Source organism: Labeo rohita, chromosome 9 (assembly GCF_022985175.1).
Source record: "Labeo rohita strain BAU-BD-2019 chromosome 9, IGBB_LRoh.1.0, whole genome shotgun sequence".
Taxonomy (NCBI): domain Eukaryota; kingdom Metazoa; phylum Chordata; class Actinopteri; order Cypriniformes; family Cyprinidae; genus Labeo; species Labeo rohita.
This window is the reverse complement of record NC_066877.1, coordinates 9,804,368-9,928,641: the sequence shown is the minus strand read 5'-3', so window position 1 is coordinate 9,928,641 and position 124,274 is coordinate 9,804,368. Positions and strand designations below refer to the sequence as shown.

At 34.8% G+C, this 124,274-nt stretch overlaps 4 protein-coding genes across 4 annotated transcripts; 2 read left to right on the top strand and 2 right to left on the bottom strand.

Annotated features, from left to right (window-relative positions):
* Window positions 1-3,031: 3,031 nt before the first annotated feature.
* On the bottom strand, window positions 3,032-37,195 carry inpp4aa (inositol polyphosphate-4-phosphatase type I Aa). The gene is given in 25 exon segments (XM_051119094.1): window positions 3,032-4,428; window positions 6,593-6,747; window positions 6,859-6,971; window positions 7,054-7,151; window positions 7,617-7,884; window positions 7,978-8,101; window positions 9,025-9,197; window positions 9,303-9,335; window positions 10,598-10,728; window positions 10,730-10,902; window positions 10,986-11,204; window positions 13,190-13,376; window positions 13,738-13,755; window positions 14,226-14,334; window positions 14,423-14,527; window positions 14,638-14,768; window positions 17,219-17,366; window positions 18,514-18,604; window positions 20,939-21,047; window positions 21,173-21,252; window positions 21,325-21,441; window positions 21,553-21,671; window positions 22,213-22,257; window positions 23,646-23,855; window positions 37,072-37,195. Coding segments are annotated over 24 exon segments (2,979 nt in total). The 5' UTR covers window positions 23,746-23,855; window positions 37,072-37,195; the 3' UTR covers window positions 3,032-4,295.
* Window positions 37,196-39,569: 2,374 nt separating this feature from the next.
* Window positions 39,570-48,447, top strand: slc9a2 (solute carrier family 9 member 2). The gene is made up of 12 exons (XM_051119515.1): window positions 39,570-39,986; window positions 40,335-40,798; window positions 42,121-42,371; window positions 42,446-42,663; window positions 43,211-43,410; window positions 44,728-44,817; window positions 44,912-44,982; window positions 45,382-45,549; window positions 45,707-45,812; window positions 47,191-47,307; window positions 47,490-47,580; window positions 47,986-48,447. Exons 1-12 carry the CDS (start codon window positions 39,713-39,715, stop codon window positions 48,357-48,359), a joined length of 2,424 nt encoding a protein of 807 aa, XP_050975472.1. The 5' UTR covers window positions 39,570-39,712; the 3' UTR covers window positions 48,360-48,447.
* A 1,801-nt stretch (window positions 48,448-50,248) lies between these two features.
* Window positions 50,249-60,284, bottom strand: mfsd9 (major facilitator superfamily domain containing 9). The gene is made up of 6 exons (XM_051118410.1): window positions 60,042-60,284; window positions 58,819-58,906; window positions 57,221-57,264; window positions 54,934-55,063; window positions 54,653-54,862; window positions 50,249-52,208 (listed from the first exon to the last, which is right to left on the bottom strand). The coding sequence occupies exons 1-6, from the start codon at window positions 60,204-60,206 to the stop codon at window positions 51,355-51,357; spliced, it is 1,491 nt and encodes a 496-aa protein (XP_050974367.1). The 5' UTR covers window positions 60,207-60,284; the 3' UTR covers window positions 50,249-51,354.
* Window positions 60,285-66,422: 6,138 nt separating this feature from the next.
* Window positions 66,423-73,242, top strand: tmem182a (transmembrane protein 182a). Its single transcript, XM_051118432.1, has 5 exons — window positions 66,423-66,794; window positions 69,212-69,350; window positions 69,843-69,941; window positions 71,312-71,449; window positions 71,599-73,242. Exons 1-5 carry the CDS (start codon window positions 66,651-66,653, stop codon window positions 71,823-71,825), a joined length of 747 nt encoding a protein of 248 aa, XP_050974389.1. The 5' UTR covers window positions 66,423-66,650; the 3' UTR covers window positions 71,826-73,242.
* Window positions 73,243-124,274: the final 51,032 nt, after the last annotated feature.

The window sequence follows — 124,274 nt, the reverse complement described above, 5'->3', positions numbered from 1 at the left end:
GCTGCATTGAAGGTTCACAGGGGCATGTAGCCTCCATTGTCCGTAATGGAAGAAGCTTGGAACAACTACGACACTCCTCTTGGTTACGACGGCCTTGGTTAGACTGGTGACCGAGAAGCTGATGGCCACTTTAGTTTTAAAAATAGAAGTTCAAAAATAAATATTTATTTTATAATTTTTTGTAAATTATGAAACTTTATGTAAAAAAAAAAACGTGTCCTGCATTTTCATGTCACTACCGAAACAGTATGTTTTAGTCCATTGGCTGAGACTGATCTTAACTACACGCCTGCATTTATGATCCAGAAACATTCATGTGTCCCCTTCTCTCATAGCTACATGGTGAGTAGAAAGGTTCCATCATTTTGAGATAAATGTGTTCAGAAGTCTGAAAAATCTGTGTAACTTTAAGGAACATCACTACTGAACACCTTTCTTCTGCAATTAAGCACACTTTTTTGGGAGTTATTCCATAACATTTAGTTTTTATAAGTGTAGCAATGTTCAGAGCTGTGCTAGCTATCCATGTGCTGATTAGCATCTTTGATCTAAAATTCATCATTGCTTCAGTAGTGACAAAAAGGAACATATAATCCTTATATTTGGGTGAAATTTTAGTACAGTTATGTAATTTTTTTTGTATTTTAGTATGTTTTAGTATGCAAGTTAAAATTCTATAATGTGATGCGGTCACTACCAAAGCATTAGTGTCACTACCATAAAATATGCTGTCATGACTGAAACATGGGATGTTTTGTCAAAAATAAAGTATACTGAATTATCAACTAAGATATTATGATAGTGTTTGGTTCAATGTATATTCAAACTAATGAATCCTTAAGATTGAAATCAGTATGATCAACTTTTTGCCTTTTACAAAGAAAAAATGGATTCAAAATAGAACAGACATTATAAATTACTCTTGAAATATTGTAAAAAAAATATCTGAAAAAAAAAATTACCTGAAAAAAAAAATAAATAAAAAAAATAAATATATTAGGGGTGTAATGGTACACAGATGTCACGATTCGATACGTATCTCGATTTGAGGGTCACGGTTCTATACGATTTCAGTACAACAGAAAAAAATCAAATCAACTATGCTAGGTTTCTTTTCATTTACAGACAGTAGTACAAATTACAATTTTTCCACCTATATGTAAAAATACTAAATATTATATCGAATTAATATCATATATAGGCTATAAAATCTGCAGTACATATATACATACAAGGAATAAATACTTGAAACATATTTAATTTAGTTAACTGATAGACAAGGGGAAAAAACTGTGCGATACGTAATGTCGCAATATTGAGTTTCAGTTCAGTTTTGTGACAGAAAGGAAAATCAAATAAGTTGATTTTGCTGATATGAGAAAAGTTGAAGTAACCTCAGTTCCAGTTCCAGGCTTCTAGCATTGCTAACCTGACAGCGCAGTTGGTACTTTATCAAAATAAAACACAGTGAACCAAACATCAGCGCGCCTGACTCACTGTGCACCGTTAGAACACGACTTAAGTACAAAGTCTATAATTTACATAATAAATAATAGTTTAGCATTTGGATGCATCGCAAATATGGAAATGTTATGGAATATTTGGATTTGTGCCGAATGAGAGATGTAGGATACAAGAGCACAAAGCTCCATTTCGCAGACAGTTGAGTGCGCAAGACTTTAAAGGGGTCATCGGATGCAAAGTTCACTTGTGTGTTGGCAGTGTATGTACAAATCTACCCTATAATGATAAAAATCCATGCAGTGGTTTTTAATTAATCTGTAAAAATAATATTCCCTTTTTCAAATCAAGCCATTCTCAGTGGCGTCACACCGGACAGAGGCCGCTCCGACGATAGTTGATTGACATGAGCGTCTTACCTCAGACCCAGAAGGGAATGCGCCTCCTGATCTACATAAATGCGTCTATGTTCACACGAATCATTCGTGATGCAGCTTCACCTACAGCAGAAGTGAGTATAAGGTTTTATTTTTATGAATCTTTGCGATCGCCTTTCCTACTAACGTGCTAGTTAGCAAGTTTAGACGCGGCTAAAGTAAACAGGCTCGTCACTCCGCAGAGAGAAGAAAGGGGCGGGGCGAGCAGAGCTCATTAACATTTAAAGCAACCTTGACCAGAACAGGATGATCTTTGCAGAGCTGATTTTGGCAAGGTAAAAAGGGTGTTGTTTTACACTACCATTGATAATTTTTAACCAAAGTAAATTATAGACTTTTCATTAAGACCCTAAAGAATCATATCAACTTGTGGAAAGTGGGCATCCGATGACCCCTTTAAAGTAACATTAAACTCTTTTGTCAGTGAGAGATGCGTTCAGAATCAGCACATGGTCACTGTCTAGTGGTCTTTGTTTTCAAGTGAGCAACTCCTGGCATTCCCTGTTCTTCTGCTGGTGGTTATCAAGCAGAATTGCATTACTGCGGGCGCCCTCTTCTGGATTGAGGGTGAATTGCCTCTATTCGTTGTAAGGCCTCATGCACCAAACCGAGATGCCTGTACCGTGACAGTTCAGTACAAATACATGTATCGTTACACCCCTAATATGAACACAGTAGTAAACAAAGCAATCAAGTAGTTTTAAGTTTAATCTGGTATGTAATTTTAATTTTAAAGCTGTATGTTTGGAGGAAAGAGAGGCATTTTGTACAGCAGGTATTTGAATATACATTAAAAAATAAAAACAGACACTGTAAGACCAACAGGGCAGCATGCTCTTACAATATAGCAGTGCTTTTGCACTTATAACAGAGAATAAACTCTTACATGAAAATGAAAATGATTTTTACCAAGTGGTAAAATAATTACATATACATTTATTACAAATAATAATTAAGTGTAAACTTAAATAACAATAGTAGCCTACCGTCCATGCAGTGCATCTGGTTTTTAAAGAATTTTAAATAATAATCATTTCAGCAGAGGTTAAGACCCATGCTCTTGTCTCCCAAGTTGCAAATACAAGCTTTCAGTTGTTCAATCTTGCAATATACATTACAAACCAGAAATTACAGTTGATTTGTGCATTTATTTGTGCAGAGACAAAGGCTGATGCTCAATACATGTAGAGTTAGTCTTGGTCTTTTACGATGCGACATCTATCATGGTTTTGATATAACTGTTACAATAAAATAAATAATCGAAATGCGTCCCTCTGCTTTACAAAAACAAAAGACTGCAAGAATATTCTTCACATTTTAGGACCAGTTGCAGCAGTGCTCCTTGATTGATCAGTACTGACATTTATATCAACCAATATAAATGTCCTACAAAGAAACTCTGAACTATGAAAACATACAAACAGTCAGTGAACATAATAGTGTCTTCTCACATATTTCCTTACAAAGAATGTATATTCACACAGTATGCTCACTGTACAGAGACTAGCTGTGCTTGGCAACAGTATGAGGAGGCTTAAACTCCTCTTAAACTCTACAACCCGTACAATGCACAGTTAGGAGGGTAAAGGCCTGCATTAAAGCACTAACACTTTCATAAAGAGAGAGTCTTACGGTAAATAAATAAAACATATCTGCCACATCACAAATAGTCATACACAGATCTGAAATATCTACATATGTATCTTAACGCGGGTGTTTGCAATGGTGGACTCTCTTAAGGCAGCTAGTATTGTGTACACCTTAAATGACGTGAGAATGAACAGTGAGGTGCATATGTGGATTTTCTAACTTAACAGCTTGACTTTTCCTTACAAATCTTAAAACTGGATGAACAAATCATCTACTATATCACAGCACATACACACTACTGATAGCCTACTGAACTTTAAATACAATCTAATGGATGATAAAACACAGCTTTGCTTTAGTGCTGATAGTTTTGAACTTTGTACTTTAGTACAAAGACCAAGTGTGGTACTGGAAAGTATTTGAAAAATGCACTTTTTAATTAAACATACAGTAGATGGAATGAATTAGATGCTTTGGGATTATTTGAGAAATTCTCTGACAAATCAGAGTCTTGTTTTTTTTCAGTATTAGAATTCAAACAGGCCTTCCGACCTGCGTTCAGTGCAACAACCAAACAAGCTACTCATTTATCTTCAAGTGACTTTTGTATCTCCTTTCTTTTTACAGCCAAGAAGTTGAAGGTCTAAAAATATTAACATTGTCATCTGGATGATAACCAGAGCGTATTTCAGCATGACTGTGCATAATAAAACTTTCCGTCAGATATGTGGTGATAAAGAAAAAAACGAACGAGGAGAAACATGCAGTTCTAGTTGTGGTGGGCCAGAACAGCGGAGTGCTTTCAGCTCAAGTGTCCACTTTCCCGAAGGTGCCCTCTGGTGGTCGGTACTGTTTAGGGAAAGTCTTCAGCTGGAGGGAGTTGAAAGCGTATTTGCGGCTGCCTACGTTTTTCATGGTGTTTTCTCGCCTGCAGCCCTCGCTGTGGAAAAAAAGAGGTGATTGAGAGACAGGGGTGGAGTAAAAGCCCATTCACAGCAAAAACAACATCTGTACCATTAACTAAATTAGCGTCCACACAAACCAATGTTAATGTTATAAGCATGATCTGCAGTTCTCGCATTAATGTTTAAGTTGGGTGGATTCCGAATGGTTGTCAAATGTTTTTTATCATTCATCAGCTAGAGAACAAAACAAAAGCAATTAGGAAGATATTCTTTTGTTTTCAGTTAATGCAACATTAAATGCCATGAAAGATTCTCTTATGGCCTTAAAGGGATAGTTCACCCCAAAATGAAAATTCTGTCATTAATTACTCACCCTCTTGTCATTCCAAACCCGTAAGACCTTCATTCATCTTTAGAACACGAATTTATATATTTTTGATTAAATCTGACACGTTCAAGACCCAGAAAGGTAGTAAGGACATTGTTTAAATAGTCCATGTGACATCAGTGGTTCAACCGTAATTTTATGAAGAGGGAAAAACTTTAAAAATGGCTATAACTACACAATCATTTGTCCTACCAACATGAAAATCACTGTGCACGGTCGTGGTCCAAAGAGCCACAGGTGTCTATAAGGACATTTGTGTATCTACAAAAAACATGGCCTCCACTAACCGATGAAGATGGAGCACCAGTTAGAAAAGGTTAACAGAGGCCAATCGGAATGAAACTTAGTGGGCCTGTTTGACTCACAGCCCCAAAGGTCTGTGAAAAATTTGAAAGAAATCAGCCACTGGGGGGGCAATATTGCATTTTCAAGGCCGTAAATGATTTTTTGCACATACGCATATATGCATAACATGTGATAGAACCCCGCAATCCGGACAACATTGCCTGTAGAACTACTGCTGTCAATCAAATTGTTTGTTAAAGGAGAAGTCCACTTATCTAGCGAAACGATTGGTTATTTTAATGAAAAAAAAAAAAATACAATTTATATACTCTTTAATGTCAAACACTCTTTTTGTCTTTTTTTCTGGTTCAGGACAGTTAGGGTATGTCGAAAAACTCCCATCTCATGTTCTCCCTCAACTTCAAAATCATCCTGTATCAATGTTCACTTTGCAAAGAAATGAAATGATTTGAAATGATTTTTGAAGTTGAGGGAGAAAATACGATCAGTAGTTTTTCGACATACCCTAACTGTCTTGAGTCAGAATACACAGAGTTCAGGGAGAGACAAGAGACAAGATGAGCATTTGAGATTAAAAAGTATTTAAATTGTATTTTTTTAATGAAAATAACCAATCGTTTTGCTAGACAAGGCCCTTTTTCCTCGGCTGGGATCATTTACAACCGTTGTGGGATCGTTTGAAGCCGCATTTAAACTGTCTTTTGGAAGTTCAAAATCGGGGCACCATATCAGTCCATTATATGGAGAAAAATCCTGAAATGTCTTCCTCAAAAACATAATTTCTTTACGACTGAAGAAAGAAAGACATGAACATTTTGGATGACATGGGGGTGAGTACATTATCTGTAAACTGTTGTTCTGGAAGTAAACTTCTCCTTTAAATGATCGAGAAAATGTAAAAAACAAAAAAACAAAAAAAAAGGAAACCTGGTAAGCACGTGCAACAGGTAATTCTAAGCAAGCACGCAAAGTTTTAAGGAGATCGGACCACAGCTGGCACCATAACAGTCATAAACGTTCAAAAATATAATATTTCTATGGTAAATTACCTGGATTTGCCAAAAATGCTTTTTAAATCATTGATTTAGGTGGTTACAGGCTTGCTAAATAATGTTTTCTTTTCATATGCCCTTAAATCGCTTGAATCCCGGTAATCGCTGCTTGCAGCTATATTTTTTGTTTGTTTTCTTTACACACAAAAAGTATTCTTGTAGCTTTACCTGAACCACTGATGTCACATTGACTATTTTATGTCCTTACTACCTTTCTTTGAACATGGTAGTTGTGTTGATGTCTATGCAGCATCAGAAAGCTCTTGGATTTCTTTAGACATGAGGGTGAATAATTAATGACAGAATTTTCATTTTTGGGTGAACTATCCCTTTAATTTGTGAAAACATGAATTAGATTAAGACACTATCGTCACCATCATTATACTCATCACACTTGGTGTGAATAGGCCTTAGAGTGTGAATTAATGTCCCTAACTATAAATGTCGTCTCACCTGCGCATACAGTCTAAAGCCTGTGTGAAGACCTGCGGGGCCATGCAGTGCTCTTGCTGGAGGATGTGACATTGCTCCAAGGTCACCGACATGGCTGTACGATCCTTTGCACTCTTGCAGCTGGTCACACGCACACCATTCAGACGCCGACAAATCTGACATAAGTGAGAAAGATATCGTAATGCTAGGAGTTCACTAGTCAAAAACAAACCCCATGTTTCAGTACAGACACAAGAGATCATAATAATATTGTTAGATCACTGTACCTCTGCTGCCTGCAACAGGATGTCCACGTTCTTGCTCTTCCTGGCATTAACATTTTGACTGAGGAACTTGAGTAGCTCAGGCACACAATTCTGACTTCGAGAGCGGGGTAGACCTATAGAGAAGCTAGTTAGGACTGACATAATCATCTACTACATTTATTTCAAAAGCAGAATAGGAAAGTGTTCATGACTCACAGTCTTCAGGCAGCACTTCTTTAAACTGGTCATAATAGGAGGTAAGACGAGCTAGACTCTCCAAATTCACTACTTCCTGCAGCGACGTGTCTCCAAACCTTAAGTAATACGAAATGAATAAAAATACTAAAATGTATATTGTATATTTACAGTCCATATATATGTGTATCACTCTGTATGAATAACTGAAGAGGCAAAATATTGGGTCTCATTCACTAAACATGCATATGCACACATTGTGCATTAAATCTGCATACAAAGCTTTTTTAACAATCCATACATGATTCATTAACAACTTCTGTTTTTTAATTCCCCAAAAACCTAGATAGTCCCAGTAATCAAGCTGTTTTGATTTTCTGAGCAGTATGACATCATACTGCTCAGGCCCCGCCTATGACCGCTGACGGACTGTCCCGTATTAGCATATTTCCTCATTTTTTTGTGAGAAGTTCTCCTGTGCATATATATGCTGTTAATCCATGCATTTATAAGTGAATGAGTCCAAGTGTGATTAAATCGGTCCACACAAAGAAACAGAAAGTATATTTAATTCATACACTTACTTTTCCGCTAGTGTCTGTTGCTCATTGATTCCTACATTGAACAACACCGGTTGAACTCGCAGCAGCATCCCATTTTGGATCTCCCGCGGTAACACATCGAACATCACCGCCGGTAAAGGAACACGCACGTTAAACCCATCTCTGTTGCCCGTGATGACAGGCAGCATGTCGGGGCTAAAGCTGGAGGTCGCCTGGGTCACTTTAAAGGTGACGTTTCGGAGGTCCATGACGCCTACGCTCATGTCTTCCAACATGGCCAGTTCCTCCCCTTTAAGATGAAAAAACAGGTCAGAAGTCACAGATGTCATTCAGATATGTTTACCATCACACATTACTAAGTTGAATATGTCAGTATGTTTACCGTAGGTACTCAGGAGACCCTCAAACTGGGCCAGTAAGCCGATAGTGTGGAGTTGTCTGAGGAAGCCATTGTCAGTTAGACAGTTCCTCAGCTTCACCACAAATCCACAGATCAGGGCTGTCAGCTACAAAAAAATATGTACATTATTAGAATGTATATGAAATTATAAACAATTACATTCAGCTAGAAAAATGTACAGTTGAGGTCAAAAGTTAACATACACCTTGCAGAATCTGCAAAATGTTGAATTATTTTAACAAAATAAGCGGGATCATACAAAATGCTTGTTATTTTTTATTTAGTATTGACCGGAGTAAGATATTCCACATAAAAGACGTTTACATATAGTCCACAAGAGAAAATAATAGTTGAATTTATAAAAATGACCCTGTTCAAAAGTTTACATATGCTTTATTCTTAATACTGTGTTGTTTCCTGAATAATCCAAAGCTGTTTTTTTTGTTTAGTGATAGTTGTTCGTGAGTCCCTTGTTTGTCCTGAACAGTTAAACTGGCTGCTGTTCTTCAGAAAAATCCTTCAGGTCCCACAAATTCTTTGGTTTTTCAGCATTTTTGAGTATTTGAACCCTTTCCAAAAATGACTGTATGATTTTGAGATCCATCTTTTCACACTGAGGACAGCTGAGGGACTCACATGCAACTATTACAAAAGGTTCAAACGCTCACTGATGCTCTAGAAGGAAACACAATGCATTAACTTTGAACAGAACAAAGATTTGTACATTTTTATTACTGCCCTTATATACTGCCCTTCAGAAGCTACAGAAGATACTGTTTTCCAGAAGTTGAATTTACCCTGATCTTCAAATTCAAATATTTGTCACCCTCTGGCCCTTAATGCATCGGGTTTCCTTCTGAAGCATCAGTGAGTGTTTGAACCTTCCGTAATAGTTTTGCAAATTCTGCAAGGTGTATGTAAACTTTTGACTTCAACTGTATATACAGTGGAAAATCTAGCATTACTGCATTATTAAAGCATTTTGTAGAGTACTCCCGAAAATAGAACAATTTTCAATAGGCTACTAACTGTCTGACAGAAAACCACATCTCTGCGGTACTGTAGTGACAAGCTCATGGCGATAGTGGGAGCGCTGTCTTGCATCAGTAGAAACACCATGGACTTCTTGGCTTTGTCGCTCATCATTGCTACGCACTCATTCAGAGTGGTCAGGAGGGGATAAAGAGCTTCGCTCCATTCACCTAGTGCCATAAACACACACAGCTAACGTCAGAAACATTCAGAAAACTGGACAGCCCACATCTAAAGCTGCAGTTGGTACAAATAGTTTGCAGTGAGAGGCTTACCGGGAGAGGAGCCTTCAACACTGGGACTACCATCTAAAGCAGGATAGAGAGAAAATAGTGTTGTTAAAGACAACTGTGGCCAATACTAATTACTTGTAAAGCCAACAGTAGAGCGGATCTGACAGCTCTTTATGTAATTTTGTGATGCAGTGTTTTCAGGTGAACTACCCCTTCAGGGTTATACTGGAGTTTGGAAACTTCTTGGGAACTTAGAAAAAGGTACCAACATAAACACTGAATACCACAAAATGCAACCTGACAGGTCCAATAAAATGGTTCCACAACATAATCCATTTTATATATTTCTTTTAACTTCATGCCACAAGGGTGTGTCAGTTTTAAATGAAAAAGGGCTGGGTATTTTAATGAAGAAATTCAAGCTGACACCTTTGTGTGTGATGTTCCCAAAACAACATAACAAGAAGCCTCACCTCTTACAGTTCAATACCATCTAATATTGTTTGGATACTAAGTATGCATATAAACAACTTTATTTTCAGAGTCTCTGGGAATGAAACCCCTTGTGATAAAAAAAGTGCTTAATTGAAATAAATGTGCATTTGTAGTGTACTTAAAAGTATATTTTAGAAACTCATGCTAGCTTTTAAAATAAAAGGCCACTTAAAGGGATAGTTAAAATAGATAGTAGAATAGTAGATAATTAAAAAATGTCCTGGCTCTTCCAAGCTTTATAATGAATGGCTGTCAATTTTTTGAAGCCCAATAAAGTGCCAGTGGATGTTGTAGGATGTAGGTGTAGCTAAGGAAAACCAGTCTCCAAATGACAGTTTGCGGTTTATGAAGTTTTAAATATGGCTATTTTTCTTACCAAAAAACACTAATTCACTTCATAAGGCCTTTATTAAATCACCGGGCCATGTGGAGTACTTTCTATGACGGATGGATGCACTTTTACTAACATTATAAAGCTTGGAAGAGCTAGGAAATTTTTTAACATAACTCTGATTGTATTTATCTGAAAGAAGAAAGTCACCTAGAATGGCTTGAGGGTGAGTAAATCATGGGGTAATTTTCATTTTTGGGTGAACTATCCCTTTAAGAGAGCATTTCATTCAGTTGCAGTTGACTTGCAATTGAGTGTCTAAAATGTTAAATTTAGTTCACACTAAAGTATTTTTTTTTAAACGAATCAGAGATATCAAGAACGAACATGCGATGCAGTGCTAAATTATCACTTGTGCCACTGAAAGAGGATGTAAAACTGAAAGCATGTGTGTTATCTGAGCAGTTTTAAAAGGAATCAAAATAGAAATCAACACAGGGTGGAAACCTACAGGAGCATGTGTTATGACTGGATGGGCATGCAGGGTTCAGTAAGGGTGATGAGGATGGTGGTAATAATGGTGAAGAGGACTGAGCTGAAAGAGGGTGTGATGAGGTAAGGGGGGGTTGAGAGACCGTCACCAGGGTTGATCCAGAATGCATTGCCCTGGCTACCTCTCTTGCTGGTGTCAGCCTGCTGGTCAGACAGGAAGACGTCTTCGCTGCTGTCGCTCTGCGAGCGCTCTCTCGTCAGCAGCCTGTCCACACAGCGGATCACACACTCCAGACTCTTATCCACATTGAGCCAGATCTTTTCCTGAAGCAGAAACAGAAATATATCAGATTCTGCAGATGTCTAGGTAAAATCATGAGGAAATAATGTCACTCTGTGAATCTTACCCACTCCTCCTCCTGCCAGTTTAGGTTCATGGATGCTCTGTTCCCTTTCCCACTCCATTTGGCCTGTGGAGAGCCCTGGTCGTTCCTCAGGACCACGCGCTCAGTGTCATGGGCGGACGGAGAGCCTCTGGAGGCGATGAACTCTGGGCGTGCGGCACTCAGTGCCTGGATAGCTGTAGTTAGCAGCTTACTGTCACACACTGTCACCAGCTGCCGTGTCTGAGAGAGACAGAGAGATTGCACTTACTCATTAAGTGGATCTCAACAGCTTTTACTTAGTAGATCTGTTGAACATAAGAAACGCCTTGTAATAGCTTTGACCCTGGACCACAAAACTAGTCATAAGTAGCACAGGTATATTTGTAGCAATAGCCAAAATGATCGATTTTTCTTTTATGCCAAAAATCATTAGGATATTAAGTAAAGATCATGTTCCATGAAGATATTTTGTAAATTTCCTACCGTAAATGTATCAAAACTTAATTTTTGATTAGTAATATACATTGCCAAGTACTTCATTTGAACAACTTGCGATGCGATTTTCTCAATATTTAGATTTTTTTTTTTGCACCCTCAGATTCCAGATTTCAAATAGTTGTATTTCAGCCAAATATTGTCGCTAACAAATCAATGAAAAGCTTATTTATTCAGCTTTCAGATGATGCATAAATCTCAATTTTAAAAAATTGAGAGTGTTTTTGTGGTCCAGGGTGATAAAAGGGTGAAACCTTTCTGGTAAATTTTCAAAATATTTCTGGTAAACTTTCTAAAAAAGTCCACAATTTTCCGAAAATGTAAAAAAAAAAAAAAAAAAAAAAATCCCGGAAAGTTTCCAAAGATTCTGAAAAGTTTTTAATGTGTTTGAACATTTTCTGCCCTTTTGCGATCCTGTTCATTAGAGGTTTGATGAAACTTTGATTATTGATGATTCATAAACATTCATATTTAAATTCACAAGAATTACCGATTTGTTAAGCATTATAAAATGTTTGTTACTGACTTAAGAACTGCACACTCAAGACAGGAAGAGACCATCTGACTGGCATATAATATACTGTTAGTTTAGTTTTATTTTATGGTTTTGGCATTTAATAAAATAAAAAGAAAAATAAATAAATCATACCACAGTAACAGTGTTTCAATAATATGTCAAATGTAAGTTATTAAAAAGATTAAACAACAAAGTTATAATTAATAAAATAATATAAATTAAATAACAGATAAATTATAATTGTAATAATTTACAGATTTCTTGTTGTTTAAGTTTTCATGTTATTTAAATAATTTAATATTTTAACAATTTAAATTAGCATTTTTTTGTACATAAAAATATTTAAATAAATAATAGTGTTTTAGCCTCCAATGACATTTGCACAGAAAACACCCAATATTAGTGAAAAACATGTAAAAATTGTGCTCAGAATTTACTTATTTCCAAGTAATAAAATAAATAATAAGAAATTATTTCAGACATAAACAATTAAAAAAAAAATATAGCTCTGCTTGCTTAAGTGCTTTGAAACACCCAGCGTTATTCTATGTGTTGATGCAAATTCAACTAAACAGGATCATAAACATATAAATCAGTCCCGCCCCCTTTTTTTAAATAGCCAATAGTGTATTGTTTTTTATCACTGCTTGGGTCAGTGCCGTTGAGCTGCATCTGACAGCGTATGGCAGCCACAATCTCATCCATATCACTATAAAAGATAGCATTCTGTGTAGAATTCTTATACATTTCTTATACAATGTATATTTCTGATACATTTTGTGGTCTGCGCCGATTCTGTTGTGTCTCTGGAGCAAACTGCATGCACGCTGTGGTGGTTCACATGACACAGCACAAAACCAGACTTCTTTCACCCCAATGGAAAGCATATTTACACTGTCTAAATTGTTCCCTATCCCCTATACGTGCCATTCACTGTGCAGAAAATGCTAATTCTGTGAACAAGTGACTGATTTCAGTCGGAGCTTCGGTGTCTATTTATAGTGTAGGGGGCAGGACGCCTCAGATTCTAGAGAGTATTTGATTGGACAGAAAGTTTGATGATCGTTGATCTATACTGGCGGAAGTTAGAGACTTAAGTTATTAACTTGAGTAAAGCCAGACAATCAGTTTGGAACTGGCAATTTTAGCCTGCTCTTGTCAGTGTTCAGTGAACAGACTGTATCAGTAATATGGTTCATGCAAATACTCTCACCTTGTCTGTGAGAATAGCCAGGGTCCTTTCCAGTGCATTGGTTGAGCGTTCTTTGGCAGCGCGGGACAGCCGCTCGGTGTAGTAGCTGACTTGCGTTTTGAGAGTGTTGATATGGGAAATGATTTCTTTAGCTTTCAACACATCCTGTGGCTGGTACCGCATAGAAAGTGGAGCTGACTCGCCAGCACTGAAACAAGACAGATCATTAAAAACAAAACAACAACACATTCTCCAATTCCCCATTTGTTAGCACTTGTTCAGCTGTGACCAAGTGGACTATACTGCAAATGAGATGGCGTGATATACAAACACACACACAGAAAACGTACACAGATGCCAAGTGCACATAATTGGATGTGGGAGAGGGAGAGCAGGTTTAAACTACAGTACTACATCATCTTTGAAAACAAAATTTGGTGCAAACAACAAAGATCCTTCACATTTAATGGAAGTGAAGTAAAGGACTCGACGCTGACCGATCATAAACAAGATGAAACACCACCACATATGAAAATGACTGGAAAACGGTCAATAACCCTGAAACTCACCCTTCACCCTCATATGAACTGATCGGAAAGCAAACAACATAAAATCAACTGATTACAATTGCATTCATGAGATAAATGTGAAATAAAATATCGGTATATAAAAAAGTTCCACTGTGGAACATTATTTCTGCCATAGAATAAAAAACGTAAAAGTTAATTGACTTGTTTCTCGCAATTCTGACTTTTTTCTTGCAATTAAAAAACATCAATTTTCACTTATATAACTTACAGTCTATAACTCACGACTGCAAGATACAAACTTACAATGCGTTGTGTGATTTAGGCTTACATTTGTGAGAAAAAAGTCAAAATTATCTTTTTTAGTTTTTTATTTACTGGCGAAAAAAAGCTTTCATACCTCTCGCTATAAGAATGACAGAATTAAAAAAGAGAATAGAAATGAATTAAGAAAAGCCAAGAAAGCTAGCAGAGCAACACAAAAACTTGAATTCATATTGTTCACCAATTTTTAAATGAAAAGGTCTTACTGCTTTTTGGCTTCCTCAAATTTCTGAATGAGTTTCCTCAATCCGTTGCCTTTAAAACCCTGATGATGTGCCGCAGGGGCCCCCGTGGTCACCACGTCATATGTGCGATCTGTTCAGAGAGGTGTTGCATTAAGACCAGCCCATTCTGACAGACTACTGAAGAATGTCAATGCAAATATTGACCACAGATATCTCACCGTAGCCGGACTCGCCCTGCACTCTCATCCTCTGAACGTGGAGGTTTGTAGGTATGAACTCTAGTTTTTTCTCTCCTTTCAGAGTGCTAGATTTGAAGGAAGGACCTGCCAGATTGTAGGTGAGAAGAATCAGATAAATACAAAGTTGAAATCACCTTAAATTATAGCGCTCTCACTTCCCCTTTCTGGTTGAGCGGGTGCCACAATACACTTACCCTTGTATTCATGTAAATTACTGAGAGTCTCCTGATAGGTGAGGATGATAGTCTGGTACTGAGTGATGATTTGTCTCCTTAGATTCTCCCAGCAGGGGGACAACTCGCCCAACTCTTCTAGCTCACACACCCTGCATGGAGACAGAGATGTGCGACAACACAATAAAATCTTATTTATAAATATATTTTCTAAGTTTATAGCATTTGCATATTGTTAGTTAGAATCTCACACGTTATTCCCACATTGTCAAAATACAATGTGCTGCACAAAAGTGAGTCTTGATCAATTCTTAAAGAGATAGTTCACCCAAAAATGAAAATTCTGTCATTAATTTGAGGCCCAGAAAGGTAGTAAGGACATTGCTGAAACAGTCCATGTGACATCAGTTCATTCAACCTTAATTGTATGACGCTACAGGAATACTTTCTGACAGGGCAGAGAAAAAATTGTTGAATGAAGTTATTTTTGTTTTCTTTGTGCACAAAAAGTATTGTCACAGCTTCATAACACTGGAACCACTGATGTCACATGGACTATTTTATCGATGTCCTTACTACCTTTCTGGGCCTTGAATGTGGTAGCTGCGTTGCAGGGTCAGAAAGCTCTCAAATTTCATCAAAAATATCTTAATTTGTGTTCTGAAGATGAAGGAAGCTCATCAATGGATCCTCTGCAGTGAATGGGTGCTGTCAGAACGAGAGTTCAAACAGCTAATAAAAACAACAAATAATCCACACCACCCAATTAATGTCTTGTAAAGCAAAAAAAGCTGCATGTTTGTAAGAAACAAATGCAATATTAAAAAATTTTTAACGTCAAACAAGTCCTTTATGCATAATATTGCTTTATCCAGTAAAAAAAGTCATCTTGTCTGAATCAGGAGAGAAATATGCACAGATCCAGAGGCTGATGATACACAGGGGAACTTTTTGAGCAATGTTGCCGTCAGTGGGCAACCAGGTGAGACACAGACCCCATGACCGATCTAAAGTATCCAGATAGAAATTTGTTACCCATTCTCAATGGGAAAGAGCCCAAGCAACATTGCTCAAAAAATTGCCCTGTGTATCATCGGCCAAAGAGTTTTAAACAAACACATATCAGAGGATGTGAGAAGAAAACAGGGGATAGACATTTTCACTGGAGGAAATGTTATTATTGATTATATACTTTTACAAACATGCAGCTTTTTACTTCACAAGATGTTCATTGATGGACTGGATTTGTGTGGATTATTGTGATGATTTTATCAGCTGTTTGGATCCATTGTTGGGCAAGTGATGTAATGTTAAATTTCTCCAAATGGATAAAAAAATATCTTGGATGGACAGAGGCTGAAGAAAATTTCTGCAAATTTGAATTTTTCAGAAAACCATTCCTTTAATCCATTCCATTTATTCCTTTAATGTTTCAGAAGTGTGGAAAACAAAAAACGGGGAGTTTGCTTTGAGATATAAAACTTGCAAAATGTTCTTTACTGTAGCTTAACCTCTTATGTTTAAAATTAAGGATGTAATATTATCAAAATCGTGATATCAATACTGTCTCGAGATTATCGTGGTCACATGACGATATGAAGATAGATCTTCCGGGCAAAAAGTGTAATTTTTAAAATATAGTTAAGCTTCTTGTTCTATCATTAAAGGTATTTAAAGTTGTGGGCCATTATGCTTTGGTACCGTATCTGTCAAACAAACTAAAACCGAAATCACAATATGACTTAATTCCTTCATCAAGTCTGTTCGCGCTGCGCATTTCGTCCAGGCAATCAGCTCATGATCCAATGTTTTTTGTGCCTCAGAACATCTCCGTTCATTGTGAATGAATGGAGTGAACTGTTTTTTTGCATGTGCTGTGCGTTTAGCGCGCGTTTGGAAATGCAATGGCCATTACTTATGCTTTATTTTCGTAGATGATTACAGCATTTTCCTAGATTTGTAGGGAGATGCGTTTTTGTAAGCCTGTTTTCACTGAAGTTGGAGCTTTCCTTTCCTTTTACTTTTCTCTTCTGGCATTTCCGTCAAAATAAAAGCTTAAAAGTGCAGTATGAATTGCTGACAGCTAGCGGGTTAAATGCAGTCCAAATTCAAAATATCTCTTTCAAGTGCAAAAATTAGGAAAGACATATTGTAATTTCCCTACTGTAGTGTAAAGCAAAAATAATTTATCTATGAAATATTCATTTTCATCTATTTTACAGTGCAATTGTTTTACAATATATGGCTATTACTGTCATTTTTGTTATTATTATATTCTAATTTGTTTGGCTTCCTAAAACAACAGAATGTAATTTAGAATGTAATTTAGACTGAGACAGTATATAACAAATAAAAAGAGGGCTGAGTCTCTTTTAAAGTTCAGGTACAAGTCAATTTAACAAGTACTTTTTTCTTAGTTATAATAATTTTAATATTGTAATAATATCGTATTGTGGACTTCATATCGCAATATTATCCTGTCGTGAGATTTTGATATCGTTATATCCCTAGTATAAATACAAGGACATTTTGATTTTCCATTTCATGTCACCTTTCAAACGAGTCATTCTGAGCATGAGCACTAACCGTGAATTGCATTTACCTGGCAGCATCTTCTTCCAGCAGTAGCTTGACGAACTGTCTTGGTATGTGCAGGGAGAGCACACTCTCTGCCATCTGCTCCAGGACACGCAGGTGGTTTCCATCGGTCGTTGGAAATCGGTACATCCGTGAAATAGTGCCTCCAAACACTGCATCGGTCAATCAATCAATCAATGGGTGTGTGCAATAGTGAGAAGGATGCTAAAGTGCAGCTACTGCTTTTTACTGCAGTATTAATTTGTAACTAAGATTAATACATGCTGTAGTTTTGATCATCGTAGGTTCATCTTAAATGGGTAGTTTGCCCAAAAATGAAAATTCTGTCTTTAATTACTCACTCTCATGTCATTCTAAGCTTGTAAGACCTTTGTTCATCTTCAAAACACAAATGAAGATATTTTTGATGAAAGCCGAGAGCTTTCTGACCCTGCATACACAGCAACGCAACTGAAACTTCATGCGCTGCACCCTTGTTTACAAGCAGAGGAATGCACACAAATAGAGGTGAAGGTTGACCCAGAAGAGAAGAAATCATTGAATAAAGCTGTTATTTTTGTTTTCTTTGTGCACAAGAAGTATTCTCATATCTTCATAATGTCACGGTTCAACCACTGAGGTCACATGGAATATTTTAACAATTTCCTTGCTACCTTTCTGGGCCTGGGACTGTTTCAGTTGTGTTGCTGTCTATGCAGGTTCAGAAAGCTCTCTGATTTCATCAAAAATATCTTAACTTGTGTTCCAAAGATGAACGAAGGTCTTACGGGTTTGGAACGACATATGGGTGAGTATTTAATGACAGAATTTTCCTTTTTGGGTAAACTATCATTTTAACAAATGTAGTTATCTAATGTGAACAAATAAAACAGCGAAAAGTGCTTCACCACCAAATGTTTGTTTCAGTGTACATGCTGAGTAATACACCACTACTGAAGCAGAAATAAAACATTAAACCTAAACTTAAAGAACTCTTCAAACTCTTCATTTGTTGCCTCAAACCACTAGTTTATCCTTCAGAAAATACAAATCTAGTTCCAGAATGTATTATCTGTTCACACAGAATATTTAACACCCTACAAATAACCACTCTTGTGTTTGTAATAGCTGCAGAAACAGTTTTCAGAACCTCTTTCACAGCCTGTGGCATTCATGAGTCTTCTTCACAGCAGGAAGTGAAGGCTACGGCCCATTGGTTCGGTTATGAAGGGCACATTAGAAATAAACTGCTGCCTCCAGATGGAACGTAGCTGCAATAATTGCATTTTTTGTATGTAGACATCAAAATTAAACATTCACCTGCTTTTAAAAGAGCGTCTTTACATAAGGACGCTGATTTTGCTTTTACTCCCATGGATTCAGTCAGACTTTCATCAACAGGTAATACCATCTGTGAGAAACATGAGAATGATTATACATTCTGAATGTGATACTGAAATACTATGCGAGAAACTATAATGAGACTAAAATAACAACGACAGGGCTCTACAGTGCGAACATGCGCGACTAAAAACCACTGCGTGTGACTATAAAAAAATATATAGGAGCACCAGTGCGACCCGATCAGCATATTTGTGTTTGTGCTGAGGGGAGCTTCAAAGGTTTCTGCGTGTTTTTACAACGTTGAGTAATGTATCACACACATATTTCACAAATCCTTTCATAAACAAAGTGTAGAGAGAGTGAATAAGAGATTCATTGAGCAGTTTAGAGAATTTAGTTGATTATAATGGAACTTTGCGAGATCAATGAACTAAGATGAGTGACAGCTTTTAATGATTTTTAGGGAGTTTTAAAATGAGATATTGATTAAACACAACCGTTAAATAAACAAGAAGTTAACATTAAGTGACTTACACTGTCGCTGCTCATCTCTATTCAAACACAGCAGTGTTTATGAATGAACGTGTGTATTTAAACGGATCTAGTGAGTCAATGATTAAATTTCTCATTCATAAAGACAGTCACTTAACTGTTTTATTCCTGAATGAATCATCTGTTTGAATGAATCAAATGAATGAATGATTCAGTAATTAAATCAGTGACCTGCCGCCACCTACTGGCAGTTTTAGTTTCATTTTTTCATCTTCTTTTCAGTTATTTAAATCATTTAATATTTCTATATTCAAAATGTCATATTTAAAGCATTAATCTCAACATGAATTTATGAATTTGACTGCATGCTTACCACCTCTGAGCCTCATTAAACATATGAAAATACACCTACAAGTAGGGCTGGGCGATAAAACGATAACGATATGTATCGCGATAGACACGTGATCGATATCAATAAAAAATGTGTTCTATAAAACGTTCGATATTTTTTATTCTTCGTCGGAAGAAAACAGAGGTTGCGAAGCAAGTTTGGTTGCATTAACAAAGGCACTCTCTCTATAACCTAGCAACGTGGGAGTGACAAAATTATTAAATTAATATCTTGTATTGTAGAATGGACGCTCAGCACCGCCGAGAGTTTCGCGCCATCGTTAAAACGAAACCGAAAGTAAAACGCGCGCGCGCATTCAAAAGCAGTTTTAATACCCCACGTTTAGAGAGCGACTCCCCAATGTGCGCAAATTAGACTACATAACATATCTAGGCTGTAGGCTCTAGGTTGTGTAGTTGTATTTAATGCAACCTTAATATTCATTTAGTGCTCCTAAATTTAGTTTTGGTGCTCCTAACTATTTGAAGTTGGGAACACCAGTGCTACCAAGTAAAAAAGTTAATTTCGATCCCTGAACACAAGCAGCAGACCACCATGGAGAGGTACTCTGCATCAGTGCCTTATGACAAAGAATCTAAATGGTACAAAGATATAACGAGGCAGTGGCATATTTCTCTGTTTATATTTAACACTGCACTATTTTATTACACTTTATAAAGCATTTCTTACATTTTCTTTCATTTTGCACCTTAAATGTTAAGAGATAATTGTTAAGTGTTCATTGTGACTTTAGAATTATGTTTACATTTTAATTATTTGAGTTTTCCATGGTTGTTGACATTTCTGTCTTAATAACTGGGGGGGGGGGGGTAGGTTATGGTCAGAGGAAGGTTAAGTTTAAAATAAAAATTTTGAAATGTAATATATTTTTCTCCTGTTCCTTATTTTAAATGGGTCATAAAAAATATCAATAATTATCGATATCGACCGATATGAAACGCTGATATTGTGATACAGTTTTCAGCCATATCGCCCAGCCCTACCTACAAGCCACTTTTGTGTTCTTTTGTGTTTCGACCTCTGTAGTACAAATGAATTTTGTTAATACTGATTACTTATTCTACTTGTTCTTATTCTGTTTTTAAAAGCTCATGAAATATATATATTTTTTTAAATCTGACATAAAAGATGTCATACTTTTAATAAAGTTAGAAAAATGCTATTACAAAGGTAAAAACAAAATTCCCCTGTAAATCACTCTAAGGAGTCAAATATCACCTCGTAATGGGAAGGCTAATTTTTGATCAGATTTTTTGATTATTGATTAGAAGGTGCTCCTAAAATTTTGACTGTGCTCCAAAAGTTTTAAAGTTAGGAGCACAAGTGCTCCTAAAAAGAAAAGTAAGCGTAGAGCCCTGAATAGCTTAGTCAATGGATATTTATAATTACATTAGTTAACAGTAATTCAAATCTCAGTTTTGGACAGTGGCCACTTTAAACCTCACATCAGTCGACCACTAATGTATAGTGTGAAGAATAGCGTACATAAGCACTCACCCTGCCATTAACTGTGTCTGAGCGTGCCAGAGGAGCTCGCTGGTCTCTCCTCTCCTCTATCTGCCATGCAATGATGGTAATGTTACCCATCCGCTCATTCTCTGCTGATCTGAGCCAGTGAAATGCCCACAAATAGGTGTCAAACTACATTTCCCGGTATTCCTAATAAATTACACGCTAACGTTATGCTATGGGATTACACATCAGCTTTGTACCTATTTTTATCTGACATACCGCAGAGTGAGGTGTAGCCTGTGGTGTTTGTCTTGAAGCAGCTCTTTTACTGCAAACATAGCCGAACCGAGCAGGTACATCTAATAAAACAGAGAGTTTATGAGGCTGAGCAAAGCTGTGCACAATGTTAAGAATAATGCTTTCTGTCTTACAGTCCCCTGTGAGCGGTCCTTCACATCGTAGACAGACAGTTTGATTTGAGTATGCTGGGTAATCAGAGAGTCCTGGAAGAAGGCAATGCTGCTCAAGAAGATTGGATTACTAGTGCCCTAGGAAAAAAGGGAAATGCCTGCATTAAATTCACCTCAAAATGCAAAATATGATATTTAACAGATTTCAGGGCTAGTTTAGTTTCAAACTCTTTTGGTTTCCATCTTCACCTCTATAATTTCAGTCTGTGCATGTTTGGTCCAAAACGCCTGTGGAGGGGTGGTGCAGCTCACTGCTACAAAGCTACTGGGTTTGCGGTCCAGAGATGGAGTGACCAGCTCACTGCATGCTGGGACAAGAATGACAATCATTCAGTAAGTTAATTATGGAGGACAGTGATTTAATTGCAATTACACTCATAGCAGCACTACAATCTAATCTTTCTTGCAATGAAAAGTGAAATATGTCATACAAACAAATGTCAGATAACCCAAGGTGGCTAACTGCCATCAACATGACGTTTCGTCATGGAAAATGTAATATAACTGTCAGGGAGTACAGCTCAAGTCAGACATAACCCAGTTCACCACACAATGGAAATATTTTATTTAACAACCCACAGATAAACTGCATAAATGTTTATTCCAGGTGAGCAAAGAGGGTACGGCTGATTAACAGTTTATTTCCTTCACAAATACAGTACGGCTGAATATTGTTAGTGCTGGTAGTCAAAAAAGGAGGAAGGATATTGAGGAACGGTTGCAGATGTACACACATCTCCTGAATAAGTAGATTTCAGCTTTGGTGGCTTTGTATTGCACACAAGAATTTCACTTTTTATAACGCTGCACCTTGATCACTTTATGATTGACTGATCAGCTGATACTCACCCAGACTGAACTCCAGCACTGGCTCATCAGGATCCTGACTGCTTCCTAAACACACGTGAAACACAACACACAATTCCCATGAATAACATTGAGATTATCTCAATGCAAGATATGCAGAATATGTAAGAAATATTCTGGGTAAAATTTAAGTATTGCTTTCACATCCCCTAGTATGTGGAATTTGATTCACAGGAGGAGGAATTTACTAAATTAGTCTAAATGGATTTACACAATGGATTTAGACAATTTATGCCTCTTTTTCCTTATATTTTATATGCATTTAAACTTAAAGTTCCACATTGGTTATCACAGATATTAAATAGATATGTATCAAACAAATATTGTTTCAGATCAATATAAAAATATACTGACATCGGAAAAATGTACATCTATTAATAATTGTGGTATTTATATTATTGTGTACATGATAACATGTTTATTAAATATGTAAACATTTATGTGCATTTCAAACAGAGTAAAATGGACATTTCTTTGAACTTAAATCATAAATGTAGTGAATAATTTTAGTTAAATTCAATGTAAAGGGATAGTTCACTCCAAATTACCCCATGATTTACTCATCCTCAAGCCATCCTACCTGTATATGACTTCCTTTCATGTCCTGACTCTTCCAAGCTTTATAATGGAAGTGAATGGGTGTTGAGATTTTGAAGCAAAATGATGTGCATCCATCCATCATAAAAAGTACTCCACATGGCTCCGAGGGCTTAATAAAGGCCTTCTTAAGTGAATCAATGCATTTTTGTAAGAAAAACATCCATATTTAAAACTTTATAAAGCATAATCTCTAGCTTCCGCTAACTGTCATATGCATGTTCAGGAGAGAAGGAAGCTACAGATTGCAGTTTATAAAGTTTTAAATATGCATACTTTTCTTGCAAAAATGCATTGATTCACTTCAGAGGGCCTTTATTAACCCTCCAGAGCCGTGTGAAAGGGGGCGGACGGGGCATTTTTCCATTTTTCTTTTACAGGACAGTGGAGATGAGACAGGAAGTGAGTGGGAGAGAGAGAGGGGGGTGAAATCAGGGAAGGTCCACAAGGCGGGATTCGATCTCGGGACACCCGACGAGCAACTGCACCATATATCGGCGCACTTGGAGCAGACAGTGGAGCACGTTTTATGATGGATGGATGCAGTTTATTGGACTTCAAAATCTCAACAGCCATTCACTGCCATTATAAAGCTTGGAAAAGCAAGAACTTTTTTTTTTAATATAACTGTTGTATTCGTCTGAAAGAATAAAGTCATGAACACTTAGGATGGATTGAGGTTGAGTAAATCATGGGGAGATTTTCATTTTTGGGTGAACTATCCCTTCCAGGTCTTTTTAAAGCAACTGTAGCATAATTATTACCACAGAAAATCATTTCTCAGTTTGTTAAAAAATTAATAATTAAATAAATTATACCTGTTAGGGCCAACCCCATCATCTCTGAGGACAAATCAAATGTGTTGGCTCGGTACACAGACCATGGCCTGTGACGTGGACTGCGCTCCCTTCCTGCCATCTTGGCTCCAGTTACTTCAGTGACCAATGTAAGTCTTACACTCCCACTTTATGTCACCGGTAAAGATTTTCCAGTAATCCAGGCTCTGTTTCAGTCTAAAAGTTTGGAATCTAAAAGCAGGAGAGAGAAAGGGACAAAATATGTCAACATTTGCATCACCATTTGTCTGGAGACTGAAGAACCAGTGGACCCTGAGGCTGTTAACCTGAGACAACCTAAGAATGAGACATATGCTTGATTTCAAACCGCTATGTACGTCTCTGCATTATTTATGTGGTCTCATAGGAAGGCATTTATAATTGAACACAATGACAGAACTGCAATCAGAGAGAGTCAGTGCCAAAGAATTGTCTTATGTTTATATGAATAGATAATTCATGACTTAAAGGAAATGTTTCACAAACAGGATGCTAAGAAGGATTCCCAATAATAGGTACCACCTTCAGGCCAACACTTTATATAGATATAGCGTAAAGGAAGTGCTACATGCTTCAAATGATCAAACATCATACATGGCTGAATACAATCATTCTTTTTTCAAATGTAGACCGTTCATAGGTCTTTTTGAGTAAAGAAATTATACAATACAGGTCAAAAGTTTGGAACATTTAATGGATAGTTCACCCAAAACTTCTGTCATTAATTACTCAACCTCATATCATTGCAAACCTGTAAGACTCTTGTTCATCGTCAGAAAAAAAATAACATAAAAAAATATTTTTGATGAAATCTGAGAGCTTTCTGATCTTACATAGACCACAACGTTCAAGGCCCAGAAAGGTAGTAAGAACATTGTTAAAACAGTCCATGTGACATCAGTAGTTCAACCGTAATGTTATGAAGATACAAGAACACTTTTTGTGTGCAAAGAAAACAAAAATGACATAATATAGCTGCAAGCAACAGTTACTGCGGTTCAAGCGCTTTTTCAAGCACGTGTAAAAAAAATACATTATTTAGCAAGCCTGTAAACACCAAATCAATTATTTTAAAAAAGCATTTTTGGCAAATCCAGGTAATTTACCCTAGAAATATTGTGTTTTTTAACCTTTATGAATGTTATAGTGCCAACTGTGGTTTGATCTCCTTAAAACTTTGCATGCTTGTGTAGAATCACCTGTCTAATGTAATAGCCTCCCAAAGGGTAAATTTCAACATTTTTTTTGATAATTATTGACCTAGAGAGTCCAGAGAATTGTACCACAGTGTTTTTTTGCCAGAAATAACCTAGGACTAGATTGCAAAAGTAGGTATTGGACATCTTCTCAATCATTTAACAAACGATTTGATTGACAGCAGTGATTCTAGAGGAGGAATGAGGAGGCAGAGTAATTGTCTGGAATGAGGAGTTCTATAGCATAATACAAATACTGTACGTATGTGCAAAAAACTGTGCAACGTAAAATTGTTTACATCCTTGAAAAAGTCGTACAGGCCCACCGAGTTTCAGTCTGAACGGCCTTCGTTAACCTTGCCTAACAGGTGCTTAAACTTTGTCGGCCCATGTTTTTTTGAGATACGCAAACTTCCTTTTAGATTTTCATATTGATAGGACAAATTGTTTCACAGTTTTATATAGAGCCACAGTGTGGCCAAGCTTTGTGGTTTTGTTCCTGTGACCTCTGACTGAGCTCTTACGTATGTGTACTGAGTTTGGCAAAGATATCTCATTACGTTCAGGAGTTATAGGCATTTTACTAAAGTGGCCCTGCCCCTTTTGAACGTTTTGGCGCCCCTTTGGACAGTGAGTTGAAAGTTGAACTTTGTTTTTGATAATTATTGATATTCACTCTCCATCTTTCTGCGCTGGTTTGGTCACGATCGGGCAAAAAACCTACACTGTAAAAACTAAAAAACACAATTTGTTGCGCCAGCTTAAAGCAATTTGTTACCCTGCTGCCTTAAAATGTTAAGTTCAGTCAACTAAATAAGTTTAGTCAACTTGAAATGTTGAGTTGTACTAAGTAACAACTTAGATATTTGTCTTTGCTAAACTTAACAGATGGGTAAGTAACCCAGCTGCCTTAAAATTTTAAATTGATTCAACTCAAATATCTAAATTGTCACTTAGTGTAATTTAACATTTCGAGTTGAATAAAGTTTTTTTTGAGTTGACTGAACTTAAAATTTGAAGGCAGCCAGGTTACAAATTATTTTAAGTTGACTCAACAAATTGTTTTTTACAGTGTAGGACTAGTTCGCAAAAGTGTTTTTTTCAAAAACTGCGAAATACCCCAAAATTTTGCCAGGCTCACGATCAAATCAGAGGCGTGCGTTTTGTCCAGCATGAGCCAAGGATTCCAACGACATAAGACACATGAGCCTGTGACTGACGGAGTTTTGTTCACTATGATTTCATACTTTTGTTCACTGTAGCGCCCCCGTTAGGCCGATTGGGCCGAGCCTTGGTCATGTTGTAGGTGGTACGAGTACTACCATCCCTCCAAGTTTCAAGTCTCTACGAGAGATTGCTGATCAGTGACCGTTCTAACAACTACAATAGTGTTTCAGCACAATGCGCTTGAACCCTTAAAAATATCTTAATTTGTGTTCCCAAGATGAACGAAGGTCTTACGAGTTTGAAACGACATGAGGGTGCAAAATAAACTTGGTCATTTGTCATAAATAAAGAATTGGAGACTGGGTGAAGGAGTGTATTTATCACCAAGTGCTTTATGAAAGCAGAGAAAATAAAACTGAAAATAGGGTTGCAAGTCTCTCAGCATGTCCAACCATTGAGTGATTTATTTGCTCTGTGTTGTTTTAGTAGGAATTATGTAAATAATGTAACCGCAAATACACATACCAAAGTACTATAAAATTAGCTAAACAATTTCTGTCAAGCAACTTCCTATTCTGAGCGTTTGGCTGCAAAGCATGCTATCACAGTATTACAACTGAATCCTGACATACAGACAGTGGAGTAAATGAGGATGCAAATACGGTACATCCGTGGCGGATGGAAGGTTTTTGGCTGTGGTAGGCAAAGCAGCAGGTAGTGGGCTGCAGTCTGGGTCTGAAGGGGTGGACGTCTGAATCTGACTCAGTCTCCAGCAAACACAACCAACAACCCACCAGCCTTCCATCTGCCTGATTTAGTCCGTCACACAGCCTAGAAACATTTCACAATGAACAACACATTTATCATAATGCGTTCACAGCAATTAAGAATGGAAATGGCCATCATCAGTATACTCATCTCCCGCCTGGAGTTAAAGACCTCCATAAAGTGCAGCAGAAGGTTTGATGATTAGCACACTCATATTAGCCTTGACATTTCACGCACGTTAACCAGCAGTCTCGGTGCTGCTTCATTCTCTAAAATGATTTCTCACAGGCCTCATTCAGACTTACATTCAATTATGATTTAAAAGAAACCATCTTCAAACCAAATGCACCAATTTGATACGGATTCCATCAGGAGGATATGGAAATATATAGGAAAACAGATGAAACTGACTGTGGTGAGATGTTTGTTGATGTTAATTAAATGTTGTTTCTCACCTCAAAGATCTTGCTGTAGTCACACTGAATCACAGCACAACACAAACACATTTAACAGATACTCATAATGTGAAAAACAGACAGGTTTATGGAGCGACGAATGAAAATGGGGGATGATTCTCTAGAGAAATTAAAGAGGTTAAAGGTTACGACTGTTAAATAAGAAACCTGTTTTCTCGTAGCTTAGCGTTAGGGCTGAACCACTGATGTCACAACAGACTATTTTAACAATGTCCTTACTACACTGTAAAAAACAATTTGTTGAGTCAGCTTAAAATAATTTGTAACCTGGCTGCCTTAAAATTTTAAGTTCAGTCAACTCAAAGTTTATTCAACTTGAAATGTTAAATTACACTAAGTGACAACTTAGATATTTGAGTTGCATCAACTTAAAATTTTAAGGCAGCTGGGTTACTTACCCATCTGTTAAGTTTAGCAAACACAAATATCTAAGTTGTTACTTAGTACAGCTTAACATTTCAAGTTGACTAAACTTATTTTAGTTGACTGAACTTAAAATTTTAAGGCAGCAGGGTAACAAACTATTTTAAGCTGACTCAACAAATTGTGTTTTTTATTTTTTACAGTGTACTTTTCTGGGCCTTGAACGTAGCAGTACTGTTGCTGTCTATGCAGGGTCAGAAAGCTCTCAGATTTCATCGAAAATATCTTAATTTGTGTTTTGAAGATGAACGAAGGTCTTACGGTTTTGGAACTACATAAGGGTGAACTACCGCTTTAAGGTCTCAAGAATGTCCTCTCCTGCAGGAGGTCTTTTACTCAGTGATTAAGAACAGTACAGGGCTGACAGAACAAATGACTGCTTCTTTCTTGCTTGTTCCCCGTCACATGAATTGCACCAAAATAAAAAGGACCACTGTATGGACCACAAAACCTATTGTTATGGGTTAAATCATGATGGAGCACTTTCTACTGTGAATGCATGTGCTCAATGCATATTTTCATAAGTTTGCATAAGTTTATGCCAATAGAGTGAGAAAAAGAATCAATTTCAACAAACACAGCAACTTTATGTTGTAAGCATAGACAAATGTGTGGCTTTGCGTTTGCTGAAAAAAGAATTTGCATCAGATCCAAGAATAAACAGTGTCTGGATGCCCAAGTGAACACTGCTGGTTCAAATATCAGGAAGTGGAAGTTACAACCAACACTGCTTCAAAGAAGTCAGGCCTCAAAGCTCTTTGTGTAAAGATGACTATGATGACTTATGAGAGAAGTCACAAAACAGGACCACTTTTAACGGAACTAGAGTAGCTAAAAATGGTGCACAGGTTAGATGTATTCTGAGCTTTGTGCAACACTGTACAGAACCAGTGATGTGTTGCATCAACGTTAAGCTGCACATCATCTCAGAATGTTCCCTAGTATAGACCAATCATCTATGAGCCTTTTTCGCTCTTGTAGATTTCAGGAACAAGAAAATGAGTGAATAATTATGCATCCTACTAACATCCTAAAACAAATCCATTGTTAAAAGAGTTGACTAATGTGATTGTTATTATAATGTTAGTACTGTGACAAGCACATGTAAATATGGCTAGAAAGTAGAGATGGAATGATATTATCAATATCGTGGTATCGTGATAACAAAACTGTCTCAATATTATCATGGTCGCATAAAAGTCTTTAAAGATGTGTTTTGGGCCATTATGCTTTGGCACAGTATCTGTCAGACGAACTTAATCCCTGCATCAAGTCTGAACAATTCGTTCAAGCGATCAGCTCATGGTCCGGTGTTTTCTGCGCCTTAGAACGGCTCAGTTCACAGTGAATGCAGTGAACTCATTTATTGCATGTGCTGAGTTTAACACGCATTTGGGAACGCAATTATGCTTTATTTTCACGGCAGATGATTATAGCATTTTACTAGATTTGTAGTGAGACGCCTTTTTGTAAGCCTGTTTTCACTGAAGTCTGAGTTTTACGTCAAAATAAAAGTTCTACTGCCATTTCCATCAAAATAAAAGCTGTCTTAAATAAAAGTGCAGCATGAATTGCTGACAGCTAGTGGTTTAAATGAGTAAAGTTACTGTGGTCCAAATTCAAAATATCTCTTTCAGGTGTAGAAATTAGGAAAGAAGTATTGTAATTTCCCACTGTAGTGTAAAGCAAAAATAATATACCTATGAAATATTATTTTTTATTTATTTTACAGAGCAATTGTTTCAGAATAGCTATTACTGGAATTATAAAATTGTTGTTATTATTATTATTATTATATTCTAATTTGTTTGGCTTCTAAACACCAATACAAATGTAATTTAGATTGAGACAGTATATCACAAGTACACTTTAATGTTCAGGTACAAGCCAATTCAAGTTCTTAAGTTTTCTTAGGATGGGTCGGAGCTCTTAATTTTGAACTCTCAAAGTGCATTAGATAGAAGAATTTAACTTTAAAATGTACACTTGTTTGAGATTAAAAAGTATTTAAATTGTATTTTTTTAATGAAAATAACAGATCGTTTCGCTAGATAAGACCCTTCTTTCTCGGCTGGAATTGTTTACAACCGCATTTGGGATCGTTTAAGCCGCATTTAAACTGCATTTTGGAAGTTCAAAATCGGGGAACCATATTAGTCCATTATATGGAGAAAAATGCAGAAATGTTTTCCTCAAAAAACATAATTTCTTTATGACTGAAGAAAGAAAGACATGAACATCTTGGATGACAAGGGGGTGAGTACATTATATGTGAATCTTTGTTTTGGAAGTGGACTTCTCCTTTAATACTTAAATATACATAATATACACAGTACACACACATACATTGGATCCAATTAATCATGCTTAATCGCTTGACAGCACTAATAAAAATTAATTTAGACATTCATTGTGTACCTTGTCAGAAAGAGACGGTATCTGTCAGGTGAAAGCCCATTGTCACATTCTTTCAATCTAGACAACTCCAGTGATAATAAAGGGAGATGAATTTATTTCTGGCTCATCATGCCACTGGGACAAAGGCCAACACCTGTTTCAGAATTTAGGAACTACTGTATAACGATGACATCATCACTTTCTGAAGAGCAATATTTATCTTTCTTCTTTTTCTTCTGCACAATTATCTACAATTAATTCAGCTCAAACCATTTACACACAGAAAGACCTATTTCAAAAACCTATTTTTGCAAATAATGTGTGACGGACACAACACAACAATCCGTCGGCACACAGCACGCTGTTGCAGTGTCACTCTAAACTGTCAGTTCTCAGTCTCCCACAACCACATCCTGACCTTTTGCTTAATCAGGAAGTGTGAGTGACTTTCTCTTCAGCTAAGCTTTCTGGGACTAGCAATGAGCAGAGATTTTCTATTTTACTGTTACCTCAGCAGAGCTATGTATACATGCTACAGACCTGCATATTCTGGCCTACTAATCAATAGCGCTATTGCAGTGCTGTTTCATTCAATGCAGGCTTGACAAAACATCCATCAAGGACATAAAGCGGGTGCTCATGAGCACACTTTTAAACACAAATTGCAAATCTGCAACACATCAAGAGCACTATTTAAGAAAGGGCCTGTCTATTATGTTTTTGTATTCAAAATGCATGACAGGAAACTGTAAATAGAACAAAAAGAATACCAAAAGAGTTCTGAATGTGTTGTATCATTTGAAACAGTTCGGCAGGGAAATCAAACAAAGGAGATCTAAAGTAATTATGGACAACACTTTCAGCATCTCTGAAACTAAAAGAAAAACGGAGGCGGGAAATATTACGGAGGAGGCATTACAATCAATGAAGGAGGTTTATATAACTCTTTCATGTCTAAACACAGAATAGAGTGAGATGAATCTTGAGGCCTACTAACATTTGGTCAGATATTAGTGGCCATTTACACCTTGTGTAAACAAAGCAGTAAGAAGAGTGTGGAAATTCTGCCCTGGTTTATAAACATACTGATGTACCTCATAAGCATAGCATTGGTGTCTGAAATCGTGCCACCAAATTAACTGTAAAATAAAGCTACTAAAGTTACTACAATAAGACAAGAACTGAGTCATGTTTCTATTTATGTAGAGATATTATATGCGTGATAAACATTTAAAGGAAATGAATCCATGCCTGAGAGTGTTTCTGCATGAACAGCTCTTTACATGTGGGCCTGTGTACATAAACTAATGCATGAATACACAACCACTCAAGATGAAAGAAATTAATACTTGTATTTATTAAAGATGCATTAAAATAATAAGAAGTTAAGAGATTTATAATGTTACAAAACATTTTTATTTCAAATAAATGCAGTTATTTTGAACTTGCAATTCATCAAATAATGATTTTATCACAGTATTCAACAAATATGTGACACTGGACCACAAAATCATTCATACTGTAAGTAGCACGGGTATATTTGTAGCAATTTTTTCTTTAATGCCAAAAATCGTTAGGATATTAAGTAAAGATCATGTTCCATGAAGATATTTTGTAAATTTCCTACCATTTCCATGTATATCAAAACTTAGTTTTTGAGTAGTAATATGCATTGCTAGGAACTTCATTTGGACAACTTTAAAGGCAATTTCTCAATATTTTCTTTTATTTTGCACCTTTAGATTCCAGATTTTCAAATAGCTGTATTTTGCCCAAATATTGTCCCTTCCTAACAAATGGAAATGGAAATCTTATTTATAGCTTTCAGATGAAGTGTAAATCCTAATTTCCTAATCCTAATAAAACTATTTTTAAGACTGATTATAATAAGAAATGTTTCTTGAGCGTCAAATCAGCATATTAAAATAATATGCGAAGGATCAGATATGAGCATATCTGAAAGATCATGTGAAAATGAAGACTGGAGTAATGATGCTGAAAATTCCAATTTGCCGTCACAGGAATAAATGACATTTTTAAATATATTAAAATAAAAAACAATTATTTCAAATTGTAGTAATATTACTATTTTACTATTACTGTATTTTGTCATAATAAATAAGCCTTTAATATATATTCATTTAATACATAATAATAATATAATATAATTCATTTAAAAACATCATTTTTCTAACAGTATTGTAGACTTGGAGTTTTTTCCATTTTTATCCATTTTTGTTTTGTAGAGAAAAAGACAAAATGGTGCATCTGTCAACTTTCATACACATAAATGTATCAGGACAAAGTCTTTTGACTACAGGACAAAAAGGCCATCTTTAATACAGACAGTTCATCCAATAAAGAAAATTGTCAATATCTACTCACCATCTTGTCGATCTAAACCTATGCTGTATTATTTCTGTATAATTTGTATAATTATTTCTGTGACAAGAGAAGAATCTTTACACAGCTCTTTGTCATAAAAAAACAAAAACATCAAACTCTAAAAGGGCTCCATTGAAGTAGTTCATATAACACATGCATAAGCCTTCTGAAGCCATTTTATATTGTGCACAGATTAAAATTTAAATCTGAAACTCAAACATTGACTCCCAACCCTTCATGTTTGCGTCATGTTCGACATCAACGTGTCAATGACAAATGTCACTGGTGCTATAAACAAAAGTGACACATCAGTTCAAATATGGAGAATGACGTGAATAAATATTGACAGTATTCATTTTTGCCTGGACTATACCTTTGCGTCTCCAATAGGTTCGTTAAAGCAAAGTCTAAAAATATAAAACGAACTGTAATCCTACATATGCCAAAATCAAAGAAGAATATCAGCCGTTTAATCTCTGTTTTAATTGGATTCATATAAACAGTAATTAAACCAATCATGAACAGCCATTTCCTTTTAGTGATGAGTCACTGCCTGGGTGAGAACAGGATTATCCACGCTCTCCTTTCATCTAGACCGTACACTATTGCTTTTGGCTGAGCGAAATTCTGCTTCTATGAATGAGCAACCAATCTCTCTGAAAAATGTGTCGTCACTGTCTCTGACACACAATTGAATGGTGTGTAGATGTCATAGCAAGTCAAGACGACCACACAGAGACTGACTTGCAGGAGACATGCAGTACAGTTACAGAGATGAGAGTAACATATGTGCTAAATTTGGGCTTCATGCTTGAATTGGCAGTATAACAGCAAAGCACTTGTCATTGGCAGCATCTGTCTCGCAATAAAAAATCCATGAACTTGAGGTTCATAAACTGTCGTAGCACTGGTCAGACCATGAGAAAAATAGCTATTTGTTTTACACCTACACAGCATCAGTTGTCTTTGTAAAGGCCAGTGGGTACCTCTTGCAGTGAGAGGTTGTTGAATAGAGATGGTGGAGTAAACTATAGGCCTAAATGTCTGATCAGTTTATATCATGATAAATGTCCTGTGAGAATAGAAACAAAGCTCTAGGCTTTTCATTTTCACAAGACACTGAAAAATAACATCATTCTTCTTCACTTCTATTTTTTAGAACTTAAGTAAGAAAGACATGAACATCTTGGATAACAAGGGGGTGAGTACATTATATGTGAATCTTTGTTTTGGAAGTGGACTTCTCCTTTAATCTTTGCATTAATAACCCAGATCTTTCACTGAAAGGCTTTAGTGGACTGCTATATAACTGGTAAGAGTTTGGCATCCTTCACCAGTCGTTGGTGCCATTAATCCAGGTAATGATTAGAGTATTAAAAAACAGTGAACCTTTCATGTACAAGGAACAACTCCTACAGAAAACACTCAGTGAGGAGCCTTGTTTTTACAATTAGGGGCCACTGTTTCTACAATGAAAACATTGAATGACAAAAAAGGTGACAACGCATGCTTCAAATCAAATGTTGTCAGCAGAGCTGTCAAAGAATCATCCAGTTGTGTGATATACTGTACATGAAACTTGGCTCTATGCAAGATCGCATACTTTAGAACTATGTAGCAGGCGGAAAACAGTATGTCAACAGAGTACCTAAATGACCTACTATTGTCTGGAAAATTCTTAAAAGATTAGTTCACTTCCAGAACAAAAGTTTACAGATAACTGTCACCCAAGATGTTCATGTCTTTTTTTCTTTAGTCATAAAGAAATTGTTTTTTGAGGAAGACATTATAGGATTTTTCTTAATATAATGGACTTCTATGGTGCCCGCAAGTTTGAACTAACAAAATGCAGTTTAAATGCAGCTTCCAAGGGCTCTAAATGATCCCAGCAAAGGAAGAAGGGTCTTATGTCTTAAGGGTATTTTAAAAATTTACAATGTATATACTTTTTAACCTCAATTTTTTTTTTTTTTTTTTTTTTTTTTTTTTTTTTAGAAAATAACCAATTGTTTAACATCTTGGATAACAAGAGGGTGAGTAAATTTTAATTTTTTGTTCCAGAAGTAAACTTTTCCTTAGAGTGCACATCCAATGGACAATCTACTATCCCATGAGGCCAAGGGAGAAAATTTGTGAATGGCAGTGAAGCAACACAATTAACGGCGAAAGGTCTACATGACAGATGCAGTACATCCATACTATAAAAACATACTTTTGTAACAGTAAATAAATACTAAATCACAAGAAGTGCTACTCAGAGTATGTGACTATGGATACAATGTGTTTTCTAGGGATCAAGTGACAGTACTTCTGCAGCGATGTAGGATGATTTTGAAATGATTTTTGAAGTTGAGGGAGAAAATACGACTTGAGTTTTTCGACATACCCTAACTGTCTTGAGCCAGAATACACAGAGTTCAACAAGAGCAAGGCAAGACGAGTGTTTAAGAATAAAAAGTAATTTAAATTGTATTTGTTTAAATGAAAATAACCAATCGTTTCGCTAGATGAGACCCTTCTTCCTCAGCTGGGATTGTTTGAAGCCACATTTAAACTGCATTTTGGAAGTTCAAAATCGGGGCACCATATCAGTCCATTATAATAATAATTTCTTTACAACTTAAGTAAGAAAGACATGAACATCTTGGATAACAAGGGGGTGAGTACATTATATGTGAATCTTTGTTTTGGAAGTGGACTTCTCCTTTAATCTTTGCATTAATAACCCAGATCTTTCACTGAAAGGCTTTAGTGGACTGCTATATAATTGGTAAGAGTTTGGCATCCTTCACCAGTCGTTGGTGCCATTAATCCAGGTAATGATTAGAGTATTAAAAAACAGTGAACCTTTCATGTACAAGGAACAACTCCTACAGAAAACACTCAGTGAGGAGCCTTGTTTTTACAATGAGGAGCCACTGTTTTTACAATAAAAACATTGAATGACAAAAAAGGTGACAACGCATGCTTCAAATCAAATGTTGTCAGCAGAGCTGTCAAAGAATCATCCAGTTGTGTGATATACTGTACATGAAACTTGGCTCTATGCAAGATCGCATACTTTAGAACTATGTAGCAGGCGGAAAACAGTATGTCAACAGAGTACCTAAATGACCTACTATTGTCTGGAAAATTCTTAAAAGATTAGTTCACTTCCAGAACAAAAGTTTACAGATAACTGTCACCCAAGATGTTCATGTCTTTTTTTCTTTAGTCATAAAGAAATTGTTTTTTGAGGAAGACATTATAGGATTTTTCTCAATATAATGGACTTCTATGGTGCCCGCAAGTCTGAACTAACAAAATGCAGTTTAAATGCAGCTTTCGAGGGCTCTAAATGATCCCAGCAAAGGAAAAAGGGTCTTATGTCTTAAGGGTATTTAAAAAATTTACAATGTATATACTTTTTAACCTCAATTTTTTTTTTTTTTTTTTAGAAAATAACCAATTGTTTAACATCTTTGATGACAAGAGGGTAAGTAAATTTTAAATTTTTGTTCCAGAAGTGAACTCTTCCTTCGAGTGCACATCCAATGGACAATTTAGTATCCGATGAGGCCAAGGGAGAAAATTTGTGAATGGCAGTGAAGCAACACAATTAAAGGCGAAAGGTCTACATGACAGATGCAGTACATCCATACTATAAAAACATACTTTTGTAACAGTAAATAAATACTAAATCACAAGAAGTGCTACTCAGAGTATGTGATTATGCATACAATGTGTTTTCTAGGGATCAAGTGACACTGTATAACAAAACGTAATACAATTCTTGCAAAAACTGTTTACAGAGAATGTTTAAAATATTTTCTCTGATACTATAAAGGTGGCATAAATGCAGTTCTTTAAAACGGTTCCTAATTATACACCACACTCAAATACTAAAACAACTCCATTCATTTTAATAAAGTGCCACTGTTTACAAGACTCTCGTAAGTTACGGCTCAGTAAGCAAGTAAGATTTATTCAGTACTAAGAATGACTGCTTTATTTAAGAATGTTTGCATTATTTCACTAAAAAGACCAAGAGCCATTCGTTCAGAAATGAGATTCGCGTTTCGTTTCGAGTTGAAGCTACAGTGATGATGTTGTGGAGTGTATTTCATTACAGTTGTTTCTCCTGCATTGACAGATAAAGCAAAATCCGTTTTTTTAGAAACTAGGTTTAGGTTTTCATCTCCACTGTGTTCAAGAGGCCTTGTAAATAATGTCAACAGCCAATTTATAACCTGACTGATTCTTTCACCTGCAGGAACATTACTGGAGCATCTTGCAACGTAGCAGCAAAACCTGACAACATCTCGACACAGGGTTAACGCACTCATGACGGAATATAAAACGTGATGACGACTGAATGGACGAATGCGTCCTCCGTTATGTATTACAATGCCAAAAAAATAGTAATAAAAATACACCGCCCGATCTGCTAATCATCACTCGCATACAATTTCACACAACATTACCGACTGTGTGCATGTCAAAAGAAAACTGATCCATTTCCTTCAGTGCTTCCTTCCAAGCATTTAACTATGTTCTACCACACGACCAGACTGCAAACAACACCAGCTTTTAAAAAATGTAGCAGGGATCACTTACGTTTCAGTCACCGATATGCTCCATGATTTTAAAGGAAGTATGCAGACCAGCGTTTTGATAAACGGCGATCTCCGCAATTCGTCCACTTGCGCTGCATTCTGGACTCGCCCTGATGTGACGTCACCGCGCATTACGTCAGAGTTGTTGCTCTAAAAAGCTCCGCCTCGTTCACAGATAGCGTGAGTCAGACAGCATGCTTTGTCCAAATAAAATTTGAAAATGTGTATTTTCAATGGTTTATTCGTCTGGGTGTATTAAAGAACGCCTCGTTAAAATGTTTTTGATGCACAATTTACAGACATGAACGAGCGTGACAGGTGCGGTAACGGAAGACCTTGACTCCCATCTAGCGGTTATACAGCCTGATGCACTTCTGCATAATAAACTGCAGGTGGATGAAGTGAAAATGACATTCTGTAACGGCGTTTTACTGTATACTATTTCATTCTGCAACATTCAGTGACACCTGCCATAATAACACAGCTATATTACATGCACGAGTTTAGGTCGAGACTTTGTTTTTTTGTGTTTTTTTTTTTTTTTTTTTTTTTTTTTTTTTTTGTTTTTGCCAATTTCTGTAAAATTATTAATAATTAAATAAATAAATTAATTAATATTTGGCTTCATGGTTATAAAATGTTTTTTTCTCACATTATTTTGTCATATTATGTAAGATTTAACAGTTAGCTAAACAAACGATGTGGGTCATCCGTGTGATTCATTGCCTTTTGTGTCCCTACTAAAGTTTATTATGTTATTGCCTTAAAAATGTTTAACAACATACATTTTAAAGTTTCTTTTGACATAAATAACAACTAAACTTTAAGCATATTTAGGTTTTTTTTCAATAATTCTAAACATTTTATAGCATTTTAAACCACTAAATATCTTTTTTTTCTATGTTTCTTTTCTGACATAAATAACAACTTTTTTTTTTGTACTGATATACAAAAAAACAAGAAAAAAACAACAAGAAAAAATCTTATATATATATATATATATATAGTGGGTACGGAAAAATCATTTAAGTTCATTTTTTTCCCTCATTAATGTACACACAGTACCCCATATTGACAGAAAAACACAGAATTGTTGACATTTTTGCAAATTTATTAAAAAAGAAAAACTGAAATATCACATGGTCCTAAGTATTCAGACCCTTTGCTCAGTATTTAGTAGAAGCACCCTTTTGATCTAATACAGCCATGAGTCTTTTTGGGAAAGGTGCAACAAGTTTTTCACACCTGGATTTGGGGATCCTCTGCCATTCCTCCTTGCAGATCCTCTCCAGTTCTGTCAGGTTGGATGGTAAACGTTGGTGGACAGCCATTTTTAGGTCTCTCCAGAGATGCTCAATTGGGTTTAAGTCGGGGCTCTGGCTGGGCCATTCAAGAACAGTCACGGAGTTGTTGTGAAGCCACTCCTTTGTTATTTTTTTAATATATATATTCCAAGTATTAAATTCATTTAAAAAAATAATAATGAAGATTTTTAGCTTGTCCCTCAAAATATTGTCCACGTCCATCCTGTTATATTCGACTACTGGCCCTTTAAATGAAATTTATTCATTGTTTCATTGGAGGAACAACAACTGGGGAAGGCAAATGAGAGCCTCTGTTTGTATATTGTCTGTTTTTACTTATTTTATCTTGGTCAGCTTCAACATGTCCACCTTGTTAAGGGGAAAGGGTCGTTCCCAGGATCCTGTGCCTTTTGGACAGATGGAGATGTTTAAAAAATGTAACCCATTTTTTTAAATCAATTATTGTGTAATTATGATAGGGAGATGTAAAACATGTAAAAAATAATTTTGGTCAACCTTAGGTATAAAAATTAACACACTTTTCCTGAGTGTACACTTTGACCTAAAATCAGCCATTAAATCTGAGGGGGGGAAAAATCTTACACTGAAGGTCTGTCAAATAAAAAAGTTTTTTTTTTTTTTTAAATGTTTCTTTTACAAATAAGAATTTCTATTTTTTTTTTTCAAATTCCCCTTAACAGGGTGGACATATTGAAGCTGACTACATCAAATTGGAAAGATAAAATAAGTAGAGTAAACAGACAATTACCAAAAAAGAGGCCCTCACTCACAACAACGTTCTGCTTTCAGTTACTATCATTATTCTTACTTCTTTAAAACCAATTAAATTAGCATAGTATAAGAGGCTTTCCCAATTAAAACAGTTCTATTTAATAACTGCTGTCACTATTTTGCCTGAAACTGCATTGATTCTTGTTTGTAATGGAGATGCACTGACTAATACCCTCATTTTGAACACAGTGCTCGTGAAACTACTCCGTAGGAGTTTTACGTCAGAAGTGTTTATTATGGAAGAGAGCAGCAGGTTACCTCCATTAAAAAGTCTTTTCTGAGAACTAGAGTATGCGAAACTATTTCAAAGGCAAGGACAGAAAAATCAGGTGTGGCACTGGTCGTCAACCGGCCCCCACCTTACCACACACCTGCTCCCAGATTCAGAGAGCCAAAACTCAGTCGAGAGAGTGCGACGATAAGTGTGCTTTACTAAACTTGGACGTAGATGAAGGGAACACTTTAAAAATGTATTTTTAATTCTTTATATATTTACTGTACGTTTCATATATCAGCTTCTAGCATATGTATGTATTTTGAGAAAACATGATGCTTAATTTGAATGAAAAGACGTCTTTTAGCTTTTTGATTTTGTACGTAATTTTTGCATCTCTTGGATACGGAGCAAACGTCGATGCACCTTTTAAACCGACTCCGAATTCTCCATCTAAAATTCCTCCTTGGAGCCCGATGGAGGAGACTCATCCTAACCCTGACCCTGATGAAACTACCCAAGCGGTGTTTACACTGAACTATCCCCGCATTCAGATACCGTTTGAGATTACTTTATGGGTGCTACTGGCGTCCTTTGCCAAAATAGGTGAGCGATTACGCATTCTATGGCAAGCTGTTTTAACACATATTCTTTTAGGCCAACTGCTAGTGACTTTTTGATGTTATTAGTAGCGTATTTGTTTTAATTTCTAGTCAAGTAGTCCGTCCAGTACTGACTATTCCAGTTTTACTAGCAGCCTACTTATTTATTCGATACTACTGTATACTCGATTGTGAAACACTATGCAGGTTGTTACAGCAACATTTCTTATCTCAGTTTACAACAGGCTTTTTTCTTTACTTATCTAGTCAGAAAGGCAACTTTATTCTATAGTTCAGTTAGAATTTTAATTATGAAGTACTAAGTAACAAGTCTTGCTTTTTTTCTGAATAGGTTTCCATATCTACCATAAGATCACAATATGGGTGCCAGAGTCGTGTTTGCTGATCTCCATTGGTCTCATAGTTGGGGGGATCATGCATTCGGTGCACGAGAAGCCGCCGGCAGTGCTCACCTCCAACGTCTTTTTCCTCTATATGTTGCCATCCATTGTTCTGGACTCAGGCTACTTCATGCCCACTCGGCCTTTCTTTGAGAATTTCGGGACAGTGTTGTGGTTTGCTGTTTTTGGCACCTTGTGGAATTCCATTGGCATTGGCATCTCCCTGTTTGCCATCTGCCAGATCGAGGCTTTTGGCGTGCAGGACATTAACCTGCAGGAGAACCTCCTCTTTGCCTCCATCATCTCAGCTGTAGAACCGGTGGCTGTGCTCACTGTTTTTGAGGACATCAGCATACATGAGCAGCTCTATATTGTGGTATTTGGAGAGTGCCTGTTCAATGATGCTGTCACTGTGGTAAGTGATGTATGCGCATGGATTGTAGATGTAGAAAACCAAGTGATAAAGATTTCAAAAGGGGGTTTTCATAGGAATGCAATAGAAGAACCATTTTGGAACTCTTTTCCACTATAAAGAATCTTTTGTGCAACATAAAGGTTCTATGGATGTTAAAGGTTCTTTATGGAAGCATCAATGCCATTAAAGAACCATTTTTTTTTAAAGTGTATAAGTCCCCCATGTCATCCAAGATGTTCATATCTTTCTTTCTTCAGTTGAAAAGAAAATTAAGGTTTTTGAGGAAAACATTCCAGGATTTTTCTTCATATAGTGAACTTTAAATGGGATCAGCGGATTGAAGGTCCAAATTGCAGTTTCAGTGCAGGTTCAAAAGGCTCTACACAATCCCATCTGAGGAATAAGTATATACATTTTTTATTTTTTAGACAGTGACCGATCGTTTCGCTAGATAAGACCCTTATTCCTCAGCTGGGATTGTGTAAAGCCCTTTGAAGCTGCACTGAAACTACAATTTGGATCTTCAACCCATTCATCCCCATTGAAGTCCACTATATGGAGAAACATCCTGAAATGTTTTCCTCAAAAACATTAATATCTTTTCGACTGAAGAAACAAAAACATGAATGTCTCAGATGACATGGGGGGAGTAAATTAAGCATCACAATTTGTTTCAAAAGAAATATGGTTGTATAAAATCTCCTTTCAAGTCTTGCCCTAGTAAAACTCAGCACAAGCCAGTGTAACTACTTGGTAATTTGATATAACACTATGCTTAAACACCATGGTAAACACAATGTGTATGAACAGTCTCACCTTTCTTTATTGTGTCAGACATAAAACAAATACTTAAGCAAGATTATACTTCTTATTTTATTACATTTTAACCAGAATAGTAAAGAGAAGAGTAATATGAATAATAGGAAGTAATAGGAAGGACTTGTATATTAACATTATTGTTTTTTTCCTTGCTTAATGATGGAAATTTTGTTAGCTGCATACAGTACTCTGCATAAATAAATACAACAAATACTACTTTTTTTTTCTTAATGATCACTAATACATTCATAGATGGCAAAATTTAAATTCAATAAACATATACTTCATAAAAACGGAAAATATGTCATGAATATCTGTAAAATAAGCCAATTTAGTTTAATGGTTTGATCATTTTATTGTACGTTTTACACTTTATGATGTTCCGCATGTGTTATCACATTTGTCCTCTAATTTTATTAGTTTAGCATATTTTTGTCACACCTTTGTGTTGTTTTGTGAATCAGATTGTTTATTATTTAAGTAGTTCTCACTGTCTATTTCAGGTGCTCTATAATCTTTTCAATCATATAGCAGTGATGGAAGTAGTTGAAGCCGGAGAAGTTTTTCTGCACATAGGTTGGTTTTTTGTGGTGGGTTTGGGAGGTACGTTTTTCGGCATACTGTTTGGCTTTTTGGCAGCCTTCACCACACGCTTTACAGGAAAAGTGAGAGAGATCGAGCCTCTTATAATCTTCCTATACAGCTACCTGGCCTACCTCATAGCTGAGCTCTTTAGCATCTCCAGCATCATGGCGTAAGTAAGGGCTCTTAACCATTTTTGGAGTTCCATTTTGGCTTTTCCTGAACGTTGTGTTCTTGTTTCTACAGTATTGTAACCTGTGCTTTGACTATGAAGTATTACGTTGAGGAGAATGTATCCCAGCGCTCCTGCACCACTATTCGGCATGTGATTAAGATGGTTGGAAGTGTGTCGGAAACTCTGATCTTCTTTTTTCTGGGTGTTGTTACCATAACAACAGAGCACGAATGGAACTGGGGCTACATCCTCTTTACTCTGGTGTTTGCTCTGCTTTGGAGAGGCCTTGGTATGGGAGATCATTTGTGATTCTAAAGAATTCCCAAATTACTTGGATTACTAGTTTTTTATAGCAGCAGGATGCTTTCTTATTGTTATAGGTTACTAATCAATATTGCACGAAACAGCATGATTTCAAGAGTCATAATGCTTTTACACAACAATTCAACACATAAGAAATTAACAGTAACTTACATGGACACACTATTGCCAGTTAGTATGCTCATTTTCACTCTGCCAACAGAAATAGTTCCAATCAAAGCAGAATCAGTCACCCCCTTTTCCAGCAACATACAGTTGTTTTTCATTGCAGGACGAATCAGTGTTTTGACTGAATCAGTTGAGTGAATGATACAAATTCATAAATTGTTTCGTTCCTGAATGAATCAGCATGTTGATCAACTCCACTAAGAAAGGAGAGACTATTCTTGCACCTGTTGACCTAAAGATATAACCTGTAAAATCCACACTACTAATGTAGACTTGTCACCTGAAATTATATATATTTTTTTAAATTATTGTCAACAAATCTAACTATATACATTTTTTCCCTTTAGGAATCTTGGTGCTAACGCAGATCATTAACCCCTTCCGCACAACGCCTTTCAACTTCAAAGATCAGTTTGGTTTGACCTATGGTGGGCTGAGAGGAGCCGTGTCCTTTGCCTTGGCCTTCACTCTCCCAGACAGCATTGGTCATAAGAAGCTGTTTATCACAGGAACGATTGTCGTCATAATCTTCACAGTGTTCATTCAGGTACTCAGGAGTGAATGAGTTTATTTTAGGATTGCTTGTGTGCAAACTAGTAGAATTCCTTTCTATGAACCATGTTTACAAGATGGAATTTCCTTTACCTAGAGCTGCTAGACTGTTGATACAACAACACATTAGTAGCTGATTCACCACTATATCTTTTCAACAGCTATATCATTGAGCTCCATTGAAACTTTACACTTCCTATATTATACCAGTTAATTACTAAATTATTAATTAAATTGTTAATTTATACACCACTGGTCAAAAATAATTACAATTTATAATGTTTTTGAAAGAAGTCTCATATGTTCATATTTAGGGTTTGACCAATTATCGGCGCAGATAGTAAGCATTTTTATGGTTATCGGTATCGGTCAGGTTCAAAAACCGATTTGCCAATAAAATAATTTAAATGTTTTTGTCAGATCCCTTGTTATTCTTAGTTTAGACAATAATTTTCATTTTTACACCAGACATGCATGTTGGTTCAAAATATCGGTTATAAGTCTATTTGATCTGTAATAATCGGTATCGTATCAGCCTGGAAAAAAAAAAAAATCGGTTGATCCCTATTCATATTATTCCTTTTTTTAAATAAGTATTTTCCTATTTTAATATATTTTTACGTTTCATTTATTTCTTTGATGAAAACGTTTCTACCGCTTAATATTTTTGTGGAAACTGTGATACATTTTTTAGATGAATATACAGTTAAAAGAACAGCATTTATTTTAAATAGAAATAATTTGTAACATCATGTCTTCACTGTCTCTTTTGATCAGTTTAATGGTTCCTCCTGAATAAAAGTATTAATTCTTTAAAAAAAATGCCAATCCAAGTACTATTTCTCTTCACAGAGAATTACTATAAGACCTCTTATAAAATTAATGAATGTTGAGATTCACAAAAGGGTGAAATTAATTGTCATCTTTACACAAAACATATATATCGGTTACCGGTCTACTTGACCTGTATCTGCGTCAGCCCTTTAAAACACATATCGGTTGACCCCAATTAATATTATTACATTTTTAAAACAAGTGTTTTCCATTTTAATATATTTTAAAATGTAATTTATGTTTTTGATGAAAATATTTCTGTCGCTTACTATTTTTGTGGAAACTGTGATACATTTTTCAGAATTCTTTAGATGAATAGACAGTTAAAAGAACAGCATTTATTTAAAATAGAAATCATTGTAATCATTTGTATTATAAATGTCTTTACTGTCACTTTTGATCAATTTAATGCTTTTTACTGAATACAAGTATTATTCTTTTCAAAAAATGCCAATCCAACTTCTTTTTCTCTTCGCAGGGAATTACTATAAGACCCCTGCTAAAATTAATGAATGTTCGTAAGACAAATCGAAACCTGGACACCATCAATGTTGAGATTCACAAAAGGGTATGTTTCATTGGTCAGTGGTTTCATTTATTTAATTTAAACATGCTTAATCGAGATCAGTTTAGTTAGTTCTGATGCCATTACTGTGTTTTAGTTAATGGAGCACACTGTTGCCGGCTTAGAAGATCTTTGTGGACAATGGAGTCACTACTACTGGAAAGACAAGTAGGAGTTATTTTTTCCCTACACAGCTTTTTCAATGGAAGTACAGTTCTCTGCTGACAGCAGCTTAATACAAGTATTTTAGTGTCATATTTCCAGTTTTCTCTGTTATCATTTCGCAAGTGTCCCAAAAATGTGGCACCAGTTAGACTGATCTTACAGCTTTGATGTGTGGACGAGAGTTTCGGCCATAGGACTTTGTAAATGTATCTGTCATAAAGACTATTTCCTATTAGTTACAACTGCAGCTGTTACCCTATGTGTAATTTTGGAAAAAAATCTCAACAGACAATGGACATTTATTCAGTGACTCAGTTTTCATGTGGGAGTTAAATATCAACATACAAAATCCTGTACTCTGTGATACTGATTTTGACATTTATTAATTTCTTGGGTTCTCAGGTTCATGAAGTTTAACAACCGGATCATTCGCAAAATTTTAATCCGTGATAACCGTCCCGAGTCAAGCATTGTGGCTCTATATAAGAAACTGGAGCTTCAGAACGCAATGGAGATACTGGACCAAATGTCCGGTGACATCAGTGCAGCTCCCTCTTTAATTTCATTGCAGTATGTCTCCTTTTTGCACTTCTATTCCTGTCCTCCTCTTCTCAGAAATTAGAAGTAATGTAGCTTACATTTATACAACAGACATTTCAGTAAAGCTTTGTGGTCAAAGAAGCATCACAGTGATTTGCTTCCTGTTTCTGTTTGTCTTTTACTATAGCGAAGAAAGAAAGAATGCCCCAAAATCCAGGAAGAAGCCCTTGTCATCTGATGTGACAAATATGCATGAACTCTTGTCAAAGAACATGTACAAGATCAGACAGAGGGTGGGTTATGACGAAATGTTGTGAACTTACAATAGTGGAATTGCTAAACAAAAAACAAAAACACCACCATAAAAAAGGAATAAAAAAGTCAAATGCTCAATAAAAAGGAAGTAGTAAAGAAATTAAGTATTTTAAGATCACTGACCGACATCAGATATAACAAACAGTTTTGTGCCAGGTTTACGGATTTGTATGACCTACAGTGAAAAAATAACTGAGTAATTTGTTTAAAATGCATTATTACAACAGCCTATTTAGGGGTTCAAGTGCGTAGTGCTGAAACCCTATTGTAATTGTTAGAATGGTGATCTACATGTACAACTGATCATGCAGACCAAACCGTAAGTCGTAGAGACGTGAAACTTGGTGGGATGGTAGTACTCACACCGCCTACAACATGTAAATTGATCATAACTCCTAATCCGTTCGTTGCAGGCTCAAGTGTCTTATGTCGGTGGAATCCTTGGCTCACAACAGACAAAACTCACCTCAAATTCAAAATTTTCGGGTATTTTGCATTTTTTGAAAAACCTACTTTTGAGAACTAGTCCTAGGTTTTCGCCCATTTGGAACCAAACCAGTGGAGAAAGACTCTCCGGAGAGTGAATATTCACACATTTTTCACACATACGCATGATAGTCATATCATACGATAGAGCTCCTCATTCTGGACAGCCTTGCCTCTAGAATCACTGCTGTCAATCGAATAATTTGTGAAATGATTGAGAAGATTTAGAAAACTTACTTTTGTAAACTAGTCCTAGGTTTTTCGCTCAATCTGAAAAAATAAAAAACACTGCAGTAAAATTCTCTGGACTGTTCAGGCCAATAATTATCAAAAATGTTGAAATTTACCCTTTGGGAAGCTATCATGGGGTTGTTTAGAAAAGGGGCCTGTCTAAATTTACCCAAAATCCTATAAAGTGTAAAAGAAAACTCAAAACTTCACAAAACCTGCTGAGCACATGAGAGTGACAGGTGATTCTAAACAAACATACAAAGTTTTAAGGAGATCGGACCACAGCTGGCGCTATAACAATCATAACCATTAAAAAACATAATATTTCTATGGTAAATTACCTGAATTTGCCAAAAATGCTTTTTTTTTTTTTTTTTTTTTTAATAATTGATTTACAGGCTTGCATTATTACAGGTAATCGCTACTTGCAGCTATATTTTCTATTTTATTTTGACACATACTGCCTTTACTGACTGCAGAAATGATTGTGGGTTTTATTAAAATTGTCCAAAGTATCTATTTTCTTTTCAGTGTTTTTTTGCACAGTGGGACATCAAAGTTGTTCATGCTTATTTTGCTGCTTCTAATGTCCCTTTTGATGTTTTACAGTTTATATTTTTTATCCATTATGCTTCACAGACATTGTCTTACACCAATAAGCATGCATTACCCAATGATATCCCAGCCAGAGAGATCCTGATGAGACGGCACACAAGCTTACGACGCAGCTTCAGAGCTGGAAGCTTACATGGCACTGTATGTAACACTATATAAATGAGAGCACTTATTTATACAGAATGATATAAGACAACAAAACCTAAAGAATGCTGTCTAAAAGCAGAACACCAAGTTATACATAATGACCTCTATGCTTCTAAATATGAAAACGAGAGTCTTATTTTCTATCATTGATCCTTTCCTTGCTCTTTTTACACCAGAATGCTGCAAAAATGTCCCAGAAGTTTTTGTCTCTGCCCATGGGTCGGAGTCTGAACTCTGGATTACCTCCAGGGAGACGTGGTCACACTGGTGAGAAAATACACTGTATCTCTAGCTAAGACTCTAGTGCTTGTATCTGATGGATTTTATATAGTTTGCAAATTACATACACGTTTCATTTTTTAGTACCAGTTACTTCAGTCTTCAGTGTCCTTCAGAAATCATTGCTACTCAGGAAACATTTTTTTTTTTTTATTAATGTTGAAAACTGCTTATATGTATACTTTATATTTATTTAATATAAAGTTCAAGAACAGCATTTTGTCCTGTTTGTGTCAGTGTGGTTGTGTATATGGCTACTGCATTATTTGTCAAGCTATCTAGTGGTTTTAAATATTACATTGATGTGAGTCAAATGATTTTCATAACTATACTCATTTTAAACTGCTGTACTGACAGTAAAATAGATAGTAATCTACACTCTTGTTTTTGTAGGAGATGGTGATATTGAATCGGAGATTGATTACCCGTCAAACAGGCCCAAAATCAGGTATCCAAAGAGAGTGTCATCTAAAGCAGGGATGCCTCTCCGGCCACTAGACACTCTGAAGGAAGCAGCTTCCTCTGTTAATATGGTGGATGAGCAAAATGAAGAGCAGAGGGGCAACAGGAGGTCACATCTGGGGTCAAACGTAAGACGTTCAGGACTTACGGTTAGGTTGAGAAACTATAGTGATGAAGACTCTGAGGGTGAGGAGCAGAAGGCACGGTCGTCTCCACATGCATGGGTACGGGAACCTCAGAACAACAGTGATGTGCAACACCCTTTGGTGAAGGGACCACACTGGCTGCCAAAGAAACCACAATGAGATCTACAGGGATGGACACTGTTAATGTGGCTGAACTGCTATTATTTTTGGAACTAAACTCACCACAAAAAAAAAAAAAAAAAAAAAAAAAAAAAAAAAAACACTTTTACTAGAGAATATAGAAAGAGCTCACTTCATGTTAAACATTAAGTAAATGTAAGGTACAGTTGAGGTCAAAAGTTTACAAACACCTTGCAGAATCTGCAAAATGTTAATTATTTTACCAAAATAAGAGGGATCATTTTAAAATGCATGTGATTTTTTTATTTAGTACGGACCTGAACAAGATATTTCACATAAAAGACGTTTACATAATATAGTCCACAAGAGAAAATAATAGTTGAATTTATAAACATGACCCTGTTCAAAAGTTTACATACACTTGATTCTTAATACTGTGTTGTTACCTGAATGAGCCACAGCTGTGTTTTTGTTTGTTTGTTTGTTTGTTTAGTGATAGTTGTTCATGAGTCCCTTGTCCCTTGTTCACTGATGCTTCAGAAGGAAAAACGATGCATTAAGAGCCAGGGGTGTAAACTTTTGAAAAGAATGAAGATTTGTCTTATTTTGCCTAAATATCATATATTTTTTTATTTAGTACTGCCCTTTAGAAGCTACTGAAATATTTACATGTTTACCAGAAGACAAAATAAGTTTAATTTACCTGATCTTCAAATTCATAAAGTTTTCACCCCCTGGCTCTTAATGCATCATGTTTCCTTCTGTAGCATCAGTGAGTGTTTGAACCTTCTGTAATAGTTACGAGTCCCTCAGTTGTCCTCTGTGTGAAAAGATGGATCTCAAAATCATACATTGTTGGAAAGGGTTCAAATACACAAAATGCTGAAAAACCAAAAAAATCGTGTGACCTGAAGGAATTTTCTAAAGAAAAGCAGGGAAGTTTAACTGTTCAGGACAAACAAGGCACTCATGAACTATCACTAAACAAACAAACAAAAACAAAAACAAAAACAAAAACAAAAAAAAAAAAACAGCTGTGGATCATTCAGGTAACAACACAGTATTAAGAATCAAGTGCAAATAAACTTTTGAACAGGGTCATTTTTTTAAATTCAACTATTATTTTCTCTTGTGGACTATATGTAAACATCTTTTATGTGAAATATCTCATTCAGGTCAGTACTAAATAAGAAATAACACACATTTTCTATGATCCCTCTTATTTTGGTAAAATAATTAACATTTTGCAGATTAAGCAAGGTGTATGTAAACTTTTGACCTCAACTGTATATACTGTATATAGGTAAATGCTTTTTATGATACTAAAGCCATGAGAAATTCTAATATACATTATAAACTGGCCTTAAAGCCACATTCTGCTTCATATGCATTTTGCTGATATTGTTAAAACTAATAAATTGGGGACATTGTCATTTCATATATTGCTTCATATATTGTTATTTATGAATCAATTACTTGATTACTGAAAGTATTATATTATTTCTATATAAGACATAACATAACTTTTGTATATATTAATCTTGCCGTGAAATATACATGGGCACAAATATCAAAATATAATACATTTTTAGCACAAACAGTCCTCTAATGTATAAGATCATTTATCCTGGCATGTAAAACATACGTTTTAAATGAACTTTAAAAGAATCTAAAATAACATAACAGCAGGATTTTGTGTTGGCTCAGGCTTCTTTTATTAAAATAAAATATTATGTTCTTACACAAAAACTTGCATAATTATACTTCGCCATGGACTGGGTATGCCTGACAGTAACAAAAAAGCCTTCATTTAAACTAATAATTGTAATACATAGATAAATTCAGATGGTGAAACAAAAAGATAAAAACTAAGAAAACATTTCCCACGCATACACAACAAATATTTGGGGGTCAGTAAGATTTTGTACTTTTTTTTTTTTTTAAACAGTTATTTTTATTCACAACAAGGCTGCAATTATTTGGTCAAAAATACATTAAAAGTAATAATTAAAAAGTAATATTAAAATAACTGTTTTCTATTTGAATACTTTTAAAAATGTAATTTTATTCCTGTGATGGCAAAGATAAATTTTCAGCATCATTACTCCAGTCTTCAGTGTCACATGATCCTTCAGAAATCATTTAATATGCTGATTTGATGCTCAGTAAACATTTCTTATCAGTTTTGAAAATGGTTGTGCAGCCTAATATTTTTGTGGAAACCATAATACTTTTTTCAGGATTCTTTTATCAATAGAAATTTAAATGAACAGCATTTATTTGAAATATTTGCTGAAAAAAAATTCAAAATAATAAAAGAACCTTACTGACCCCACACTTAATTTTGAACAGTAGTGTATGTGACCTACTCTCAAGTTTTTGTACAGTTTTATTTAAAAAACATTATTGCTAGCCTTTGGGGCAACTGTATGACTTTTAATTTTAAACACTGAAGGAAGTGAGTATTCTGAAGTGCACCAATGATAAATAGTGGTTAAACGAGTATCAATGCCACAGTGAGGTAAAACTCCATCACATAGTTACATTTCTCTTACCCAAAATGTTAAACAGTTTCCTTGGAAGCATGTAAGACTTACCTTTCCTGTTCATATAACTTATAGTCTGGTCAGGAAACGAAAGCAACACATAAAACACTTTTATATAACACATAAAAGTCTTTCAACAATGAATGTCTCACTTCTGGTGCTCTGAAACAGAATATGCTTGACTTCACATTAGTTCTGCCACTGGTGTTGAACTATTTAACAGCAAAATGTTCTGAAACATTCATCGTATTACTGTAGATTCTGCATCAGACTCAATCAGTCTGCATTTGCACAAGGCAGTTGCTCTCGTTCAGCGTGGCGGCATAGGAAGCAGCCTTACCGACTGACGTCTCACACTGACGTTGTGACATTCGATAGCTGGTATAAAGATCCAAACTCCAATGTTCTCCAAAAAAAACAATCACATCCCCTGAGAGGAAATAAAAGACAGCTGCCGTCACAGTCCTACGTCTTTCTGTCACTTCACCTTATTGTTTGGGACTCTTGTCTTTAACCTTTGTCTTACTGTCCCATTTAGGAGTCCTCACGAGTAGCACACCAACAGCAACCAGTCCCAGCACGACCCCTAAACTAGCAGGTCCACAGGGGCTGATTTCCTGAGCCAGACCAGACAGCAGTGGCGCGAGAACCCGTCCCACAGCTGTGACTGACTGTCCCGCTCCGATTAATGTCCCGCTAGCTTGGGCTCCCCCACGCTGCAGCTCTAAATCGGTGATGCACGTACGTCCAATAGTGGTAGAGATGGCAAAGAACGTGGAAGTGAGCACGACCTGCCAGACGTTGGGTGCCGTGGCATACAGGAAGATCAACGTGCAGGTGAGTGCCGTAGAGTGCAACAATAAAGCAGACATGTTGTTGCCATAAAAATGTGTGACGGGTCCCACCAAACAGCCAGCAAGGGCGCCCAACATACTGCTATAGCTGATCAAATAGCCCGTCACCTTTGGTTTGAGCTGAAAACGCTCCTCCATGGCTAAGGAGAAGTTACTGTAGTACAGCATTATGGATACAGCCATTAGAAGACGCACCAGGAACACGTCCCACATATCGGAGGAAGCCACCATGTGGATCCGTATCCACACTGAGGTTAGCTGTCTCCAGGCAGGCTGGACAACAGACATGTCTCTCCAGCCCCAGCCTCCATTTGTTTGACTACGGACTGCTGATGCATTAGGATGGCGAACATGGTTTTTGTCTGAGCAGTTCTGCTGGATTGAGTTCTTCAACTCGTCGTAGGATTTGCCGGGTTTGGTTTTACTGTTAGCGTTTGCATCTATACGGTGATTTAACGTCTCACTCCAAGGTAACATCCAGACCAAACCTAAGAAGACAACAGTTGGATAAGCAGACTGTAGTTGCTTTGTAGCAGACAAAGGATCACTTGTGAAAAAGAAATACACTTAAGTTCACCCAAAAATGAAAATTCTGTCATTAATTACTTACCCTCATGTTGTTCCAAACCCATAAGACCTTCGTTCATCTTCGGAACACAAATTAAGATATTTTTGATTAAATCTGAAAGCTGTCTGATCCTGCATAGACGGCAACGCAACTGACACGTTCAAGGCCCAGTAAGGTAGTAAGAGTATTGTTAAAATAGTCTGTGACATCAGGGGTTTAACTTTAATTTTATGAAGCTTCAAGAATACTTTTTGTGTGCAAAGAAAACAAAAATGTATTCAAACTTTATTCAACAATTTCTTCTCCTACAGTTGAACCACTGATTTCACATTGACTATTTTAATGATCTTACTATCTTTCTGGGCTTTCAACTTGGTAGTTGCGTTGTTGTTGTCTATGGAGGGTCAGAAACTCTCATATTTCATCAAAAATATCCTAATTTTTGTTCCAAAGATGAATGAAGGTCGTACGAGTTTAGAACAACATGACTCCCTCATGTCATTCAAACGCGTAAGACCTTCATTCATCTGTCATCGTTCAATTAATGACAGAATTTTCATTTTTGGATGAACTAGCCCTTTAATTGTATTGAGTGTGTACTTGCAGTGTACTTCAAAACTTAAAAGTGTATTTAAAAAAAAACTGTACTTGCAGAAAATATAATATTAAGGAAACTAAAAGGCCACTATAATATAGGCCATAATATAAATGTTTTACTTTAAAATATACTTTAAATCATCTTTTTTCATGCTTTAAAAAAGTACTTATTTTGACTAACAAACTTAAGCACTGTATTGTGTTATTTCACATACAAGGCTTAAGCCTATTCCCAGACTAAAATGTAAGTCTGAGCTGTTTCAACTGAAAGAAACTTGCACTGACAGATGTTAAAATATATCCTTTGTTTTGTCTCAAGATCACACCAGTAGTATTTTTTTTCCTAAGCACATTTATAAAAGTTATTTAAATGTCCTAACTGAACTATGGCCTAATCCTGGTGCAGTCTAAGCCCTGTCGGTGAAACCGGGCCTGTATAATTTAATTTAATTTTAATTTTAATTATGTGTTAGAAAACATTATACGCAGTTTGCACTCAAGTAAACTGTTTGAAACTATATTATTTCTGTAAAAACTACTTTTTAAGTATGCTAAAATGTATGTATTTTTCACAAGGAATAGTGTAATTCACCCAGAAATGAAAATAATTTACTCTGTCATCATTTACTTGACTAATGTCAATCCAAACTCAAATGTCTTTCTTTTTTTCAGTGGAACAAAAAAGGTGAAGTTTAGCAAAATGCTGATGCTACTACTTTCCAAGCAATGACTGCACAATAAATATGGGATGAAGCTAAGTTAACATAATTCACTCAAAAATGAAAATTCTGTCATTAATTACTCACCCTCATGTAATTTCAAACCTGTAAGACTTTCGTTCATCTTTGGAACATAAATTATGATGAAAAATAGAAAGGTACCAAGAACATCGACAAAATAGCAAAGTAGTCCATGTGACATCAGTGGCTCAACCATAATGTTATGAAGCTACGAGAATAATTTTTGTGGGCAAAATCACTAAAATAACTTTAATCAACAGTTCTTTTCCTCCGCGTCACCCTAGCACCATTTTGGAGAGTACCATCTGCACATGCGACACATGCTTTTTTCTTTTTTTTGTGCAACAAAAAGTATTCTTCTAGCTTCATAAAATTACGGTTGAACCACTGATGTCACATAGACTATTTTGTCGATTTTCTTAGTACCTTCCTAGATATCGAACATGGTATAGGACCCTTGCTGTCTAAGGAGGGTCAGAAATCGCTCGGATTTCATCAAAAATATCTTAATTTGTGTTCCGAAGGTGAACAAAGGTCTTACGGCTTTGGAACAACATGAGGGTGAGTAATTAATGACAGAATTTTCATTTTTGGGTGAACTATCACTAAAAAAGCATACAAAAGCAGCCAAGAAACAGTGATCCAAATGTTGAAACATTCTAAATCTTCAAACCAGATCAACTAATTCATTAAAACGTTTTGATTCATAGGAAATTATTTGGATTTCAGACATGGTTTCTCATGATTTGACTTCAGACTTGGAACAAAGTTAAAATGCTGTGCATATGAAGCAGATTTATGATAGTTTTGTGTCTTTTTTAAGTTTGAAAACAGTCTTCAACATTTTTTCTTTTGTGTCCACTGGAAGAAAGTCATGTGATTTTGGAATGACATGAGGGAAAGTAAACAACGAACCATCCCAAGATAACTGCAATCTCAGAAAAGATTGGGTTTATGTATACTTCTTTGTACTTTTAAGGAATAAATTATTTTCTGTATGCACATAACTACTGTTAATCTTGCTCACCTGCATTTAGAAGAAAAATGGCTGCACAGACGAATGAGGATAAGTAAAAACCACCCTCGTGTTCAGTAAGATATCCACCCACCACTGGTCCCAGGATGAAGCCCACACTTGAAGCTGCATTAAAGTGGCCCATCACTAGAGGCCGCTCTTTCTCTGACACAAGATCTGACAGGAGCGCTCGGCAGATAGACAGGGAGTGTTTAAAGAGCCCTTTAAACAGAAAACGAAATAATTTCAGTAATGTTGCACTTACTAATTTGCAATATGTACACTATACTTACCCACTGGTATCCTGGCCAGCACAAAGAGTGCAATACTAGTGGATAGACCCAGCAGGCCATATCCAAAGGCACTGAACAAAAGGCACGTCAGTAGTGAATAGCGCCTCCCTACCACATCACTCCAACTTCCCTGCCAATCAAAGAACACAACATGTAAGAGACAATGAAATATGTGACCCTGGACCACAAAATCAGTCATAAGTAACACAGGTATATTTGTGGCAATAACCAACAATGCATAGTATGGGTCAAAATGCTAAAAATCATTAGGGTATTAAGTAAAGATCATGCTCCATGAAGATATTTTGTAAATTCCCTATATATCAAAACTTAATTTTCGATTAGTAATATGCATTGCTAAGAACTTTATTTGGACAACTTTAAAGGTGATTTTCTCAATATTTTAATAATTTTTATATTTTAATATTTTAAAATTTATTTTTTGCACCCCCAGATTTTAGATTTTCAAATAGTATCTTAAAAAAAGGTTTTGTGGTCCTGGGTCACATATTTAAAATAGATCACTATCAGTAACACTGTTCTGTATCATATTTGCTGAATTAAATCCAATACTTGTTTCTTGAAATGTTTATTTAAAAAATAATGCTTGTTTTGCAACAACACACGTAAAATACTTTAAAAGTGTAATTTTTTCTATAGTGTGTTATTTGATATTATTTGATGAAGTCTACTTACATTATTCTGTGTTTTTTTTATTGTTTCAAAAGGTCATCTTAAGGGTTTTTTCCATTGTTTTAAATTTAGTTTTAGTTTAACATTTTAATACCATGCATATTTAAAAAAAAAAAAAAGTTAATTTAAAGAAGAAGCCAAATAGTTGACATTTGGGGCAACTATACATTGGTTTTTCTAGAAAAGTGTTTTAGCTTGTTTGTTTTCATAAAAAATATGGCATGCAGTTGCATGTAAAGCTATTTAAAACATCATAATCGTAATTATTAATTGCAATTGCAATTTCAAGAGAATAATCAACAATTATCATTTCTGCCATAATCATGCAGCCCTAATTTAAAGTTAACATATTTTAAACATTAAACTGCAACTTCATCATTACAAATGTGTAATTACAGGTATATATATATATATATATATATATTTAAAATGACATAAGTTTTAATAAAAAGGGCATTAAAGAATATTTTAGTTTACCATACATGCTATAGTGAGCATATTCGGCAGTACACCATATTTCAAAGCCAATAGAAGTAATTGCATTTAATATCAATTAAAATATTTTAAATTGCAATTAACTTTGCACTATGGTATATTCTTTTAAAGCATATTATTTCCATAATGAATGCTCTTCATTTTTTTTTTTTTCATAAGAGTAGTAGCATAAAATGCACTTTTTTTTTTTTTAGATTTTTGCACAACATGACCATGTAAAGATGCTGTAAGCGATGCTGTCTGTTTTGCTAAAGAGCTAATCTTGCTGAATCTTAGCAAAATACCTCATCTTAACAAAATAGCTCTCTCCGAAACTCTTTTGGTTTGCTGCCTTGATGCTAGCAAACCAAAAGCTTTCAAATGACTAACATATATCATTCTTTTTGTTGTATACATAACCTCGGTCACAGACACACTAATTTCAGTGATATCCGTATCTGTGTGATATTAATTGCAGCACCTTTGAATGAGAATCTTAGTCGTTTATTAAAGGAAAGCATGTCTCGGTGAAGAAAGCTACAGTTTATAGCCTACAGGCAGACAGATCGGACCTGACAAATGAAAAAGCTCAGGCCCTGAGGCAAGCACTGCAGGCATCTCCATACCAGCACTCATTAGACTGAGGCATCACACACACACACACACCTGCAGACACTGCACACTGGTGTAATGCAATAAAAACTTAAATTGGATTTACTATGTTCTCTCTGTTTCTGGCCTACAGGCATGTCATAGAGACTCACTGTTCCTGTCTGCTGTCTCCATACTTAACATCCAAGAAAAGACAAACATCTCCTTCAATTCTTAACTAGCCCCGTGACCCTTCAGTCTTTAACCAGTTTAAATACGTGTGTGTCAGTGTGTTTGTCAATGTTAACATGACGACTCGTTTTACAGTAACGCACTCCAGTAGTGAGAGCAATATGTAATGTTGACTGTAATAAACAATTAGTGTGACACGTGCTTTTTTCTCCATGGAGACAGATCAGATGAGGTAAACGTGGATTATTAGATTGGGAGCAGCAAATTGATAATCATATTACAGCAGCAAATGCTGCTCACTAAAAAAAAAAAAAAAAAAAAAAAAATCACTACTTACCACCACAGTGCTAGAGAAGAGTTGTAATACGCCATATGTAGATCCTGTAACAATGGAAAACAGCCTTTTTAGTTATGACTAAACAAATTAATCACTAAACAAAAGAATAATGTTAGTTTCACAATCAAACGGTTGAGGTAACAAGACCTTGTGATCACAATCTAAACTGCCTGCCTCATGAAATCAGTGAAAATATCAATTGAGCTGGTGATTTCCATTGACATTATGAGCCATATGTAAGCAGCCCTTTTAATCAGAGACGAGGTGCAGGCAATGTACTAGTGATTTCAAAGAACTGCTTGTCTAAAAATTACAGTTCACCTGCTATGAAGTCATCTGTTGACTAAAAAAGTAAGAAAAGTAAATTGATTTTAGTCCTTTAGAGAATAGGATGGGCAGAATTAAACAAAAATTGGACCTTTATGGACCTTTATGTTTCAAACAAAAATTGACAATAGTTCCATTAAAATTATTTTGCATTGAATTGATTTTGCATACAAATATCACTATTCAGACATACATTTGCAGTTCTCAAAAAATACAATTCTCAAGCGCGTACTGAACAGTGGATGTCATACCGAACGGTTTGATATTATATTGAGAATTGTGACATCCCATGTGTATAATACCCATGTGTAAATAATGAATGATCTAGTCCGCACCTCCTAAACACAACTTGATTTACTTTTTTTATATTTATTTATATATATACTTAAATTCTTCTACAATTTAATTAATATAACTTATTGCCATCTTGTTAGTAAAAAAAGGAATTTATCCATCACAATTCAGCTGCTACTTTAGTAATAATCAACAGGCAAACAAAACTGACTTCTAATTAAACATTTAAACTGCATGTAAGGGAGTTCTCAATACATAACAACTATTGGTAGATTTTTAAATCTATCCATGCATGCATTTTTCAAACCTTTGCAAATTAATTGTGTCACAATCTTTATATGTGACCCTGGACCACAAAACCAGTCGCAAGTAGCACAGGTATATTTGTAGCAATAGCCAAAAATACACTGTATGGGTCAAAATGATACATTTTTCCTTTATGCCAAAGGTCATTAGGATATTAAGTAAAGATCATGTTCCATTAAGATATTTTGTAAATTTCTTACTGTAAATATATCAAAACGTAATTTTTGATTAGTAATATGCAATTCTAAGAACTTTTTTTGATAAGCAATATGCATGCTAAGAACTAAATTTGGACAACTTTAAAGGTGATTTTCTCAATATTTAGATTTTTTTGCACCCTCAGATTCCAGATTTTCAAATAATTGTATCTTGACCAAATACTGTCCTATCCTACCAAATCCTTGCATTCCATGCATCGATGGAAAGCTTATTTATTCAACTTTTAGATGATGTATGAATCTCAATTTCAAAAAACTGACCCTTATGACTGGTTTTGTGGTCCAGGGTGTCAAAGTTTCTAATTTTCTTAATAGTTTATAATAGCTAAACGTTTTAATATTGATGCAATAATTTTTCAAACTTTGTTGTCAATAGTAAAATATGTTATTAATACTGGATCTCAGTGCCACCTTAGAATTAAATAAGATTTAACAAAAACATCAAAGACTTACCTACAATCCCGGCCACTGTAGGACTTGCTCCCAGAGACTTCACATGATGACTCAGCAAAGGGATGATCATACTGACCCCAAAGAGGTCCTGAAAACGCACACACATAAAATAGATTTATACGTCAGCTAAGCAAACACAGCTCAATAACTGGATTTCCAGCATTTGCCTAGTTATAACATATTCTGTGATTAGTCTAATCACAGCAGATTTACTATGAGATGGTAAGAATATGGAATTAAATTTACCGATTAGCCTACATCAATCCTAAATGGCAAAACAGATGAGCATTTTTCCACAACATTATATTTGCTTCTATGACATTTAAATATAATTTAAACATTTTTGCCACTTGAATCCTCATTTAAATGAATAATTAATAAATTCTCAATTAAAACTTAAAAAAAAAAAAGATAAAATGGCAGGTAAAGCACATTCCCTGACAGCTGAAAACACACTTCTATTTAAAACTATTAACATTACAATGCTATGGGGAAGTAGTTCAACAACATGCTAAAAAACAATGAATCAATGAATAAATAAATGAAGGTGTCCGCTGTCATAAATAGGCTGAGGGCAACTTAAACAAAACCCATACACCACTGAGCTTGTTCATCTGGATTTCTATATGCAGTCATGCCAGCCGGCTTGATTGAAATCACACCCCACCTTAATCCAGTGTCACGGCACTTTCTATTAAACTAAAACTCTGACAAAAACTACCAGTGATTTAAAGCCAGGAAAAATTCAATGTGTCTGGGAGGGAAAGAAGAGGAGACAATGTGTTCTTTCTCATGTGTGTGGCCAAAATCCACAGGCAGGACAAAAGATCTCTACTGATGGGAAAAATATAAATTACTAAGGCATCCACAGCATCCTGATTCAAACATGGGAAGCAAAAAAAGCAAATGTGATAATATCATAAAGACCACTAAATGAAAAACCTTTGGCTTAAGATGTCATGTGACAGGTAAAATATCATTATCAATGAGCCTTTGTAAACAACACTCCTGTTCTACAACAGTTTTAGCAAATTCTTCTTAACTAAGTGTTACAAATCAGGAATCTTTTTCATGTGTCACTGAGAACATGACAGTGTATATGAGAATGTGCAGAACAGGGACATCAGATGTGTGTAAACTTACTGACAGCAGCATAAATTGATGTGTCATTGCGATCAATGCCATACAAAAGACCCTCTCCAAATACAAAATAAGATACTCACCATGAATCCCACCACGTATATACATCGTATGATCCGCGTTGGTCTCCGTCGTTTGTGAGTAATGGCACATTTAGAGTTATTCATTCTCCCGCATTGACAGAGACTAGTGCAGTCAATGCGGAAGCGATGAACAGCGTTGCTATGTTGTTCTTGACGAAACATCATGAGGTTTAGACCATCTGTCCCTTTAAAAGCGGAGCGCGATGTGTAGTGAGACTAATATCCTCCTGGAACTCACGAATACTCCGGGCTGTTTGTATTGAATTACTTCAAAAAAACGTAAATCGTTTCGTACGCACGAATGGGCGGGTTTTGACGTGGTAAAATGCTGAGTGGTGGTTTACATAATGTACTGGATCTCCTGTTTATGGTACAGTCCAGTGAACAAGTCCAGCAGACATACGCGCTGTTTTTGAACAGCGAATGACAGACAGGTATCTGGTATTACCAGGTAAACTTCGAAAATTAAGCATTTATTTTGGAGATATTGCACGTGTTTGTCAGTTTATCGACTTTTTTTTTTTTTTTACAAAGGAAGTGAAAATGTTCTAAAAAGTAGTAGTGGTAGTTCTTTAGAAAGTTCGTTAGGATCTGTCGTTATTTTGGTGGGAAAACAACAAAGCAAATTTTATTGAGTAACAATGGATTTGATGATTTAGGTGGTGTTGTTAATTTAATTAATTATTAATAATTCATTAAATTACATAAATCGGTAAGCATATGATAATTTTAAAATTTCAAAATAATGTAAAATCCCACTTAAGTCTGTTTATCCATCTATGTCCTTTATTCTTTTCATAGACAACATACTACTACTACTATTAATGTAAACAATTAACGTTATACAGGCCCGTAGCCATCCTAGCGGAACGGGGGGTTCTTTTTTTCCCAAAAAGTGGACCTTTTTCAGTTCCCACCCATTTTGTATTTAACTATGAGGTTCAAATACTTTATTTTGTTGACTACTCATGCACCAATTTGTGCTGTATTATCATGTGTGCTGGTATATATATATATATATATAACTTTATTTCAGACACACAATTGGTCCATAGAGAAAAAAAAAAAAAATAGAAAAAGTACAATACTTTAAGTGACATATAAACAACAATAAAATTCATGAGAGACTAAAATGCCAGTGTTTCCAGAGGCCAGACATATACCTGTAACAGCTTTTCTTAGGACTGGTTATCGCCAGTATAATTCCATTATAAGATTTGTCCAGACGACACATGAATTTAAACATTAATTTCCTTAATAAGGCTCCTTATAAGGTATCTTAATAAGCTTGATTTTTTTGATTCACCAAAAATAGTTACTACAATGTTGTCAAACTGCTTACCAAGATATCAGCTTGTTCAGTAAATATACACAAATACCTAAAGCAATAAGTTATTGAATTAAATTAATGACATTTTTAATGCAATAAAATGCACAGATTCTTTGTACTGACACATATCCAAATGGTGGGTGGACGTGTGTCCCTCCAGGAGAAAATCTTACACATTTTAAAGTGAAATTCATTAATTTGGTGTACTTTAAGAACTCAAAAGTAAGAGCTCCATCCCATGTTCATTGTGCAAATTGAACAAACAAAAAAGTTGATGACAAAGTTGATGAAAAAATGGTTCTAGAACTGCCCCTGGTCAGAATATACTGTGTTCTTCCTTGACCCATGCTACACCCTTCCACTGAGTTTTCTGAGCCCCCATTCTGGGCCCCTTTTAACCTCTGAGCCCTATGCAGTCTTTTCCTCCTTTTCAAAATACAAATATCAAGAAAGGAATTTTATGCAGAAAAAAAAAAAAAAAAAAAAAAAATATATATATATATATATATATATATATACACACTACCGTTCAAAAGTTTGGGGTCAGTAAGACTTGTAATAGTCTTTAAAGTAGTCTCTTATGCTCATCAAGGCTGCATTTATTTGATTAAAAATATAGAAAAAAAACAGTAATATTGCAAAATGTTTTTACAATATAAAATAATGTTTTTTATTTTAACATACTTTAAAATCGAATTTATTCCTGTGATGAAAAGCTGAATTTTTATCAGCTGTTACTCCAGTCTTAAGTGTCACATGATCCTTCAGAAATCATTCTAATATGCGGATTTATTATTAGAATGATCAATGTTGGATAATATCAACAGTTGTGCTGCCAAATATTTTTTGGAACCTGTGTTTTTTTTTTTTTCAGGATTCTTTCATGAATAACAAGTTTAAAAAGTACAGTGTTTATTCAAAATATAAATATTTTATAACAACGTAAATTATTATTAACTTTTAATAAACTTTTAATTATTAACTTAATACATCCTTGGTGAATAAAAGTATTAATTTCTTAAAAAAAAAAAAACAATAAAAACAATAAAAATGTACTGACCCCAAACTTTATATATATATATATATATATATATATATTTAAAGAGACCTGCAAAAATTGAATTAATATGAAAAAAGCAAGTTGTCTAGTAATATGTTACTGATTTACAGCTCAGATAATGTTCATTTTCAAAAACAGTAACATCTGTTAAATGGGGTGGGTCGTTCGAACCACCCGAACTCCCCCTGGCTACGGGCCTGTTATATGGTTTGCTAGAATAAGAGAAATGTTGCTGTAGTGAAGAAATGACCAAAACAGGGACTACAGGCCCAAGATAGCCCACCAGCCATATCACAAAAGATATAATAATAATAATAATAATAATAATAAAATAAACTAATATATTTATATAATAATAATTAAAATAATAATTATATTTTTGCAATAAAATAAATACAAATTAAATTGTATGAAAAAGTAAATATTTTCATTAAATTATTTAAATGAGTTAATTATACTGAAAATAATACATTTTGAAATAATATAGTTGGATATGCAAAATTTAGTACATGGTTGGCGATCAAATCTATCTAGCACATTAACTTAAATATAAATATTAAGTTTAAATATAAAAACCCTCTCTTTTTCCCCCCTTTAGAGGATGGAGAATATTGTGCCTCATCAATAAATGTATTGTGTATAATATTGTAATATTCTGGCCTATCCCAGAAAAAAACAAATGGGTGTGGCCAATTATACATTTTATGGGTCTGGCTTCTGGTCTCATGTGCATCTAGCTATTTTTAGCTGTGCAAAACAGCTTGTTTTGCTGCTTGATATGTGTGTCTTTAATTATCTTAAATGAGCACACTGGTTTGTAGTGCAGACAATTTTACTGTTTACTGCATGTTATTCTTCTCGTTATTTTCCTATAGCAGATAATAAACTGGAAGTCTCACCCATAGGCTTACTGCATGTGTTAAAGAAAAAGGTGGATAGTCTAATCACATTTTATATTGTATTTCTAGTTTATTGTGTTTTGCACCATACAGCTTTATAGTCATAGCCATTTACTTTGCATACTTGAGCTCCATCTACTGGCAACTTTCTTGATCTTTGTCAGACTTGTTGGGTCTCTTGAGTGGGTGAGAGGGTGGATGCCATGCCTTTGAGAACTCGCGTTACCTCCTATTTATATTTTGAACTTTAAACTGCCTGCATGCCTTTTTGTGAATTTGTATATGTACCTATTATCATTATCCCCATGTTGTAGTATCAGGTGAGCTAGACTCAATCCAAGATTATGTCATGGTCATTTTAGCGCTAAACTGCTCTCTGGAATTTTGTTTACAAATCCCGTTCCAGCTTTGGATATGGAATTGGGGAAGCCAAGACACTCAATCATCCCAGTGCAGCTGATACAGTGATGTTCCCAAGATAGTTTACATAAACACATTCACATGAACCCATCCTCACATCTCGTGTTATAAAGGAATGCTTTTGATTATGTAAACCAGAACATGTAATAGCTTAATTTAAGCTAATGAATCCAAATCAACAGTAAAGTAGCATTAACTTTGTCTTTTCTGTGCAGATGAAAAGGACTGTTGTTTCTCAATATTATAACAGGATAAAGAGTGCGGAGTTAAATTTAGCAAAACGGGGAACTCTATATAAAACCACCTCTGCTCTGCTGTGCAGAAACACCACAGACATTCATTACTACACTACAGAAAAATTCTGCTTTCAATCATCAATGAACATCTGTTGTAATTATTTGTAATTTTAGCTCACATAATTTTTCTCATGTATATCTTATCCCTAAATATCTCTCCACATTCAAACCCAGCTCAAAGCAAGGGCGGCCTTCCTGTTTCATAGTCCTATGTCCACTTCAGTGGCTCTGGCCCTTCATTCACAGCACAGTGATAATTTGTCACAGGTTTATCTGCTCTGTGCAAAATGCCCCACTTGACATATAATGAGTGTGCATTTTCTGTTTTCCAGGTATCGGCAGTTTCAGTCAATATATTCAAGTGCAATTGCAAGTGGAAGCAGTTGTACTACTTTGGGGTCAGTGAGATGTATTTATTTATTTGTTAATTTATTTATTTATGTACTGTATGTATGTATGTATATTTTGAAAGTAGCATCTTGTGCTATCCACAGTTGCATTTGTATAAAAAATACAAAAAACAATAATATAGTGAAAAATTATTGCAATTTAAAAAAAAAAACAGTTTTCTATTTTAATACACACTACCAGTCAAAAGTTTTTGAACAGTAAGATTTTAAATGTTTTTTTTTAAGAAGTCTCTGTTGCTCATCAAACCTGGATTTATTTGATCCAAAGTACAGCAAAAACAGTAACATTTTTAAATATTTTTACTAGTTTAAATAACTGGTTTCTATTTGAATATATTTTAAAATGTAATTTATTCCTGTGATTTCAAAGCTGATTTTTTAGCATCATTACTCCAGTCACATGATCCTTCAGAAATCATTCTAATACTCTGATTTGCTGCTCAAAAACCATTTATTAATATTATTATGTTGAAAACAGCTGAGTAGAATTTTGTCAGGTTTCATTGTTCAGAAGAACAGCATTCATGTGAAATAGAAATCTTTTGTAACATTAGAATGTCTTTATCATCACTCTTGATCAAATAAAAGCATCCTTGCTAAATAAAAGTATTAATTTCTATAATTTATTTTTAAAACAATTTAAATAGTTCTAAATATTTACAATAATAATGATAAAAAATGTTTCTTGAACAGTAAATCAGCATGTTAGAATGTGACACTGAAGACTGGAGTAATGATGCTGAAAATGTAGCTTTGATCACAATAATAAAATTAAAATTTATAAAATTTATTCAAATAAAAAAAGCAGTTATTTTAAATAGTAAAAAATATAGCAAAATGTTACAGTTTTTTGCTCTATTTTGGATCAAATAAATGCAGGCTTGATAAGCAGAAGAAACTTCTTTAAAAAAGCATTACAAACCTTACTTTTTAAAAACTTTTGACTTGTAGTGTATTTAAAAATGTAATTTATTCCTGTGATTTACAACAGCCGTTACTCTAGTCTTCACTGTCACATCATCCTTCAAATATCATTCTAATATGCTGATTTGGTACTCAAGAAACATTTAATATATAAAATAATGCCAAATTCAAGCATTTTTAAAATGCTAGGGGATTTTGTTTGTCATATCTCAACTCTAGGGAAAGAGTTCTATAGGTTTGGACCTGAAGAGAAAGCCCTATCTCCCATCGATCTTAAACGGGTTTGACGAAACAGTTAAAAGACCAGGTAAGACAAATACTGAGGTGCCAAAGCCTTATAAGTAAGCGTCAGAATTTTAAAATCAACCCTAAACCTAACAGGGAGCCAATGCAAGGACTCTAAGATGGGAGTAATGTGATCTCTTATCCTAGTTCTAGTTAGCACTTTAGCAGTTGAATTTTGCACAACCTGCGATTTGTTTAGGGTAGCCTTTGAAAACCCCAGCCAGCAAAGCATTGCAATAGTCAACGGAAAAATACAAAAGCATTCTTCGGTGAATAGAAAATTCAAATAATCAGCAGTTATTTGAGAAATAAATCTTTTGAAACTTAAATGTCTTTCACTTTTGATCAAGTGAATGGATTCTTGGTGAATACATCCATGTTAGTTTCTTGCCAACACACAATTTTATAAGGTAATGCATATTGTGAATCCATATGGTATGTCTAAATAGATGTACTGATTAACCTTGATTCATCTTCATTACTGTCCTTCAGAGTTCAGTTCTCAGTTGGTGGTGGGATCTGTGACGGACATTGGGAATGCTGGGCTCTAGTGTCTTCATTTTCATTCCTCTCTCAGCTGATTGTCCTTTGGGGGGATATTTTGGTCCACTCATGTCCCTCCTGAAATCTCATTCTTAAACCACTCCTCTGAGAGAGGCAGCAGGCACCTTCACTCAACTGACCAAAATAGCCCAATGGGCAGCTCTACGCTAGCGTGCTGTCATGAAGCCCACTCCCCACCCAATGCCAAGTCCTGCTCTGGCTAAGGGAAGAGGACACTGACACACACACAGACACCGGAGCTCGGAAGAGCACTAGAACAGCCACTTGTGTTCATATACTATAAACCTTGCTGAGCATAACTGGACTATTTTTCAGATTGTGAGGAGTTACATAATTTCAGTGCCTACTTCATGTGGGAAGGAGGAGAGACTGTTTAACAAGAAGTAAACAGTTGAGAAAGTTGCGCTCTAAGATTGTCATCATGAAGTTACATGTGGCACTATTTTTTGCTGGGCTCTTTGGTGCCTTGGCAACTCTGTTTATAATATTGTCTTTTGGCACGGACTATTGGCTGTTGGCATCAGAGACCTGCAATTCACATTCAAATGGTCCGGTTACTTTGCAGGTGGGTGGAAGTGTTGTTGTAATACCTTTAGAGTGAGTAGAAAAGTGGACGAGTGTTTTATTGATATGAATATTAGTTTTAGGACGTTAGATTTAGGGATTTAAAAAAAATGAGATAAGTCTCTTCAGAATTTCATGTTTTGGATTTTAGTGAACTAAACTGAACTAAATTTCTGCTCTTTGATCCTTACCGAAGCAAGATCCTCTAGCAGTCATGGGTATATTTGGTTTATAAGCAGTGACAGTCATATGACATCCTCAAACGTCACTATTTACAGTCTCTCAGTTGCTTGAGTGTAGACTATCACATGCTGTGGTGTGATACCACACTTAATACTAAATAACGCAAATGGAATCTCAGTGCATGCAGAGTCTATTCATAGAAGTCACATATGAATTAGGTTTCCCTCATAAAGACTGGGAGGGAAAAGTCAGTTGTTACTGAGATACGCCCAACTCAGGCTCACAAGAAAATGTAACTGTTTTACAAGGCCGAGATGTGTGATTTTTAGGAACGGGTAGGCATCAGAGGTCAACCCTAAATATAACTGTCATAGGGGTGTAGCAGTATAATTGAGATTGTACTGGCTTGTACTGTGGCTAACAATTCATCAAAATGTAAAATAGTTTTGATGAGAGTGTGTTGGATGCACCCGTGTGCTTTGAGGCTAAAAGTCAGATGTAAACAGCACCATCAGGAAGTCTACAGGAAAGCTTGATGTTGAACTTTTTTTTATGTTTCATACACTCTAAAAAATTCTGGGTTAAAAACAACCCAGCACTGGGTGAAATGTGGACCCCCGAGTGGGTTGTTTTGACCGAGCAGTTGGGTTAAATGTTTAACCCCAGACCCCACCTTCTGGGTAGTTTTATTTGATTCAGCTAATGTTTAAAAAAATACTATATGGCGGGCTTAAAATGAACTCAAATTAAAAACCAACCATCAGTAGTAATCAAAAGGTGGGCATTTACTAATAAGTAATTAATTTATTATTTAATTAATATTCATTTAACTTATTAATAGATGTTCATTTATTGAACATATTAATATATGTTAATTTACAACCTATTTTGGGTTAATTTTAAGCAAGAAATATAATCATTTCTAAGCAATTGTTGAGTTAATTTGAAGGTTGGGTTAAAAATTTAACCCAGCAGCTAAACAATCCTGTTGCTGGGTTGGTTTACACTTTTAAAAATGCTGGGTTAAAAACAACCCAACTTAGGTTATTTGGCAACCCAGCGCTGGGTAAATATTGGACAGAACTGATTGGGTGTGGTGAACTGATATTGGACAGAACTGAGCTGGTGAAGGGCTGCTGTTCGGCGGGGTAACTGTGAACTCCAGAACGCGGCCTTGTGTTTCACTTGTAGCTGAAAGATGCCGTAACTCACTCCAAAACCTGCCCAAAAACAAACAGTACTGACATTAGAGAACATATTTTAACATCAAATTAAATTAACAAGTACAATAACGAATAAAATCATTTTATTTTATGCAAGGCAAAAGGTGTTTCCATCATGCGAAGTGAATGCTGCTGACACAGCTGACTGACAGCTTGTCCTTATGTTGCGTTGCGTGAAATAATACAATTTACAGCATAGTAAAGACATTATAAATGAAATAAAATGTATGCAAACCTTTATTTTGCTGAAGAAGTGCACCAAATTGGTTGCGTGGAGAACCGCACTCTTCTGTAGAGAACTTAAAAAGCCCTCGCTCTGACTGTAACTCAGCTGGGTTGTTTTGTCAGAGACAGGCTCAATCCAGCAGGTGGGTAGAAAAAAAACAACAACCCAGCATCAAAATTGCAACTTAGTTACGGCAAAACTACCCAGCACCTGGGTAAAAAATCTTAAAAATAACCCAATAAAATGACCCAACAAGTTAAATTCAGCATTTGGGTTTAAAAAAAAAATAACCCAGCATTTTTAGTGTAGTAATTCAGTATATTTTGATTGGTGATGTTTAAATGTAAATATCATAATTATCTTCATAATTCTTTTTGCAGAGAACAATTGCAATGCTTAGCTGAAATTGGTCTAGTGCACACTGCTATTTGCTGTGTTTTGGAACATGATACTGTAGCTGGTTTCTAGATGGCCGGGCTGGTCATTAGCTGATCTATTATCATTCAAGCTATTTGAATCATTGTCATTGGTCAACGGGCAAACGGCGACCAGTTTAAGTTGGATTTTCAAGCAGTTGGAGTTGAGTCAAATGACATAAAGCATTTCTGCATTCCATAATATAGTGTTCTTGACTTTTTTTGTAAACTGCATCTAAACACATAAATGGCATATGTCTATCCATAGGCTGTAAGTGTCTGTTCTCTATCTGCTTTCAAATTTGTAATTTCACTGGCTTCACAACAGGTGTCCATTGCTCTCTGACCTCTGCTCTCTGCTCCTTCACAGCAAGGTGATATTGTGGTCAACCGGGGTCAGTACCAAGATAGTGAAGACCTGAACATTACTTTTCATCATGAGGGCTTCTTTTGGCGCTGTAGCTTTAATGAAATCATGAACGATGACGATCTGTGGAAGTTCTGGTTTGGTAAGAGGCTGTTATATTTGCTTTGGTTCAACAAACTTTCAAAGGGGTCTTCTGTGGTTTTCCAAGAACAATGATAAAAACACTTTTTATGGCATTTATTAATATAGGTTAGTGTTAATTCATATATATTAAATGCATTTTAACATTTGTGTAAGTGTGAATTAATAATGTTAAAATTTAAAAATTGTTTTTCATTGATACGTAATCTTTAATTAAAAATTAAGTTAAATTAAGAACATTTTAAACTGTAAGCATTACTTCAGCAAACTTGCTCACTGAACGTGGTATTTGGCCCTCTTGTGAAGCTCTGGGTGAGACTTTGCCACAAATATCAAAAGGGTCTGACCTGTTGCCCTACAGAAGGCCACAGCAGGTTCAAAGTGAGGGAATCTGTGTTTAGATCAGCAAACAACCTGAATATGGATGTTAACTGAAACAATGATTTAGAAAGAACAAACTAATAAATTGCAAATCTCCTTGTTCTTCACTTAGAACATCAGCTATATGCGAGGGAATGCAAACCTGCATATCTTCTCCCCTTTCCGTTCCCTGACCAGATCTACAACACTACCAGCTATCAGACTGCCATAAGTAAGTTTAATTATTTAACAAGTCAAGATTGTTTATGCCCCAGTGCCAAATTCCAATGGCAATATCTTTAATCTTATCTAGATTTCTCTGTTTTTCTGTTTAAATCTGATTTATTATCTGATTTATTAATATAAAAATATTTAAATAAAGTGATCCCTTATACTTTTTCAACTCCTCTACCTAAAATCAAGATACAGATCAAGTCAAACCTTTTTTTCCCCAACAAATATCATGCTTCAATGTGGAGATACGGAAGTAAAATGGGTTGCAAGCAGCATACAGCATTATTTTTAAAGGTCTATTTCACTGCATAGTGTATAGCTTAACTGAATTGACCCTTCGCAAAGGGTTTGATTGACAGGTGATCTGATCAATCATAACACAGAATCTGCCATTTTTGCCCGACAAACAAACCAGACAGAAGGGTAGATTAATGTTGATGGACTTGAACTTGCAAAATTGTGTGTATTGACATCTTTCTGCAGATGCCTTCTGATGTTCAAACGTGTTTATTTCATACTATAACTAGTAAAGAGGAAGAGATGATTTTTATTGTTTGAATTTCTTTAAAAAGATTTGTTTTCATCCCAAAAGTAACCTGCTCTGTCAATGCAATTTGTACATATTTTACATGGTGGCTAATTCATACGAATGTGTACAACCTAGCTTGTACGAATTTGTACTTTTTGTGAAAAATTGTACGTATATTACGAGGTGCCAAATTTGTAGAAATTCATACGAATGACCACCCATAACCCCATCTTTATACCCACCCCTCACAGAAAACGTACAAAATAACAGAGTGAGGTCGAACAAATTCATACTAATTAACCACCTCGGAAAATACGTACAAATTGGTTGTGCGATAGTGTTGACTCCGTCTTGTCTCTCGGCGTATTGTCAGTTTCCTCTTTGTTCTGCGATGTATTTTTCAGAGCAGAGACAGAGCAGGTTACTTCTGGTGTGAAACAAGGTCTCAGCTTAATAATGTTGTAATTTTTAAAGAAATTCAAATAAATACCATTTTATGGCTCTTTAATGTGTCATGACAGATCACTGTATTGCGTTATTAGATCAACTGACACGTGAATGATCATCTTTTCTTATTTACTTAAAGCACAAAATAAACACGAATGAACATTTTTCATTTCAACCACGGAAATATCTCAATACACACCATTTTTCAAGTTTAAGTCCACCGAAGTTAATCTACTCTCCTGTCTGATTTGTCTGTCAGACAAAATGGCGAATTCAGCATTATGATTGGTCAGATCGCTTGTCAATCAAGCTGTTTGCGAAAGGTCAGTTGGCTACTGTACTGTGAACCTTTTTCCGTCTGGTTTGTGTTTATGAAAACCATTATCTTTTAGTCTACAGAGGCTTCTGGAGCGTCTCCATGTTGCTGGGGGTGGCCGCTGTGGTGGCCGGCGGTTTCATTATTATTTGTGCAGCTCCATTTGCCAGTCATCGCCTTTATAAAGCAGGTGGAGGACTATACCTCATTTCTGGTAAGTTAAAGATTACATGAGGAGGTAAGGTGCATCTCATGTGCAGTACTCAACAACTCACAAACATCTAATTTATTCTTTGCCCTTAATCTCTGTCTTTCATGTTGCTTTTCATTTCTCCAACTCTCAATGCTGTCTCTTTTCTCCAGGTTTCTTCCTTCTCGTTGTCACTGTGATGTATGTTTTCTGGCTAGATATTTTGGATGTAATGAGCTTGTATAAGGAATATCAGAAGTCAAATAAGTGCCCTGGTTTTGAGCTCAATATGACTTACGGCCTCTCTTTCATGCTTGCTCCTGTGGGCGTGTTCTTCTGTCTTCTGTCTGGTCTTCTCTTCCTAGCGATTGGCCGTTCAGTCCAACATCATTGTAACTAAACCTTATGAAAGGTTTCAAAACAAAAGAATGAAAATGTATGCTCAAAATGCATCTAAGGGACACCCTCATGTCGTTCCAAACCTGTATTAATTTCTTTCTTTGGTTGACATTTTGACAAATATTTGTAACTGAACAGTTGACAGTTGACAGTTGACTTCAATAGTATTTTTCCTTACTATGAATGTCAATGACTGTTGTTTGGTTACTAACATTATTTTTTGGATGAACTATCCATTTAATTAAGGACGTGCTGATTTTATGACAAGGTGGGGTACACCTATTTTTGATTTTGAATTTTGCAAATATGATGTCAGTATTTGGCCATCATGTGTGCTGTGAGCAGTACTGTAAACACTGATCATGGATGGTTTGGGAACACTTCATGTATGTGTGAGTGTTTGTGTGAGTATAGTATTGCACAAAGCATTAAATTATGTTTAATTATGTCTTTTATGAACCTCTGCATTTTTATACTACTCAGAAAAGAACAACAAAACATGTTGGTAAACTCTTTTTGACTGCTAAAACCTTCTCAAGTACACATTTACACATTTTTCAAGCATTTTGATTATTCATTTATTTGTGATTTCTAGAGTGTTTTTCCCACCTCAGGCTTTGAAATAATCTAGACAGACTTTGTAGCATTGTTGAACTACCCAGCTGACCTGAAAGTTTTACGTTTTACATGCACAACTTGTTCACAAACCACAGCACATATGTGATCCTGGACCACAAAACCAGTCATAAGTGTCAATTTTTCAAATTTGAGATTTATACATCATCTGTAAGCTGAATAAATAATAATAATAATAATAATAATAAAAAAGTTTTCCATTGTTGTATGCTTTGTTAATATAGAACAATATTTGGCTAAGATACAACTATTTGAAAATCTGGAATCTGAGGGGGTAAAAAAATCAAGATATTGAGAAAATCACCTTTAAAATTGTCCAAATGAAGTTCTTAACAATGCATATTACTAATCAAAAATTAAGTTTTGATATATTTACAGTAGGGAATTTACAGAATATCTTCATGGAACATGATCTTTACCTAATATGATTTTTGGGATAAAAGAAAAAATGATCATTTTGACCCATGCAATGTATTGTTGGCTATTGCTACAAATATACCCATGCTATTAAGACTTGTTTAGTCGTCCAGGGTCACATATGTATTTGCTTTGTAAATAATATTATATATTGCTATCAAGTACAACTGACATGTACTGTAATATTTCAAAAGATTCATTAAACCTTTAATTTAAAAAAATCTCTGTACCTTTTATATTAAAGATGCAAACGTTGTTGGTTGTTGATTGGATTTGAGATGTGGGAGAAAAAAAGAATGCAAGCATGCTGTCGATTTTTTTTCATTAAAAATTAAGGTCATGAAAAAATGAAATGCATAATAAATGTATTTTTAAAAAGCGTTTAAAAATGGAGGTAGTTCATGCCAACTTTAATAACTTAACCTTCAGCTGTCTGTACTGAGAAAATAAATAAATATTGTCAGCCCTTATTTAGTCCCTGCAAACACAGAATCAAACACAGAACCAACCACATTTTTAGAGAGCCAACTAAGAATATTGTAGGAATGTTTTCTGTTGTGTGTGTTTTTTTTCTCAGCTAAAAGCTAACCTACAAAGAACATTCATTTTTAGGTTGTTTTTTTTTTTTTTTACAACCAAAAACTAACATTTCCAGAACATTCTGAGAACACCAGGTTAAGCCGAAAGTTCTATCTGGATTTTTAAAAAATATTTTTCCCTATGGTAAAGAAAGAAGGTAGGCCAAATGTGAATGCAGTTTTAAGACTGAATATGAGGCGATATTACCTTTTCCCATCAGAGACAGACTGGAGATGAGATACTGACAGGTGCGTCCATATAACAGCAGAATTGCTGGGAGCTATGACTCATCTATATGGCAGGTGACAGCTGTGTGTATGTGCTCTTTCTATACGTAGGACTGTTTGAGGCAATGTTACAAACATCATGGATATCAACCAATATATGCCTATAGTACTGCGTGGTCCTTTGCTGCGTGAGATTTCCAAACCGTTTGCAGTAGATCGCATTGAGAGTTTGTGTATCTATTTCTGCATGTTTGTATATGCATAACTGTCAGTCTTTAGTATGTCTGTGTCAGTATTAGGTTTCTCCCGGGCCAGCTGTAGGCCTCCTGCAGTGCTGGACAGTGTGTTATTTAAAGGTCTCGGATCATATTGCACATGAGAACCGGACTGTGCATGCTCATACTGACCTAGGGACACAGTAGATCTGAACTGAGGTAATGTGTATGGACAGAAAAAATTTAGTGTTACTTGGATAAACCAGTTTGACCACTGTTTCCAGGAACATCCTGTGGTAAACCGATTTTCTCTTCATGACTGACCATTAATGACTTTTCAAAACATGTCTAGTATTTGACACTGTAGTTATTTGTGGAAATAATTTTACAACAAAATACCTTTATTCCTTTTTAAATGTTTATATATTGGATATTTGTGGTGTCCATCTACATTTCAGCCACTAGAGGTCACTGTTACATGAGAAATTAATGCTACTCAAAACACCAGACAATAATATAGAGTATGTAAAGTTAGAACTTAATGTGTATTTGACACATGAGACATATAAATAATAAAAAAATAACACCAACGTTTTGTTTTATTATTATTGGCAGGGTAATATCTTAGTCATAATTTACTAAAAGGTCCTATAGTGCATTAAAAAACAATGACCTATACAATAGTTACATTATTTATTAATCTTTGTTAACATTTGTTAATAAAAATACAACTGTTTTTGTTAGCATCAGCTCAGATCCATTAAATAATATTAACAGATACAACTTGATTTTAATAATGTATTAGTAAATGCTGAAAATTAACAAAACTAAAATGCTTTTTAAAAAATATATTATGTGATTATCTAATAATAATATTTTAGAATAATAGTATATGTTGTGTTACTAAAATCTTTTTCAGGGCGGATGCTAAAATTCACAGGGCTTGCAAATTATAAAATTAGGTTTTTACACTTTTAATGTTTTGATGGCACAGTGTTTTCATCATTGTTATAACAACATCTGTTTCTATTTAACTTGTGACAGTCATTTCTGTTAATCATTTTTGTGTTTTCGGTAATTAAAATGTAAAGCGAAACACACTCATCACTGCAGGTTGTAACTTTGCAATAACTGTAATTTAACTGAGCTTAGAAGTTTTATTTTATTTTATTTTATCATTTAATTTAATTTAATTTAATTTAGTTTAATTTAATTTAATTTAGTTTTAAAATAAAGATTCAGCAATATTAATATAGAACAATATCTACTTACATTTTTGTCCTTCGTACTAGGTCATTTCTGATATGCATTTAGTGCTAATGAATTTTTAATCTTAAAACTGTCTGCTATAAGAAATTCACTTTCACTAAAAAAGAAATCTTAATCGTGTAGCTTCTAATTTAAATATATCAGACTTGTCTGTAATTGTGAGATGTGGGATTGATGCTCCAGGTATCTTACACAACTCGCAAGTTTCCAGCATACTCTCTGTGGGATGTGACACAGATGTGTGAATTAATTCTGAATGTGTTGAAAGAGAAAATAACTCGGCATAGATGTTTTGTGCTTTGTGGACCCAGACGGCAATATACTGTACAGCAATGTGCATCACACTTCGGTGTTCCAGAGCAGCTTTCGAAAGAGGTTTATCTAGCCACACATTGTGTGTGTGTGTGAATATGTGACGGGGGTGAAAATCAATCAGTCAGAGAATACATAAGAAGCCATGGAAATATGGACTGAAAATCAAATCAACAGGAAATATCTTTAGAGAATATTGACAGGGACACTGGCTTTCTTGTGATGCAGTGTCAATAAATGCATGTTTGCGTGCCGTTGCGAGTCTGGGTGAGTATGTCGTTAGTTCCTTGGTCCCTGGTGATTGTTGTGCGGTTCCACATGATTAGGCCAGATAATTGTGTGTTGATAATAAGCATGTTCACAGCACTGCACAAAATGCTGTGTTCCACAACAAGACTCTCATGTGGGCTGCCAGGACAGTCGGGAGCTGTAAAATATGTACAGTACATGACCTCAGGTTAGACTGAGAGACGGCGACCTACAGCTTTAGTGTATCAACACCGTTTAGCACACAGCAAGAATCAATGCATTCATGAACAAAACAAACTCAATTGTGCATGTACTTAATAATAGGACAACACAATAATAGGACAACGACAATAATGGGACAAACTGGGGAGTGTAGTTACTTAGCCTATTTTATTTTAATCAGTGTCTGTAATTATATTTTTTTAAACTTAGACATGAGTTGTACATATTGTAACTGCCAAATAAATGACAAATTTGAAAAATTCAAAGCAGTATCAAAATCAAACAATCTTGTAACTAAATAAAATTGTTCACCTTTTATTGGTGGCTTGTTAAAGGAGACGTCCACTTTCAAAACAAAGATTCACATATAATGTACTCACCCCCTTGTCATCCAAGATGTTCGTGTCTTTTTTTTCTTCAGTCGTAAAGAAATTTTTGAGGATTTTTTTTTTCCATATAATGGACTGCTATGGTGCCCCGAGTTCGAACTTCCAAAATGCAGTTTAAATGGGGCTTCAGACGATCCCAAATGTGGTTGTAAACGATCCCAGCCGAGGAAGAAGGGTCTTATCTAGCGAAATAATTGGTTACTTAAAAAAAAATTACATTTAAATACTTTTTAACCTCAAATGCTCATCTCTCCCTGAACTCTGTGTATTCTGGTTCAAGACAGTTAGGGTATGTCAAAAAACTCTGATCGTATTTTCTCCCTCAACTTAAAAAATCATTTCAAAATCATCCTACATCGCTGCAGAAGTACCGACCCAGTCTTTGCAAAGTGAACATGCAAAGAAGATCAAACACCCTTAACAAAAAAGGTAAAACAGCGACACAGGACGATTTTGAAGTTGAGTGAGAACATGAAATGGGAGTTTTTCGACATACCCTAACTGTCATGAACTGGAACAAAAGCAGTCCAGGCAGAGTAAGACAAGACGAGCGTTTGGCATTAAAAGTATATAAATTGTATTATTTTTAGTAAAATAACCGATTGCTACACTAGATAAGACCCTTCTTTCTCGGCTGGGATCGTTTACAACCGCATTTGGAATCATTTGAAGCCGCATTTAAACTCCATTTTGGAAGTTCAAACTCAAGGCACCATTGAAGTCCACTATATGGAAAAAAAAATCCTGAAATGTTTTCTTTAAAAAACATAATTTCTTTGCGACCGAAGAAAGAACGACATGAACATTTAGGATGACAAGTGGGTGAGTAAATTATTTGTAAATTGTTGTTCTGGAAGTGGAGTTCTCCTTTAAAACCACTAAATCCTAATGGAATATGTCCCAAATATTCCATTAGGATTGACAAATACAGCGTTGTAGCCTTTGAACCAATTTTAACCACCAAAAATTGCGAAAAGCTCTGTGTTTTGTTACTTTCAATAAGAAACAATGTCTCATCTTTCAAATTTAAACAATAAATGTCTTTTTTACGGCCTTTGATGTGGCGTGACACCACAGAGTGCAAGTGAACGCGATCATCTCTTCATCTTTACTACCATATACTGCTAGTTACTCATGAAATAAACATGAATGAACATCTGAAGGTGTGTTGAAAGATCTCATGTAATCATAGCTTGTTAAAGGGGTCATCGGATGTCTGTTGTCCACAAGTTGATATGATTCTTTAGGGTCTTAATGAGAAGTCTATAACATAAAATTTCCCATTGGTAGTATAAAAAATACCCGATTTACCTTATCAAAATCAGCCCTTTTTAGAGTGAGCCATTTTGTTGCATAGTCCTTTAAATGCTAATGAGCTTTGCTCACCCCGCCCCTCTCTTCTGTGGGGTGACGAGCTGTAATGTTTACTTTAGCCACAGTTATCTGCGAAACTTGCTAACTAGCACATTATTAAGAAAGGTGATTTATAAAGATGCATAAAAAACCTTATACACCAGCTGTACGTGAAGCTGTATCACGAATGATTTGCGCGAACATAGACGCATTTATGTAGATCGCTAGCTGCATTTCCTTCAAAAACGAAAGTAACGTTAATCCTCTGTGTCTTTAGCGGCTCAGACTGGGGATCAATGATGACTGCTATGCTCATTACAACATCCAACAACAGAACACCTCAAACATTCTTGTCTTCCCCTGCATCGACACCGTGGCTGTCGGACTTTTCTCACCTCACTCAGAATGGCTTGATTTGAAAAAGGGGATATTACTTATAAAGATTAAAAAATACCACTGGGTGGGTTTTTATCAATATAGGGTGGTTGTGTACACACACTGCCAACACACATTTAATGTTCAAACAACATGTAAAAGTGAGTTTTGCATCTGATGACCCTTCTCTCTGGAGAAATTAACTCTGTAGTGAAGCATTTTGTTAAATAAATGCACTATATTATCTTATATAGGCCTATTCATTATATTTTACTTCACTGTTAGTGGGTTATTTAAAGTTTGGTTAAATAAATCTGTTATCAGAACAGCTATTGAACACCATGACAGAAGTGTAGAAACATAATTTTAGTAGTTAATGTGAGTTAATGCAAAAACTACCTTATATGCAATTTACATGTTTGCATACAGTTTTTTTTTATTTTATTATTTTGATTATTGATTATTGATTATTATATCTAAAAATAGAAAGCAGCAGAATTTAAGAGTTTTTGCTCTGTTGTTTGTAACTTTAATTTTATAGTAATGTGCAAGTATTTTTAAGGGCTTACAACATTTTTTATTCTTAAGTAAATTGTAATTGTATTTATTTAATTGTGTTTATTTCAGTAAATCACTATTTAATTAAAAAAAAACTAATTTATGTTTAGTTTTCTTTTCCCTGCTGAGCCCAACCCATATCAAACCATGACTTCAAAAACCGAGGTACGTACCAAGCCTTTGTTTTTGTGTTTCATTACATAATTTCGGCTCCTTCTACACTAAAGTTTTCACAGTTTTTTATTACTATTTTGGCTTGCTCACTATGTGACAACATGTTTTTCTTTGAAACTTGTGAAAAAGATTTCAACGTATTTTAAGCCTATTAGTAATTTTAGTAAGTAGTCTCAAAAAGTGCAAAAAGAGACCTCATCACTACAGTTTGTAACGTTGTTACTATTTTATTCAATTAACTTAAAAAAGGTAATGAATTAATTAAACCTTTAAATGTTGTTAACATGCTTTAAATATGATTTATTTACTTAATCATACTTTTAAAATGGGGGCCTCAGCAAGCGCCACAGAATGACTTGCGCAAACACACACACACACACAGTAATTTAATTTAAATGCTAAAACATCTCAGAACTGGAATCATATTTCTTTCGCCCTTCAAAAACTATTTTGGTAGCACATTACAATAAGGTTCATTAGTTTACATTAGTTAACATGAGCTAAGAATGTACAACACTTCTACAGCATTTATTATTCTTAGTTAATGTTAATTTCAGCATTTACTAATGCATTATTAATCACAAGTTGTGTTTGTTAACATTAGTTAATGCACTGTGAAACAACATGAACAAACAATGAACGACTGTATTTTTATAAACTTTTTTTATATAAACTAATATTAAGAAAGATTAATAAATAGTGTAATACATGTATTGTTCATTGTTCGTGCATGCAAGTTAATAACTAATGTTTACAAATGATACCTTATTGTAAAGTGTTACTACTATTTTTACTAGTAGTGTTGCCATAATTACAGCAGAAATATTAGAGGAAAAATCTTAGCCAAAATGGGGGGCATTCAAAATATTGTGTTGGACAATGGTGGGCAAAAAGGTTGATAACCACTAATGTGGGCGAAACGCTTATGTGGATGTTTTATATCAAATTAAATGAGAACCTGCTGTTTCAGGTGTACCTGTTATTTAACATCACTGATATTTATCACAAATTGTAAACCAAACATATGATTTTATTTTCTTGCCTCATAATTGATTTTTGTCCTGTGAATCTGATAAGCCTTCTGGTTCTTCATATTTACAATTGACATGGATACAGATGTTGGCCGTGTATTAATCTGTTGTACCATAATCCACTATTGAAGGTGAAATGCTTGAAAGTTTAAGTGAGCGTCGTAAGTCTAATTAAACTCTTTCACATATTCCACTGCAGAAAGGCTAAGATTATACAAGCTACAACAAAAATCCGCAGCAACTTGTGTTGTGACTCCTCTACGCCTTATTCTCCAAGTTTTCCTAAAGCCCTATTTTTATGTAGCTTTGTAATCCCTTTTGACGTTTTAGTTAGATTTTGTTCATTTTTGCCCCCCAGAATCTTGCTAGTATTTGAATTGCATGAAACAAAATGGCAAGTCTTATTAAAGCCTGCTCTTTGTTTAGAAATGGTTTTACATAATTTCAGAAACGGCTTGGAAATAATGAATAAACAATGGGTTATGTTAATGCACGTATTAATGCAGGGCACGAGCATATAATTAAGAGCCATGATTCAAAATCAGCTGCGCCGGTGTGGGTAGGAAGCCACAAAGAATTACTGGAGAAACAAAAATAAAAGGCCCAAGTTTGCGTGACCTGTGGGGTCAATAACATTCATAAACTGGAAGAGAATAACCTGGTGCAGTAAACCATATGATTTGCCATGTCTGAGGTCTCTCTTCAGCATTACTCACTGTTAGTCTTAGATGGGTTTGAACCCTCACACCATGATAGTGGATGATTAATAATTACTTATGTAAATGTCCGAAATAAAATAAAATAATTTCAGTCCCACTTTATTGTAAGGAGCAATTCTCACTTTTAACTAACTTTTGCATCAAAGAAACTCCTTATTTGCATGCTCATTAATAGTTAGCAAAGCAGTAGTTAAGTTTTGGTATTGGGTATAATTAAGGGATCTAAAATATGGTCGTGCAGAATAAAGCATTAATATGTGCTATATAAATACTAATACACACCCAATATGGTAGTAATGTGCATGTTAATAAGCAACTAGTAATAGTGAGAATTGGTCCTAAAAGAGGGTTACGCTTCACAATAAGGTGTTATTAATGCATTAACTGACATGAACAAACAATGAACAATACATTTATTACAGTGTTTATTAATCTTTGTTAACATTAGTTTATAAAAACACAGTTGTTCATAGTTCAAAGTGCATTGACTAATGTTAATAAACACATCTTTTGATTTTAATAATGCATTAGTACATGCTGAAATAGTATGAACTAAGATTAATAAATGCTGTAGAAGTATTGTTCATTCTTAGTTCATGTTAACTAATGTAGTTAACAAATGTAACCTTAAAAATTAAAATACTCTTATCATGGTCATGTCATTCCTAACACGATTTCCCACAAAAATACAGAAAAACAAAAAATATGAGTACATTTCTAAATAACTGTTTTCGTTTTTGAATTGTAATTTATTCCTATGATAGCAATGCTGAATTTTCAATCTTTGGTCACATGATCCTTCAAAAATCATTCTTTTTTTTTTTTTTTTTTTTTTTCTTCCAGGATTCTTTGATGAATAGAAAATTGTGAAGAACCGCATTTATTTGAAATAAAAATCTTTCAATATTATAGATGTTTTTAATGACACTTTTGATTAATTCAATGCTTCCTTGCCAAAAAAAAGTATTCATTTCTTTTGTTTTTCTTTTTTCAGATATTTTTTGTCCCTTTAATGAATAGAACTTTCAAAAGCATTTAATTTATATGATCATTTTTAAAAATCTTTTTCTAAAGCCATAGCTCTTTGTAAAGTACTTTTAATGTGACGATTTGATGTTTATGACGTTGTGACAACAATGTGACATGACTAATCATCATAATTAGGTACACTACCAGTCAAATGTTTTTGAACAGTAAGATTTTTAATGTTTTTTTTTTTTTTTTTTTAAAAAGTCTCTTCTGCTCACCAAGCCGGCTTTTATTTGATCCAAAGTACAGCAAAACAGTAACATTTTGAAATGTTTTTACTATTTAAAATAACTGTTTTCTATGTAAATATATATTAAAATGTCATTTATTCCTGTGATTTCAAAGCTGAATTTTTAGCTTTATTACTCCAGTCACATGATCTTTCAGAAATCATTCTAATATTGTGATTTGCTGCTCAAAAATAATTATTTATTATAATTATTATGTTAAATTATGTTAACAGCTGAGTAGAATTTTTCAGGTTTCTATGATGAATAGAAAATTCAGAAGAACAGCATTTATCTAAAATAGAAATCTTTTGTAACATTATGAATGTCTTTATCATCACTCTTGATCAATTTAAAGCATCCTTGCTAAATAAAAATATTAATTTCTATAATAATTTCTATTAATTTCCCCCCCCAAAAAAACTTTTTTACAAAAGCTTTTTTTTCAGATAAATGCTTATTTTTGAATCTTTCTATTCATCAAAGAATCCTGAAAAAATGCACTCAACTGTTTTAAATAATAATAATAATAATAATAAAAACGTTTTTTGAACAGCAAATCAGCATATTAGAATGATTTCTAAAGGATCATGAAGACTGGAGTAATGATGCTGAAAATTTAGCTTTAATCACAAGGAATAAATCACATTTTAAAATATGCTCAAATAGAAAACAGCTATTTTAAATAGTAAAAAATATATATATTAACTAAAAAAAAAAATACAGTTTTTGCTGTACTTTGGATTAAATAAATGCAAGCTTGGTGTGCAGAAGAGACTTCTTTAAAAAACATTAAAAATCTGTAATGTAATCAAAAACTTTTGGCTGCTAGTGTATATAATGGCTTCAGAAGATTTGAAATATGCTGCTTTTATAGTGTTGTTGTTTTATAATGTAGTTGTCATTTTGAAACCTGACAGCCTGAATCCCAATCCACCTAATTATATGGTAAAGCGCGACCAGCACATACATCAACATTTCTCCATTCATGTTCTACGGTAAAAATCCAGACATACAGATTTGAAACAATATGAGGAATATGAGTAAATAATGGTGAATTGTTTTTCCATTATTTCTGTAGCCAGTATATCTGCTGTTAGGGAAACACCTCTGCTTAGTAAAGTGGCACTCAGGCCTATTTGAATATTACACATGTGAAGTGACAATAAAAGGGCAGGTAATGTCTCATCTCATAACCCAGTTCCAGCTGCCCATGTCATCCCATTGGCTCCGTGGCACACAAAGGGTTATTGAGGACTGTTGCTCCGCCGCGCCGGGCTTTTGATTTTAATTGCGGTTGCACTCATCTGCTCCTCTTCACTCAAAGGCTCAAATGCCCCGTTTGAAATCTAGTGCATGAGAGATGCTGTTTTCTTTTTTCTTCTTTTTTTTTATAATGCCCCCCCTCATCTCCTCCCCCCTTCCCTCTTCTTAAAGCTTGCGATACATTAAAAGGTGTAATCCAACTGAAATGGAAATTGCGCTTCTTGAAAACAAATGATGAGAGGACGATAGAGGGGCCAGCGCCGTGCTCCATCACTGAGACCGCGAGGAGGCTCGTCAGAGGCGGGCCCCTCTCTTTCAGCCCCCGATTGTGCTGGGCTTCTTATAGTGGCTAATGGTGGAGCTGCTAGGCAGGTTGATTACAAGGTTACGGTAAACAATCCTTTTCAGCTGCACCGAGCAAAATTACATGTTGTGTTTATATGTGTGTGTATAGTTTTTTTTTCTTCTCCATTTTGCCATGATGTGGAGTGTCAGGTGGTTGGTGGTGGAGTAGGGGCACAGGCTTCTGAATAATTACTTGCAATCAAGTGGTACAGAAGCGCTACAGAAACCTTGTTTATCTGCACGCTGAGCTTCTTGTGATGCATTGTGTGTTAGACGAGTAGCGCGCTATAGTCTTGTGACTCGTGTTTGCGGAAGAGTCAAGGAGTTTGTGCTGCTCCAGTTTCAATAGTTGTTTTCTACCTTTATAAGGAGTACCAAGGCTGTATCGGAGTACACTGATGATGATAGCATAGTACTGAACGATTACTGTGTTTGTATACTGTAGGGTCCAAAAGTGTGAAACTAGATTGCAAATTTGGAATCCAATTTGAACCTGGGAATAAACCTGGAATTTTTTTGAAAAAACTAAAACGAAGAAACATTATAATAAAAAATGCCGTCAGGTTGAGTGCTGTTGTCATCAAAGCAAAAAACAAACAAAAAAATGCTAATATGCTGATAATTTAAGAAATCATTTCAGATGTATTTCATAATTTGGAAACAAAACCATTAAAAAAAGAAAATAAAAAAGTACAATGGAATCATGGTCATTTTTTATTTTCAGTACATAGTACTGGGTCATGGTAATAAAAACATGGTATTACCACGGTGTCATTAAAAAAAAAAAAAACTATAAAAATACTGCAGTAAACACCTGTTGGTTAAGTGTAAGTTTATATACTGTGGAAAGTAGGTGGTTTAGCATTGCATATGTGTAATTTTACTGTAAAATATTGTCAAATTTATGGTTTTACAAATATGACTTACTATGGTAAAACTGTTTTTTTTTTTTTAATCCCAGAAGTTTCCATAGTATGTTTGTTGTTGTTTTCTAGGTAATGTATGAGTTTAGCCATGCATCTTTTATGGACAGGAATTCAGATTCATAATTTTGTTTTCCATTTTTATCACTATGGTGGTTATCAGTAATTTAAGGAAAAAATGCAGATCTTGGTACTTCAGGCTTGGTATATTAACTTTATATTATAATACCTAATACCTTAATAAAATACATGGTTATATATATTATATATATATATGGTTAGAACATTTGTCACAATAATAAAAAAGAAAGAAAGAAAGATAGTTGAGTGCTGTTGCCATCAAAGCAAAATAAATAAATAAATAAATAAAGGTTAAGGTAAAAATTAAGATACCAATATGCTGATAATTTAAGAAATAATTTCAGATATATTTAATAATTTGGAAACAAAAAGATTAAATTATTAAAAAAATACAAAAAAAAAAAAAGAATATTTATGGTCTCAGGTGTTTAGAGCCCACTTGTGGTTACAAAGTATTTTCACGATAAATTAATACCATAGTACAATACTGGGTCACGTTTATAAAAACATGGTATTACCACGGTATCTTAAAAAAAAATATATATATATATATAAAAATAGTGCAGTAAACACCAGTTGGTTAAGCTGCATATACAGTAGGCGTTTTTATATTACATATGTGTAATTTTACTGTAAAATGTTGTTACATTTATGGTTTTACAAATATGACTTTTTAATTTATGGTACAAACTTTTTTTTTCCCCCATAAGTGTCCATTCACTGCACGACACATCACATTTGATTATGATTATGTTTGTTTTTGTTGTTGGTTTTTCTAGGTAATGTATGAGTATTAGCCATGCATCTTTTATGTACAGGAATTCTGTAATTATTATTTAATTATTATAAATAATTATTATTTTCCATTTTTATAGTGGTTAAAATTATTTTAAGGTAAAAAGCAGATTTTGATAATTCAAGTTTAGTATATTAACTTTATATATATATTTGATATAAAAGTACAAGTTTGACAACAGATTAAAATTCATGGTAACAATTTACTATAAGGTTCATTATTTAACATTAGTTACCTACATTAGTTAACATGAACTAAGAATGAACAATACTTCTACAGCATTCATTAATCGTGGTTAATGTTAATTTCAACAAACAACGAATGACTATGTAGTTAGTTAATGTTAACTAATGAACCTTATCATTACCAAATTCATTATAGTATTTTTACAGTATTATAACAATAGTCCAGAACACATCTAAATAAATGTTGTCTGAGATGAAAACAGGAAATCTCTTTCACCGTCATGCTGCTGAAACATCTGTTGCACTTTGCTGAATGGTTTCAAATTCTGTATTGCTCATTTTGATCCGTGGTTGTCAAAATTCGACTAGCTTTAACAAGATTTTTGTGTCTGAGAAGAATAAACCGGTGACCTCTTAGTTGGAGATAGGATGTATTGCATTTCAAATTAGGAGAGAGACAAATTAAACCCTGCTCTCTGTCTTATTAAGTATTTGAAAAGGCTGCTCTTTGGGCACTGCCCTGGTTTTGGGAGAACAGCACACTGTTGGGTGTTGGAATAATTAGTTTAATTTGAAGCGGTTCCCCTCACAGCAGGTAGGGGCGAGCAGCGTGGACCGCTGGAGGCTGTTGGGGTGCTGTGGTGTGGGTCGGGTTGAGAGCTCAGATCACGGTCTTGGGTCTGACGGGCCGGCGGAGGCCTGAAAGGGGTAACGGGTTCTCAAGAGGAGAGGATCTGTGCGGTCTCACTTCTCCCACAGCTGCAAATCCTCTGTGTTCACCGTAATGAGCCGCCTGATGGTGGTGAAAAGACCTATTCAGCTGAGAATAGGTGCTTTTACTCTGCTTCCCAAAATTGTAAGTTGTTTTCTGAATGGTTAAATTGATAATTGTCTCTTATTTATTAAAAAAATGTTGATGATCTGTTAGTTGTTTATTGTTATTAACTTTAAAGCTTAACATTTTTACTGATATGACAATTCACTTTTGCTTTATTTACTATAATGACTAAATTACACTCTTTTACATAAATGTTATACATATATATATATATATATATATATTGTTGAGATACTATTTTAATTTTTAACCTGTTAGATTTATAATTCAGTTTCTTTCAGTTTTTGTTTCTGTTAAGTTAGTACATCAAACTGGTAGTACATCAAAATATTTCAAATATTTTTAATTTTCAGTTTCAGCTAACTGTAATAAATCTGATATACAATTATAATTTGATTACTAAATGTAATTTTTCTTATTTCCTTTGTATTTTTTGTTTTCCTTTCTTCTTGGCCGGAGGCTTGGCAGGATCTGCATAGAATTGTTAATTAAATAAAATTTCTTGAATGTCATTAAAGTGAACACAGCTGAAAGCTAAGGTTAAATCTATATCTGAATATTACCGGTGTTGTGAAGGTTACTTTGGAAATGTAATTGGTTACAGATTACAAGTTACCCTACTTGAAATGTAATAAGCAATGTAACTATTTTAATTACTTTGTTAATGAAAAATTTCTCATTATGCATTTTGAAACATTTAAAGCAGGCTTAATTCATAACTTGAATTAAGATTATAATAATTTCATTTTAAAACACATCTTTGGATAGTTATGACAGGAAACACTGGCATATAACAATGCCTTGGAAAAAGCTCTTAATTTAAAAAATAAAGCATGTTCATAAACCCAAATAAGAAATAAAACAGTTCTGTGTCCTAAACTCCTGAAACGCTAATGTCTTTGAGAGCAGTCAATGCAATTGTTGGAAAGAAATCAATCAGCAAGTCTGCGTGTGAAAATATTCAGATGTAACCCCCTTTGTAATCATTAACATTTTCAACTGTAATTTAATTACACATTTTTTTCCCCTCAGTAACTAACAGATTAGTTCCATTTATTTTTATATACACACATTGAGATACTATTTTAATATTTTCAGTCAGTTTTTATTTTTATATTTTCTGTTTTCTGTGTTAAAGAATTATTTTGATATATGTCTATATTGTTTCTAAAGTCATTTTATTTCAGTTTTGTTTTAGTTAATATAGTATTTAAATTGGCAACCAGCTGAAACAAAAAAATTTCAGCTTCAGGTACATTTTTTTTTTTTATTTTAAGTAATAAAAATGTATTTAAATGTGACCCTGGACCACAAAACAAGTTATAAGTAGCCTGGGAATATTTGTAGCATTGTATGGGCCAAAATTATCGATTTTACTTTTATGCCAAAAATCATTAGGATATTAATTAAGATCATGCTCCATAAAGATATTTTGTAAATTTCCTACCGTAAATATATGAAAACTTTAGATCAGTAATGTGCATTGCTGAGAACTTCATTTGAACAACTTTAAAAGTGATTTTCTCAATACATAGTTTTTTTGAACCCTCAGATTCTACAATTTCAATTAGTTGTATCTCAGCCAAATATTGCCATATCTTAACAAACCATACATCAATGGAAATCTTATTTATAAATTTCAGTAAAAAAAATGACCCTTATGACTGGTTTTGTGGTCCAGGGTCACAAATGGTTTTAATTAATTTCAGTTTTAGTTAACTATAATAACTCTGATGTACAATAGCATATATAAATATTAAATACAGTTAGCCTATATTTTATCTGTCTGATTTTTTTTTAGCTTTTTTTCTTTTCTTATGTATTTTTTGTTTTATTTAATTATTTTATTTATTTAATTATTTAATTGTATTTAATAATTGTTAAAGATTTCCCAAGTGTTAATAAAGTGAAAACAACTGAAAGCTCAGGTAAAATGCATATCTAAGTATTACTCAGCATTACAGCTCTCTGAACAATACAGTTCTTTTCATGTGTGTACTCATGACACAAAAAAACACACAAGTGTGTCAGTTTTCTACCACAGACGTATCTGAGCAAGAGGTTTGGAGAGTTGGAAATTTATTTGCTTTGTGCGGTTCAGTATTTTGATCCCGTTGCTCAAATAAAGCGCCGGTGTGAGTTCAGTAATCTGACCTCGGCGGGGTTAAACCTAAAACACCTGATTAGGATTCATCAGGTCAATTCCAATCATATTCCCCAGTCTACAGATATGCCTCTGTAGAAATATCATTTATTTTGCTCATGTATTGCAGATCCTCTTCTAAGACTAGACTTTGAGGCCGCAAAGCTTTGGCCAAATGGGACAAATAGATTTAATGAAAATAGAACGTGGAGAGAAAATAAATAGCGCTTTGTGTCATTGAAAGCCCGAGAGAGAATACACAAACATTTACACAGCGTGCCGTCCAAAACCTCACGTTCACCGCTGCATTGTTCGTATTAATATTATTATTAGAACAAAATGCATATCAATGTTCCTTAAAGCAGATTATATTAACTGAAATTCAATGACCTCCTTGTTTACACAAGTTATGGTAATTGAATTCATCCACTTGGAGAATTTGTCAGCATGACAGTAACATATTAAAATGTGATGAGATTACTCATGTTAGCGGTCCGCTTTACAACAAATGAGCTCACTTGTCCAACACGTTAAACACAATGACATGCACATAATTTTATTTATACCTTAAGCATATGATAATGAATAAAGTGCATCCTAATAACATGGAAATGATATTCTAGATGCATTGGGAACATCTGCATTTAGGTTCGTCTGGACACATTAGAATCAAATAAATGTGCTTATGCATGTATATTACAAAATTATTCTTCTATACTATTGTATGTAGTCTGTAAAATACCGATTATTAAATCCAAATGCCGAATGCATGGTATAACAAGTCCTAATCGCATAAAACGGCAACAACAGATCTTTTCACACTCATATATTTTATATGCTTAACCACAATGGGTGAAAATAAGCAGTCTTTAATCTCTCTCTCTCTCTCAAGCCGAGCCACATCTGGGCAACATCTGTATGTACACAGCCTGAAAATTTCAGCACCGAAATGAACGGCGCAAATCCGCAGAGCACCAAAACAAGTTGTTCACCACCGAATCGCACCAAACTTTGCTGTTTGTTTGTGTGTCTGTGTCATCATCTGTGTGTTTTGTGTATTTCCGCTGGTTGTGTATGTGCTCGTGGGGATCTTGTCTGTGGGATCGGTTCCTCCTATACCTTGCCTAACCAGCCATTAGTGGGATTGCAGGCCTCCAGCATTTCAAACACCTTAATTAGTTATTCAGCTCCTTATTTGTGTTTGCTTCCCCCTCCGGCACCTAATTAATGCTTAATGGAAACTGCTGAACTGAGCCTGTGGAGAACTCATGAATATTGAAATTAGCCTCAACAATTTTAAAAAGGGTTGCAGGGGATAGAGGTAAGAACTGCTCACTGAGGTACTCATTACTTTTGTGGGATATAAGCCTGTGACATGTCGGTAGTGAGCAATGTGGACTTGTACGTAGATAAAAACAACTTCATGCAGTATAATAGACATTTCCACACTGTAAAAAATGATTTTTTGAAGTTGTAAAACAGATTACTGGAGCATGTTTTACAGGAAAATACTATTTCAGGCTTAGTACTTCAAGTGCTGTTTCTTTGTAATTAATAGTGAAATTTCCTAGCAGTTTCTAAATGAAAAATACAGTATAAATGTGTGTTAAACATTAATACTGTACACAATTAGAGTGCTGGCTAAAATGACTTTCATGTGTTTTGTTTATTCAATAAATTAATTTTTTCAATAAATGTTTTCACATGTTATCCAAACAATACTGGAACACATGAATACAAATAATATTTCCGTGGTTATGCGTTTTTGTGTAATTTCACAAATATATTATATATTATAAATAGTATATATATATATATATATAATACAATAATGTATTAACTAACATGAACAAACAATGAACAATACATTTATTACACTATTTATTAATCTTTGTTAATGTTAGTTAATAAAATCACAAACACAACTTAATAATGCATTAGTAAATGCTGAAATGAGCATTAACTAAGATTAATAAGTGCTGTAGAATTATTGCTCATGCGTTCATTTTAACTAATGTTAACTAATGAAGTTGTATATACATATATATATATATATATATATATATATATGCTAACATTTTAGAATAGGGAACACTTATTCACTATTAACTATGACTTTTCCCTTAATAAATCCCTAATTTGCTGTTTATTAATAGTTAGTAAGGTAGTTGTTAAGTTTAGGTATTGGTTAGGATTAGAGATGTAGAATAAGGTAATGTAGAATAAGGCATTAATATGTGCTTAATTAGTACTAATAAATGGCTAATATTCTAGTAATGTGCATGCTAATAAGCAACTAGTTAAGAAACCATAAAATAAAGTGTTACCATATTTTTAAATATTTAAATTTCTGTTAACTAATTGATATTTTACTGATTTAAAAAACATAATAATTCTGAATTTTTTGAAGGAATAACATTGGCATGGTCATCGAAATTTAGACTGATCCAAACAAATCTCTTTGTTGGTTTTAACTCTACATTAAGACATTAACATTTAGGTAAATATTTAAACGGATATTTTATTTATCTCCACAAGTTCTCTGTTTGATAAACAAATATGAGATCGAAGTTATGCGTTTGTAGGCACGTTCCAGCACAAAGCAAGCGTGTACGCCAGATAACCTTTCGTTAGTTTGGTTTATGTTCATTCTTTTCTCTCCAATGTTTTTATTCTCACTTCCCTTCATATTTTACTGTACGTCCCAAAAGTTTTGTACTTTTAGTCTGTCTCTCGTCCACCTCAAGTTTTTATATATTTCAAGTAATACATACTGACTTACATAAACATGTTTATTAATGTTACCTTGCAGTAATGATCTGTCATATCTCTGCACTGATGATTGTAGAATGTGGAAAATCATTTTAAAATATACACTAAATAACACTGCTTTCCATATATTATGAGCGAATGTACAATTCAAATGGCTTTTATTTAAATTTGTAACATTTTCATTGTTGCAATTATTCACGTGAATTCACAGTACGATTGAATATGTAACACAACTTCATTTGAATAAGATTTATGAAAATGATGCCACTTAATTTATACAAACAGGACAACAGGGCCTGTTTTGAGACCAGTGGCCAAATCAAGACTGGCACGGAAGTCACGTCTCTGTAAAAAAAAAAAATTTCAAAGGTTATTCAAATGTAATTTGACTTGTGACAAGGCTAGTAATTCACGAACAGAAAACGTGCCTATCAGTGTGTCTTGAATTTGCATAACGAGGACTCTTCTATTTCCACAAGCGCGGTTTTGTTGACGTCTCCACCTCGAGTCAGTAAAGTGTGCGAGCGCAGTTCATCTGAGCAGATCTTCTGTTGAAGATGGCCGGATGACTGCCTAAGCATGTGAGCCCTGGTAAACAAAATCAACTAGGCAATAATAGCTTTTGCCGGCAGAGAAATATGTGTGTGACTTCCGAACGCTGAAAGACGTTATACGAACACCAAGAAAGTTTATTCGAGTTTACTAAAGTAAAGACTTCATGTTCATTTTATAATGTTGACATTCCACTTTCACAGTGTATTTGCATTAGGCAGTTCTGCTGTGTATTTTAGAGAACTTCATAAATTACCAAGAATGGTACTGGCGGTTTAGAAAATTCGATTTTAGAGAGCTTCACCATTTAAAAAAACATTTTAAAACTATTAAACTTAAGTAGCGCTGTTTCACAAGTAACCACGCTATTGGTGTTGACGGTTCAGGTAAGATCTGTGCGCATGTTTTACAATGAAAGAAAACAGAATATAATTATACAACTTACTCATTTTTTTTTGAAAATGTTCCTTTGTCTCGACGTTTTTTGGAAAAAAGATCTTCTCTGCTTCTCCAGCTTTCAGCGACGCTTCAGATACGGAGCTGAATTTTATTTCCACAGCTGCTGTGAATGTGCCGACTGCTTTCTTTCTCTTACTTGAAACTTTGAAGCGGCTTGGAAAACGGTTCCCATTCACTTTTATATCTTCTGGCTGGTTATGTTTTTAACATATCACTGGAATTGCAAATTTCAGACCTGTGTTGAGCTCTAAAAGGATTGACATTAGAAAGGAGTAAATACATTCAAACACATGAATTTCCTCACGCAGGGCCACGGTAAAACCGAGCCGTAATTAAAGTATAATAACATCTCGGGCTGAAATACACTGAGGTCAGCGCATAATGTGTCACAAAGCAGATTCGCAATGAATATGTTCATGTATTCATGTATTAATTTATACAACTGGATGGATTCGCAGACCGCAGACATTGTTTAATTCAAGAGATTTATGTATCAATTTTAAATGTGATTTATCGATTTAATGTCTAAAAGGCTGTACTTTATTTTGCAGTCAAACAGAGAAGAGAAATAAATGAATGTGAAAGTTAATGAAGATCCAGGAGACTTCATCTAAACTTTACACCGTTTTTGCAAGCACTTCAAAATGAGACGAATCCAGAAGTTTTGATATGAAAGCCACGGGTCACAGAGCAGCACCGAGTCTTGTTTAGGCAGCAAAATATTAGTGGAGATAAATAAACATTATTTAAAGGATCCGTCAAGCCCTGTTAGATATCCTCGCCATGGTTCACTTGTTCTTCGCTCCCAGGGCAAGGACTATTTAATTATCGCACTAAATGAATAATCAAAAAGTCAATTTCCAAAGAGCCCCTCGCTTGCCCGTGCGAAGAAGACAATTGCATTTAAAATATCTGCATGCAAAATCTGTCTCGCACCCCACCCCATCGTACAACACCCCATATGCCTTGAAGCAGTGCAAAACAAAGTGCATAAGGATCCCTCCTCCTTGCTTGAGTTAAAGTTGTCCTTTACGGCTAATGAGATGGTCCTCCTTACACAGGAAGAACAAGGATGCTGATGGTACATCATGTCCTACACAAGCACTTTAGTGATCTTTATTGATCTGATTACGTAAGGAGTGTCAAAAGAGGTTAATTAGCCAGTAACCCATGGCGGCTGGTCTTGGAAAGATTGTTGGTTCATGTAGGCCTGTGTTGTACTTAGAGGTTGTTCGTTTTTGCAGTAATGCTCTAAACGAGTGGTTTGCAGTGCTGATGTAAACTAGAATATTTTCATGCATCCATTGTGATCATACATTTAGCAAATCTGTAAATAATGAACACCTTTAAAAGTTGCATTAGATTTTTTTGCAATATTATTAAGACTTTCTTTAGATTTAGGTTGTTTGTTGAGCTGACTTCTAAACCACTAGATGGCGTTACAGTTTGGCAGGTCCTTCCAAGTTACATTTGACTTGGAGCAGTGGTTGGTCTTCTGATGCTGGATTATATTTGTCTTTTTCACAGCATTTGCTGTAACTGTTTCCACAAACAGTGATAATGGAGTGCACGCTTTTGATTTTATGTTACTTTAACAAAAAAGGCTGTTTTTTTTTCATTGACATCACTGATGTTCAAGGAAAGTGTGTGCAGTATGCTGTGATTTATTATATGAAATGTATTTGAAAATGTTGATTTAATATTTGATTTATTTCTGAAACACGAAGTGCATTGCTTTTGTAATCCACACAAATGATTGTTACATTTTCTTTATAGTTTGAACAGCATACATTTAATATTTAGCGGTCACACTTTATTTTAAGGTCCAGTTCTTTTTTAACAAACCATTAACTATGGCTTTTGCCTCAAACTCCTAATTTGCTGCTTTTAATGATTAGTAAGGTAGTTAAGTTCAGGTAGTGGATAGGATTAGGGATGTAGAATATGGTCATACAGAATATGTGCTTTATAAGTACTAATAAACAGCCAATATGCTAGTAATTTGCATGTAAATAAGTAAATCTAGTTGACAGTGTGAATTGATCCCTATACTAAAGTGTTACCAAAAAATAAAAAATAAAATACAAATACAAAAAAAGTGCTTATTGTGTTCATATTGTATTGCAAAACACGGTTACACTTTATTTTAAGGTGTCCTTGTTACACTGTAATTATACATTTAACTACTGAGTAATATTAATTAACTACATTCACTTACTATATGGTTACTTTTAGATCAGGGTTTGACTTAGGGTTACTAGCATGTAATTATGCATAATTTATTGTTATTATAAAAGTAAGTACATGTAATGTGTTGCAAGGACACCTTAAAATAAAGTGTTACCCAAAACACTTTTGCTGCTATTGAGTTGAGATATGGGTAAGGTTAGGGACAGGTTTGGTGGTATGGTGGTAGGTTTATGGGTGGGTCAACAGTGTATGTAATTAATGTAATTACAGTAATTAATTAATTACACGTGTGTATTTTTAAAAAAAAAAAAGTACAATGTAAAAACATGTATGTACACAATAAGTGCATTGTATCAAATGGTTAATTTAAATGTAAGTACATAGTAGTTAAGGCCACCTGATATAAAGTGGGACCTTACAGTATATTTTTATATAAACATGTTATATTGCATCTCCAAAGATTCCTATAATTTTACATTCTGTTTAAAAGTTAAAGTATTATGATGTATTTAATATGCAGTATTTTTAATGTAAACTTGTAATGCATCTCTATTGGTTCCTATAAATTTACGTTCTGTTGCTAATGTAAGTTATATATATTATAATATATGTTTTTTTTAATTATTATTATTTATTATTAGCCTGCATGATGGTTTCACTTGTTGCTTACTGCCATAAGCCAATCATCTTTGATTTATTTATTCATTGATTTATTTATATTCAACTGTTGCTTATAGTGCATGTGAGCACACAATTATATTTTTATATTTTATTTATATTTGCTTTTCTAGTGCAGATGAAAGAAACACCTTTGCCTCAGCAGTCACTAGAGTCCAGGCTATAATTTTTCTATTTTTCATCTTCTCTATTTTTTAATTTATTTCTGAGGCAATGTGCAAAGCTTTTCAATTTTTAATGATTATTACATGTTCTATATATTTAGATAAATAAGCAGTTTAATTATTTAGATCTGTGGTATTTATTTGTTTATTACAATGTTATAATTGCTGCATTTGTTTTTCATTTTAATTAATCAGTTGTGTGGCAGTACACTAGCAGTAAATGACTAGTAGAAGTCTTTGTTGGTTTTTAATGTTGTTTTCTTGTACACACCTTAACAAGTGTGCGATTATAGACCTCATTTTGAGTTATTCAGCTGATTGTGAAATTAACCTCTGCTCCTTACACGTTCACTGTTGCACACAGCGTGGAGTGATGTGTCTTCTGTTCACTTTGAAACGCTTCGCATAAACACAGCGGCTATTCAAGCCACATACACAAGAGGCATTGAGTCAAATCGCCACTCGGTTTCTTTCGTTTGTGCCCTGTCACTCAGCTGGCAGACGTCCGCTTTTCCACTTCTCATCACTTGGTTCTACTGTAAGGTGTTAGACTCTGAAATCGTCACTGTATTTGTCTAAACCTTCCCGGAGATGAGTGTTACATCAACATTGAGCCAGCGTTATTCGAGCACGCTTTGCTGAGCTGGTCTCAGCAGGGGTTTAGTAGTGTCGCAGGGGCATTCTGCTAAACGCACATGAATTTTAATAATACGCTGCGAGTGTGGCAGGATGCAAAGATTCGCGATTCCTCCAGAGCCCGTTTGAGCAGTAGCCGCGGCACCGGCGGTGTCACACTCTGAGACCGTGCCAAACCTTCTCATGTGATAGATTCTCTCTCCTGAGACTGTACTTTACTGCTTAGCTGAAGGATTATTCACTGAAAGGGATAGCTGTGCCCGGAGAAATGTCTGGGAAGTGTGACGGACGGGAGATTTACTCATCTAAGATTTTGTAAATTCTGTAATTATGCAAATCAGGCCGATCAAATGACATTTTGATGGCAGCCCGTCTCTGTCTGCGAGAATAACTATCCTGTCACCCATTTTGCGATCAGATGCTAGATAACTTGTTACCTGTCCACGGAAAACACAGAGGCCCGCTAATGAGGCTCCCTCGCCTCTCCTGTTAACCTGCTCTAATTGAATCTCAGGTGTTCTATTGTTCAAAGATGAGCCTGCGGGACCACTGAGACGCCTCTCGCTCCCTGGGTTGCCTCGTGCTTATCTGTAAAAGAGCTGGATGGAGAGAAAGAGAGCACGAGAGGTGGAAAAGGGGGGTGAGTTATGTTATAGCAATGTGATGTGCATCTGTGCCCCTCTGCACCCTGTCATGGCCTGCAGACCTATCCTCACACATCCAGTTTGTTGGCACTGTCACACCTGCATGTCGGGGTGGGGGAGTGAACGGCATCTGTTCTGTGCAATGAAAGTATAGAAGACGAGAACTTAGGAACTGTACTATACTTTAAAAAGTGCATATATCTAAGTGCATATTCAATTTTAGGATTTCGCATAGCAAGACATTTGTAAGCCTACCATTCATTAAATTATCATTGATATATATATGTAGATAGATAGATAGATAGATAGATAGATAGATAAATAAATATGCATGCACACACACACACACACATTTACGTATTCACATATATTCATACACATGAACACACTACCAGTCAAAAGTTTTTTTTAAGAAGATCATCAAGGCTTAATTTATTTGATCAAAAACATAGTAAAAAAGGCAAATATTGTTTAATATTATTACAATTTAAAATAATGGTTTTCGATTTGAACGTTTTTAAATATTTTATTTGTATATAATTTGTTCTGTAATGGTGAAGCTGAATTTTTAGCATTCATTGCTTACTTAGTGGTCAGTTATTTTCCGTTATTATTAATGCTCATAATAATAATGTTTCTTAATTTTATCAATGTTTTTGCTGCTTAATATTTTTGTAAAAACGTACATTCTTCGATTAATAGAAAGTTTAAAAAAACAGCATTTATTTGAAATAAAAATGTCTTTAATGTCTTTTTTCCCATCTTTGCTGGGAAAAAAATCTTCTTATATAGAAAAAAATCTTTTAAAAAATAGTCTTCTTAATCTTCTTAAAAAAAAAATAAATTATATATATATATATATATATATATTTTTATTAAATCTTACCACAAAATTTTGAATTTTAGTATAGCAGTTTTTAGACACACAAAAATTTGCACCAAAGACTATTTTCAACATTATGAATAATAATAATGTTAATTATTATTAATAAGAAATATTTCTGATTTCTGAAGGATCATGTGACATCAGACTGGAATAATGGCTGCTGAAAATCAGCATTACATTTTTTTAATATATTCAAAATTTAAACTGTAATACTTAACAAAATTACTGCTTTTACTGTATTTTTGGTATTATAAATACAGCCTTGGTGAGCATAAGAGACTTCTTTCAAAAACATAAAAAAAATCTTACCTGATGGAACAAAACCAAACAAACAAACAAAAAAAAAACTAATATGTGGAAAAATTGTTATTTTTAACCCTCATTCTGACCCTCTGTCTTAAACAACCTGATTTAAGGGGCGTGTTCTTTAAGGCTTGTCAGAAATCGGCCACTGTTATGATTGGCTAATGTCATTGCATAGGAAACAGTATCAACGCCCCCTCGCTATAGCATGTGAGTGTTTTGACAACATAATAAAAACGTCATTTTCAGAAAAAGCATTATGAAATCATTTACTTACAGTTTGTGATGCAGCTGCAGCCAGATCTAGTACCGCCTCATCTTTCAACAAATGTTTCTTTGTGAACTCTCCGTGACACGGTGCCTCGATTACAAAACAAAATCCTCCAAACAATGCTCAAACACGATCCGGGACGGCATTTAAAATAAAATATTTACTTGTTCCGTATGCTGGAATCCTTCTGATATCAAGACGCAAATTAGCTGTTTAAACCAAACGCGTCAAAGCGAACGTTCTTTCACTCCATCTGTCCTATCGACGACAGACTCAAGCGTGTGGACTAGATATAGACAAGATAGTAGTATTGATTGTAATTTCTATTTGCTTTTTGACACAACACGACACATTCAGCGTATTTAAGTGATCAGCCGTTAAGTGACCATACACCAGTGGGCAGGACCTATGGTGAGAAGGTTACTATTAGTCGGTGTCTTGCACTGGAGGCGGTGCTTATGCAAACGACTGAGCCCCGGGGGGTGTCACCTTGCACCTCGGACACAAGTTTTTTTTTTGAGGGTTATTACATAAATGCTTTTTTATTGATGATGAGGACATTTTAAGTTATGAAACTTGCAGGATGTATTAAAGTTTACTTTACTCTTTTGAATTTTCCAACTCCCCTAGAGTTGAACAGTTGAGTTTTACCGTTTTCAAATCCATTCAGCCGATCTCCAGGTCTAGCAGTAGCACAATTTGCATAGCTTAGCATAGATCATTGAATCCGATTAGACCGTTAACATCTCTCTCAAAAATGACCAAAAAGTTTTGATATTTTTCCTATTTCAAGGAACTTTGCTGCCGTACCATGGGCTTCAACTCTGCTGGCTGCAACTCTGCAACTCTACACAAACTTTGCATAAAATCATTGCGCTTGCTGCACCCATGGCACGGCAGCAAAGTTCCTTGATTATTACGCCAGAATAAGAGTATAGTTCCTAGTTATATCAGCCTAGAAAATCACAACTTTTCATTTTTCGTGAGTCTTAGTACACATTGTAACTACAGAAGAGTCAAGTTTTAAATAGGAAAAATATTGTCATTATATATGGTCATTTTTGAGCGAGATGCTATCGGCCTAATCAGATTCAATGATCTATGCTAAGCTATGCTAAAAGTGCTAGACCCAGAGATCGGCTGAATGGATTCAAAAATGGTAAAACTCAAGTGTTTAACTCTAGGGGAGTTGGACAATGAGCCTATTTTCAAAAAAAGTGGAGTGTTCTTTTAAGCATACAAAAACCTCTTCTATGTCAAAAGATCAAGGGAAATTTGGTTTCTCATGTCATGAACCCTTTACAAATGAATACTACACATAATAATACAGTGGCAGCGCCTACACTCTCACATGTAATTTGTTTCATTCATACGCGACGCCAGAGTGTGCTCTTGCACAGAAAGTCCACAAGTGAGATTCATAAGAGTAATAGAACTTATGAAGTTCCGGGAAATCCCTGTAGGCATCCAGTTATCACTGTAGAAGAGTAAAATCAGATGAAACATGATAACAGTCAATGCATGATTGCAACACTATGACTTATCTGTGTCTTCAATCCATCTCAGGTTTTTAAATAAGAATATGTTTTTATAAGGTAATGCTAATCGACATATCCAAAGATATAATTTCTGCCTCATTCTATAATAACAATCAGTTCACAGAAGGAAGTTATTTAAAACACTTGTTTGGAGTAAAATCATCATTTTAATCTGAATAAATAAGCTTTCCATTGATGTATGGTATTTGGCCGAAATACAGCTATTTGAAAATCTGAGGGTGGAAAAATATCAAAAAATTGAGAAATTTGCCTTTAAAGTTGTCCAAGTGAAGTTCTTAGCAATGCATATTACTAATCAAAAATGACATTTTGATATATTTACAGTAGGAAATTTACAAAATATCTTCATGGAACATGATCTTTACTGAAAATCCTAATGATTTTTGGCATAAAAGAGACATTGATCATTTTGACCCATACAATGTATTATTGACCATTAAAATATTACTATGGTACTTGGTTTTGTGGTCCAGGACCACAAATATGTTGTTATACTCAAAAGTTGTACTTTGGCGCTGTACTAAGATAAAAACAGTCAGCATTTTAGTCTCTTCTGGTTAGCGTAATTGTTCCTTTTGTATGCAGTGGTGTGATTCCTTAGTCAAAAATGTAAAAAAAATAGATTTTTTAAAGTATAGATTCATATACATATCATAATATATCGTTATTCTGAATTATTGTGGCTACAATAATCATGTCCTGAAAATTCAATATCCTTACAGCCCTATTTTCATCTGCTATTATAATTTGATGCCTGAAAGCGTCTATTTAATAAAAATCCTAAAAATGAATTTATTATTAAGTATTATTAAAAACAAATCTGGAGTGTGGTGTCCTTGGTGCTCTGATGACTCAGCTGTATCCCCTCGCCATCCCCTTTCCCTCTATCTTTCACCACGCTCCCCCAATCCTCATTCATCCTCTCCTTTATCTAGCCTTTTTATCATATTTCTTCAGGTTTTCAAAAACAAACACCATTAATGAACTACTGTGCTGACATATGCAGAACGCCGACAACTAATTTAATACGCACGCCGCTGATCGAATCTCCCTGTGGCCTGCATGTCACCTACTGCATCTCAATGAGAACGCGCGAGTCTCTCAGCGCGCTCGAGAGAGCGAGCGTATCCGAACAGTCAGCTCACTGCCCAATCCATAAGGAGTTATCTATCGAGAAAGATAATAATCACAATCAGCCGTATATTTACTTAGTTCTAAGCATATGTTTAATGTTGGATTATTATTTAGTGGTAGATTAGAGCGACGTCCTGCACTTTAATAGCATTTGGGTGTTTTGGTAATCAGATGTGCTGCGAGTCAGAATAGTTTGAATTCCCCCAGGTTTGTGCTGTGTTGGTTGCCATGGGGGCAGCCCAATGTCGTTGATGTGCGGTAAATTGATTTCAGCGCTGATCTGATGGATGAATTGAAAATGAATGTCTTCATAGGTGACCTCTTTGCTGGCGACGCTGTGATTGCCTCCCCAACGTGCCTCATGTTGATTGACAGGCCGGCTAACGAGTTCTGTCTCTGTGAGAGTTATAATTTACCTGTGCAAGGGACTCTCTCTACCAGCCGCCATACACACACACACACACACACACACACACACCGCGGGCTGAGATGAGCAGCTCACATGCTGTCTCTCCTTGAAAAATAAAAAGCAGAGAGAGACAGACAGAAAAAGGAAGATTACACTGAGGTATTGAAGGACATGCTGTAGGTTTTTGCATGAGGAATATATAACCGATCATTGTCCTGAGATGTCGTCAGGATACACCAGCCTGTGTACAGATCATGAAAGGATGCATTGAACATTAATTAATTAATGATTTTCACTTTGTGTATCTATTATAATTTATTTATTTTAATTTTTACAAAGAGTAACACACTGACTTTTTGTTGGTTTATTTAGTTAGTTAGATTTTGTTAGTTATTAGGGGAAAGATGTTTCTGACTATTGTTATGTTTTTTTTTTTTTTTTTAAATTGTGATCTATACATTTATGACATTCACAAAAAAGTTTGGTTTAATGGCTCTAATAATATAAAGTGGTCAAACAAATATTTGTTTATTTGTAGTCAATTATAGTCAATCTTTCTATGTATTATAACTTTTTTTACACAGTCACACACTGACTTTATTATTCTGATTTTTTAATTAGACTTTAATATTTAAGAAAAAAGTGCTTCTGCTTGTTTTTTCCCTATCTATATATACATATATATATCCATCTATCCATCTATCCATCTATCTGTCTATCTATCTATCTATCTATCAATTATAATAATAATTTAAATAATTTCTTATTTATTTATTTTTTTATTTTTTACAAATAGTAACACACTGACTTTTTTAAATGACAGGAAAATGCTTCTGCTTATTGTTATGTTTTTTTTTTTTTTTTTAATTAATGGCTCCAATAATAAAAAGTGGGCAAACAAATATGTATTTATTTATTTATAGTCAATCTTTCTATACATTTATAACTTTATAAAACAAAAAATGATTTAATGACTCTAATAATAAAAAGGGGTAAACCAAAAATGTATGAAATAAAATGTATGTACTGTATTTATTTATTCAATTATAATCAATTTATTTATAGTCAACAAGAGTCAGTCTTTCTATCTGTTATACTCAGTGAATTCATTGTTTTTTAAATTAACTTTAATATTTCAGAAATAAAAATGCTTCCGCTTATTATATATATATATATATATATATATATATATATATATTTTTTTTTTTTGCAGTCGACATAGTTGCACCATACATTTATGACTTTAAGCCCTACAAAATATTTTCTGTAATTGAAAATGTGTTTATCATAGAAGTTATTTTCTGTATGAATCACATCTTTGATGTACTTTTAAATACCTTAAGGGGATAATTCACCCAAAAATGGAAAAAATCTGTCATTAATTGCTCACCCTCATGTCGTTCCAAACCGGTAAGACCTTCATTCATCTTCAGAACACAAATGAAGAAATTTTTAATGAAATCTAGGAGCTTTCTGACCCTGTTTAGACAGCAATGCAACTGACACATTTAAGACCCAGAAAGGTAGTAAGTACATTTTTAAAATAGTCCATGTGACATCACTGGTTCAACCGTAATTTTATGAAGCTACAAGAATATTTTTTTGTGTGCAGAAATAATGACTTTATTCAACTGTTCTTCATCAGTGCGTCATGGTACTCTTTTGAATGGTGGCCAGTGTTGCTGTGGAAGTGAAGAAATTGTGGAATAAAGTCTTCTTTGTTTTGTTTGTGCACAAAAAGTATTCTTGTAGCTTCATAACATTATGGTTGAACCACTGATGTCACATGGTCTGTTTTAACAATGTCGTTATTACCTTTCTGGGCCTTGAACGTGTCAGTTGCATTGCTGTCTATGCAGGGTCAGAAAACTCTCAGAATGTATTCCATTGTCAGTACGTCTCTATGTTTTTTTCTTGTTCAGACATGCAAAGACAACAAAAATGTTGTGGTCAATTTTGGGATTGGATTAATCATTCAATCCAAGACTGATGACTCTGGAGATCAGGTCTATCCAAATACCCTTAGGCAATGAGACCACAGATTCTAAAAATTGGACTAAAAGAGCAAACCACTATGAAAAGCAAGCAAATGTATGCTGTCTCAAGGAAAAAACTGCACAAAAAGTTGAAATGCTAACAACATGTCACATGACTATTAAGTCAGGTGAGTCTAGTGAAGTAAACCAGCTCTGCTGAAGTGAAGTTTATTTGTGGGGGTTGGAGTGAGGAAGGTGATCTGCCATTAAAAGCTAGAGGTCAAAGAGTGTAGGGACCCAGCTGTTCCCCCTGACAGTACCCCAGGAGGGAGGGCTCTTAGCCAGACCAGGGGGTCCAGGATGCCCTCACCGTGATGGAGCGTCCGTAACCTTCCTCACTCTTCCTGCAGAGCGCTAATGGAAAAGGGATATGTAGTGCTCACAAAAGAAGGAATGAAAAGTTCAGAAAAAGGTCTGCACAAGTCTGCCTGTGTTAAATAAAATTCAACGTCACCTCTGTCCTTCACTCCAGCACTTATAATCTCCACAGAGACTTAGTTATGCAACTCATTATCTGTAGGATCCTGTAAAAAATTAGTTTCAGTTCAGTTTTAATGGCACAGTGTTTAAAGTACTGTAATACTGAAAATGGAAGGTCCTAAAGAGTAGAAACAATGCATTTCAACTTTGCTTTTATTTTAATAAGTTCTATTTTTAGTTTTAGTGATTTTTATTTTTATTAGTTTTTTAAATTTCTATTTAGCTTTATAGTTATTTTACTTTTCAGCTGTATTCAGTTAAGGTAATTGTTTTAGTAATTTTAGTATTTTTGTATTTATTATTTTTATTTATTTCTGTTATTTGTTATTTTCTAGTTTTATTAATTTATTATTATTATTATTTTATTTTAATTTTTTTTTACAAATTTTCTTCTGCTATTTATATTTTATTTCATTTAGTAATAATTATTATTATTATTATTATAGTTAACAATAATAACATTGGTCAAATCAAAGCAATAATTGTTTTTACCTTTTATTTTGGAATACTTAAAATATAACATGGCCTTATTGCTTAATTATAACATACGTGACCCTGGACCACAAAACCAGTCATAAGGGTCTTTTTTTTTTTTTAAAAAAATTGAGATTTATACGTCATCTGAAAGCAGAATAAATAAATTTTCTGTTGATTTATGGTTTGTTAGGATAGGACAATATTTGGCCGAGATAAAAAAATCTGGAATCTGAGGGTGGAAAAAAATCGCCTTTAAAGTGTCCAAATGAAGTTCTTAGCAATGCATATTACTAATCAAAAATTAAGTTTAAAAATATTTACGGTAGAAAATTTACAAAATATCCTCATGAAATATGATTTGCTTAATATAATGATTTTGGCATCGATAATTTTGACCCATACAATGTATTTTTGGCTATTGCTACAAATATACCCATGCTACTTAAGACTGGTTTTGTGGTCCAGGGTCACATATAGGCTTGCTTTGTTTGTGGTAAAGAAACGCTTTAGTCTGTGGACAAATGTACAGTACTGAATGTTCTGAACAGCCTGAAGACAGATGCATTATGAAATGTGGCTTTAGATGTTGAATATAGTCAGTACAAACCTGTTTCACACCCGGAGAGGGGCACATTAAACAGGCCTGTCTGTCAGCTCTCAGTGAGTGAGGCCTGTGCTGGTAGATGGAGTTTCGTGCAGTACTTGTAAGTCTTCGTGGGAATAGAGGTGTGGGAAATGACAGGAGTGTCATTGCATCCTGGGATTGATTTAGCTCTGGGACCTGCTCCACTGACAGCATGCAATGTGCCGCGTGTTTGTGTGTGTATTTACCGCCGAGGCTGTCGGAGAGACAGACGACATCTCTGTCAGCACTCCGCGGCAGAAATGATCGGGCGGTGATGTCCTATTAGTCGGCCCGCAGTACATTTGAAAGCGAGTGCTGACTGCACGCAGCGTGCTGCTTCACCTTGGTTGGTAGGTGTAGATCTCTGGCGTGTTGTTCTTCTGATCTACTGTAGCTTCTGTCCTCTCTCCTGTTGTGGTTCCTGCTCTCGGCAACACTCACATTTTTAAACACTGTTAAGGCATTTTCACCTGACAGCATGGCTTTTGCGCAAGCAGCATGTAGATGTAGTCACAGAGAGGTGATTTTTCAATGTTAGAAAACAAGACAGTGGGAAGTATAAACCATTATAAACCAACAAAAACCTGTAGAGAAGACATTTTTTTTAAACACTGCAAATTTTATACAATCTGCTACAAATAATGATGTTTTGAAATCTACAGCTTATCTCTAAACTGTCAATGTAAAAAAAATGAATACATTAAGTCAACGGCAAGTTGAAATAATCGAACAAATACAGTACTGTTCAAAACTGAGTCAGTTAGGTGTTTATATATTTATATATAGTGTATTCATTTAATTTACACTACCAGTCAAATGTTTTTGAACAGTAAGAATTGTAATGTTTTTTAAAGAAGTCTCTTTTGCTCACCAAGCCTGCATTTAGTTGATCCAAAGTACAGCTAAATTTTGAAATATTTTTACTATTTAAAATAACTATTTTACTATTTTATTCCTGTGATCAAAACTAAATTTTTAGCGTCATTACTCCAGTCTTCAGTGTCACATGATCCTTCAGAAATCATTCTAATATTCTGATTTGATGTTCAAAAAACATTTATTATTATTATTATTATTAGCATCAACATTTTAAAAAGTTGAGTACATTTTTTTCAGGATTCTCTGATGATTTTGACTGGTCGTGTATTTGTTTATGAGACAATTTTTATTCAGCAAGGATGCATTAAATTGATAAAAAGTGACAGTAAAGATAGTATTTTAAAAGCTATTTTACATAAATGCTGTTCTTTTGAACTTTATACTCATCAAATAATTCTGAAAAGTTTCCATTGTTTCCACAAAAATATTAATTAGCACAACTGTTTAACATTAATAAAAATAAAAACATTACTGAAGTACCAAATCCGCATATTAGAGTGATTTATATAGGATCATGTGACACAGAAGACTTTAAATACATTATATATTAAATATATAATATATAGTAAAGTTATTTAAAAAAAATAAATAAAAAAATCAAAATATTGCTGTTTTTACTGTATATTTGATCAATGAAATACAGCCTTGTTTACATTTTTCTTACCTTCTTCAAACTCTTGAATGGTTGTGTGCATAATACACTGACAAATAAATAAATAACCATTAAAAAAAAAAATAATAATAAAATAATAATAATAATAAAAAAAGCCGTTGGAAAAAAGTATACCAAACATACATTGCATGACTTGAGAAGTAATTGAAAATAAATAAAACAATAAGTTAAATATATTAAAAATAAATTACAGACTTGGACTTGGGCAACTTCTGCGAATCATGTGTAAGGGCCTTTTCTCTTATAGCATGTTGTACAACTTGGTGCTTTGCTCATCTCTCGCTCATGCTTTCTCTCTCTAGTTCTCTCTCTCTCCTCTGTTTCTCAGTCAGGCCCAGATGTCCCTCTGTACTTCTTGTCTCTTTCATGTAGTCGTTAATGAGAGAGTCACATATGGCCTTCACCCTTGTTAGGCGGACTGGGTGACACTTTTGGGGAGGTGGGGGGAGGTTGTGACAGGGGTGGGGGGGTGTGCTTGGAGGGGCCAGCTCTGTCTCATGGGCACATAAAAGGGATGAGCAGGGCACTGTTCCAGGTACAAGGGGGGCGGTGGATGGCGGTAGGGGGGATGAGCTGGGGTGAGCGGGCCGAAGGGTCAGTTCATTAAATACTTTTATGGATGGTTTCAGACTGGCAGATTAAGCCTAGTCAAATTTGCACTGTTAATGGGGATTCTGCATCTATAATATCACTGCTATTATGGAATTTGGCTTATCTATGTGTGGGAATCCAGTCTGCAGTTTGGCACCTATGTAATATTCTTTGCTTGTCATTATGATTTCTAATTAATTTCATCAGTGAATTAAATCAGAAATTTACTAATATTTTAATTTTTCATTTTATCTGTCAATTAAAGCAGTATTTTTCGTTATGATATTAATTAAATTTATTTTTTTTTATCATGATACTCTAATATTATTACTCTAATGTTGATAAACAAATAACATTAATAATGATGATGATGATATCATACATATGATTGGATTTTTTAGAAAACAACTTTAATTGAGACAAATCATTTGATGTGACTAATATAATAACAGATTTTAAACTTTCCCCCATATAATCCATTTAAATGAGTCATCATTGTTTAATGTTTGTGTGAAAAAACATTTCATTTAAAATGGTTTAGTGTGTTTTGACAACTACTACATACCTATCAATTACTTTTGGAGAAAACTGAACCAAATTCCAAACTAAAATTCCAAATACTTCTTAAAGTAATTAAATCTTACTAAATTTCAAGCTAAAATTCCAAACACTTAAAAAAATAAACCTACCAAACTCTAAACTAAAATTCAAAACCCTTAAAAAAAAAAAAATCATTTAATCTTACCAAATTCCAAGCTAAAATTCCAAACACTTTTTATAAAATAATTTAATCTTACCAAGTTCCAAGGTAAAAGCCCAAACACTTAAAAAAATAACTGAATCTGACCAACAAAAATTCCAAACACTTTTTAATAATTTATAATTTAATAATAATTTATAATTTAATAATTTATAATAATAATTTATAATTTAATAATTTATAATAATAATTTATAATTTAATCTTACCAAATTCCAAACACTTTTCTAAAATAATTTAATTTTACCAAAATCCTAATATACCAAACACCTAATATTCCAAACACCAAATTCCAAACTAAAACTCCAAAAAAAAAAAAAAAAACTTTTAATCTTACTAGATTACAAACAAAAATTCCAAACAATTTTTTGAACATTTAATCGTACCAAATTCCAAACTAAAATTCCAAACACTTTTTAATCATTTAATCTTACCAAATTCCAAACACTTTTTAAAAAAACATTTAATTCCAAAACTAAATTCAAATTCCAAAATAAAATTCCAAAGACTTAAAAGAAATAATTTAATCTTACCACATTCCAAATTAGAATTGCAAACACTTTTTATAATCATTTAATCTTACCAAATTCTAAACTAAAATTCTAAACATTTTTTTACATTTAATCTTACCAAATTCCAAACTAAAATTCCAAACAATTAAAAAAGTTTATAGTACCAAATTCCAAGATAAAATTCCAAATGTTTTTAATAATTCCAAAATCTTTTTGAAGTAATTTAATTGTACTAAATTCCAAATTAAAATTCCAAACGCATAAAAGAAATTAAGCTTACCAAATTCCAAACTAAAATTCCAGACACTTAAAACAATCATTTAATCTTACCAAAATCTTTTTAATTTTTAACTTTTTAAATCAAAAACACTTTTTAAAGTAATTTAATTTTACTAAACTCCAAACTAAAATTCCAAACACCTTTTTAATAATTTAAACTTACCAAATTCCAAACACTTTAAAAAATAATTTAATTTTACCAAATTCCAAACTAAAATTCCAAACAATTTTTGAACATTTAATCTTACCAAATTCCAAATTAAAATTCCAAACATTTTATAAAATCATTTATTCTTACCAAATTCCAAACTACAATTCCAAACACTTTTTAAATAATTTAATCTTACCAAATTCCAAATTAAAAGTCCAAACATTTTATAAAATCATTAATTAATTAATTAATAAACTAAAATTCCAAACAATTAAAAAAATATATTAAATATTACCAAATTCCAAAATAAAATTCCAAAAATGTTTTAAAACCATTTAATCTTACCACATTCCAAACTAAAATTCCAAACACTTTTTTTTAAAAAAACATTTAATCTTACCAAATTCCAAAATTCTTTAAAAAAATAATTTAATGTTTCTTGTGGTTGTATGTTAGAGAAATGTTTTATGAATAACTTTAATTTACCAATATTGTTTTTTCTGATGTTTTATGTGTTAATTGTTATATTGCAGCTAAATGGAAAATATTTTAAACCTCAATATATCACCATATCACTTCTTAATATAGGTTGCTGGAAGTTCTTTCGAAAAAAAGAGAACATTACACCTGCACTTTTATTTGTGCGAGCCTCTAAACTGATTGTACTTCAAAAAATATTCCCTCTTGAAAAACTCAGAACACAACAAATTGGGTTCAAGAGGGTTCAGAGAAGTTTGCTGCAAACAACTGTAATTTACTTTGCATGTGTCATCTGAATATTCATAAACACCCCGGGTTTGACCTTTCATGAACAGACATGTGTTTCACTTAATATGGTAAAGCTGAATTCTTGCATTGAACTATGAGAGTGGAAAGTGTTACACAACACATTTCAGAAAAAGCTGCATGACAGTGTTCTCACAAAATTAGTTTTAAACATAAAAAAATAATATTGCATTTGTTAAACTTTATACCTTGCTCTTTATAATGCAAATGCGTAAGTTCCGATTTCCATAACCAACAAGACAGAGCTGAGATTGTGACATATCTGTAGTCTGCAAGCTTACCGCCATCACCTGCAAGATGCTCTTGTTTTGACCAGGTTTGCTTTTTCAAAGGAACCTTTATTTATGAGAGCAGCGGTTCAAAGGGCCGTCCACCTTCACTTCAAACAAGTAAAACCAAACTCTCTCCTTCTTTCTTCCGCAGAGTAGCAGTTTCAGTTGTGTTGTACCTACAGAGCAAGGTCATCCCTCAACCCTTTGGTCCCCTCAAAAGAGCTGCCCTTTCACAGACCACTTAGACGCAGACAGAGATATAGGGACGCAGGAGAAAAAAGGTGAGCCACAGAGAAGAATAGAGTGAATAGTTAAAAAGAGTGGAGAGACAGATGAGAGGACAGATGATGTTTGAAAAAGAAGGTGAACGGAGGACAGGGGAGAGATAGAAGAGTTTTCAGAGCCGACAGCGCGAGACAAGAAAGAGGGAGATGAGAGGGAGGACATGCTCTACCAAAGTGGAGAGGTTGAGTTCACATCAGACACCAGGATCCTCTGAGGTGATTCAACAGTCTCAGGCATCTTTTGACCTTGGGCTACAATAAAGAGGAGAGAAGACAAAAGCAGACGAGAAGCTCAGTGTCAGTGCTGTTTACATGAACTTGAGATCTTCAAACCTTCCTGGTAAATTAAAGAATAGCTCATCTCTTCGACCGCGACTGGGGAAGACAATGGCAGAGAAAAGCAACAAGGCAAGGAAAATATTCAGGGAGATACACAGTATGGGAAATTTGGGGGCTCAACTTTACAGCTCCAGAATGTACTAAAGCTATAACAGTGGGGAAATGTTATAGAAATGATTCAGCTCTCATACAACTGTGTGTTTAACATCTTTGAGGTTAGTTCATCCCTCCAAAACAAAGTTCTGCCATCATTTATATCATCTTCATGTCTTTATTTCTTCTTTAAAGCACAAATGAAGAATTTTTAAAGACTCTCATGACCGCTCTTTTCCATCTAATAAAAGTGAATGCGCTATTTTCCAACAGATCCAACGTTATACTAGAGTTTTGTCTGAAGAACAGCCTGAACATTACTGAAAATCTCCCATTCCATTTGAGCTTTTAAATAAACTATAGTGCCATTAAAAGTGCAATGATGTTTGTGTTTGATTGCCATTTTTGTAGTGACTTCTATTAGTTATTTCAGATCAAAAGGGAAAATTATCAGTGAATGGCTAATTAAATTTTGGTCGGTTCTTCACACAAATACTTCAGACGACTTGGAATGCATAGTGTACAAGTTTGACCACTTTTATAATCATTTTATTGTGCTGTTATTTTGTCATTTTGCTGCTTGATTCTGTAGCCATTAACTTTAATTAAATGGAAAATTCACCTTTTGTGTGCCACAAAAGAAGCAAGTCAACATGAGTGTGAGTAAATGATGGCAGAATTATTATTTGGGGTGAATTAATCATTTAATGAATAAGAAGCAAGCAAGTTTTTAATGAACACATATTTATTACGATGCTTACATTCGCTACACAGTAAGAATAAAATCTCTAGAAAAGAAAAACAGATAATGTAATGTATAAAAATTCAGACACAAAAAAGGTACAAAAGCTGCCAGTGGGCCAGTTGCTTTACAAAAAATAAACTTTTGTACTTTATTTACCTCTAAAAGGGTGCATATTAGTATCTTAAAGGTACAGTTGAGGTACAGAATCTGCAAAATGTTAATTATTTTACCAAAATGAGAGAGATCATTCAAGATGATAGGGCTCTTAATGCATTGTGTTTCCTTCATCAGTGAGCATTTGAACCTTTTGTAATAGTTGCATATGAGTCCCTCAGTTGTCCTCAGTGTGAAAAGATGGATCTCAAAATCATACAGTCATTGTTGGAAAGGGTTCAAATACACAAAAATGCTGAAAAACCAAAGAATTTGTTGAAATTCTTTTCAGGGGATTTTTCAGAAGAACAGCGGGCAGTTTAACTGTTCAGGACAAACAAAGGACTCATGAACAACTATCACTAAATAAAAAAACACAGCTGTGGATCATTCAGGTAACAACACAGCATTAAGAATCAAGTGTATGTAAACTTTTGAAAAGGGTCATTTTTATAAATTCAGCTATTATTTTCTCTTTTGGACTATATGTAAATGTCTTTTATATGAAATATCTTATTGAGGTAGGTACTAAAATACCATGCATTTTGTATGATCTCTCTTATTTTGATAAAATAATTAACATTTTGCAAGTTGACCTCAACTGTACATGTTAGTACGTCTTGAAAAGTTACAGCTCTATGCACCAACAGATTTTATACCTTGTTTTCCTGATATAATACAGACATGTTTCTAAAACAGAGTGCAATGTGCAATTGAAAAAAACGTGTAAAACACCTGCAAATTCAATACGGAAAATTAGAGTCTGTACTACATGTATTGTGAATATAAGCTTAGTATTGACCACTTAATGAATATCAAATATTTAAACACCTCCACCAACACGTTTCATTATTATTTCAGTATTTTCCTTTATTTATTTTTTTTTAAAGATACAGCAAAGGGAATCTTATCACCATTTCTGGTCTCACTTTATATTAGGTGGCCTTAACTACTACATACTTACATCAAAAAATAAGTACAATGTTCTTATTGTGATCATATTGTATTGCAAAACACTTTTGCTGCTATTGAGGTGGGATATGGGTAAGGTTAGAGACAGGTTTGGTGGTAAGGGTAGGTTTAAGGATGAGTTAAGGTGTAAGAAATTGGTCAGCGGTATATAAATATGACCCTGGACAAAAGTAGCATGTGTATATTTGTAGCAATAGCCAACAAAACATTGTATGGGTCAAAATGATTGATTTTTCTTTTATGCCAGAAATCATTAGGATATTAAGTAAAGATAATGTTCCATGAGAATATTTTGTAAATTTCCTACCGTAAATCAAAACATAATTTTTGATTATTAATATGCATTGCTAAGAACTCCATTTGGACAATTTTAAAGGGTTACTTCACCCCAAAATAAAAACGGTGTCATTAATCACTTACCCTCACGTCGTTCCAAACCCGTAAAAGCTTAGTTCGTCTTCGAAACACAATTTAAGATATTTTGGATGAAAACCGGGAGGATTTTGACTGTCTCATTGGCTGCCACGTAAATACCACTGTCAGAACCCAAAAACGTAAGAAAGGCATCGTCAAAATAGTCCATTTACCATCAGTGAATTTTATGATGCGATATATAGATTATATATAAAGAATATGTATGTACACAATAAGTACATTGTATCAAATGATTAATTTAAATGTAAGTACACATTAGTTAAGGCCACCTAATATTTTTCGTTCATACCCAGCAGAGCAGTATATTGTTACATGCCTAGTTTAAAGTCTAAATTTACTTAGCCTAGTTTTAACGTCTAAATTTTAAAGATTTTTTTTTTTTTTTTTTTTTTTTTTGTGTGTTAAACCATTGCTTTGGTAACAGATTAAGTTGACAGTATTAGTTTAAAAGTATTCTGGAAGTCTTTTACGCATTTACTGTTTATCAACGGAAAAAGGACCATAAATATTTCCCATTTTAAATGCATACTTAAACTTCATTAAGTTGTCACTGATAGTCAGCTCATCCATCCAGGGCTTTGTAAATGAATTTAGTGCTCAAACCGCAATGTTTAGATTTATGCGGCGGGCTGCTTTTCCGTTTGTTTTGTGATTAAGAATTGCATGTTTAAACTCAAATTTCCCTTACGCGTTGGCCGAGGCTGCAGATTTTTTGAGTGTTGTAGTTACATTGGAGGAGAGGCAGAGCGCGGGCAGACATTCAGACATTCAGACGGCCTGTCTGCTGTGCACCGGCTGTGCAGGTTTTTTTCCCCTCTGTAAAAATATCACACCTTATTTACAATTCAATGAGGTGAACTGAGTAAGAGTAACAAAGCCACCCTCCCTCCCTTCCTCTCTCTCTCTCTGTCTCTCTCTCTCTCTCTCTCTCTCTATCCCTTGCTTCTCTCACATGTGCGCGCATACACTGCTGGGTGCACCAAGAACAAATAATCTGAAAAGAGAGTCCAGATGCTGTATAAATAGAATACGCACTTTCTCGCTCTCTTTCTTGGTTTACGCCATGTCTTTTCCCCCCTCAGATTAAATGGTGTGATGGATGAAGTCAGAACATGCTACGGCCCTCTTTCGCCCGCTATGTTCTCGTGCATTTCTCTAATTGAAAATGACTTGAAATGAAAAACGGGTCAGAAACCATATGGTTTCAAACATCCAAGGGGTAGCCAGTAATTATGTGTCACGCCAAACTGCCGTGAGTTGACGGATGCATTCTGACCAAGTTGTATTACAATACAAGTGAAGTTCACCTCAGGAAATGTTGGAAAAACATCTTTACCCGCAAGGCTTGGCTGGATGGCCGATTGACTGAGAAATTGTTTTTGCTTGCAGCTTGTCACTTTGTTTTTAACATTTATTGTACTGCATTATCATTTTAAAAATGTACGTGTTTAATAAATCAATTCTTAAGTAAAAAACACACGGAATGGAACACTGTGACACGCACACACACTTATGCAAATGTGCATGCATTCACACACATACACGCCCTAACCAGGAGTGCATTGGCTAAAGCAGCTGTCCAGATGTGGGTCGTACATATTCATGCGCGCTGCCGCGGCTGTCAGGGTTGTCATGGTGACGTCTCCAGTGCAGTGGATGCCAGTGAGCGTTTCTCTCTCATCCATCACCCTTGGCAAAGGTCAGTATTATTCTCATTCATTTCAAACTCTCTTTCGTTCTCCGCCTCCTTTTAAAAATCTGCCCTGTGAAGGTTTTGGTAAATTAATAACATATAAGGCAAATAGAGAGGCTAATGTGAACGAAGAAACATTCTTTTGTCCGATAAAAAGGGAACTTTTTATATCTATTGTTATATTCGTTCCCCATCAGACTAGATTAATCAATTTATTACTGTGCGGTTAATGCAGTTATAAAAATAGGAATAATTCATGCTTTTGTTCTGAGATTTGCAGAAACTTCAAAGCTGAATTTGGCTGCTGAGATAGCAGTTACTTGGCTTGAGGGAAGAAGGCTTCAGGCTCTCGCTGGATACAAAGACTGAGCGCTTGTGCTACGCAGACGTGTTTCCCCTCAGCTGCTGGCCCAGGTCAGTAGTATAAGTACAGAGTAATTTGAGGGTCAAAGGTCAAGGTGTTGCCTGACCAGTGTATTTGTGCTTAAAGTGTATGTATTTTTTTGTGAAACGGACAGTTTGTTTCTTTTACGTCACTCAGTACACTTCACATAAAGTACGAAGTTTGAAGCATACAAATAGAACAAAATACAAATCCGAAGACTAGACTAGTTGAACTGAAAGTTTTACGAGGGTACTAAGCAGATGACTGAGTATATTCTGAAACAATCTCCATAGCGGGACTCTCATTTATCATTAAATGATTAAGAAACTTTGCCAGAGAAAGACTGTTTAATTGGATATGTATTTATAAATGAAATTCAGACGGGACTAATATACTTAACTAATTAATAAAGTAATTAGCACTCATTTTTGAATTCAATTAGCATCAAATTTCGCCAAATATTAAATATTAGTGTAACAGAATGAAACTGTTATAATGTCAAATTATAAAATTATAAAGGTAACACTTTACAACAAGGTGTTATTTGTTAATGAACAATATGTTCATTACATTATTTATTCATCTTTGTTAATGTTAGTTAATAAAAATACAGTTCAACATGTTAATTCACAGTGCATTAACTGATGTTAACAAACACAACTTGTGATTTTAATAATGCATTAGTAAATGCTGAAATTAACATTAATTAAGTTTAATAAATCATGTAGAAGTGTTGTTTATTCTTAGTTAATATTAACTACGTTGTTAATTAATGTAAACTAATGAAATGTATTGTAAAGTGTTACCATTATAACATTATATATCAAATTCTAACAAAATAATAGGTATAAATTAGGTAACATACAGTATTCCAGTCAAAAGTTTTTTTGTTTTGTTTTTTTGAAGAAATTAGTACTTTTATTCACCAAGAACATTAAATTTATCACACTTTAAACTAAACTTTTAACTTTCCATGAAAAATATTAAGCAGCACAACTGTTTTCAGCATTAATAATAATAAAAAATGTTTCTTGTGCACCAAATCAGCATATTAAAATAATTTCTGATGGATCATGTGACGTGATCATGTGAAAATTCAGCATTGTGTTACAGAAATAAATATTTATAATTCAAAATAAATTTTTAAATATATTAAAATAAAAACATATAAAAAACTATATTTTACAATATTATTGTTTTCCCATATTTTTTAGTCAAATAAATGGCTTCTTTCAAAAACATATTTAAACATTTTACCAACACCAAACCTATAAATGGTGGTGTATTGAACTCTTCTAACTTATTATAAATGTAATAAAAAATGAAATCAACCTATGAATTCAATAACATTGAATAATAGGATTCATAAAAATCTGTATGTTCTTGTATATTTCATAAGTAAAAACACAAAATGTGTCAGTATGTATGCTAATAAGACCACGTTGCACTGATGACAATTATGATCTGAAATATTTTTCTTTTACCCATTGGAAATGTGTTGTTGCCACTTTTTTTCACAACAGAGTGAGAGGAATATCTCATCCTTGTTTCCTCACATCTTCCTTTTCAATTTCATTCATAATGAATGTTTTCCTTACAAAAATGCAGCACTTATTGTTGCTCAGCCTTTACACTGCCAATCATTTTTGTCATAGCTCTATTTCACTGTCCTATATTGTACATTTTCTGCTTCCGCGAGCTCGATTCCTCTCCGTCTGCCTCATAACGTCTCGCGTAAAAAGCGGCACACAAATGAAATCGAAATTGTGCACACATGTCTCAGACCCCGAGGTGTTACGAGACCCAGTCGCCCCTTTCACCCACCCCACTTCCTCTCTCTCCTTCAGTCGGTTCTGCCAGGGGAGCAGAGGGGAAGAGGAGGGGTGGCGGGGCAGCCGTATCCAGGAGAAAATTCGCAAAAAGCTGCGGTAATGAATATTCATCTGTGACGGTGGCTTGGGCTGTGGCACGTTATCCTGGCTGAGACGCGGGATCCTCGCAGGCCGTGATGTGAAGCAGGGGGAGTGGGGGGGAGGAGGAACATAAAGGCCCGTGGCCGATCCCATTACCCAGCGCTGTGCAGGCTTAATGGGATTCAGCCAGGAGTCTGTGTGCTGTAGAGACACACCATTCTGTGAGATTTCATACGGGGCTTTAACGACGGCGACGACCACGACGTGCCATACACATGAGCGGCTCCCACGCATCTTAGATAAAAATGGCTGATGTCAGAAAAATCCTCATTTGGGTAGATTTAACTCTCATGTCAATTTGTTTATGTGGGAGGTGATCAATGTTACTTTTCTATCATACTCTATTTACCCATAATATGACATTATGGTGTCTATTTACAATGTTGAAAAATGAAATACTCTTGCTAGAGAGAGGTACATTTGTATTCTCTTCTAGAACTCGTTTCAGAGTTGATATCTGTCTTATTACCTCAGATCTTCGGAGTCCTTTAACATCACCTCGAATAAGTTTGTTTGTCTTCCTGTTTGATTCGTAGACATGCATCTCCTCCCTTATTGTCTAAAACGCTGAATGAACAAGACTGTGCTGTTCTCTTATCACGGTCAGTAGGAGCCTCACGTTTAATTTCTTTCCTGAGGTTGTGCTGAGTTTGTGGTTTCATGTAAGTAAATAGGAAATAGGGAACTCGGGGGGATAACCATAGCCCTTTTTAGTTTTTGCTCAGTTGCTTTACTTTTTGCTTCTCAGATGTCATTCACACCCTGATACAATTAAAATAAAAGGACGCAAATTGCAAAAGACAAAAATACAAAACATACCTTAAATGTGACAGGCTTTATTAGAGCAGGGCATACCTAAAAATATATTCGATATTGATTATTATTAATTTTTTTATATTAAAAATATAAGTTTTTTCATTGTATTCCAATTTTTAAACCATTTTTTAAAGGTTTATTTAATCAAAAAAATACAATAAAAACAGTAATATATTATTCCAACTCAAAATAGCTGTTTTCTATTTTAATATAATTTAAAATGTAATTTATTTCTGCAATTTTCAGAATCATTACGCTAGTCTTCAGTGTCACATGATTCTTCAGAAATCATTTTAATATGCTGATTTGCTGCTCAAGAAACAATTAGCTGCTTAATATTTTTGTGGAAACTGTGATACATGTATACGTACGTACAAATTATTGGTTACACGTTACAATAAGGTCTCATTTGTTAACATTAGTTTATGCATTAACTAACATGAACTAACAATGAACAATATATTTTTGCAGCATTTATTAATCTTTCTTAACGTTAATTACAGTGTTGGGTAAGTTACTCTAAAAAAGTAATTAATTATTACATCTTTAACAGTGTAATTAGATTACTGTGCAAATTACTTTCTCCAAAAAGTATTTACTTACTTAATTACTTTCTAAATCCTATATGAACTTGAAAACGGTTCATTTAATTATTTCAAATAAATAATAGATAACTACATTAATTATTCTGGTCACACTTTAGATCAGGGTCCAATCCTCAATACTGACTAACTATTATTTGCCACAATATAGTCGTAATTACTGCTTATTAATACTTAGTAAAGTAGTTGTTAAGTTTAAGAATTGGGTAGGATTCAGGATTTAGAATAAGGTCTTGCATAATAGTAGATTAATAATTATTGCTAATAGCAGCTAGGTAATAGTGAGAATTGGACACTATAAAGTGTTACCAATTTTCTTGTTAACTGACCAAAGTATTTAAAGTGAGAAGGGTACACAAAAAGCATGCATTTTAAGGTTAGACTGTACATTTTTGCGTTAAATCCACTGTTGAATTGTATATGTAGATATTTTACAGTCTATACACAGTATTAAGTTCAAGTACATAGGAAATAACTGTAATTAATTTACAGAAAAAATAAGAGTAATCCCTTACTTTACTTTTCAAGGGAAAAGTAATTAAATTACAGTAACTAATAACTAATAACTGGTTACACCCAACACTGGTTACTTAATAAAAATGTTCATGTTCATGTTAGTTCATAGTACATTAACTAACGTCAACAGATAACATTTTTAATTTAATAATGTATTGGTCAATTTTGAACTTAATATTAACTAAGATTAATAAATACTACATAAACATTTATCTGAAATCATTTGTAACAATATATCTTCACTGTAATTTTTTTTATCAATTTAATGCATCCTTGCTGAATAAAAGTATACATTTCTTTCAACAACAACAACAAAATCTTACTGATCCCAAACTTTCGAAGAGTATACTCAACTTTAAACCACTAAATAAATAAATACATGAACATACATACATACAAAAATAACATACTTTAGCAGTTATGGTAATTTTATACTGGATGTAAATTTGGACACTCAATTCTTCTGACCGCAAAGCTGTCGCATTCATACATACAGGATCAGTACAGTCTTTTCCTAATATTGTGTTTAAAATCAGTCCAGAAAACATAAAAACATATGTAACTTTTGAACAAAAGCTTTTGAACTGTCAGCTACTGTCAAATGATAAACCTAAAACTTAAAAAATCACTTTTACTGAGCTCGCTTGAAATTTAATGTTTATTTTGGGATTTGTTTTAGCATGTGCATTCACTGATATGGCCACTGTGAGTGTAAGTAATTGCTCATGTTACATTTATTGAGCGTTAAATTGTCCCTGCTCTCCCCTACATGTTTTTTTTTTTTTGTCCTTTTTGATATGCTGTCTTTAAAGGTTTGCACTTAATGCTACACAGCACAGGAAAATCCACATCAAACAGCAAATAGTAAATTTCTTCTGGTGTGTTCAGACTAGCTTGGTGGTTTGCAGGGAGGGGTTTATTGCTGTGTTTTTAATTCATTGTGATCTTGAGCATTTGCAGGTACTCTTACTGCTGGTCTCTCTGACATCTGACTTTGTTGAGGACTAGTAATCCACAGCCAGAGGTATCACGCCACCCTGAAGATTTAAAAGAGGGCTCGGTATTAAACCGCAACTCTGTTAACAGCGTTACTGTTAAACCACGTACATAAAAAGGACAGATACAAAAAAAGAAAAGGGAAATTACAAAGCGTTGGCGAGGTGTGCTGCTGCAAGCATTTAGGCAAACACAATTTTCAGCTTATCGTGGCAAGCTCTCTTTTACCCATCATCCCTAACTGCACCTCGCCTCACGCTCACTCCAATCCGGATCATTTTCAAATGCAAATAGCAGCACTTCACAGTAATCTCACCCAACAGAGAGGCGAATCTATTTGCATACATAAGTTGGCCGCTATTGCCATAAGTCTTAAACACACAATCTGCATAAAGTCGAGGAAAAGAAATAAAATGAACCAAATGTACTGTGTCAAATTCTCCAAAAGCAATAATGAATGACTTAGTTTGTTTAATATTAAAAAAAAAAAAAAAAAAAAAAAAAAAAGCTTGGTCATTAATGGGGATGATGATATTATGTGTAATCATCATTGTGGAATCTAGTGAATGTAAACTCAGATAAACCTTATCTTTTTCCTGTTGTAACCTTCTTATGCTTAATCAGCGTTTTCTACGGATTTCTCTGAAAAATCCATTCTTCTGTGGTGACGTTAATTTAATGTTTTACATGGCAGAATGATGGATTAGTCTGATTTTAAACTGTAACTCTGACAAGTAAAGATGGAACTGCTGCATACCGTGGTTTTTCTGAACAGTTTGAGCTGGTTGTGGGTTTCTTGCTGAGCATCAATATGTGAGTTTATCTGAAGGTGAACAGGATTCAAAATAGTTTGTTTTAATATAACAAACTTTATCTGCTTCCACAAAAGCCTTTCATAAATATACCATATTGTAGTCTGATAAAAACAAAATTAAGTGTGAATGTTAATATATATATTTTGCAATTAAATAGCTAATTTTATCATTAACTAAATGTAGATATCAATATAAATGGAACTACACAATACAAATTTGCATGAGACCACCACAGTTACATTGTACGTTGCAGACTCCTTGTGTTTTGACATGGGTGGATTAAGTTAGCCAAAGTGTCTTCAGGAGGTGGATGATTTTGCACGCAGGGTCTGATGGGATCAGTTCAGGAGTGAGCTGTGTTGTGCTACAGGCTGAGAAGTCAGTCATACTTCACAACAGGTTCCTCATTATCCCTGGGGCTGTGTAATAATTCCATCATATTATAGCTATTTATTTTTGGTATCCTCAGAACGTCTAGTTGCATTGGTAAAACTGTACAGCGTAATCATGGTGCGTTGTAGTACAGTCAGCATACTTATTACACTTATTACACATACTTATTATTATTTTGTTTTCTTTCCTAAAAACAATAATATTCATAATTATAAATAATTATTTATATATGCCTGATTATCAAATGGTCTGTTTTTTTGTGGTTTTGTTTTGTTGCCTTTGTTTTGTTTTGTTTTACTTTTTTAAATGTAATTAGAATTTGGATGTTTCAGAGTAAATAAATGTGTTTGTCTACAAATGTTTTGTTTGTTTGTTGTTTGTTTATTTTTTGATTGTTCAGTTGTTAAAAGTGAAAAATGTACTATAGACTGGGTCACGCATTTGCATTGCAGTATTCCCTGTAACAGTGTTATTACAACAGTTATTACAGAACAATATTAATTAGCTAATTAATATGTAATTATTTTACTGAGCAAACTGACACACTGTTTTTGCATTGCAACTGTGATGTAAAGTGTTACCCTAGGCCTTTATTGATCATTTTAATATATTATATTTTAATATTTCAGAAGTGTCAGTAGTGATATATAATATAGATTTACAGAATACAATATAGAAGAACAAAACATGAATTCCTCATTAGCAACCGTGAATTCCCAATGTGTACCAAGAGTTTAGGTCAGCTTTTGAAATCAGGATTTTGTTTTAAGAAAACAATGAAACAGGGGTCCAAACTGAAAAAACGAGTTTTGAGAAAGACTAGTATAACAAGGAATAAAAGCAGGTCCTGTACTGCATCTCCCTTGTAGGAGTTAGCACCTCATTAGCAAGTACAAATCTTGTGGGGGCGAGGGTGATGGAGAGGAAAGAGAGGATGAAGGAAAAAAAAAAAATGAAAGAAGAGGAGGTGGAGGAGGACTGAAGGAGTAAAAGTGTCTGGAGGGAGCCGAGAAGGAGGTTAGTTGTTCCTTAACGGAGCATAGAGGTGTATTACTGTTTACAGAATTGAACAGTTGCTCAGTGTCTTGTGAAACTGAGTTTGGTTCTAGTTCTTGCCCATAGGTTCATTGAGCATGCATAAGTGCAAATATCAGCGTAATGCCACGTCTGAACTTCTGAGGTAATGTCTCCCCGATCATGGAATGGCAAGCACCAGCTTTAATGTGGCTTTTCTTTCCATGTATGAAAAATAATATCGCAGCTGAAGCATGTCTGGTAGGAAGGAGCAAATGACTGTGGATGTTACCAGTGTTCGATGAGGGTCGTCATTTGAAAAGAACCCTCTGCATTAACATTCATAATTACCTACATGGCGAATCTGATATGGTTCATTTACCAGCAGAGTGGGGAAACAAGCTGTCAGGAGTGTGTTCTTTAATTAAGAATACGACGCAGCAACGTGTCCCTCATGACCGCTAATGGAAGTGTTAGTTAATTCACTTATCTAGGCATGAAATTCTTAATGCTTCCTCAATAAGTTGTGGTAGAAAGTCATTTTTACATACAAATGTCTGGGAGGATCAGTTTACAGATACATTTTCAGACTCTATAATTATCATATTCAGAGTGTTTACATGTACAATGCTGGATGTGTACATTTAAAAAGCTGGTTCATTGGAAAAACATGCCTGTGGCACTATTTCTACGAAATGACATTACATTTATGTAACAAGGACGCTGAGGCAGTAGTAGAATCCATTTGCGGTAGTTTTATTAAAGTAGACAGAGTACAGAAAACAGGCAGAGGGTCGATACCGGAAGGCAGTCCAATATAGCAAACAATCCGACAGGGGCGATCCAGAGAGCGATAGTCAAAAGACAGATAATGGTCAAACCTTGAAATCAATCCAAACAGACAAATAAATCCAAACAGGGGTAATCCAAAAACACAATATCCAAGAACAAAGCAAGACGGCAACAGGTAATCCAACAATCTAATCCAGTAAATAAACGCTTGGTAAGGCAGGTTAAACTGGCAATACTTCGCAACCTATTGAGCACATGGTCAGTCTTTAAATACTGCCAAACAGGAAGTAGCAGTAGAAGCAGCAGAGGGAGCATGCAGGCAGTCCTGGGGTGAGGGCTCCCTCTGCTGGCTTGGCGTTACAGAATCCCCCCCTAGGAGCGACTCCTGGCGCTCAAAACAACAACAGTCCAGGTGGGTGGGGGAACAGAGGCAAAACAGGGGGTGGGACGGAGGGCCAGGTCCATGTAGAGCAGGTGGGCCTGGATCGTGGAGCAGGGACAGACAGTGAAGCACTGGAGGACCTGGATCGTGGAGCAGGGACAGACAGTGAAGCACTGGAGGACCTGGACCATGGAGCAGTTGCAGACAGTGAAGCACTGGAGGACCTGGACTGTGGAGCTGTGGCAGACAGTGGAACCTTGGAGGACCAGGGCCGTGGAGCTGTGGCACATAGTGGAACCCTGGAGGTCCTGGGCCGTGGAGCAACAGCAGACCGTGAAACACTGAAGTGCCTGGGCCGTGGAGCAATGACAGACAGTGGAACACTGGAGGTCCTGGGCCGTGGAGCAGTAGCAGATCGTGAAGTACTGGAGGGCCTGGGCCGTGGAGCAGTAGCAGACCGTGTAGTACTGGAGGGCCTGGGCCGTGGAGCAATGGCAGAGTAGGGGACCATGGTGGGGCAGGCAGAGCAGGCAGAATAGGAAGCCGTGGCGCAGCAGGCAGAGCAGGCAGAACAGGAAGCCATGGCGAGGCAGGCAGAGCAGGCATAACAGGGAGCCATTGCAGGGCAGGCAGAGCAGGCAGAGCAGACAGAGCAGACAGGAGCAGGGATATCCACAGTGGGACTCATGTGTACATGAATGCTTTCTTTGGTCTTCTTGATTGCAACATGGCAGGCAGAGAGTTCATCGTGGGACGCCACCCCCATGGGAGGATCTACAGCTTGCGCTGACACCTCTGGGGGCGTGGGCGCAGGTTCTTGGGCAGGTGTGGCAGGGAAGTTATGAATGGCCTTCATGGCCACGGCAGGACAGGCAGAGGGTTCGTGATAGGCCTCCTTGGCCGTGACATGGCGGGCAGTGAGTTCATTAACGGACGCCACCTCCTTAGAAGGTTCTACAGAGCATTCTGACACCTCAGGAGGTATTGGCGCAAACTCTCGGACAAGAGAGGCTTCTGGCATAGACTCGTGGATAGACGAGGCCTTGGGAGCAGACTCGTGGACAGACCAAGCTTCTGGAGTAGACTCGTGGACAGACGAAGCTTCTGGAGCGGCCATCTTGTGAACTGGCTTGGGGAAGGCGGCCATCTTGTGGACTGGCTCTGGAATGGCAGCCATCTTGTGAACAGGTTTGGGGATGGCGGCCATCTTGTGGACCGGCTCTGGGATGGCGGCCATCTTGTGGACTGGCTCTGGGATGGCGGCCATCTTGTGGACTGGCTCTGGAATGGCAGCCATCTTGTGAACAGGTTTGGGGA

What these genes read in the sequence shown, in the direction of transcription:
- tmem182a (XM_051118432.1), top strand. Translation starts at nt 66,651, where the DNA reads ATGAAGTTACATGTGGCACTATTTTTTGCTGGGCTCTTTGGTGCCTTG. An exon ending in TCTGTGGAAGTTCTGGTTTG is followed by an intron (nt 69,351 to 69,842) that starts GTAAGAGGCTGT and finishes TTCTTCACTTAG; the next exon opens with AACATCAGCTATATGCGAGG. An exon ending in CAGCTATCAGACTGCCATAA is followed by an intron (nt 69,942 to 71,311) that starts GTAAGTTTAATT and finishes ATTATCTTTTAG; the next exon opens with TCTACAGAGGCTTCTGGAGC.
- slc9a2 (XM_051119515.1), top strand. Translation starts at nt 39,713, where the DNA reads ATGATGCTTAATTTGAATGAAAAGACGTCTTTTAGCTTTTTGATTTTG. An exon ending in TCTTCACAGTGTTCATTCAG is followed by an intron (nt 43,411 to 44,727) that starts GTACTCAGGAGT and finishes TTCTCTTCGCAG; the next exon opens with GGAATTACTATAAGACCCCT. An exon ending in AGGGAGACGTGGTCACACTG is followed by an intron (nt 47,581 to 47,985) that starts GTGAGAAAATAC and finishes TTGTTTTTGTAG; the next exon opens with GAGATGGTGATATTGAATCG.
- mfsd9 (XM_051118410.1), bottom strand. Translation starts at nt 60,206, where the DNA reads ATGATGTTTCGTCAAGAACAACATAGCAACGCTGTTCATCGCTTCCGC. An exon ending in TACAGTGGCCGGGATTGTAG is followed by an intron (nt 57,265 to 58,818) that starts GTAAGTCTTTGA and finishes CCATTGTTACAG; the next exon opens with GATCTACATATGGCGTATTA. An exon ending in GCTGGCCAGGATACCAGTGG is followed by an intron (nt 54,863 to 54,933) that starts GTAAGTATAGTG and finishes TTCTGTTTAAAG; the next exon opens with GGCTCTTTAAACACTCCCTG.